This window comes from Eupeodes corollae, chromosome X (genome assembly GCF_945859685.1).
Source record: "Eupeodes corollae chromosome X, idEupCoro1.1, whole genome shotgun sequence".
NCBI classification, from domain to species: domain Eukaryota; kingdom Metazoa; phylum Arthropoda; class Insecta; order Diptera; family Syrphidae; genus Eupeodes; species Eupeodes corollae.
In genome coordinates, this window is record NC_079150.1 from 3,012,431 (window position 1) to 3,129,991 (window position 117,561).

The 117,561-nt window shown below is 32.7% G+C and overlaps 8 protein-coding genes and 1 long non-coding RNA gene across 18 annotated transcripts; 6 read left to right on the forward strand and 3 right to left on the reverse strand.

Annotated features, from left to right (window-relative positions):
• The first annotated feature begins 796 nt into the window (after positions 1-796).
• LOC129953253 (LIM domain and actin-binding protein 1) lies at positions 797-28,420 on the forward strand. 5 transcript variants are annotated; one of them, XM_056066239.1, is made up of 14 exons: positions 797-1,019; positions 10,059-10,127; positions 11,247-11,729; positions 18,429-18,521; positions 18,976-19,109; positions 22,765-22,859; positions 22,911-22,982; positions 23,145-23,657; positions 26,038-26,184; positions 26,243-26,373; positions 26,435-26,962; positions 27,110-27,252; positions 28,093-28,174; positions 28,239-28,420. In XM_056066239.1, the coding sequence occupies exons 2-14, from the start codon at positions 10,113-10,115 to the stop codon at positions 28,239-28,241; spliced, it is 2,439 nt and encodes an 812-aa protein (XP_055922214.1). In that variant the 5' UTR covers positions 797-1,019; positions 10,059-10,112; the 3' UTR covers positions 28,242-28,420. The 5 variants fall into 5 exon arrangements, with proteins under 5 accessions (XP_055922214.1, XP_055922212.1, XP_055922211.1 ...); XM_056066237.1 differs by lacking the exon at positions 797-1,019 and adding an exon at positions 9,272-9,400; XM_056066236.1 differs by lacking the exon at positions 797-1,019 and adding an exon at positions 9,501-9,654.
• Positions 11,740-15,080, forward strand: LOC129953254 (uncharacterized). The gene is made up of 4 exons (XM_056066241.1): positions 11,740-12,451; positions 13,905-14,015; positions 14,145-14,213; positions 14,314-15,080. The coding sequence occupies exons 1-4, from the start codon at positions 12,011-12,013 to the stop codon at positions 14,404-14,406; spliced, it is 714 nt and encodes a 237-aa protein (XP_055922216.1). The 5' UTR covers positions 11,740-12,010; the 3' UTR covers positions 14,407-15,080.
• A 5,249-nt stretch (positions 28,421-33,669) lies between the features above and the next one.
• LOC129953185 (mediator of RNA polymerase II transcription subunit 26) lies at positions 33,670-48,851 on the reverse strand. 3 transcript variants are annotated; one of them, XM_056066059.1, is made up of 5 exons: positions 48,619-48,851; positions 41,457-41,760; positions 39,093-41,394; positions 38,910-39,023; positions 33,670-38,857 (listed from the first exon to the last, which is right to left on the reverse strand). In XM_056066059.1, the coding sequence occupies exons 2-5, from the start codon at positions 41,520-41,522 to the stop codon at positions 34,299-34,301; spliced, it is 7,041 nt and encodes a 2,346-aa protein (XP_055922034.1). In that variant the 5' UTR covers positions 41,523-41,760; positions 48,619-48,851; the 3' UTR covers positions 33,670-34,298. The 3 variants fall into 3 exon arrangements, with proteins under 3 accessions (XP_055922034.1, XP_055922036.1, XP_055922035.1); XM_056066061.1 differs by lacking the exon at positions 48,619-48,851 and adding an exon at positions 47,985-48,465; XM_056066060.1 differs by lacking the exon at positions 48,619-48,851 and adding an exon at positions 47,438-47,950.
• Positions 48,852-51,378: 2,527 nt separating this feature from the next.
• On the forward strand, positions 51,379-60,965 carry LOC129953266 (VWFA and cache domain-containing protein CG16868). Its single transcript, XM_056066267.1, has 8 exons — positions 51,379-52,290; positions 54,816-55,413; positions 55,476-55,871; positions 56,194-56,445; positions 56,569-56,888; positions 56,957-57,194; positions 58,121-58,528; positions 58,589-60,965. The coding sequence occupies exons 1-8, from the start codon at positions 51,793-51,795 to the stop codon at positions 60,268-60,270; spliced, it is 4,392 nt and encodes a 1,463-aa protein (XP_055922242.1). The 5' UTR covers positions 51,379-51,792; the 3' UTR covers positions 60,271-60,965.
• A 4,209-nt stretch (positions 60,966-65,174) lies between these two features.
• On the forward strand, positions 65,175-67,691 carry LOC129953347 (phosphate carrier protein, mitochondrial). Its single transcript, XM_056066468.1, has 5 exons — positions 65,175-65,333; positions 65,705-65,898; positions 66,530-67,106; positions 67,178-67,365; positions 67,429-67,691. The coding sequence occupies exons 2-5, from the start codon at positions 65,727-65,729 to the stop codon at positions 67,590-67,592; spliced, it is 1,101 nt and encodes a 366-aa protein (XP_055922443.1). The 5' UTR covers positions 65,175-65,333; positions 65,705-65,726; the 3' UTR covers positions 67,593-67,691.
• Positions 67,692-72,491: 4,800 nt separating this feature from the next.
• On the reverse strand, positions 72,492-78,848 carry LOC129953239 (uncharacterized). Of its 2 annotated transcripts, none has more exons than XM_056066194.1 (7): positions 78,373-78,848; positions 75,743-76,663; positions 74,432-74,528; positions 74,027-74,373; positions 73,645-73,970; positions 73,443-73,566; positions 72,492-73,355 (listed from the first exon to the last, which is right to left on the reverse strand). In XM_056066194.1, exons 2-7 carry the CDS (start codon positions 75,889-75,891, stop codon positions 73,286-73,288), a joined length of 1,113 nt encoding a protein of 370 aa, XP_055922169.1. In that variant the 5' UTR covers positions 75,892-76,663; positions 78,373-78,848; the 3' UTR covers positions 72,492-73,285. The 2 variants fall into 2 exon arrangements, with proteins under 2 accessions (XP_055922169.1, XP_055922170.1); XM_056066195.1 differs by lacking the exon at positions 78,373-78,848 and adding an exon at positions 76,918-77,122.
• LOC129953240 (uncharacterized) lies at positions 77,928-78,525 on the forward strand. Its single transcript, XR_008782468.1, has 2 exons — positions 77,928-78,057; positions 78,108-78,525. It is a non-coding gene; the product is annotated as an uncharacterized LOC129953240 (long non-coding RNA).
• An 8,719-nt stretch (positions 78,849-87,567) lies between the features above and the next one.
• On the reverse strand, positions 87,568-99,771 carry LOC129953161 (lysine-specific demethylase 5-like). 2 transcript variants are annotated; one of them, XM_056065997.1, is made up of 6 exons: positions 99,648-99,771; positions 92,469-96,905; positions 92,142-92,412; positions 91,967-92,084; positions 91,614-91,895; positions 87,568-91,370 (listed from the first exon to the last, which is right to left on the reverse strand). In XM_056065997.1, exons 2-6 carry the CDS (start codon positions 96,794-96,796, stop codon positions 91,009-91,011), a joined length of 5,361 nt encoding a protein of 1,786 aa, XP_055921972.1. In that variant the 5' UTR covers positions 96,797-96,905; positions 99,648-99,771; the 3' UTR covers positions 87,568-91,008. The 2 variants fall into 2 exon arrangements, with proteins under 2 accessions (XP_055921972.1, XP_055921971.1); XM_056065996.1 differs by lacking the exon at positions 99,648-99,771 and adding an exon at positions 98,628-99,585.
• A 9,807-nt stretch (positions 99,772-109,578) lies between these two features.
• Positions 109,579-114,589, forward strand: LOC129953278 (MAP kinase-activated protein kinase 2). 2 transcript variants are annotated; one of them, XM_056066292.1, is made up of 7 exons: positions 109,579-109,922; positions 111,048-111,219; positions 111,272-111,411; positions 113,535-113,599; positions 113,660-113,866; positions 113,925-114,340; positions 114,400-114,589. In XM_056066292.1, the coding sequence occupies exons 2-7, from the start codon at positions 111,061-111,063 to the stop codon at positions 114,481-114,483; spliced, it is 1,071 nt and encodes a 356-aa protein (XP_055922267.1). In that variant the 5' UTR covers positions 109,579-109,922; positions 111,048-111,060; the 3' UTR covers positions 114,484-114,589. The 2 variants fall into 2 exon arrangements, with proteins under 2 accessions (XP_055922267.1, XP_055922268.1); XM_056066293.1 differs by lacking the exon at positions 109,579-109,922 and adding an exon at positions 110,872-110,935.
• The last annotated feature ends 2,972 nt before the right edge of the window (positions 114,590-117,561 follow it).

Genomic DNA, 117,561 nt, shown 5'->3' on the forward strand with positions numbered 1-117,561 from the left:
CTAGCCATCTTAACTTAACAACATTTACTCCAACTATTTGCATGGTCTTCTCTTCTTGGTTCATTTCAATCTTTTTTTCCTCTTTGGGTTTTTGGCTTGTTTATCGCCTTGGTTTGGTCAGTGATGCACGGTAAGTAGTCGGACGCGCCGCAAAAAAAACAAAAGTTAGGTTTATTATAGTTAATAATATTTAAAGTTAATTCACCGGTATTTGTTATTGTTTGTCTAACTCTTGGGTGCTTAAGTTTAAGATTGTTAACCACAGCAGCGTAACAACAATTTCGAATTTTTTAACCATTCCGAAGCGAGTTGTTTGTTCTTTCAATTTGTATACCTATCTGTTCTGACTTATTGCAATGAACTTATAATGGTAGAAACTCTTAAAAATGGCCTAAAAGAAACTACGTGAAACAGAAAAAAATGGGAATACAAATAATAGAAGTGTAATTTTTGTTTTATCTTCCAATTTAATTTTATTTGTGGGAGTTGAGTTTTTGTAATATATACATTTCAAACTATATTCTTTATATTATGTGTGATCGGATAAAAGCTTTAACGTACTGATTCTTTCAAGACCAAAATCCCTATGTCTTCTCATCTCCGTTCACGCCGACAGCTTTTAAACTATATCTTGTTATACTTAGTTCTAGTGCATTGATCCAATTCCATTACAAAGAAAAACAATAATAATAATGAATAAAACCGCAAGACGCAACCGTGCAAGAAGTCTTGTATACGTACAAAGAATATCAAAAAGTTTTGAGGAAAAACAAAATCCTAAATAAACCCATCTATACTCTTCTTCGTTTTCAATGTTTAATGTTCACTTTGCCTGGACTACCAGCGAGTTAAAAAATTTCGGCACGAACGAGTTAATAATATTTTGTTCATATTTACGTGTAGTGAACCTTTAAGAACTTATATAATTTACATCTAGTTATATTTAAAAAAATAATATTGTACGGATTGGAAAACCGACGCCGGATTTTCTCAATTGATATACTTATCTTGATGCAGAGGTAAGTTATATGAAGTTAGTATGATGCTCAATATTGAGCTCTGTCACGAAAAGCGATGAATACAATTTTCTAAAATTATAAAGTGCAATTTACCAAGAATAGCAACACGCACCAGCAGAAGCAAGAAAAGGGGCCAAATAATTTTAAATTTAGATACAACTTTGTTTTGTTCATCTTGTGTACCTACATTCAGATATAGTGCTTTAGGTATTTGATATCCAAGGAAATACAGTGTTGTGTGCAGTTAGTTTTACATTGAATTTTTGTGTTACTTGGGAAAGAAATCAAATTTATAAAAAGAGACTGGGTTTCGCGACCCCCACTGATAACTTCCCATCCTGTGTCTGTCCATTCGTTTGTGATTAAAACTTAAAAAAAGAGGATGGGATGCGATCCACACTGATAACTTCCCATCCCGTCTGTCGATTTGTGGTGCTTAAAAGTTTGTAGGGTTGGGCTAAAAAAGTTGTAAGTTAAAAATTTTAAAATTACTAACAATATTTTTCATAGTTTGAAAATCTAGTCGAGAACAAATTTTTACCAATTTTAGTAGAATTTCTTAAATTTTTACAAATTGGATGAATGAAATTAATTTGAGAGATATCAAGAACCGAACATTAATTTTTACCAAATTTGCGTACTATTTTTTATAGATTTTATTTTTGTATGAAAAAACGGATTGTTGGATTAAAAAAAAATAATGAATATCGAAAACAATATTTTCTGTGAAATAAGAAAAGTTTAAAGACAATATTTTTAATTTTTGAAAAGCTATTTCAGTCGAAAGTAAATTTTTATCAAGTTATAGTATTGGATTTGATTTGTCTCCAAATTTAAATGAATATTGACAACAATATTTTTTAAAAGATAAAAATAGTTTAAAGCTAATATCTCAAAGTTTTGAAAAGATATTTGAGTCGAAAATCAATTTTTTACAGCTTCTTTTAATTTTGTTTGTTTAGGTTTTTATTTTTTGTACAAAAACTGTCAGTTCGATTTTTCTCAAAATTTTTACGACTGTTGAAAACAATATTTTTTTATAAGTTAAAATTAGTTGGAAACCATAATCTCAAATTTTTGAAAAAATATTTGATTTTTACCAACTTTAGTTAAATTTTATTTTTTGTAAAAAAATTTGAATTCGATTTTTATCAAAATTTTGCCGAATGTTGAAAACAATATTTCGTATAAGTTAAAATTAGTTGGAAGCCATAATCTCAAATTTTTGAATACATATTTAAGTCGAAATTTCATTTTTACCAACTCTGAGTAATGTTTTTTTTTAGGTTTATATTTTTATAAAAATCAATTTAATTTTTCTCAAAATTTTACTAGATGCTAAAAACGTTATTTTTCGTTACACAAAATTGTTTAAGAGATAATCATTTTGTATGCGTACAATTTTCGAGGTGACAATTTTTTTTTTCGTTTTTTTTTTTATTTATAAAAAAGTCGATATCTCTTCTGGTTCTTGAGCTCTGGGCGACGAAAAAAACGTCGCGAACGTACGTAGACACGCACGCACAGACATCTTTCTAAAAATCTTTTATTTCGACTCTAGGGACCTTGAAATGTCGAGAAATGTCAAAATTTTCAATTTGAAAATTCGGACCCATTAATTAATAATAAATTCCTATAGGAAGTTAACAAAATATTCATAACAGTATGAGATAAATAATTTGAAGCCCATATCTTTCTTTATTCTCCTAATACTTCAGTTAAGTCGAAAAGCATTCCTTATCAGTTTTTTGTCGTTTTTGTAGGTTATCGTGTTTTGTTAAAAAAAGTTGTCTGTTGAATTTCTTGTAGATTTAAATTTTTTATAAGAAAACTGACTTTGTATTTTAAAACAAATGGCACTGAATGTCGAAAACAACATTTTCTATAAGAAGAAATTAAATCAATTAAATTGGGTGGCGCAGCAGTCCGTTGAGAACCAGGGACTAGTGACTTACAACTCTCAATTATTCCTGTGTGTGAGTAATGTTGCCAGGAATGAAGGGGACCTACAGTTTATATGCCGAGTCCGAACAGCTAATTTGAGAAAGCACTTTTTCATGACAAGATTTTCTATTGGAGAATTTGTCAATTCCTCGCAAGAGGCAGTACCCATGAAAAGACTTTAGATGACATAGCCTGGGATCGAACCCAAGACCTCTGGCATGACAGTCCAATGCACTAACCATCATGCCACGGGTACTACTCTAAGATAAAATTGGTTTGATTTTAATTTTTGAAAAAGTATTTGAGTCGAAAATTAATTTTCACCAATGTTTTTTATATATTTGTATTTTTGTAAAATAAAAAACTGTTAATTCGATCTTTCCCAAAATTTGGCTGAATGCTGAAAACAATATTTTCAAGATAAAAATGATTTGAAACAAATATCTTCAATTTGTATCAGTTATTGTATAAAATATTCGTTGGGAAAATCATTTTTCTTTTTTAGTTTTTTGGTTTATTTATAATATAAAAATAAGTCGGGTTATCCTTCCTGACGATATAACTCCAGAACGCACGAACCGATTTTCACGGTTTTGCTACGTGAGGTTTAAAAAGTAAAAATTCAGGAAACATTTCAACAGAAAAGCGGTGAACTCCATTTAGCTTCCCATATAAAGCTATTGTAAAAGATTCGATTCGTGGAATTGAAATTTTTTAAAGTTTTTGACGTTTCAAGGGCCCTATATTCTAAACCAAAGCTTACTTTTGGGAACCTTTTTTACTCAACTATATCTCTAGAAACGTCAGAGATATCGAAAACGACTTTTAAAAAAAAATTAGTGAGTATTTTTTTTTATCATAGAGCAATTTAAGAAAGCACTGAAAAATTTGGTTGACCCCAAATCCACTTATATAAAATTCTATATTACTCATTCTGAGCAAATTTGGTATAATTTGTTGCGAGTTCACGAGTTGGGAAAAAATCGACTTTGTTTGTGTTAACGTCAGACCAAAAAACAAAAAATGTTGTTTACCAAAGAGCACTACAATGAAACTAATAATTTTCAAACAAGTATAACGCTTCGATTCAATATTTACTTTGGATTCACTTTCATTTTTTACTTAGAGAAGTTTAACTAAATTACACTTCATTTTTGTAATCGAAATGAATTCATTACTGTTGTAAAATGAAAATTTTCCTTTTCAAATATAAAATAAAAAAATAATTATTTGTCTTTATTTTACAAAAAACGAAGCCATCTGGTGGCGAAACGGAGTTCGCTGGGTTTGCTAAACTAATCCGATTACCCACATCTCGTTTTTCTTTTGCCTAGAAAAGTCAATTTGAAGATTTGATATTAATTTAATTTTGCGAACAAAACTACCCGATACTATTTACTTAGGAAATGCAAACATTCTCTGTTCACACAAGATTGGCACATTATTTCTCAGGGTATGGTTGAGCTCATTTAATTTTGGGTCAAATACATAATTGAAAATTTCATACATCATTCCGGTTGTACAAAAATAAATTTCTTATTCAAACTTTTATGTAATTAAAAAATGTTATATTTATGCGCCACTTGTATCCATCGTCAATAGTTGAAATTTTGTCGATAGTAGAGATCTGCTATCAATCTCGTATCCTGGATTGGTGAGTTTTAAGCTACCTTTTTGGTTGAGTTGCCTAAGTTGAAATAGGTTTTAAAAAAATAAAAATAACTTACAGCTTTCTCAAAAATCAGGCATAAATTTAGATTTACCGGGGTTTGCCAAAAAATGTACAAAATTCAAATCAAATGAATATTGAGTCAGCTGTTCTGTCAGATAGCCACATATGCCTACCAGAAATTGGGCAACATAAGGGACTTTATTTGCAGTCAACTGCTTTCATTGAACGTAAATTTGGCCAAAGCAACTAGTTTAAATAAAATTTCATAAACATAAAATTCGGAGCTTTACTTTACCAACTTCTACTTTCAGTTGATCGCCCAAAAACTTCTTAAAACATAATTGTGTTCAAAAAAACTTTTCAGCTATCTCAACTTGTATATTGTATTTTAAATAAATATTACTTATTTTATTATATTACCAATTTGTCAAAGAACCCTTTTACCTAAGAAATAAAATAGAATTGTGCAGACAAAAATCACAGAGTAATAAAGTTTAGCTTTTAGTTAATGTTCAATTAACTAAAAGCTGAACTTTATTCATAATTAGCTGCCATTTTGACATAAGTGGAATTGACTTGATAGTAAGGGAGATGTTTCTTGACTATCTTTTCCGTCTACTTTCAATCCAGTCGCTGCTGACCAATCAAATACTAGAAACTTGCTTTACTCTCTAGTCCCTAATGTCGTCTGAACCTTCCAATTCTTGAATAGCTCAGCTGCTGTTCTTTTAAGCGCATTACACTAACATAAAGGTATTTGGATACCCTATAGATCTGATATTGAACGCTGCCATTGAAAAGTATATTATTAAAAATAGCTATCATTGGTTTTCATCATGAAAATCAATCATGATAATTGCTTTTGACAGGTCGCTTATAATGATCATACAAATTTCTATCATTGAAAAAAAGTGTTCTGATAAAATCCACCAAAAAAATTTTGTGTGTGTGTGAAATTGAAACACAACAATTTCTTTCCCTTTTGAACATAAAAATATCAACTGTTCAGAAAAATGAATTTCCGTCAGGAAATTAAAAACAAATAGTTAACCCAAAAAGAAGTTGTGCAGTTAAAATTTTGTTCGGAATATATTAACGAACTATATGGCGAGTGCTGCATTCGTGAAATAATTCGAACTGCAGATCTTAATTACGATTGTAGAGAAGTCGCAAAAAGTATGTCCCCCGATTCCTTCCTTCTGTCTGTCCTTTCCCTAACAGCTCAAAACATTGGGTCGATTGCCTTCAAATTTGAAAGCCGATTTGTGCTTTTGTCAAAAGCGTACCGATAATTTTTTTTTATTTTTGCTAAAAAAGAATTGTTTTCTTAATTTGGCTTCTTTCAATATAAAAGAAAATATTTTTGTATTGCTCCAGAAGGATGCCCTCTATAGAAAAGTTATTTTGTTTTTAAGTTGTCTAATCAACCGAATTCAATCATTTTTTGCTGAACAAGCTTTTATACTGCCTGAATAATATTTGATGATCGAAAAAGTTATTGTTTTTATTTAAAAAAAAATATTTTTTTTATATATTTTGGAAATTGGTCATACTTTTTTACCAAATTGAAATGTAAAACTTATGTTAACAAGCTCTTAATAACTACATTTCAAAAATACTTTTTTAACTAAAATAGATTTTTTTTTAAATTTGATTTAATTCAAAAAAAGATCGCTCTAACGATTTTCAAATCAAAATTTTGTAAATTAATTTTTCTGAGAAATATTTCATTTAATTTTTAATTCAAAAAAAGATCGTTCTAACGATTTTCAAATCAAAATTTTGTGAATGATTTTTTTTGAGAAATAAAATGACATTTAAATTTAAATTTAAACTTCCAATCAATCAGTACAAATCCATTGAAATATTTTTTTCTAATTGATTTCAATGATCGCTATACCTGGCCTCTTAGCATGGAAACTTTTGAATGTTTGATATATTTCATTTAGACTTCGTTTTCAATTTAAACAAATATTTTGTATTATATTTCTATTCCTAATAAAATATGCACACAAGACTGTTAGCACGACGAATCAAATATTTCCTTTAGGTATCTAATCTGTCTACTGTTGCATTTATCATCAAATAGTGGCAAAGAATATTTGTACATCTCACATATGTGAAATTTCTGTTTTTCCACAAAAACAGTCTTTCTTTTTTATTTGTTTATGCTGCAATGCAATTTGCGTTTTAAAAATAAAAACTATTTTTGAATGACCTAAAATTCCTGCGGCGCTCTCAGCTTGATGTTTTTTTTTCAAAGTATGAATACCTAGGCATAAATGTGTTTATGGTAGAAAATGTCGGAACCAGTCAAAATAAGCTCATTAAAACGTTTGAAATGCATTTTCAGAATAAATTATAAGTAAAACTAATTTTTATTTAATGTGATTATTGACCTTGCTTATCCCTTAAAAATTGAATATTTGCTTAAATTTGTACCCAAAATACATTTTTCCAAAATGTCAGTGGGAAATAAGCTTAGTAGTTTATATATATATAAATAAATATATATATATAGTCCATAAATATGTCTCATTGTGATTCTAGAGGAGGAACTGATCCCACCCCTCATAAACCCGTAACCCTGACTCATAAATGCTTACCCGGGCCTCTATCTCTGCCCAGCATTAGCCTGTTGTCTGTTCCTAAACATGGGAAATCTGCAAATCTCCTCGAAGGACCACACAGTGTCTAAATATCAGATTAAAAAAATAGTATCGAGACAACATAGTGACCGTATAAAAAAAAAATTACAAGTTTTCAAAGTGTTGTAATAAACAACCACCCTTTCATAGTTCTGGCTCATTAAGCTGTCAGTCTTAGTCTAGATTATTCTTTCCTATTTCAACATGTAATTGTTCTGAATATTTAAGTGTTCATTAATTAGACGGGCCGGGCAAAGCTTTTTTTGTTAAGCTTTTTTCATGTAAGACCCCATTAGCTTTGACGAACCTCGATGGATTAATAAATTATTGAACGATGCGTTCGGTATTATTAAATGAGTCTAGCAAAAAAAATCCTGGCGTTACCCAGGGCTGTGTCCTTTCTCTGCCACTCTTTCTCATTTTTATTCCAAGTCGGTGCATCACCAACCGCCTAGTTTGGAAGATGTTTGGGTTTCGTGGGGCTATACATAAATCTTTTCATTCCCCTAATCTGAAATACGTCCAAAGCTTGAGTATAATTCATAGGACATAGGCTGATGCCTCAAATAACTTTATTAAATGCCTTGAACTGTATTCCAAGGAAAAATTAATAATGATTATAACATCATTTTATGCCTTTTTTGCCGTTATTTTAAGGGATTATACTTAATGCAGTTGTTTTCTTCTCACCTCAAGGGATTCAACTTTACCACTGGAACACCTCTGGTATTACTTAATAATTTGTTCTCGAGCATAATTCCACGTCAAAATTCTGAGTACTTGTACCTTAACTGTAAACAAACTAAACAAAATAAAATATAAACCATAAAAATAACTAAACATTATCATTTTTAAATAAGTTCCGATACGACTTGAAAAATTTAACCCACTCAAGTACTACCTAGGGGGGAAAGAGGCGTGGGATAATAATTATAGTAATAAAAAAATAATATTAATAATAATTCAAAATCATAATAATAACAATAAGAATAAAAATAAGAATAAGAATAAGAATAAGAATAAGAATAAGAATAAGAATAAGAATAAGAATAAGAATAAGAATAAGAATAAGAATAAGAATAAGAATAAGAATAAGAATAAGAATAAGAATAAGAATAAGAATAAGAATAAGAATAAGAATAAGAATAAGAATAAGAATAAGAATAAGAATAAGAATAAGAATAAGAATAAGAATAAGAATAAGAATAAGAATAAGAATAAGAATAAGAATAAGAATAAGAATAAGAATAAGAATAAGAATAAGAATAAGAATAAGAATAAGAATAAGAATAAGAATAAGAATAAGAATAAGAATAAGAATAAGAATAAGAATAAGAATAAGAATAAGAATAAGAATAAGAATAAGAATAAGAATAAGAATAAGAATAAGAATAAGAATAAGAATAAGAATAAGAATAAGAATAAGAATAAGAATAAGAATAAGAATAAGAATAAGAATAAGAATAAGAATAAGAATAAGAATAAGAATAAGAATAAGAATAAGAATAAGAATAAGAATAAGAATAAGAATAAGAATAAGAATAAGAATAAGAATAAGAATAAGAATAAGAATAAGAATAAGAATAAGAATAAGAATAAGAATAAGAATAAGAATAAGAATAAGAATAAGAATAAGAATAAGAATAAGAATAAGAATAAGAATAAGAATAAGAATAAGAATAAGAATAAGAATAAGAATAAGAATAAGAATAAGAATAAGAATAAGAATAAGAATAAGAATAAGAATAAGAATAAGAATGAGAATAAGAATAAGAATAAGAATAAGAATAAGAATAAGAATAAGAATAAGAATAAGAATAAGAATGATATAAACCATATCATAGTGTAACGCATAGTATATATGTAGGCAAACAGGTACACAAGCACAAATTGTTTCCTCCTTATTGAAAAATGTAGGTGAGACACTATCAGATTTAAAAAAAAAAAAAATTTCATAGATCTATTTTTAGTTTTTTTTTTCTAAACACAAAACTCTGTATTTCATTTGTGTTTTGCTTAACGGTGAGACATTCTCGAGACAACATTTGAGTTCAGTTTTCTTAGTATAAAAAACAATATTTTTCACAGAGGTCGAGTAAGGAATTTGTTTTTATTTTGTAAGTAAAGCTATATTTCCTGTATTCAAAACAGAAACAAATAAAAATAATAAAAACAAAAATTTTGTGCACCGAACAAAATTGCATTAAAAGTTAAATTTCCCTAATTTACCTACGCACACACTCTCGTAGAGCTCGGTCATGTTGTGAAAAACTCTCGCCGTTTAATCAACTGAATAAATACCAGAAAATTTTCTATTTTTACAAATATAGCCAACAATTTTTTTTGTTTAAATGAGATTCTCTCTTCCTGTGTAAGAAACGTTTGATTTCGGTTGCTTGTAGATAGTAATTTCTCATGATATAAGAAAAACATCTGAAAAATATTTAAATATTTTTTTGACAAAATTGTGCGTAATTTAATTTATTACATTTCCATTACAACTTAAATTTGCTTTTAAGAAAACCGTCAAGTGAAACTGAATAAAAAAACCTAACATAGAAGTATTTTCTTAAAGTACAATACTTTGCAGTGTTTAAAATTTAGTTTCAGATGAATCACTGTTTTTTTTAAATGTATCCCATATTTGGGAATTCAGTATTTGATCATAATTCTTAACAACGCAGACTGTCATAAACTTGTGTTAATTTGAACAAATTAAATATAAATGTGAATACACCTATAAGGTATAAAACTGTTATTATTTGCGTATTACAGGATTGATTGCTCACTTTGCGGTTTGATCGGAGTATTATAACATTATAAATCAAAATGGAATCAAGTGTTGTAAGTATAAAGCTAAAGTCAAAAATTTAAAAACCATTATACGAAAAAGTTTTATTTCATTACTAATTTTGTGTATTCTTAGTTATGGAAAGGGTCCCTAAAGGGCAACTCATCATTACTTATTTTGTTTGTTGAACTTTATGGGGTTGTCAAATCCATGTAAATTAAATGGAAATAAAATATTGGTCAAAATTACAATTTTATTAAATTATTTAAGTATGAAAGTTATGGTTTTTTACTCAGATAAAATGTTCAGATTTCAGAATGTATTTCAGCTTCAAATGAGTGTAATTTTTAGATTTATTCTTTACAGTCTTTTTTCATTTCTCACTCATAATTTGAGATTAATTTTTCATAACAACGTTTATTCGAAATAATACAAGAAAGTGCTATATTTCGAATCATGCAAATAATTCTACAACGAATATTGTATCAGCCAACTAAGTCAATTTTGTCTTAAATTAAAATGAGACCATTCGTTTCAAACTAAGAGTTCAACATTGAATTGTAGGTTTTTTAAGAAAAACCTGAAAAAATTGCATATTTTCAATAAAATAAAATAAAAAAAAAAACTCTGATCATAAGGAAACTTTTAAAAATTATTGTTTGTCTCAACAGATGAACGAAACATTTGCTTTAAAAACTATAGTTTTCTAAAGTTAGAGAACATTTTAAGGTGACCAACCAAAAAATATGGATACATTTAAATTTTTCTATTTGTTTATCTTATTAGGGCTATTCACGTGAAGACGAAAAGTCTTAATAAACCTCATAAAATTAACATTCCAGAACCAAATTACAAAAATTTATATGACAATGTTTGTCTCCAGAGAAGTCTAATTGTAAGCGTTATAGAATTTATGTGACATCTTAAGACAGAAGTAAAAGAAAATTTTAATTTTACAAAGTAAAAATAGAGATTTTACCATTTTCTCTTCTATTTGGAAGGAAATTCAAAAGTTGAAATGCGCTTATATCCGTTTTTATATTTCTCACTCTTATACCCTATTTACACTTTTTTCATATGAAACTTTCATATCAAAGAAATTACATATGTACATAAATCTTTTTTCATAATTAAATAAATTATTTCTTTTTATGTCCAAAAAAACATTGCAGCAAAACAACCAAATTACATCTAATGTAACGGGTGAACATGTACAACAAAAATCTATCAAAACAACAAAAGCCAAAGCTTCCAAGACAAAAGATTCGAAAAAAGTAGTTAGCAGCAATAGTGTAGCACTATCTGCGACCACAACGGCGACGGCGACGTTAACAACAAAGGCAAACATAACAACAGCTATGGTGGAAAACGTTTCTTCGAGTAATACCGTTATTGAAGTTTTTGAAAATACAACAACTAATACCACAAATCATAGCCTAGAAACGAAGAATATTGAAAAACAGTCTAATATTACAATAGATTCGACAGCAAAGCAAAATGGAGGCGGAGAACTTCTGCCATCCGAAAATGGAGTTGTTAAAACAAAAACTGTAAAAATGAAATCTTCTGCGTCTTTATCAAGTTTGGCAAATGGAAAAAAACAATCGAAGAAAGTCAAGAAATCCAATCAATTAGAGAAAGAGAACATATCAGTGGTAAGTTTAATTCAATACATTTCTTCTTCCTTTATCCTTATAACCGGATACAGATCAAATTTGGAAAAAATGGTACGTGAGATTTGGTTTTCGAATTCAAACTTTTACTAACAATTTAAAATAAGTAACAAATTAATAACTAAAAGAGTTTTGTTTTTGTAATTTTATAAATTTTTTGTTGCATGGCTTTTCGTTCTTAAATGTTTTTTCTCAAATGTATGTAGTTAACAAAGTTGCAGTATGAAGAGCAGAAGAATAACTCGTCTTGCAATAGAGCACTTATGCGGGATATACACGAAGCATCCTTAGAATCCTTCTCAGACAGCTCAACTGATTCAAATAAACTTCAAATACTTTCCAAAAATAACACTGAAAACGAAATCGAAAACGAAAACAACATCAATAACACAATATTTACGTCCATTAAAGATAATCCTTTCATTTTGAATGCTGTGACATGCTGTAGTAGTGATGGTGCCGATTCGTCTGTGATTTGCGGATTCAAGAAAACAATACCAAATTCAATTCACTATCCTCAAAAGCAAATAATTGTTTCGGGTAGTGATTCGATCAAATGTAACAATAGAATCGACTTAGAGTCTAAACATTTTTCTTCAGCATCAACAAATGAAACAATAATGCTTTCGGACTTTTCTATGACGAATAACAGTAAACACCAACGGATCGATGATGGTTTGGCTAACATTGATGTCAAGCAATTAGTAAGTTCTTCAAAGACTTTTCATAAATCTACTAGACTGAGGGTGACTACATTACATATAACATAGAGTAGGTTTCCATTTGACAAATGTAAATATTATTTTAGGTACATTTATAATACCTAAACCACAACCACGCGTTACAAAGCGTGACCTAAGAATTTACAAAACGTAATGTAGCTACAGACTTCGGGCGATGTAATGTCAACTTTGTATATAAAATCTATTTCGTTGCCGTAGCCGCAATATGGCGTTGGAAGTTTTATATAAAAAGTTAAGTAAGAAAAAACTGCAGTAGCTAACGTCGCCTCCATTAGAACCAACAATTATAGCACTGGTCGATAAGGTTTTCTTACCGGAATTAATATTGCACTTGTAAAGTGGGTTTTGGTGACCTTAGTTCAAATCCGACTTCACAACTAATGTATCACTTCAGGTTTTTGAGATATCGTACTTTTTAAAGTTCGAAGCTATCTAAATTTATAAATCCACTTTTGCAATCAAATCCGTGATATCTTTAAAAATCTATGATTCTCTTTTCAATATTCAGTTTAAATAATTATATTATTTCATATAATATTCGAAAAAACTTCAAAAGTTGTGTCTTGTTAACATCTAAATAAAAACGCGTAACCATTTCTGTTAAATGGTTTTCAATAGAAAAAGGCAAAATGAGTTGAAAGTAAGTTTTGGTCTTGTAATTTTTTTAAATTTTTATTAAGAAATACGAAAATAATGTTGAAAACGTGTATTTTCAGAACATGCAAACGTATTTTCCAAAACCATCAAAGTATCAAATTCTTATAATAATGTCGACCAGTGTAGTACTATATGTATATGTTGACAATACACTTGTCACCTTTCAAAGCGCGACAAAATAGAAAATAGATCTATTTGGACGTTGACCTCAAGCTTACGATATTTACGATCTAAAGCGAGCACAAAGTCACAGATCTTTCAACATTTTTATGTTTGAGGAGTTATTTTCTTTCTATTGATAGTTCCTTGAAAACAAAGTAGCTATTAAAAATAAATAAATTGGGTCCGTTGAGGACTGGGACCTAGTGACTTACAAATTGCAACTCTCAGTTTCGATGAATGAATTACGTCGTCCGAATTGCTCCGTCAAGTTTCATAGAGCAGTTTTTATTTTCGAATTGTTTAAAATAAAACTGATTCGGACGACATCAGCTGCCTTATAGATATCTTAAATAAATTTAAAATTTAGTTTTTAAAAAATTTGGAAGAATTTTCTGATAAAGTTTTTGAAAAAAGGTACAGAAACAGAACATTAGGAGCTAAAAATAAAAACATGAACTTTTGACATTTTTTTGTATTTATTTAATAAAACAACCTGTAGAGGCTTGTCGTTCAGTCTAGTAAATAGTCTTACTTAGTAAGTCCTTGCCCTTTTTGTTGCTGATGCATAAATATCAATATTTTTTTTAATTTAAAGAAAGCAGTCTATCTAGCAGCCGATGCAGCTTCTTCGTGTTCTTGTATGACGCAAACAAAATCAATTAATAAATCTTCCAAACAAGATCAGTCCTTAATGATTAAAAATTTGGTAACACTAGATTTTGATTAAATGTTTTGTTTATCATTATTGTTTACTTTTTTACTTTTTTCTTATTTAAAAAAAAAAAAAAAACAAAATACTAAACTAACCAAAACAAAAATCACACGCAAACAAAAGTGCCGAAGTTTTGGAGATTTGTCTTTTATTAAAAACAATGAAACTGTAACATACCAGCATCAGTTAAAGGTAGGTTAAAAAAATTAATATTTTAAAATTTAACAAAAAAAAAGAGAGCTTTCTAACAACAATAAGAAATTTAAAAACAATGATCGTCTGTTCAAAGTAGCGTACAAAATCAGTGGGAGACTTGGAAAAATTTAAAAGCTTATTAAAGTATTTTGAATGTTATGGCGTATCGGTTAAGGCTTTGGTAAGTTAATTGAAGCATAAAATAAGAATTTTAAGTTGTATCAATAACATTTTTAGTTTATTTATGATTAAAATGTACAAAATAGTATGTGGGTGATCGAATTCGAAGCGTATTTAATTAGTTTTTCTCATTTTCATTGCTGTTCTAGTAGAGTTCCTAATTTATTTGGTTTACAGAAGTTTCCTACTCCTTTTTAGTTTTGTTCAAACTTTACACTTAATATATAAGAACGTGACCAAAAATCAAAACAAAACATTTCTTGTATTTAATTTTTATTTTTTCCATAATAAACACATTTACAATGAACAGCTGGACACGAATACGGTAACATTTTTTACTATGGAAAGGTGGGAGGGTCTATCTCCCCCCATTTAGGAGGTAGGGGCAGCTAAAGAAAACGTGATTTAAATTGAAAGAAATAATAAAATAAAATATTAAAAAATAGCCACAAAGCTTACAATTAAGTATTTCACCAATTTTGAAAGCCAGAACTTCATTTTTTAAACTAAAATGTAAGTTTAAATATTTATGTCAATGATTTTGGAAAAAATGCAAATTAAAAAGCAAAAAAAAAATAAAATTGGAAGGTTTTAAAAACTAGATGGTTTTATGTTGTCTAATTTATGAGAGAGTTCGAAACTACTAAAAATACTTTCCTGTACTATTTTAATTTTTTTCTAAGTATTTATGTTAGCTTGTTTATAAAACTACATCTAAAATATTTTTTTTTTAATTGCTCAAAAAAAATTGACATAAATAATTTAAATCAAAATCCAAATTATAAAACTTACTTATGTTTTTTTAAATTCGTATAATCCTTTATTGTAAGGGCTGTCGTTGTTATTTAATCAATTTTTTTAAGCTAAGTCATTTTTTCTAAAGCTGCCCAATTTCTTAATTTTTGGCTCCCAATCAATTGTAATTTTTTATTTTAGAATTCGGAACACAATCATGTCTCTGAAGTTGTTTCATTTTCTTTTTGTATCTGTTAATTTTCTATGATCAACTTTAACCTCAAGTCCTTGATTTTTTTCCATAATAAAAATTTAACATGGTCGCTTTAACATTTTTCGAATTGTTTTATTTAATTCCACTAGATTTATATGTCATTGTTAAATAGACGATTTTTGTATGTATTGTAATGAAGAATAGAGTAAAAGCTACAGTAATTTGATTGGACTCAATGCTTCATCTAATGTAGGCTTCATCCTGACTTTATTATTCTCCTAGCTCTTCTACTTCCTCACCTAACTTAGATCATCAACACAATTACAATGACCTCTACATATCCCGCTTCTTGGAAGATGTCCTTTTTTTACATCACACTCGAGAGGATATGAATACCCTTGTAATGATTAAACACAGTGCGAGCAATTAGGAATGTAGGATAGGATTTGAAAGGACTCTACAGTTTTCGAAGGCATTTGATTGACTTATTTATTCATATTTGACTAATCGTTACCAGACCTTCGTTTCTTCCTGCTCATATTGGTGTTCCTCAAGGATCAATCCTTGCGTGTTTACTGTTTTCATTGTTCATTAATGATTTGCCTTCTGTTTTGTACTTCTGTCCATACCATATCTACGCTGATGATGTTCAGTTATATATTAGTTTTCCTGAGAGCTGTTCAAGTATGCAATATCTAAAATAAACATTGATCCACAGTCTGAACATTATTGGTAGATCCACAACGGGCTTAAACTTAATCCTAAAGCTCTTCCACTGTCGACCAAAAAATTCTCGGACCTGGAAAATTCCCTTCCGGGGTATTAAATATGTTACACAAGTCAAAAACTTAGGATTGATCTTTAACAATAGATTAACTTGGGATAACCATGTCGACATGGTTGTGTCAAAGATTTATGCTTCGCTCAGAGGACTATCTGTTATAAGAACAATTTTACCCACTCATATTAAATTAATTACGCATGGATGCGAGCTGTTTGCAGACCTTGACTAATTCGGCAAAGAAGTTAAAGGTAGCATTTAATGGCACTGTTCGACTATCTATAATAAATAAAATGGGTGGCGCAACAGTCCGTTTGAGAACTAGGGCCTAGTGACTAACAACTCTCAACCATTCCTGTGTTCGAGTACTGTTGTCAGTGATGGAAGGGACCTACAGTTTTGAAATGAATCCGAACGGCAAATTTGAGAAAGCAAGAATTACTCTTGGAGAATTTGTCAATTCCTCGGAAGAGGCTGTACCCGTGAAAAGACTTAAGATGGCATAGGCAGGGATCGAACCCAAGACCTCTGGCACGATAGTACAACTCACAAACCATCATGCCACGGGCCTGAAGATAGGTTTTAATCTATATTTTGCGCACCTAAGTGCTATTGTTCAATTGCATTAACTTCGTACACGGTGCAACGACCTTGCGATAGTATTCAGTGACGCTATGTACAATGAAGCATTGATTGCTATTGCTTACCACTCAGTCATTTCGGTATGCATTCACCAAATCGAAATGCATCTGATTTAAAATGATCTCTTGTCTGCTACTTCTAATCCAATACATTGTTTCGCTGACGATAGCACTCTTATAGTTTTTCATATTCGATTCCAGACTCACAACCCTCCTCTTCGGATGTGAAACTGCAACGGCTAAATATGATTAGGTCATTAAATTCCGACCTACATAGCATTGTACAATGGGGAATACAAAATCTTGTGGAATTTAATCCTTTGAAAACGCAATGCTGTCTTGCATCGTTAAAGCGAGCTAAACCCTCTTTGACACTATCTATGAGTGGCACTTGCATCAACGAAACGGAAAATCTTGACATCCTCGGAATGTGCATCAGCAACCACCTTTTGTGGAGCGATCACATATGCGATGTTGCAAAAAATGCCGCAAGATGTCTAGGTTTGTTGAGACGTTGCAAGACATTTTTCTCTCCGTCTGATCTGGGTAAAATCTACAAAACCTGTACATGTCCAAAACTTGAATATAACTCTCATCTCTGGGCTGGTGCTCCAGTAACTTATTTAAGCCTCTTGCACAGTATTCAAAAAAGAGCTTTTAAAATGATTGGTGATATTAACATCAAAAACTCGTTTACATCACTCGAACATCGACGCAAGGTTCTTGCCTCACCCTTTTTTTACAGTTATTTTAACGGACTATGCTCTATTGAAATGGCCAGTTGCATTCCTCCCCTTAAACAATTTAGTCGTAATACCCGCGCTTCTAGGAATGCCCATCAGTTTACCCTTGAGCCCAACTTCCGCCGTACTATGAAGTACAGAGATTCTTTTTTTAGCCGTACTACGCGAATGTGGAACGCCTTGCCACGCTCTATCTTCCCCTGTCATTGCAATGTTCAGAAATTTAAAACCAATGTCCACTGACACCTCCTATCCAACCCTTCCCTCTTTTCCTAATGCTCACACTGTGTCTTTGGCATATTAAAGTTATACAAACCCGTTTAGTGTTCGCTAATTATAAAAAAAATAGACCAGATATTTTCCGATGAACACAGAAAATGTAAAAATCATGAATGTCTGGCAGAAAGAACAATTTCAGCAGCAACAAATTTTGACAGTAAAACGTGTCATGCTCTAGAGTACGCAAACCATCCAGTTTGTTTGTATTGGCGAAAGATGGGATCACAAAAAATATTGTAGACCCTGTGGCATTAAGTGATTGATATTGTATTTAATTTTAAAGGATTAATTTTTATGAATTAAAAAAAAATTGCTTGGTGATTTGTTATTTCAATATTTTATCACCGGTTACAGTGCTCTATACCTCTCCCACTTATAAACCACATCCTTACACACTCACAATAAGTTATTTATTTCTATCAAAATATTCTCTAGAAATAATTTTGTATGACAAAACAACGTTTGTCGGGTCAGCTGGTATCAAATAAAATATCAGTAGATCAAAACAACTAATAACTCAGGTGAATTAACTAACAAATTTAAAAACTTATAGCACATATAATAAATGTATACCTTTAAAGTAGAAAAACTTTAAAATCCAATTTTAATTTAATTTTTTTATTTTTATTTATCAAACAGAAATCGAGCTTTAGCAAATTTGATACTCTTCAAAAGCGGAATTTAATACATGTACGTTCAAGTGATGCTGGTAAAGCTCAAGAAAAGTTCACTGTAAGCACATAACAATTCATTCCTCATTTTGTGTTTTTAACCTTGAATCATTTAAAAAATGCTTTATTATTTCAATGATGCTCATGTCATGTGTCACCCACCTTCATATCTCATTTTGTATAGCAAAATCCTTTCTTTTAAGGTTTCATGATGTTTTTTCAGGTAATGGTACGAATATTGCTCAATGTCAGTTAATCACTTAATATCTGCATTTGCCAATCAAAAATTTGTAATAGATTTTTTTTTGAAATTTAAACTGTTGTAAGTCACAATTGTTAAAGCTTCAAATATACACTGTAATAACAAAATCGAAAAACTACATAAAATTTGTTGCACGCGTTAATTTTCCACGATATTTAATTTGACATTGAGTTGAGAAATTGTGCCAAAAATCTACACAAATTTCAATAAATAAATACATTAATAAGTATATTGCAATTGTTTAATGTTACAGGATGCTAATGCTGAAAAAAAGCAAGATTGTCGTGTTTGCCAGAAAGAGGTTTATAAAATGGAAGAAATCAAGGCAGAAAAAAGTATTTATCACAAGAACTGTTTCCGTTGTCATGAATGTGAAAAGCAATTAAAGTAAGTAAACGCATAGTTTTTACTCAATTCAAGTTTTTTCTAAGAGTCTTAATTTTCATACTTGGCAAGAAGTTAATTTGAGCAAAAAGGATTTTTTTAGCGAAATTTTGAATAACTTTATTTATACTGCTGACAAATTCTTAGCTAGCTATCAAACATTTAGATATATTATCAAGTTAGTCTTCCATGAGGGTCCTCTAAATTAAATTGTCTAACACATGAAAGCCTTTCATGTTTTGAGATAGACAAAGAGATACATCGTTATATAGTGCATGTACGAAATTATTGATTTGATTTGATTTTTATAGTAGCTAAAAATATTAATTTTTTCTTTATCTTAAATATATATTGCACAATTAACAGAGATTGGTTGAGTTTTGAGTTTTTAACAAAAAATGTAAAGATAAGGTATTGGTTGAAGAAAAAGCTACTTAAAAACTTCATAAAAGAGCCTAACAAAAGAGTATAAATAATTACATACATTAATAAATATAAAACAGAGGGAAGGGGTAGAGTGCAGACAAAAGCAGTGCGAAATTTCAATTATAATTTAACAAAACTGTATCAGTATACAAATTAAAGATAAATAACAAATAAAGTGTCAATGAGCACAAATCAATAGCATTGAGAAATGTATACCTACATATATTTTAATAAATAAATAAATATATAAATAAATAAATAAATAAATACTTATATAACTAAATAAATAAATATATATATAATTAAGTAAATACATAAATAAATAAATCAATAAATAAATAACACATAAATACAAAAATAATAAATAATATAATAAATAAGTGAGTAAATAAATAAACGTATAAAAAGAATCGAAAAAATAAGAAGTAAGTTAACAAATAAATACAAAATTAATAAATAAATAATAAATAAATACATTAATCAACAACAATTAATAAATTAACAACAACAAAGAAAATATAAATAGATAACAAAAATCAGTCTTTTTAATATTATAACTATGAAGCTAAATTTTAAATTCAAGCATTTTCAGATATTTCGCAGGAAACTTTATATCGTTCTTTTAATTTTATAATTCTATCAAAACTTGTTTTGAGAAGTTTGCAACCTTCGGATATGGCTTTTTGCGCAGCTACCCTAAGCAAGCAAGAAAAATAACTTTGAATATAATTAGTTTATTTTCATGACTTAACTTTGATTAACGATTAATGAAAGGATAAAGAATTTTAATGGTTACGTTTACTTTTTTATGATTTCTTGGACATGAATTCAAAAAGTTAGTTTACTGTCCAAGTGGACACCAAAGTATTTAACATTTGATTTCCAGTTTGCTTCAACGCCGTTGATTAAGAAAGAGTTACTTGGCAAAAAACAGGCTTTTCTTTTTCGAGTAAAAAAGATAGCCTGAGTTTTCAAAGCATTTATCTTAATCTTCCAATCATTAAAATATTGCTGAAGTGCATTCAAAGAAGATTGCAAATTGGTTTCAATAACGGAGCCAAGTGAATCAGAAGAAAATACACAGGTGTCATCTGCAAATATAGCATTATTGCAATTTTGCAAAACAGAGAAATCAGCAGTAAAAACTGAATAGAGTATTGGGCCAAGAACGGGTCCTTGAGGCACGCCTGCAGTACATTCAAATATTTCCGAAAGATTTTTGTTAACAGAAACAACTAAACTTCTTGAAGACAGAAATAACTTCACAATTTTTATTAAACACATGGGAAAGTTGAGTCTTACAAGCTTGTGTAAGAGCCCGTCATGCCAAACAGAATCAAATGCTTTCTCAACCTCAAGTAAGACCATACCGGTACTTTTACCATTGGTAAAATTGGTTTCAATGATTCTGGTTATTCGATCAATTTGGTGGACTGTACTATGGTACGGTCGAAATCCATATTGTTCAGGAGGCAGAATATTATTATTGTTAATGTGTGCCATTAGTTTGTTTTTAATTATTTTTTCAAAACATTTACTTACAGAACTTAGCAAACTTATAGGACGATAACTTACAGGATAGCATTTTTCCAATTTATTAGAAAGTAGCTTGTCTTAATACAAAAATTGAACAAATTTAAAAGAAATTTTATACCTGGAAGATTAAAAAAAAAAAAGATTTTTTATGTTGTCAAAGCCAGCTGACTTTCGCGTTTTCAATCCAAGGATTATATCAATAACTTCCTTAATTGTAATATACTCTTCCTGATAATTTAAGATACTGGAGTTGATCGAATGCAATGATTGCAGAACTTAAGATTCTACATTGCTATTTGTTGTGGAGTTATTGGGTAAAGTATGACAGTCGGACAATATTTTGCCTAAAGCGTTTGCCTTTTCAGAACCAGACAATACTACCAGCCCATTATCTAGTTTTAATGCAGGTATATTTGAGTTAGGCTTCTTAATAACTTTAACAACATTCCAGAAAGGTTTGCCACCTTTCTCTAATTTTTGGTTTCATTCCTTGTTTCTGAAATCTCGAAATACCTTCTTTGATCAAATTTGTAAGATTTTTCGTTTCAGTTAAGTAACAATAATCTCTCGTTCGTATCCATCTTCTTCTAAAACTGTTTTTCATTTTAATGAGTTCAACTAAGTTAGGAGGAAGGACCGTCTTGCTATTTAACCTTTTTTTTTAAAGCAACAGATTGCTCAAAGCTTTCTGTAACACTTTTAGTAAACAGGGAAACATTTTGATCAATTTCTGAAGTGGATATATCGGAATGTAGATAATTAACATTTCTTAGTTTTGAACTCAATTGGGTTTTAAACACGTTCCAGTTGGCATTTTTGAAGTCAAAAACTTCGTTTCTTCTGTTAGATGGCAGTAAATACATACTAATGCATAAAGGAAGATGATCAGAACTTAATTTACATAGCACTATAGTTTGATTAAAGAGTCCCTGGCTATTTGTTAAAAAAAGGTCTAAGCTAGAAAGGCTTGCGCGGTTGTTAGGTGGGAAGGTAATAATATATCGAAAGTATGAGTAGAATGTATATTTTCAATGATGTTACTAATACCTGGTATTAGTTATTAGACATCCCCAATTTCTGTGTTTGCAATTAAAATCGCCTCCGACCAGAAAATTACCGTTAATATTTACAAGCATTCGTAAATTATTGTTCAATGTACGAAATTTTGAATTCTATCTATCGAAGCTTATAGCTATCATTGGTTTCAACATTGATACCAATCATTGAAATTGTTTTATAGGTCGTTTAAAGTAATCATTGAAAATATCAACAACAAATCCTGATTGATATCCACCGAAAAATCTTAACTGATGATGATGTAAAATTGACATGGTTCAAAAAAAGTTTAAAAGGATCACTATTCAGAAGTTTGGCTGGAACATCAAAACTCCATCACACAAAACTAGTTGCCAATTTTTAGGAATTCAATCGCTTCAAAATACACGCAAAATGCATATTCTGTGATGTATATAAGTGATATGTTATCATATCATATAACATTTATTTTCAAAAAAAATTATGTATAACTTTATTTTGTTTATAATATTATTTCATTTAAGACCATTTTTTTTTAATTGCTCCTAAGCGCCATATTTAAAATACTCTGCAAAAAACCGTTATCAATTTTTGGCTAAAAACTTAACTTGTAGTACGAAAATGATTTTACTTGCCCTTAATTTTTCCACTTTCGTTTCAGGGTAGATAACTATCAAAGTCATGAAGGTGTTTTGTATTGCAAAGCACACTTTAAATCCCTTTTTATGCCAAAGGTTGTAGAGGAAACACCTGAAGGTGAATATTAAATTCGATTAACATCATATAAATAAACTTGTTTCTGTTTAGACAAACCCAGAAAGCCGGAATTAATTATACGTGAAAATCAACCCCTAGAATTACCCCCTGATGTTGTTCGAGGTATTTATAAATATTATAATATTTTTTATTTGGTTGTTGCAAAAATTATATTAATTAAAAAAGTAGTTATAAGAATTTCATTAAAAAGGTTTGTTTGAGATCAAAAACTGAATATAATTGAATCACCGTTTTTAATTTGTGAACTTTTTCATTGGAATCAAGCATCCGATAAACCTGATCTTGGGTTAGAAGAACTTCAACAAATAAACATACGCTCCAAATTCGAGGCTTTCGAAAAATCTCAAGTAGAGAATGATGACAACAGAACTTTGGAGCGCACTCCAAGTATGACCGGTGTCAAACGAAGTGCTTCAATTCTGTCAAAATTAGCCAAATTTCAAGCAAAAGCCAACAGTGTCAACAATGGAAGCGATGATCCGGATTTAATCCCTTACGAAAAAGAATCAGATTCAGATGGTGAATCATCGGATGGCGATGATGCTGAAAGTGACCCAGATTTAGTGAGAGCTAAACGATCTCAACGTGAACGTCCTGTTGGTTTAGGCAATATGAATGACATTAAGAGTAAATTTGAAACGGGTCACATTATGTCAAAGGAAGAACGACGGGAAGAACGCAAACAAGAAATTCAAAATATCCGATCACGTTTATTTATGGGTAAACAAGCGAGAATTAAGGAGATGTATCAGCAAGCCGTTGCGGAAAGTGAGCATGGTAAGTGAATTTACCCACTTGTTCTATGTTTCATTCAAATTCAAATTGTTTTTTAGTGCATATTTTCTTAAATTGAAATTGTTGTAATATCATTTGTATTGCTAAAAATGTCCTTACTATATTCACAATACAAGTGTTTTGTTGGGAAATCTATCCATAGTGAAGTAGGATTTTACACGAATAACAAAAACAATATCCATAGTGAGAATAACACCGATAAAAGTTCGTGTAGAATCTCACTATGGATAGGTTTTTGAAAATTATCCATTTTATTAGTTTTAGTTAGTTTTTCTTGTTAAGTTAATTTTGACTTTTGATTTTCACAAAACTTTCTTCTTATTTGTGTTTTTTTTTTATTATTATTTTGACAGATCTTCTTTCAGTTGTACCAATTTTTAAATACAAAAATCTGGCCACTGCGGATCGTTTTGTTGGGAATTTCTCACTTTACTATATATGAAATGCGAACAAAACGCACGTAATAATAACAGTTCAAAATATTACTTATATTTATATCTGAACTAGGGCCTCTTCCAACAAACTTCTCCATCTAGCTCGGTCCCTAACTAGATGTCTCCATTTTCACGCTCTAAGTTGGGTGGATCACTTTCCACTTGCGCGCGCCACCAGATCCGCGGTCTTCCTCTACTGAGCCGGAGCATTGGTTTCCATGCGCTCTACGTAATCCAGCCATCTTAGTCGTTGGACTTTTACCCTTCTGGCTAAGTCTTTCCATCTTCTCCTCCACTCCCCTTCGATGCATACGGGACCGTAGATCACACGAAGAACTTTTCTCTCGAACTGACCCAAGGTGCTTTCATCCGCTTTTGCAATAGACCATGTTTCTGCACCGTATAGCAGGACGGGGATAATAACGGTCTTATATAGCAACACTTTGGTCCCTCGAGAGAGGACTTTACCACTCAATTGCTTTTTTAGTCCAAAGAAACAGCAGCGTGAATTCTCCATGGTCGTCCTGCACAATTGTACAAGTTTGGCAGAGATGCCAAAACTAGACATGGCTCTATACAGCTCGACCCTGTAGATGCTGTCATATGCGGCCTTGAAATCGATGAAAAGATGGTGGGTGTCGATTTGGTGTTCTTGGGTTTTTTCCAGGATCTGCCGTAATGTGAATATTTGATCGACCGTGGACTTTCCTGTTCTAAAACCACACTGATAAGGACATATCAGGTTGTTGGCGAAGCGCTTTAAACGTACACATATTATAACAGAGAAGATTTTATAGGCCATGTTAAGTAGACTGATTTCTCTATAGTTGGTACATTTTAGAGGGTCTCCTTTTTTTCATTCATCGGGCATGCTTTTTTCCGATAATATCTTACAGATAAGTTGGTGCATGCTCCTAACCAACTTATATCCAGCTGCTTTAAAGAGCTCGACATTCAAGCCATCTGCTCCAGCGGCTTTATTAGACTTCTGCTTAGATATGGCAATCTTTACTTTGTCTAAGTCGGGAGGACGGGATTGTTGGCTTTCGTTGAATATGTAAAATGGATCATCCTGCCTGGCAGCGAAATGCGGTTCGTCGTCGCCGTTATATAGTCTGGAGAAGTAGTCTTTCCATATCCTCAGCATTGACTTCTACTCCACTATGATGTTTCCACTTTCGTCTCTGCAGCCTTCGGTTCTAGTTTTATGGAATTTCGAATTCCATTTCATCTGCTCCTTAAACTTTCGAACTTCATTCTTGCTTTTGAACCCCTCAACATCTTCGACCACACGCTTCTCATGCCCTCTCTTTTTCCTTCTGAGAAGTCGGTGTTCCTTTCGAATCTTCTACTCATAGAGATCATGAGCAGCTCTCGTCCTTTTATGCAGCTCCGCTTTGCGTGCCTGTTGTTTAGCTGCATTTGCCTGCCGACATTCCTTATCCTTGGGGTTCCTTGTTGGTGGCTGTTTGAAACCCAGCACATCAGAGGCGGCTTGTCTGATTGCATCTTGGCAATATTGCTACTGGTTTTCGATACATTGTGTTGGCGGCAGAGAACTTCAAGAGAGGTTACTTGTAACTCGATCGGAAAAGGATTTGGCGATCTCTGGTGATTGTAGCCGTTCGACGTTGTACCTTCTCCTTCTCTTGACGTTTCTGGGAAACTGTTATAACTTGGTCGCCAAAATTTGATAATAAAGATGGTCATGTGGCTCAAACTTTGTTTTCTTTTTTTTTATTTAAAATATTGAGTTTGAATGCTATTTTATCAAAAACTATTGACATTAATATTGTAGAACCCGCCTCCTAATTTATTTATACAAAAATACTATCTTAACCTGATTATTATTGTGAATACAGTAAGAACTTTTAGTAAATAGGCCGTATGCAATAAGTTCTGAAAATTAAAAAATCTAAGCTCTGCAGGAATCACATCTATTGGAAAAAAATCTGAAATTGAAATTGGTGACAAGGCAAGATGCTTAAAAGAAAAATTTGAAAAGGGCGAGATATTCAAGGAGTATGATGAAACTGCCCGAGTACCCGAAGATGAACTTGAAGTCTTTGAATCAGGTTTGAGGTTATTTACAGAATTTATTTGAATATATTGTAAAATCTTTATTTTTCTTAGCGATAAGTAAGAAATCCCGGAGTCTCTTTCAGGAGCTCGATGCATCTGCAGTTAAAAATCAACTTTCGCCAAGAAATCGATTACCGTCATCAAACGATCAAAGAAATCGTTCATTCGATAATCAAAATTTGGTAATATTTTTCCATTTTAATAAAACTAGTTTTTAAAAAAATTGCAAACTTGTGTATGTAGGTGAATTCAAATTCAACAGATAGCATTGTTAAGCACGATGAAAAAGTTGATGACGTACAAATCGAAACATCTGACATAAGTTCGAAATTCAAATTTTTCGAGACGTATAAGCCAACTGAAAACAAAAAAAAAACTTTTCGAATTACTCCACCGCGAGAGGGCGTTGTTAAATTCCCAACACCAGAATCAGACGATGAGAAAGATACACAAAAAACGGTCATTGATACCGAGCCAGCTGAAAAAACTCATACGGCTACAATAATGCTAAGCAAGTTTAGAGAACTAGAACAAACTAAAAATAATAATAGTGCACATTCGGGGCCGAGATCATTAAAGTGCTTTACACCACCACCAGATGAAAACCGTCGAGTTTATATAGAATCCGAAAGTGATATGGAAAATATGTCTGAAGAAGAGGAAGAGGAGGATGGAGAGGATTATGACGAAGAGGGTGGCGAAGAAGAGGATAGTGACTACAATGTTGATTCTAGATCTCGCAATCATCTCGAGGATGAAGCACTTATACAGGTAGCTTACTAAAAATATCAGTTCGATTGTTCACACAGAAAACATATAATTCAGATTCACAGTTTTCAAAGTTTTCCGAAAAGAACAATAGTGTTTTCTCCCCCGAATATTTGGGTGACCTTATAAAAAAACAATAAATTATTCCAGGCTCAATCTGCTGCAAGGGCTAAACAGCTGAGGGCCAAATTTGAAAAATGGGAAGCTAGTGAAATTCAAAGAGAAATTCAGGATGGAACAATTAATCTTTACGAAGATAACTCCGAAGAGAACCAAATCGAGAGTGCAAAAGCGTAAGTACCTTTTTGATTTGAAAAAAAACTAAAACTCTAATTATTTTAAAGAATTCAATATATCATCTTCCAAATCTATAAAAACGCTTACATCTTTAATTTGTGCCGCTACGGTCATGTGTGAACTAGGACCTCATCCAACAAGCTTCTACATCTAGCTCGGTCTCAAGCTAGTGTAATTCTTCGTTTGATCTCGCCGTGGGGGTTGTTTTCTGTATTTATAACAGTCAAAGTCCTTAACTACCTCAAAGTTATGTATTTAGGTGGTGACGTTTTGGCCGTCGCTCGGTGGTGTATGTCTTTTCTTGATGACAACATGTACTTTGTTTTGCCCTCATTAACGGCTAAACCCATTTTTGCCGCCTCTGCCTCAATACTCACTAAAACCCCATTGCAATCACACTGAATTCTTCGAATTATGCCAATGTCATCAGCATATGCTATCAATTGGACAGACTTTTGGAAGATAGTGCCTCTAGTGTTGAAGTGGAAGCTCTGCACTATTCTTTCAAGGACAATGTTAAAGAAATCCCATAATAGTACACCACCTTGTCGTAATCCTTATAATAATTAATAATTAATAAGAAGGTTCTATTAAATGTTCATAACCTTTATAGAGCAGTGCAAATTCTCCATGAGTTCTAGGGACACCTGTCCACTTCAGGGAATCACACACAAAGCCTGTTCGAATATATGTTTATTATGGTACAGAAAAGTCCATGTAATAAAATGTCTAAACCAAATAAATAAAATGGCCCTTACTAATTTACGTTTACTGAGCTTTGTTGTACATATACTTACATTTATGATTAATAATATAACTTTGTTAACATATTCTAGAATACGAGCGAAATTTGAGAACATGAAAGAAACTCAATCAAAACAACCGACCCGTCCACGTTACAAAGTCAACCGATTTGTAGTAAGTGCAAATAATGAATTTTAAAATATTAAAATTATAATTTAACTAATGTTATTTTTTTTAGTAATCATGACAAAATTTTAGCAGAAGATGAACACAACGACAGCTATGCCAACATTTTTATATATTAATAATACCGGCGAATTATATTTCGTGTAGTCATATGGGTTACATTAAAATTTGGAGAAAAAAATTGTAATTATTTGTGGGGAAATTATTAAGAAAATTAAAATTTTTTGCATTAGACATGATTCTTTTTTTTAATTTTTCATTTTTTGACACGTTTTGCATTTGATGAAACAGTTTGATTTCAAAATCTGTTTTTGTTAACGAGATTTTAAGTCAAAAATCAAATGTTTACCAATTTCAGTAGCATTTCTTGAAAGTTTTTATTTCTAACTAGCGGACCTGACAGACTTCGTCCTGTCATAAAGATTTGTAAAGTAGTAGTTTTTGTTCCTACGTATTTTATAGTCCTGGCTTAACATTATCCTGAACAGAACTGTCACCCTGGTGATAGTCCGTTTTGAATAAAAAATAATTAAATGAAACATATATAACGATTTAAAAGTAAGTAATCGCTTTATTTTTAATCATGTGAATCATAATTATTAACAGCAATCAGTTTTAATATCATTGTAGTGCTTTATTATATACTATGTTTTTTGTTTGATTACTTGAGGCATAGACAAACAAATTTGATGCTTTCCCAACACGGGAACAGGCAACATACAAGTGACCATGTGAAAATATGGGTTTTCTAGATTAATACCACAAACACTTAATGATTGTCCCTGGGACTTGTTTATGTTCATAGCAAAAGCAACCCGCTCTAGAAACTGTAGTCGTTTAAACTCAAATGACACATTCCTGGGAATCATTGGAATGCGTATTGGGATGATTCCTGTAATTTTAAGAAACATTTGGAAACACATTCTGAATAAGTCCGTCTTTTGATTGCGTTAACTGACAAAAACTTTGAGGAAAGTTAATGCACCCAGCCAACATGTCTATAGGAAATTTGCCATTGCCAATTTCAATGAATTGTTTAGAGAATATGTTTCCAGATTGATCGACACGTAAATTTTTGCTTAAATGAAGTACTGTTTTCACAAATTGGAGGACTTTAGACATGCATTGATTTTATCAGCTGGCGTTGATCGTGGAATCGCTGGCAATGTTTGACAAAAATGCTTATAAAATCAATTGACCAAATCTGTTATTATCTTTTAAGGTTCTATATGTTCTATCTTTAGGGTTCCCCAAAGATTGTGCCATTGTACATTAATCCCAAACAATCAATTCACATTGCTGAAAAATCTTTGCCATCGCAGAGTTCCTCGAAATGTTGCAGGTTGAAGTTCCATTGATTTGGATATTTAGAGCGGAATGGGCTGTTCGCAAACTTTCATGTTGCTGCGATAACCGACAAAGCGAGTGCAAGTGCAATTTAATTTTGTGAGCGAATTGTTGCTAATATTAATGAAATCAAAAAAGTTTTTCCCGTACCATCAGGTGCATCTAAGAAATAAATCCCTCCAGTTTCATAATTTTTCACTTTCATAATAGTATCAAATACATACTTCTGTTGTTCATTTAACAGTGGAAGATTTGTTTGAATTAATTCTTTCAAAGTGTTGAGATCATACCGCTTTTCTCGATGCAGCTCTTGGTTAAAAGCATCATGCATTCGGCGCGGTCAAGCCTAATTGAATTAATTGTTTGTTTGACATTATCAAGCACATGTCCTAAACTGAAATCAATGCTTTATTGATAAAATAAAATAAATAAGCAATGGTGTAAACAATATACAATTATGGATTATCAGTGATCCAATGGTATCAATTTCACTTTACCATTTGCACACAACACAATCCATTAGCTTCGTTTTTGTATTTCAATGCCTTACATTGTGAGCAAAACGAGTTCATAAAACCACTAACAACACATTGGTAGTTACTGTAGTCACTGAAAGCAGCTCGATTCAAACTTGAGCGACCATTAGTTGAATGTTGCGCTCGATCTCCACGCGCTTGTGATATTCTAATTCTTTCACGTCCAATTTGGTCTTGGCATTCTTGTGCAGTACGATTAGATCGGTAATTAGCCTCTTTTGTAGCAGTGCGGGTTCTTCTACCTTAATTGCTTCGTCTCATAGGAAGCTTATCAAATAGAAATTACTTTTGCACTAAACACTAACACTCCTAACCTAACCTAACCCTAACTATTGACAAAAGCAAACTCAGTAGATAAGGTAACAGAAGATCCAAGAAAAGCAACAGCAAATCGGCATCAAAACTTTTTTCTTTTTTTTTTTTAATTTGATATGACTTGAATTCAAATTCTTTAAGCCGACTATGTTTTAGCTAGAAAAAAATTGTATGGAAAAAAGAAAAGGGCTGGTTTAATGGTTTTTCCGCCAATTGTTGAAATTTGTCTCGCCGTAAGAACCATCCTGAACTTCAATGAACATTTAAAAAAAAGAGTTGGCTAAATTGGTCCAGGCGTTGTTTTGTTATGCGGTAACCAACACATTTTCCGATTCATTTTTATATATAAGATATAAGAAAATACAGCATTTTCTATTAAATTTTGGCATAGAATAATATCATTTTGAAGTCAGTAACCTCCATTCATTCACTAGATATCGATAATCCACCATCAAATTTTAACAATTTTCTGTGCTATTTTTAGTAGATTTTAATTTTTATGAAAAAGCTATGAAATTAGTTTGAAGCCATTTTTTTTTGAATTTTTGAAATGATATTTGAGTAGAAAATCGATTTTTACCAACTCTTAGTAATGTGTTTTTAGGTTCATATTTTTATTAAAAAAACTGTTAATTAGATTTTTCTCAAAATTTTGACAAGATGTCAAAGCCGTTTGTTGTATACAATTATTTTTGAGATAAAATCATTTCTTGTTAAAAAATTGTTGATGTGACAGTTATATATTTATTTCAGTTATTAAACCGTTAATTTTCAATTACTTTTTTAAACTACATATATCAGTTTGATATCACGTCACAACATATAATATAAAATTGAATTCAAGTCGCAAGCATTATTGGTTCGTGAGGTTCTTTGCGTTAATCGAAATTTAAATTGTTATTAAATTGTTATGGGAAAAAAACACCAACTCAATATTTTTCAGAGTTCTTTCTAATAGATATCTTATTGCATTGTTTATTGTTCAACAATATTTATTTGAAATCGATATCTCCACTGGCTCTTGAGAAATGGAAGGCGGACAAAGCTTCCCGAACGTACGCAAACCACAATCTTTTATTTAGATTCTAGGAACCTTGAAGCTCCGATAAATGTCAACATTTTTAATTCGACTATGGGAAGTTAACAAAAATACGTTCAATTTACGTTGAGATTAAAGTTTAATAATGGAAAACAATATTTAATTATTTTCAAACGTTTTTCACTATCGCCTTGGATTATTAAGACGTATATTTTTAAAAAGTTGGAAGGATCATACATTTATCATGAGTTTAATAAGATAAATCTGTTTTAATTTAAAATATCCTAAATTTAAATTAATGCTTTAAACACAAATCAAATGTTTATGTGAAACTTACATGATTACGCACAAGAAGAGAAGAGACAAATTTGGAGATTTTGTCAAATAAATTGTTGGGATGTTTCAGGCAAGAAGCGTACCATTCGAGTCGCTAGATAATATAAATTCTCTTTAATCATGTAGGAAAATCCATTTTAACTAGACTCCTGACTTAACCTCCTCAGCCCAAAATGCTTGCGCCTGATTATGAGGTTCGCGGCGGATTGTTTTCAATGCGACCTTTCAAGTTCGACTCGAGTTGTATTTCCTTATTAACGACTTTGTGGAGAAGCGAAAATAGTTCTTCCTATATTCCAGGTATTTGACACTATTTGTTTGACTTTTTCTTCCTAAATTCCAGTGACTTGACAGCTTTCCACAAATGTTGTTTTGTTTTGGCTGAATTTGTAAAATTTGCGGTGACTTATTTATAATTTTTGTTTTTAATTTTATATTATATTGTGGATAAATTATAAGAAAATTAAAAAATAAACTCACATTTTTATATAATTACAATCAAGAAAGAATCCACGAAATCAAACAGTGAATAATAATAAACACTCTGTCGGATCTCAACTCTCCAACAAACATTATGACATTTCAAATTCGTTAATTAGTGGAATTCAAAACGAAGAAGGTGAAAGCGAAAGCAATAATTGAAAAATAGCAAACTCTTTAGCAAAAGGATTCGCCGCGAATCCAATAATCAGGCCCTAGGTACACCAAACTGATCACAGCTTCTTTTTTCCATTTTGTTTGCTGCATATAATTTTGTGCGAAAACATATTTTGTTGGGCATACAACCCAATTAACAAGAACAATGTAGCGCAAATCTTACACTGACACAATTTTCTATAGATTTACAACACCCGCTTATTTCACCCGAATCAGAAGTGTATTTTTAATTTCACTTGAACATATGTACGTTAGGACACCTCAATGGTGTCAAAAGGTTTGTTCTCTTTCGCCCTACCAGCTGAACTTAGTGGTGCAAAATTTTAAACAACCTATCGTTAAAGGTTAATCAATTTACTAGGTAGCAATTTAGTAATCGAAACAAACTAAATTTAGAAACAAACTACACTTACTTATTTTTTTTTCATCGGAAAACAAATTTCAACACGACAATTTTTTAATTCGATAGAAAAAAATATTCTGGTAAATGTTTGTCCAGAAAAAGGAACATTTCTTTTTATAATAAAATTTTAAAATGTAACTTGGCTTACGTTTGTTTATTTCTTTTTTTTTTAACGTTCATTATTTGCAGTGATAAGGTTTACTTCAGACTTAACCACATCTGCTCTTTCTTCACTGTACATATATTATTTTCTGGCATTCTATTTAAAATTATCCGTTATTATAGTTTTGTTTTAGGGAAGTATTTATAATTTGCGAGATATTTCAGAAATGTCCTGCTTTTCTATAAAAAAAAAAAACAAATATTTAAAAAGTACATGCAACCATAGGGTTCTCGGAATAAATAATTCTAAATTATACTTTGATGTGTAAAGAATAAATTCAAAAAAAAACTTAATTTTAAACATCAGCAATCCGTTTAATTGTTTTGGAGGCTAAAAATTACTTTATGTCAGTATATTCCCTGATCAGGAAATTACTAATCTGTGTAAATAATTTTTACAAGTTTTTAAAGAAATTATGTATGTATTTCGAATGGATTCTCTAGAAAAGTGAACATTTTGAAAAACTTCTGTTCATTACTTTTATGTTTTTGGTATTATTTCTCTTTATGCTTTTTCTTCTAAAGAACCGTTCAAATTTATGAAGAAAAAGAAAAACAAAACTCATCATAATTTCTCTTTTAATTCTACAAAAAAAAAAGAAAGATTAAATTAAAATTGTCTACATAATGTAAATTAACTAACATAAAGTTGGATTGAAATATATAATGTAGTAAAATAAAGTTCTCATTTGTTTTTTCTTCTTCTATTTTTCTGTATATGCATATGTATATAATATGTATAATTATTTTTATATACAAAATAAAAAATTCAAACAAAAAGCATACAAACAAAAATATAATAATTATTATAGCAATCTTAAATTAAACTATTAACATTAAATATATTGTTAAGTAAAATACGCATTAAATTATATTAAAAAAAAATAAAGAACAATAATAATTAATATTCAAATTATATTTGTATGTGACACTTTAGTTTAGTATTAATTTTTTTAAAGATTATTTTGTATCGGTTATTTTGTCTATTTATTTTTATACACTTTACATACTTATTACAATTGTTTATTAGTTAAATTGTCTGTTTTTTTTTTTTGCTTAAATTTTTATTGTATTCTGCTTTTTTTGTTGTCTTTCATAATGACATAATAATTATACACGACTTAAAAAAAATAGATAAAGCAAAATATATAATTTGGAATAAATCAAACATAATAATGAACAATTTATTTTTAATCCTTCCATATTTTTTTGTTTGTATATTTCACATTTTATTAATTGTTTATTTGTTTTATTTGATATATTATAATAATAGTAACAATGCAATGATTTATTTTTTGTTATTATTTTCAATTTTTATCATTCGATAACTACATAAGGCAGAACGGTTAATAATTCATCATTATATGACCGCAGTTGTAACACTTCGTGCCACTCTTTAAATTGTTGTGTTCGAGCACAATTATTGCCATCTTCATCGACAACATCTTCATCGACGCGGCGTATTCCTGTGCGATATTCTTCTTGGGCAACTAAATTATCTTCTTCATTCTGAATTTCTTTGATTTCTGTTTTAACTGCTGTTTTCTCATCTTCTGTTTTTGTTTTTTCTAATTGCTCGGTTTTAACACTAATTTCTTGAATTCTGTTATTGTTTACTATGTTATTTTTATTTATATTAATACTACCAACATTCCTATCTGAATTAATAGGATTATTACTATTGTTTTCAGATGTGGATTTATCTACTATTGGATCCATAAGTTCTACATCTATGTCTAATGAAGACAATATCACTGTTGATGGTTTATCTACGCCTTCCGCTATGTCGTCTTCTAAAACTTCTACCGCCGCTGATGGTAGCTCTATTGTTTCAACATCAACTGATGTGTCTTCTACTGTTGTTGGTGAAGATGAAGACACAGGTTTTTGTCTTGACAACGATGATGATGATCCCGGAAATTCACTACTTGTATTGGCTGTTTGACTTCCATAAACATTATATCTTGAATTCACATCAAAATAGTTTAGATAACCCTCATTAGTTTGTTGTTGCAATGGCATAGTTGTCATTGTTTCATCTTTGGAATCATCACCACTTAGTGTTATATAACCAACGCCACCATTATTACTAACTTCATTATACTGCCGATATTCTAAAGCTTGTTTAATTATCTGTTGACGTTGACGTTCTTCGGTCGATACATAAATATGATTGAAACTTCGCAATAGAAAATTATTACCCGACGGAAGTTCTGCCGTTTGGACTTCCTCCTCTGGCTTAATTTCTTCCTCTTCTTTATAATCCTGGTTCATGTTTTCTGCTTTTATGGGTTGTTTTCGCTTTTTACCAACCTTTTCATCATCTTCATCATCCTCTGATGTAGTCCATGAAGTAAATGCTGATGCCGATGATGAGGAATCTGAAGACGAAGAAGAAGATGATGAAGATGACGATGGTGGATTACCACCACCATCAGCAACAGTTATCCTTTTACTTGGTTGTGGTTTGGTTCTACGACGTCGTTTTATCTTTATCACTCTTGACTTGAGATTACCATTGCCACTGCTTGAGCTGGTGGTTAATTCAGAATCACTATCACTGCTATCTGTGGTGTCATCATCGCTGGGATCAGTACAATCACTAGTACAACTATTGATTTCTAAAATCTTCGAACCGCACGAATTATGCAACTCGTAAGGGAAAAATAGTTGACGATGAAGTTTCTGCGCTTGTTCGATGCCCTGGCAAAGTCGTCTTTTCATCTCAATTCGTCGAAAGCATTTCTTAGTCTGACGAATCGATTCAGCGAGTTCAACTCTTGTTAAATTTTCATGTTTACCTGTTAGCCGTTTTTGACTTTTTTCATCATTTTTATCTTCTTTGTCTTCCAAATTATTTGGGTTTTCAAATCTGCTTTCGGACATGTTTGGACTAGGTTCAGCAAGAAGAAAACCTGCACTAGAAGGGGTTTGTTCCGTACCTTGTTCTTGGTTTTCTCCTTCATCATTATCATCCGTGATAGGAAGTGGTCGCATGTCATTATCATCGTTTCCTTCATCAGCATTCTTTTTTAATTGAAAATTATAAACAGCTACATCAGTTGATTCGGGCAAAAAATAATCTGTTTTATTAATTAAGCAGCCTTTATTAGCCTTTACGCTGTTTAGACCTAGTAGTTTCCCAAGTTCCAGCTTACTGTTGGAATCATTTTCATCGTCATCAATAAGAAGAGCGACATCATCAACTTGGCGTGAAGAGATTTTAGTATTAGCATTCAAATTATGAACTAACATCGGAGCTGGTGACATCGATGACGAAGATGGTGAATTAGTTTTACTTGGTGTCTTCTTAATGGTTAAGACTATATGATTATTACCAGTTGCAGAAGAAGTCATATCACGGGTTACTACTTCATGAAAATCTCCACAAACTTCTTCGACTTCTTCTTCGTCATCACCATATTCCTCGTCGTCATAATCATCTACAACTTCTTCAAAATCATCATCGTCTTCATCCTCGGGTTGTGGGTCATCTTCTTCTTCGGTGATAATTTCATTTTCTGAATGAATATGATAACAATCCGAGTCATTATCATCTAAACAACTGCTGTCTGTCATGTTATTTGCTGGACATTTTGCTTCAGCTGCATAATGTCCATTTACTAATTTTATCCGCTTGATTAGTGGGGAAACTTTGGGTTGCAGTTCCTCTTCTCTTCCTATCATAATCGCCTCAAAGTCATTTGTCTTTGGAGGAGCCAACCGTTTACGTTTGCGTTTCTGTTGTTTCTCTGACAACCTTAAAGTTTCCATACGATGCTGTCGCAGTTTCATATTGATTGAATTTTGATTTTGCTTTAAACTAGAATTACTACAACTGCTGCTCCGTCGACTTGCTGCAATTTCGTCTGCATCTTTCATCTCCATTTGATGATTACTTATGGGTGTTTTTTTCTGGCAACTTAAACCGTTATCACCTTCATTTTTGATTATGTTGTTATTGTTCGTTAAATGGGGAACATTCCCATTTATAACGACAGGGGAAGATTTACTCCTATCTTCATCGTCTTCGGTTGTGAGCGATAGCTGTGTTTGGTCGCTATTTAGCCGAGATTTTTCTAGTGGTAGTACATCTAGTTCAGAATTTTCTTCTTGGGACGAGTGCTTTATGAGATTATTGATATTTGGACATTTTTGCTGATGATGATCTATATTGTCATCCTTTAGATTGTTATTATTGCCCGAAACAATCATAAAAGAATTCGACGCATTGATCGATTCTTGATGCTCTGATTGCATTTTATCACTTGCATCTTCAATTTTTATCGCAATTGGAGGAATTTGAGTGTTTGTATCAATATTAATATTATCCAGAGTGTTTGAAGCTTTTTTAGTGATATTAGTTTTTGTTTCCTGTAAAAATACATTGGTGATATTCTGATTTTCCTCTTTATCTGTCTTTGTTTCTATTTTTATTTCTTCTTTCACATTAATTTCTTTACATTTTTTTGTAATTCCTCTCGATGGCGTTTGCGTTTGCGTTTGCGTCTTTTTCTTTTTTTTATTTTTACTCCTTTTCTTCCCTTCTTTGTCAATTTCTTCTTTTTTCTTTGAATTTCTATGATAATGATGCAAATGAAAGTGTTGACGTCGATGAATATTAGCTACGCCCAGAAAAGGCAGCGGAGGTGGTTTATCAGACTTTTTGTTAATTAAATTAGGCTTGAAGTTGCTCGTGAATTTAATATAGCTTAGATCCTTTGGTATTCGTTCTTTAACTAAACAACCATACTTTGGCACAACATTTGCATACAGTCTATCATTTTCCAACTGCAACCATTCATCATCGCCATCTACATTATTTGTTGGTATTGAATGATCCCAATTACCGTTAACATTAGGTATATAACAATTATGAAATGCGTTTATATGAAATTTGGTTATTTGGTTTGTTTGAATTTCATAGCGTTGCTTTGCTTCGCAAGCCGGATCTTCAACCACTTCGTATGTTGGAAAATTCATAAACATGGGCATCACTTGCTGATCTGAAGGTTCTTGTTGCTGTTGAGTTGGAGGAGTTGCTACCGTTTGTTGTTGCTGCTGTGCAATTGGCATTTTGTTTGGCCGATTTTTTTGCTCCGACTGAGATTTTATTATGGAGTGTTCTGCTTTAATTTCACTAGTTTCTTTTTCAAGATCTTCTTGCTCTTCATCTTTTTCTTGAGTTTCTTTAAGTTTTTTCTTTAATGTTGAGCTCTCTTGACAATTATTTTGATGAGATAAAATACCGTTTTTAGTTCTACTAGCTGCTTCTACAAACATGTGCAATGGATCGTTATCATCATCGAAATCAAGGTCAAATATTGACTTTGTTGGTAAATTTTGATTATTTGCCCCTATTTTCGTGGTCGTTGTCGTTGGAGGCAAGGCTGGTGATGTAACGGTAGAAACGGGTGCTGATTGCGTGTGATGATGTGGCAGAATAGAAGTAGGATGCGGCGACGACCTGGATGGTACTACTGGTAGTGCTGGTTGTTGTGGTGTTATAGGAAGTATACTAACTGATATGACAGGTTCCTCATCATCCTCTTCATTTTTGATTGAATCAACGTTTTCTAGCAAATCAAGCGTATTTTCAGTTTCAACATTTACTGCAACAGGAACTTCAGGTGGTATTTCGCGCAACGAACATGTACATGGAACGTCTTCACAAGTGTCCCAATCAATTTTCTGTTTATCAATTGGAGGTAACATGGCCATTAATTCTTTTATTTGTTCTTCGATAGAGGAAATCATAGTAGTTGATGCATTCCCTTGACCATCCGCTTCTGTTTTCTTAATTATACCACGGGATTTTGTGTTCTTGTGCGAGGGCTCTGATGTATTTGTATCACTATCAGATTCATAGAGTTCATCTGCAAAGAGCTTAGTTCGTAAGAATTTTATGTGTTGTCAATATAAACATACCTGCTGCTATGCTATTGTTAGATGCATTTTTTTCTGGTGTAGAACGAGCCGCAATTGACATTGTGGCATTTGTCGAATTAGCATCAAAAGTCCTTGGGGAATGCAAGGAAGGTTCTTAAAGAAAAAAATATTAGAATTATTAGATTTAGTTATATGTTCATGTAAAAAGAATCAAGAACTTACCGGAACATGACGATTCAGGACGTGAAGTACCAAACCAATTCATTAATGTTGGAGATGAAGTTGCTGATGAACCTTTTTTGCGACTCTGAATATCGATCAGCAATTCTCTAGTAGTTTTGACTTTTTTATTCGAACCCAAAGCTGGACTCATAAGAAATTGGGTATTCAAACCAGCTGACTGTGCTAAAACGGAATCGACTCCCTTTGACCCTTTTTTGCGGCCACGTTTCTTAGGTACTTTTTGTTCAACAACTGGTGGTGAAGTTGCATTGACATTGACAACAATTGGCATTACTGAGGAGTTAGGTGTTGAAGGTTTGCTACTTCTTGTAGAGGCATTTGGTTGCCGCGACTTCACATTGTATTCCTTAGATGAGTATCGATGTTGCTGTTGCTGCTGTTTTGATGCATTATTTATGACATCTTTGGGAAATTTGTTATCTTGTGGCGTTGATTTTTCATTGGAAGACTGTTTTTGGTGGTTTAATTGTCGTAAATCATCAACAGTTATCATACTTTCACTATCCTGATTAACAACATCAATTAAATCTAACTGCGATGTTCGACTATTAGAAGAACTCTCATTGGAATTCCGACTAAATGGATGAAATCCTAAAGTGGATGCTGTTGCCATACCACTACCAGCTCTGGTGTTATTTATTGCAACTCCATTACCCCCTCCATCCAAACCAGATGTTATTACAGACATATTATTCTCTCCTCTTGTAGCGAGTAATCCCCCTGTTGATACAGTTGTTCCTCCTCCTCCTCCTCCTTTATAATAACTCGAACTAGATTCAACATCAATGCCACCGGCAGAATTGAGTTTAAATTTTCCAGCAAAGGTTAAGTCACCGTCTGTTTTATCACGTTCAGTCGATGAATCAGCTTTTTGATTGTCTTCATTTGCAGTCGACTGGAATCGCTCTGTTCCATTACCACCACCAACACCAGATCCAGCTGGAAAAATGCTCATGGAGCTATTCGACAATGACAAATATTCTTGAATGCCTGATATAGGAAAAGCAATACGCGAAGACTCGTCTATGGTTGGTTCAAAATGTTCCGACTCAATCAATTCACGTTCGTTGGAACGCTTTTTGTCTTTTCTTATTCTTTTATTGCTGCTGCTATTGCTGGATATTCCAATAGTCGTGCCAGAATTACAACCGCCATTAACCTTACTGCTAGTAGCTGTGGTTGTGGTAGTGCTGCTAACAATTTCAGTTGATCCCGCAAAATTAGAACTAGAATTCGAGTCGTGAAGGTCTATAGTTGACGTTACAATTTGATTTCGATTTGAGGGGTGATGAGGAGCCGAAAATCGTCCTGTTGCCATAGTGGTTTGCTCGTGTGAAAGATTCTCAAAAGCAATTGGGCTACTAGATTGATCCAAATATGTCATTACTGGGGAGTTGCGCTCTTTTCGTTTCATAGATTTGTGTGTGCGTGGCGAAGTGACTCCAACAACTGTAGATTTAGCTATTCCTTGTGCTCCTGATGTTGACGACGAAGGTAGCGATTGATTATGATCTTCATCAATAATAAACATTTTTCTTGCATTGGCTCTCGAAATCGATGGCAACACTTTAGGACTTAAAGCGGAGGAATTTGTTTGCTTGGGGGCGTTATGAACATTAAATCCTGTTATCAAATTTTTGAAACTCGTTGGATGCTTCACTTTATTTGATATTGTTGTTGCATTTGCAATTGTAGCTGGTGAACTATTATTTGTAACATTTCTATTGGTTGACTTACCAAGGGCACCATTCGATCTACTTCCTATTGCAGCAGCATTATCACCCCCTATTCCTGCTGCAGATTTTTTATTAAATTTAAAATTGGCACTTGTTGTATTGCTGATGCTACCACTTCCACCCCCTGTTACTTGTGTTGTATTTGTTGTAGTTGTTGTTCGATTAAAATCAACACCAATCGAAGACAATGAATTATCAAATTGTTCGCCCAGCAACTGGGTGTTTGTGTTTGGCGAAACCGGTTGGGATAGACTTAACAAAGATGACTTTGCCCCCTGCTGTGTTGAAGTTGCTTGTTGTGTAACCGATGATGTAACACTGGTACTAGTACCACCAACTTCTGATTGCGCATGCGACGTAATTCCAAACATTTCCCTCCATTTTTTGAGTAGATTTTTAGCTCGTATCGCAAGGATATTGCTTTTGTTTCGTCGACGCAGTTGGTTGATGTGCTTTGCGAGTCTGGTGGTTTCCAATTGTTCTTTTGTAATCGTTGCTCCTTCAAGCGCTGATATAACTGCAAGAACTGTATCCATGTTAACGACCTGAAATTGTAAAGCTGTATCATAAAGGGCTGCATCTTACCAACAAAAAAAAAAATACTCACATCATAGTTTAGGTCTAGCGCTTCTGTTAATCGAACCGTCAAATCAAGAATCAATTTGTTGCTCATTTAAAAAAAGTGTTGTATTATGTGTGCGGTTAAGGTAATTATAACCTTTTGAGCCTAATATGACTCAAACCTTATTTTTTTAAGAACGTTTTTCCCTCCTTCCTTCCCTTCTGACTGCTTTTCTTAATTTCTCCCCTGCCTTAATCTTTATCAACCTTCCCTTTTGCTGAAAATGGACGATGGAATGTTATATAAAGCTCGATTAGGAGCTTTATGGTTTCCTTCCAGTTTTGTCTCTCTAAAGTAAAAATATGAATAAACTAATATTATTCGTTTCATTTTTTTTAATTAAAAGAAATAAATGTTTCAGTACATGGTATTTTCATTTTGTTATTTTGTTTTTAAAATTAAAACTTTTCACTTAAACTTGCAGAGTCGGTTTATATTAAACTCCTTTTAAATATGTAACGGGCGTTTTTTAGACGTGTAGTTTTCAATCTGGCGCTACTTATTTCCTCAAATGGATACGCCAATTAGAACATTGTATTTGAATTGATGATAATTCTTACGTGTATGTTGACACATGAGTACATCCTCACAAAGCCATTGTTTGGAGTGCTCTATGGGCAGAGGGAATAGTTTTTCAAAGATGAAGCCGTTCATAATGTTACATTCAATGTCGAACACTATAAAGCCTGAGTTAGTGGATGTTTATTTGGACGAGTTTAGGTTTTAGCAAGACGGCGCTATGCCATGTTAACAACGAAACAATCAATTTATTGAAGGAAGCTTCTGGTAAGCGCATTATCTCGAGTCTTAGACTTGTGGCGTGGGTTACCCTCAAGATCGGGAGATTTAACACCGCTAGACTTTATTGTGTGGGGTTATTTGAAGTCGCTTGGATATGGAATAGTATATACGGCTCGTTATTGCTGACATATGATCCCAAATGCTATCAAAAGTGGTCGAAAATATAGCCATGGCGGCCACTTCTTCGGAATACTTTTAAAATATAATGATGAACCCTTAAATTTATAACAAAGATAAATTCTAGGTTATAACATTAAGTGCTTTTTATCTCTTCTTAAAAACTACACTTCTTAAAAAACACCCCTTCAATACTATAAGTACATTAATGTAAGACCTGAAGACGTCTGATTGGTTGTTTATTTTTGCTAGCACCATTTTATTCTTGATTAATGTAAAAACTTCAATGGATTTTAAAAAGGAAATAATTGAGTCCTTGAGCTTCCGCGAAAAAGGTTTTCAAATTTTAGAAAGGTTTTAAGTTTATATCTTCAAACGTTTCCGGTGGAACTTTTGCCGTAAAAAAAATGAAAACTGAACTAAAAGTTAAAACGAAAAACATGAAGATTTACTTTTTCCTACTTTTTTTACTCTGCAAACGAACTGACTTTAAACAACCGTTTATAATTGTTTAAAGAGAAAAATTCTATGATTAAGTTAAAGGCTTATTTCTCACTGAAGTAAGCTAATACGGTAATTTGTACTTGATGTAATAAGTTAACTGCATTTCCCCAATTTTCTAGAAATAAAATTAATTACTCTGATTCTGAAGCAAAAATAAAAAGTTTCATATTTAAATTTGACAAAATTTAATTTTCTGTGTACAAATATTAATTAAATGAGTAGATAAATCTTTGATCAGTTTTGTGTTTCAAAGAAAAGGTTTTTTATTTTCAAGACCCCTATATATATTCTTTTACAATTTTTGCGGTTTGAAAAATGGTTCTATTCTACTTAACCGTATGTGCTATAGATTATGAGGCAAATAACAAAAGAAATTTATCAGGTAAGATATCTACACTGATGGCAATGAAAAGAAAAAAACTGGAATTTAGATCGCAATATATATCCGAATTCAAAATCATAATAAAAATCAAAATAACTGAAAAACAACACCCCCATCATGAAGTTGAAGTTCGTCTAAAATAAAGGGAAGAAAGTAATGGAAAGATGATACCCATTTAGCGTTTCTATTCAAAGATTATTTTTGAAAAAAAAACTCCAAAATGACTTGGTTTCCCAACTCATTAAAAAATATTTAATAATGTTTTTGTTTGTGATTATTTCTGTATAATTTTTCATCCATTGCGAATAACTTAACAACCAAAATGACAAACAATCTGTAACGTTACAAGTTTGATAGTGACATAGCATGCCACGATGTTACTATATTTAAATTTTCAGGCGTATATAAAGAGGATTCCATCCATTTTTGCAGGATTAAAAATTGCTTTTTAAGGAATTTACACTCATTAAAAAATCTTTCAAGGATAGCTAGCTTTTTGGCACTGCAGGTATTGCATAATGAAACAATACTACTTGTATATTAACTCTTTCCGGGCCGTTGGTATGAAAACCGTACTACCTATTTTAAAATTTGTGTATGCTTGGCCGTTAGTATGAAAACCGTACTACCTATTTTATAATTTTTGTATGCTTTAATGTCCTCTCTCGAGCATGTAAAATCACCATCTATAAGACACTCATCATCCCGGTTCTCATTTATGGCGCTGAGGCCTGGACCCTGTCGAAGAAAGATGAGAGCGTCTTAGGATGCTTCGAGAGAAAAATTCTTCGGGTGATTTTTGGTCCCGTACGCATAGATGGAGAATGGAGGAGAAGATATAACGACGAACTGTACGGGCTGTACAGCTCTACAGCGACACGTAGAGCGGATGGACATCAACGCTCCAGCCCGGAAGGTCTTCGAATCCAATCCCGAGGGACGGCGCAGTAGAGGAAGACCGCGACTCAGGTGGGAGAGGACCTCAACCAACTTGGCGTGCGAAACTGGAGACAGCTAGCTAGGGACCGAGCTGGCTGGAGACGCTTGTTGGTTGAGGCCCAGGTCTGCCCCGGACTGTAGCGCCACCTTAAGTAAGTAAGTAAGTAATGTGCAATGGTATAAACTAAATACCTTGTTTCTATTAAAATTAAAAACAATGCCTATAAAAAAAATATGTTTTGAGTGAGAGAGATAATTTTTATAATAACAGGACTTAAATAAAGTTATTTTTACAAAAAGGTCGCTTAATTGTTTGTATAGTAGTGGCCCGGAAAGAGTTAAAAAAAAGATGAAAGTAATCAATATCATATTTAAGAATATAGGATCTCTGTCGTCTCTCGCTCTCCGTTAAAATAAATTGGATTTTTGTTATAAATTTTGAAAAGCTAATTAATATATTTGTATTTTTATGGACATCATTTTATTTTCATCCTCTACTTTTGGTTTGACTTCATTCAACCAAATTAAAGTGCAAAAACATGTGGTAATGTTTTGTTTGTAATTTTACTACCGACCGGTAACATCTGATTTGTTTGGTGTTTAGAAATAATTCAAATGGTGCAGCTTAACTCAGAGCTGCAGTTGAGTTTCATTTGATTGATATTTGATTTGATATTTTAGATGAGCGTGAGCCACGGAAAAACCTTTAATAATATAATTTTTACTATTAAATACAATTTATTATAGTCCGTTAAAATGTTATGTTGTAGTTTGCAACTAGATGCTAACTGGGCATTCAAATTAAATAGTTTAATATTGGACGCTTAGTTCTCTGAAATGGCCCACAAATCGACTTAATAATAAACTTCTTATCTTAAACATATGTTATATTTATATAGAGACAAAATTTGTATATACATTTGTTATTATCTGCAGGTTAACTCCCTAAAAATGTTTTGCTATAGTTTTCTTACACAATTCGAATAAATAAGGTGGCGCAACAGCCCGTAGGGTCTAGTGACTTACAACTATCAACCATTCTTCCGGGCGAATCATGTCAGGGATGGAGATGACCTACAGTTTGATGCCGAATCAAGACCTCTAGACAGTCCTACACACTAACCAAAACGCAACGGGTACACTGATATTATTTTAAAGAGATAAATGGAATTGTTTTATTTTCATGCATAGATATGGTGATATTTTAACTTAATGAAACATATGAATAATTATTAAAATGATGATTTTGTCAACTTATAATCTTGAGTAAATAAAAAGGTATTTGCAATTTTATGCATTTAGAAGATTCCAACTAAAAAATGTTCATTAAAAAAAAAAGTGCAAAAGGAATGTGCCCTTACTAAAAAAAATAAACACGCAGAAGCGGATGTTTTGCCCTATAAGAGGCGACCCAAAACGTTATGATATCGTGGGCTCAGGAAAACATTCAACTTTAATGGCATTTCTAGCAAGACAACGACCCCAACCATACGCTAGGCAAAAAAAGCTCCGACTTCAACAAAAAAAAAATTGAAAGTTATGGAGTGGCCTTCTCAACCACCAGATTTAAGTCCTATTGAGAACCTGGAATGAGGTGAAGGTTGAGGTTATCAAGCACCTTTTAATACAGCGTATTTATGGAAAATTATCCAAGAAGTGCAGTATTCGAAGTATTCGATTCCAGAAAAAAGTGCCAGAAGTTGTTTGATTCTATGCCAAATGGAATAAATGCATTGTTAACAAATAAAGATTCTGCGTTGCTATTTTTGTAACCAGCTTATTGAGAAGCCTAACGGCTGAAACACAAACACGCTTCACCTTAGGCTTCGTCTGCGTTACGATGGGCCTGCTTCAAATGACATTTCTATAATAACCATTGGGAATCCCTCCAAAAGCAAGTGTATTTTGTTAGTTGACTTTTTTTACAGCTGTAAAGCTTGCAGACAAAGTAAATGTTCAGCAAATTTGAACTAGAGCTTCCGTTTGGAGTCACATTGCGTTCTTTTCCTTACGATTGTCAAACGAAACGTGGGGTCAAAGCTTCAATGTGGTAGTATGCATTGAATTCCTATTGCTGAACTCGTAAACGTCAGGCGAAGCGTGTTTGTGCTTCAGCCATAAAGCTTTTCCATACTCCTTTAAGTTTTTCAAAATACTATATAAATCTAATATTTGGCTAGTAAAAATACTACACTCAATATTACCAAAAAAATAAGGGAGTGTTGCTCTTATTTTGGCCATAAACTGCATAAACAATCTAAAAATAATGTTCTCCATAAAAATTTCATGTATGGCATCACTGAAACAAAAAAATAGGATCAAAATATCGGATGTTTTACTTGAAAAAGTGAAACTTAAAATATGTACCTATTATTTGTTTACAATTTATTTATTTTTAATAAAAAAGAGTTCTGTTTGCTAAAAGTCAATTTTGCTATATTTATTAAAACTTCGAAGCGAAAACGACAATTTTTTCCGAATTCATATGACCAGGAACCCATAGTTTTCTTTTGTATATGACTCTGGGAAACAATGTACATTTTGACTAGGAGATAGAATTTGGTAATTCAAGAACCGTTTCCTCAACAAAACTCTTCTGGTAGATGAACACCGAAGAAAGTCATTAACATCATAACAATTTTAAAATAATATTAAATTTACGTAGGTACAAGAAAATGTGCGTGGAATGACATGGACATTTTCTAACGAACGACACTCTATTAAAGGCTTTGTGGGCAAATTTATATACACCTTTTTCAATTTAAATTCCTTAATTGCAGAAAAGCTTGCCAACAAAAAATCTAGTCAAACATATGGAAAAAGTCAGGCAAGAACAGGCCTCGAGAAGCAACAAACGTGCCAGAACAATCTTAAATTTTTTAGATGACGTTTGACTCGAAATGATTGAAAGCGTGCGAAACCAGCTGATCTAGTTTAACCGTAAAAATAAAATAACAAAGATTCCTCTTAAATCATTAGTGTTTCAAAATTAAAATAAAGGTGATCCAAATTAATTTTTCATTTCGTCTTGTATTGGTTTAGATATGTCGAAGGTATTATAATTAACTCATTTTTGTTTTAGGAATTCCCAATTTTATGTGTGTAACAATTTATTGAAAATTAAAGAAACCATTATTTATGGAAGAGAAGAGAAAATGTTGTAACGAGACCAATTCCTAGCGATAATACGAAATGAAAAAGATTAACATTGTAAAATGTTTACCATTTTTTTGTCATTTTATTCGGAGACGATTCCTGCAGCTCTACGATCTACGAGAATGAAATTGAATCAAAAATCGAAACAACACCGTCTTGAAATGACAAAAGTAAATCGCGAGCACCACGCACATCACATCACTTATCGGCAACATAAATTTGACAATTTTCCTTTTTATTATACTTTTGCGTTGTTGTTGCCTGCTGTTTTGCTAATAACTTGAACGAAACGATGATAAAAATAATAAATAAAAAGAAACGAAACGAAATACCACCACAGACGTCCGCACACAATCAATCTTCTTTGCTGACATAAGGAGTAAGGTGTGGGAATAAGATAGAGAAATTAGGTGATAGAGAAATAAAATTGTTAAAAATGCAAAGGGTTGTAAGTCTTAATGAAATGATATTTTGTTAGATTCTTGCACATTTCTAACAATATCATTCATAAAAATCTGGTCTGATAAATTTCAAATTAAAACATATAACAATTCGCAGTAAATGGAGCTTCAGATAATTGAATAAAAGAAAAAAATAATAAAAGTCACACTCACTCATTTCATTTAAAATAGGGGCAGTAAATCGAAATCGCACTCTTTCACAAAATTTCAATTCACATAAAATTATAAACAGAAAGCATACATCAGCTATCGCACACTGGAAATTCTACTTGAGACAAATTTAACATCACATTATCTTTCTCTTTCACAATCGTTTCATTTAACCTACAATACGACTACGACATGATGCGAGAGGGAGAGCAAGAATAGGGAAAAAGTAAACATTTCTCTACTCTCTTTCATATGTCCGATTTTGTTGGTAGTATTTGGCAGCCCAGCCATGGCCATTGCACACGGTTGCTGAATGCTGTATTAGTTGTCATCCTTGTCAACTTGGAGGAGACTTCATCGTTTTCTTCTCTGTGCGAGTGCGAGGCGAGCTGCGAGTGTTCGAGTAACGAGCTACGAGTACGACTCTGCGCAGCTATTTTATGTCGTTGGATGAATTGGAATTGGTTAACTTGACTTAAGACGAAACGTCCTAAAGATTTTTCTCTTCACACACAGTCCCCACTAGAAAACTTGCTTTTTCCACATTCAGACGAAAGAATATAATTTATCTTTTTATAGTGTTAAAAAAAAACATGTACCGAAACAATATTCATACTCATATCTTGTTAAAAATTACCGTAAATATATATAAATTTATTTAAGGGGATTTTTTAATTGTTATCAAAGGCGGTTGTAGAAGAGAGAAGAAATTCTTTTTTTTTTATTTTACGGCGAGATTTCTATTAATTTCGCTTTTTGGCTGTTTGTTAACTCGTCTCGTGCGAAACAGTTTATCGCGTAATGGCGGACGTGAAATTTACACAACCCATCCAGCCAGGCAGTTTCGTTGCATTCCTTCGAAAAGAAGAAATGTAACTACACAGAAATAGCCAACACAGAGTAGTACATTTTTTACGTGTTCCATTTCCATTTGGGGAATGAGAAACTGAAACGATTTGTGTTATGGCAACTGTGGAATTAAGTGGAATTATAAGAGATTATAGGCCCGTTTGTAAGCTTGACTCTTTTACAAAAACAAAAATGTCCTATTCCGATCAATACTTTTAATCCACAATTAGAGCCAGATTGGATGTAATTCATTCTAATTCTCCATTAAATCTTAATGATTTACTATACAAATAAGGAAATACACAGGTTCAAGCCACAGCACCGACTCAAACAAACCTAAATCCATATGGAAATGGTCCTATGAACACATCTTTAAGCTGCACACACACAACAAAAACATAAAACCTAAGATTTATGTACGGAAGCGTTTTTCTTTTTTAGCTCAAATCAGGAAAATGAAAGTGTCAAAACAACGATGTGTTTTCCGTTTTTGCTAAGATATATCAGATCAATCGGTTTGTGTTTCTTTTTTTAATCAGAGTTAGCTCGGAGCGTGGTCTATGACCTCAGAATAAAATGATCGAACGAAATGGAGTAAAAAGCTGCGCAAGCATTATATATACATTTAGTAAATATACATATATACAATGGCGCATGGTTGACTTAAGTTTTTGACAGTTTACTTCTCCAATGTGTTTCATATATAAGTCGGAGAGCTCTCATCAAACTCTACTCAGATCAGAAAGTACTCTAGGTGCTCAGTAATATGAGTGATGCCAGACTACTATTATTTCTGTTTTTAATGCTCTGAGTATGTGTTTTAACTTTTATTTAAAAAAATAAATAAATAAAGTAGCCCAACAGTCCGTTAAGAACAAGGGCCTAGTGCCTTACAACTCCCATCCATTCCTGTGTGCGAGTAATGTTGTTATTTTATTTATTTTTTTCTCATATTAAGGTTTACATTTGAAGAGTATTTTTGCATTTACAACTTAAAAAATGAAACTGACCAAACACAAAATGTGATTTAATGCGGAACATAATTGTGGATATGAAAATTTAGGGTGAATCTAAATTAATATAATATAATAAATGATTGTTCTGATGCCTTTGTTACGCCATATCGAAAATCCCACCGTCTAACTAACATATTATGAGAAAAAAAAGAATTGTTTTCAGACAATGCCACTTCCTCGTTTTTATTCTTCTAAAATTAAGAGTTTGACCTTGAAATTTCATATTGTCTAAACGTTCTCCCATCCATACTTACCTCCTTATTTATACGCAAAACTATCCATTAAAAATATGAGCATGCTTTGCTAATGAAAAATCGCCACTTGGTTTCTGGTACTGTTTTTACACTAGTAGCTTTGTATATATATTTAAATAATACTATCATGGAACGCTCGACCTGACATCTTTTAATGGACTTCCTAAACAGCTCGTTCCACATGCATTGTGGTTGAGCTAAAAATGAGGGAAAATTCCAATATAAAAAATTAAGTTTCCAGATTATTAAAAACACAGAAAATAGAGAAGAATGTATACAAAATCAGCGAAAGTTCAAGGGAGGCAATGAAAAGACATTTTTTTATAATTTATTTATATTCTGTATAATGAGGTTTTTTTGTTGGTTGATTAGGAATGAAGGAAATTAAAAAAAAGAACACAAGACAAAAAAAGAATCAGAACATAAACTTTTTGAAGTTGCCAATTTGAAAAATTAAGTTTGTACCTACTTTTTTAAAATCATTGTCAAATGAGACAAATATTTTTAATATTGCAAATAAAAGTGCGATTATTTTTTGATTAGTTTTGTTCTAGGGATAAATAAATTCAAATGTTATTAACTTGCCCATAGAAAGTTATTGTAATTTTTCCGATTTTTTCAACTGAAAATGTTGATATTTCTGGACGTTTCCCTAGAGTCTAAATGAAAGATTTTTAGAGAAATTTTAGTGATTGTGTGTTTACGTACGTTTATGCGTCTATACGTCCAACGAACGACGAATGAATTACAAAATGTGAGTTTTATACGTTTGAAGACATATTTCCACAAAAATTCTTAACAAAACGATAGCAATAAAGTTTCTATTTGATTTATGATGCATACTTTTGTTTCTCAATATCATATATTAATTAAGAAAACAAAGTTATTCGTCGCGATAAAAGTTTAAGTTGATACAAACTTTTAAACTTTAGTCGCGTTCCACATTATCCCCACTCGCAACGAATAAAATAATCACGTGTACTTAACCTAAAAAAATCATTCTTGTTTTGGTTTCGGTGGTGAATGGTATTCAGCTGTGGTAAAAGTCAAACTTCATTCGCGACGAATTAAAAACTCTCATGTGAATGAAATGTCAAAATCGACGAATATTCGTTGGTCGTTGGTCGTGCTCATGTGAAGAGTGCTTTAAGGCTTTAAAATACTGTATTCTTAAACGGACCCAAGAAATTGTTGTATTCTATTGTTCTTTTCCAAGCATTCCAATACCATTTTTGGAACACACCTATGAAACAATTCTGACATTTTAAATGCTTTTATACAATAAATAATGATAACAAAAAAACAATTATGATTTATGAGTGGTATATATTTTTGTTAAGATAAGTTTTAATAGACTGAAACAAAATGTTTGTACTGAAATGAAAATAATAAATATTCCTTACAAAACGCGTCTAACAATTTGTTTTATAAAAAAAAAAACATTAAAGCAACTCAAACTCATAAAGAAAGGAACATTAAAAGAAACAATACAAAAAAATGATTTGTGATGGAATGCTCAAACTATAAACAATATTTTTTAATTTGTGAAATAAAATTATTTTTCAAAGAAATAAAAAGAAACATCAAAAGTAAAAAAGAGCAAATTAAACAACCGATTCATGTTGAGAAAATACAAACAAAATCCTATCAAAAGAAACTTAGTTTTTTAATTTAATTTTATTTTCATTTGCAATGTCGGCGTACATCTTCCATACATTTAATTATACTCAATATTTTAAAAATGTAAGGCAACGGCGGTTTAATATAATTGTGCTTATTTGTGCAATTGGGCTTTTGAAAAAACTGCAAGTTGTAGACGGTAATAATAAACTAAACACAAGCGACGTACCTATAATGATGGTAACAATGAAGGCTGATATTGGTATACCATTATTAACATTGCACAATGGGAGCAGTAGTAAAATTGAGCTGGACCAAAAATATAAATCTAGCGCCAACACAAGCAGCGGTAGTTTTTCCTCATCCTCTAAGTATATTGCGAATTTCCTGGACAAATCCCAAGTGCCTTTGGTTAAAAATTCTACCGCCGATTCTGTTGGTGGTCCTGGTACTGGACAGCAGCAACAGAAACCTACAAACAACCTTCCCAGTGTCATGACTTTGGTGCGTAGCATAGATGCTCGACTACGGAACATCCGAAATGTGGAGCTTGGTGTTACAACCATTCAGGTATTTTACTTAAACATAATTTAAATTTTATCTTATTCTTAACAAACTCCTTTGATCTTTCGTGTACAAAATATTAGAAACTCATTAGAGCAAAATCGTTTGATCGTTGATTTTGGATATCCTGGTATAGTTACTTATTTTGAGCTTAATATGCTAGACAGAGAAAATTCAAACTTCTTAAATTTATGTTTTAATTTAGTTATTTAGAAGTTTAAATTAACTCGAAACAATTACCATTCTAAATTCGCAAGATTAACCAATATAAGAAAGTATAAAATACGTACATTTATATCAAGTAAAGTTTATTTAAAAAGTATTTTATTAAGTGAACAACACAGTCAAGAAATTGTAACTACTGTTAGTACCTATTTATATGTGTTTAAACAATGTGAGCGATAAGTAAATAATAAAGTAAGGACAAAGAATTAAGAAACGATACCAATGCCAATTGTTTTAAAGTTGTAAATATCAAATTGGGAGAATCAAAAGATTCGAGGCTATCATTTCATATTCTTGATATGCAGCTGTACTTGAAAGTACGTCAAGAGCTTAGAAGTTATATGATGAGCATCCCTGAGTAATCGTCGGTATTTTCAATAGGGAATACAATTAGAAAATTTGATAGAAATAATTATCAAAATTACAACAATCTTAGCCAATTTTCAAATTTCTTAATTCAGTTTTTATAAACTTACAAAATTCCAAATAGTTATTTTTGAAACACAGAATTTATTTTAAAAATAGCAAAAACTTAACTAATGATAGAGTTAATTGGTGTAAAATATTAAAATTCAGCATAACAGTATATTTCCAAGGCATAGGCATGAATTAGTAATAAGTTTCTCAAGTCCTAAGTTTATTAAGATATATTTTATTCAATTTATTTGAAGTAAAGAATTCAAGTTAATCTAAGTCATTATAATTGAATATTGAATGGACTTAAAGACAGTTAAATATGATACTAATTTTGTTTAAAAAAAAGTAATATCAACCTTTCATTCGGTAGTAGTTATACATTACCAAAATTTATTTACCACTGGCTAGACTTATTTACGTCGTATATACAGCTGTGCTCAAAATAATAGTTGTGCTCATTGAACTATAGCATCCCTGATGCCATCTTTTCAGTTGGAAACTTAATTTTTGTGATGTCAAATATTCTAACGGTCAAACATAAACAAATATACTGTAGCCTTATATTGAAAATGAATTAACAACAAAAGTTATTAGTCAGCTTTGAGATGTTTGCTTAATTAGAGCTGTTCAAAATGATAGCCCCCGCCATTAAATTCAAGGAAACACCCGAAACCCGAGGCAGAAACAGAAAGACGACAGGCATGGAGGACAGGCGCATTTTCCGGATGAGCAAAGCCGAGCTCTTTGCGTCGTCTGTTGAAATACAGAAGACCTTAAACTTGGAGGTAAGTGCACTTACGATTCGCAGGCGATTATTAGAAGCAAATTTGAATGCTCGCAGTCCTCGCAAAGCCCCGTTGTGGACCAAGAAGCACATTAAAACTCTACTCCAATTTGCTAATGAGCACATAAACTGGTCTAAAGAGAAATGGCGCAACTTATTGTAGACAGATGAGAGTAAAATTGTTCTCTTTGGTGGTACTGGGTTCCGCCAATACGTCCGTCGGCCACCCAACACAGAATATGCACCCAAATTCACTACGAAGACGGTAAAGCATGGAGGATCTAAGATTTTAATTTGGACCTGTTTTTCATACTCCGGTGTAGCGCCCATAAAATGTATTGAAGGCATTATGGATCAGCGGGTCTATGTCGAAATCCTACAAAATACAATGCTGCCATTTGCTATGATATGCTGCTAAAATGGGTCTTCCAACAAGACAACGATCCGAAGCACACAAGTCGAGCGGCTAAAGAGTGGTTTCGGATCAATAGGATTAAGCTAATGTCTTGGCCAGCGCAATCACATGACCTTAACCCCATTGAAAATGTATGGAGGGATGTTAAGAGAGAGGTTAGAAGAGCTTAGCCTTCTAATAACCGAGAACTGTGGGCCGTAGTGAAGGATGCTTGGCAGAACATACCAAAGGAGCGTTGTGAGTGTTTGGTAGACTCGATGCAGCGTCGGTGTAGGGCTGTCATCAATAATGAAGATTACACCACAAAATACTGAAGTTTTTTTTCTTTTTAATTCAATTTAATTTAATTTTTATTAAGTTTTTTTTTTTAAATATTTTTTCGACACTACTATTTTTTTGAACAGTCGATTTTGTGTTTCTATTTAGTTTTATTTTATTAATTAATTGTTCTCGAACAAAAATAAACCACAGTAAATCCAGGATAAACATGTATTTTATTAAAAATTAAGGTTTGTGAAAACAAGTTCTGTGTAATAGTTTTATAAAGCCATAAATCATTTAATGAAGCGAAATACTATTATTATGAACACAGCTGTACATATGTAGACCCTTGAAACTTAAGAAAAAACATTAACTTAAGAAAATCAGATTTACCTCTTAATTAATTAACAAAAATCATATATTTTAAAGGAAATTTTTGATGCAATGGACTTAACAGCCACCGTAAGTGAAACCAAGGAAACACTGAAGTTATTTTCCCAGCGTCTTACAAAAAAACTCCAAAACGCTAAAACAAATATTTACGATTTAAAACGACTCTTTGACAATAACATCACACATATTATGGAGAATGCATTGATTGATACAGATTTAAAAAACCAATCTCACATTAAAAAAATATTTTTAAATACCTTAATCCAGCCATGTCCTTTTGAGGATTATAGCCTAGAACAAAACTACAATAAACATCAAATACAAATTCTAAATAATTTAAAAAACAATCATTATAGTGATTTATCTGTCGAAAATAGTTTATCGTTTCGATTGAATGGGATGATTTTAGAAGAAATCCGCCGTTTGAATAATATCGAGACAAATTATTTTAAACATGTGTTTTTTTTATCGAATAACGACTACGCAAGTGATCACAATTGTCAATATTATTTTAATAATTTGCATTTTCGTCGACTCTATGTGGCGAGTATGGTGAAAAGAAAACGTTTGTTTGTCCTCATTGATGTTGGCAGTGTGCTTAATATTGAACAAATGGAACTTTCAAAGAAATTTGGTAAATTTTTTTCGTATGTTAATTTAATTTATTTGATTTAAATTATATTTTTCCTTTTACAGTGTCAAATCTTGTTCAAATGCTCACCGACACAGACTTAATTACCATTGTTTCAATCTCTGATGAAGCTCTTCCAATGGAATTTCCCCATATACCGCAAAATTCATACAGCAAACTAACCTATTTCGCAACACCTGATAATAAAGAAGAAATCCTCAATTGTATATCACTGTTAAGACATTCAACTGAGCCAACAAATCATTCTTTGGGTTTTGAGTATTCTTTTAGTTTGCTGCGACAGCAAAATCTCTCAGAAAATGAACCTTTGGAATTTATTTATGTTACAAGAGGTTTGTTAACTCGGTTGTCAGATGCTAAAAGTGTTCTGGCTTCTATTGCAGTTGGTCAAAAAGCGCTAGCATTCCCCATTATCATTAATACTTGCGCAGTTATTTTAGGTATGCATTAACTTATGTATATCATTATAAAAAAAAAAACAGTTTTTGCTTCGCAATCAGAAATATAAAGAACCTTGAACATAAGGATTTATGATAAAAGTTGGAGAATTTTCTAGTTAAAATCAATTTAATGCCGTTTAATGTGTAGATGTGTTCCTTTGGCAAGGATCTTGACTAGGTTATTATTTCCTAAAAAAAAAATTTATTAAAGAATGTATTTTATTTAATTAGTTCATAGTTCATGTACATGGTTCTGTATTTCAAAATTTAGGAGAAACTATCATTAATACAAAATAACAATTATAATTTCCAATTTTTGCAGATGAAAAGCGCATTATGTATGAAAAGCAATTCTTAAATGATATTGTTCATCAAAACTTCACTAAATATGATATCGATATATCAGGGTGGCAAAATTCCGATTTAACTGGCAATCTTTATATAATAACTAAGCGGCATCCTGAGCGTATAGTTAAAATCAGTACATGTATTTTCGCTGATTTATTTCATCGTTATGGACGGGTTAGTGAAAAACTACAAGTGTTCCAGCCTGTGATTGATTACAATAGCAAGGGTAAAGAAATTATATATAGATGTTTCTAATAAAAAAACAATAGGACAAAATAGTATAATAATAGTAAATAAGTATAAAACAAATTGATTAAATAAAAAATATGTTGATTTTCTTTTATTCCAGATGCCATTGTATCAATGACACATGCGATAAAGCACTTTGGTGTAATCGGAGTTAATCTGCATCTTTCCTATTTAGCTGAAGATGTTTTAAATTATAAAAACTCAGCCAGCAGCTATACTTTTTTAATTGATGTTAATGGAACAGCTATTGTACATCCAGCACTGCAACAAGTACCATACCTAACAAAAACACCACTTCCTGTTGATATTGCTTTATTGGAAAATACAAAAGATTTTCTAAATTTCAGAAAATTCTTATTAACACAAAATGAAGGCAATCAAAATCTTTCTGTTGCATATGGAGCCGCAAAGAATTCAACTGTAATTTACAATCAAGCCTATTTTTTATTCGTTATATCCATATTTTATTGGTTTGCATTTATTTCCAGAAAATGTATTCATGGCATAGAGTGATGGATATGTATATCATTTGTATCGTAACAATAAGGTCAACAAACATGAATGGCAAGACGTTTGTGGCACATCAAGCAAGATATGGCAGTGTTAGTTGGCAAAAATTTCACCGCACAGAATATTTAGCACCATTTGATTTGTTATATCATCGGATTGACTTGATACCACCGCATACTCCTGTTTGTCGTTATTTCAGACAAATTGCTACTTTAGGTATGTTTTTTTTATTATTAGTATCATATTACTGCATATATAGTTTATAGTTTGATGGCAGCTCAAAAATATCCGTCTGGAAGTCTGTCTTAATTTGAACACGTAGTTATTATGAATAATATTACAGTGATCCAATTTACTGGCTTATGTATTCTCTTATAATATTAAACACAATGCGAGCATTTAAGACGAATTAGAGGAATGTATCAATGCACATCGCATTTAGTGTAAAGTCTAAGCTGTCTTAACCATTCCACATTTGTTTTGTGTGACTTAAAAAAAAATATTAAGATTCTATCAAAGGGAATCATATGCTTAAGTGGGAAAAATTGACGATATATGAGAATTGTACCGTAAGCTTCGGCTAAATAAAGGGTTTTTGGTGATCCAATAAATAATGCCTCAAGAACAGTAGAAAGATCCAAATTAAAACATTAAAATCCTCATTCAAAGGACGATATAATTCTAAAAACAAAAATTATAAATGTTATGACTTATTATTGTATTAGTTTAGTTTACAGTCCCTGGCCATATTATTGGACGCATTTTAGATTTTATGAAAAATCTCAATTTTCAGCATTTAAATCATTTTGTATTTAGAATGTTAACTACTTCCTACTTTTTTTTATAAAAATAAAACAACAGATTTACAGATTTGTTTTTCTATGATATTTAAAATATTGCGTATAACCTAATAGTTATACAAATTCTGCAGTGCGTCTAATAATACGGCCAGTGACTTTATATACAAATGAGTTGTTTTATTTCACATTAGTATTTAATTAGAGTCTTTAAGGAACACTTGTAATTTAATGGAAAAACCAACAATGTTCTTAAAGAAATTGAACTTTAGTAGACTATTTCGAATTTCGCAAAATGTTTTTTATTTTTCTTACTTTAATTATTAACTTCGATTTTCATTTCAGATACTGGTACATTGTTCCTAAGCGCTTCTTCGTTTCAATCTCCCTTCATCTATATGAAGAACAATCGTGTAAATTGTGATATCACCAAAATTCGTACTGTACAAAGTATAATGGCCTACATCAAAGATAATACAGGTCTTTTGGTTAATCCAGGTCTATTGCCAAGAATACGAAATGATGTTAGTGCTCTTTACAGTGTTATGGAGCATTTAAAAAAACGCCACCTAGAAAATGGTGAATTTAAAAAGTATATTATTCGTCGCTATGCGGCAACAATAAGTGGTGTTTTGCAAGTTTATCCAGGCTGTATATTGCCAACAGAATTTGATCCATCACGTCGACCCTGGTTTTTGAAAGCGATGCAATATCCAGGTAGAATTGTTGTCACCGAGCCGTACTTGGATGCAGGTTTGCTATAAAGATTATTCTTAAATACATATTCATCAGCATTTTTTTTTTTGTATATAGGTGGTGCTGGATATATTATAACAATAGCTCATACGATTTTTGAAGGAAAAGCAAATGCTCTTCATAGCTCCGAACGTGACTCACCTATGGCTATAATAGCTCTAGATGTCACTTATGCTTTCTTTTATAAAATAATTCTAGATACTCCATTGTGCCAAGAAGATAATATCAAATGTATTCTTTTCGAAAATCAAGGTTATTTAATTGCCCACCCATCGATGCTGGAACCAGTTTCGGCTAAGAAAAATCTTCGTCGCCCACATGAACATTTAACCCATAAAGAGTCGTTTCTAGCCAACGATATACTGAATCATAAAACTCTGGTTACGAAACTAGCCTGTGCAAATTATCAAAATCGTACAATTCAACGTTATTATTTATTTAATACATCCCTAACGGAGGTCCTAACTAATGTGGTCCATGGGGAGCGGACAAAGTATAAAATAACAGCTGTTTGGGCGACAAACATTTTCGCCGCTGTACTTAATTCTTCATGTGATGGCGGAGCTTTCTGCCCATGCAGTACAGTTGACAGAATGTGTCTTAATTGTAATCGCATGGATCAAACCGACTGTGAGTGTCCATGTGAATGTCCGATGCATATGGACCCTGCAGGAGTGGAAGCAACCGCAGACAATTATGATGGTGGCTTTGAACTCTTTTACAGCTACACTCATCGTTATCCTTATTGTGAACCACCATCGGATACGGAACTTGTTATAGACAATACGCAAAGCTACGACTGGAACATGGTTTTGAATTCTTGTCTTCAAATAAATTGTGATATATATATAACACACTTCGATTGCCTAGCTGTTATGGGCTGTGAATGGTGTCAATTAGATTTGGATGGTAATCCATTTAGTTCATCATTTTGTACAATGCAAAATTTATGTTTTAATGGGGTACTTAGTTCGCTAACTCCATATGGGGATGGAGAAATTGGTTCGGCTATAATTGAAACACAACAATCTCAGCCTTATTCAGCATTCGGTCCAGTTGGAGGAGCCATAATTGTTTTGTGTCTGATTATTGGTTTTGCAATGTACTGTTATCGTCAGAGTCTCGAGAATGGAGTTGATCAATTTTATGTTGATTCTATGCAGGACGAACATTATGGGGTACCTCTGTCGGGTTTTAATTTCGACAATATCCCACCACCCGATGACGGTGACATAGATGGCTTTGGCGACGGCCATGCAGGAGCAATGAACCGTAATTTAATTAATCCACTTGGTAATGCCATCGCTGTACCTGATGTATCGCCTTATCACATGTCAACAGGAAGTAGCTATCGTCGACCACCAAATGGTGAATCAGATCATGGCTATTCAACAATGACACCTCACGAAGATTCAGAGCATATGTGTTTTACCCTAGCTGAACCATTGATTAATAACAAGCGACTATCAAAATCAGATTCTCTGTCCATCAACACATCTGTTTCAAGTCCAACAAACCATAATAGTGGTATAACAGTCGATCGCCCAGTCTCTAGCATGGGTATTCGCACTCGTTCGAATGATCATCGTTATAATTATACTCCTAAAAACAATTCAATGTATGGTCAGACCATTTTGGGTGATTGTACAAAGGAATCTGAAAGTAATCAGCAGCAGAAAATGAGTCCGCATCATATACTTGCCCGAGTAACTGTTCATCGTCATATGGAAGCATCATAGCACGAACTGACATAATCTCACCATCGTCATCATAGAATTTAAGTAAAACGAAAAGCGCAGCTCTTCCTTCAATTTCTGACAAAGTACACATGAATGACGTAATGTGCCATAACCTGTAACACAATACAATATACATTCGAAATATTTGAGTTTTATTTTTGTTAACTTAATTTCAAGAAAAATATGTTCTTATAAAACAAGTTATCTTCTTTTTTATTGCAATTTCAAGGGGTCAAGTCCATTATGTACAATGTACATATGTATATATTTATATATATTGTTTCTTAATAACTCAAAAACACAATAAAAGCACATGTGCGCAGAATGTCAATCTATAAGAAATAGAAAAATTAATGGCCCTAGAAAGACGATCTATTTCTGTCATACTTGCTACTTATTTTTTTACATCTGTTTGTTTTAAGAGTCGAAATTTGGTCTCAAAAAAATTATTACACCAAGGACTCATAAAAATACCAACAACAAAACATATCCTTAAAAGTGTGAGGCTGATAAGCACACCGAGCACTTTGGTTACATCAAATTAAAATTTCTTAAGCTAAAATGTGAAAAAACGCTCCTCTTTAATTTTATGGCCAATAATAATAAAATTGTATTGTTAGAAAGAAAGTTAGGTCATAAGATCCAATTTAATTTTCTATTACAAGTTATAATAAGAAACCAAATTTTTAAGAATGCTTGCATCATGTTTATACTAAAATGAAAATAATCATAAGAATTTATAACAAGGCAAGGAAACTACCTATTAAAATTAACAAAATCTTTCAATTGGATTTGGCAACTTATGATTGAATGGTATTTTTCTAACTTCATAATATTTGGTCGCGAATTCTTAACGCAGTAAGTACGTGCACAATTTAAAACAGCTGGAATTTTTCAATAGACAAAAATTAAGAAAACAATAGCAAAATTCTAGAATCATAAATATTTATCTCTACTTATCCAAAACATGACTTATGTTTATCGTTTTCAAACTCATCGTATTTAAAATTTATTGATAAGCTTTTAATTTTTAAATATACCACATATTAAAATAAATCGCTGAATATGTCAATAGAAGGCTATTTGCAGGTGATCCGTTGAAACTAAACCTATCAAATTGGATTATTTCAATTCTTTTAGAAGCCTTCCTCTTCAAACTGATTTTTCTAGAAATATGATAAGAACTATATTTCAAGGACATGAATTTCCCAAAAAGAGATACAATGACACAATTTTAATACCTTTTCGTTAGTGTTTTATATGTATAAAAACAGATGGAATGTGGAATATGTTGGTACTTGAAAGAACGGCTGATTCAACATATGGTTGAACTTGAACAAAACTGAAAATTGACTTTGTATGTTTTTCGGTAAAAATGAGTTAAATTAATAAAATGTATCTATATCAAATTTTATTTTAATCTAAATTTGTGTGGCTTTTTGTGAAAAACTTTTGTTTCCGGCTATTTCAATTACCCAGTTCCAACCAAATCCACTAACACATAATTTATGTTATTTTCTTACCTGTAGTACATAAGGAACTTCTTACTGTTTGAGATAGTTTCTTTTCCTGCTGGGCATTATAATTTAAATTACTTCTCTTACTTTTAAATTATGCTGTCAATTGAGATAGTATTTTAGAATCCTTGAAACTTACCCTAAAGAAACAATCTTCACCCTCAATTTCTATTGCAATTTAAAGTTTACGGGAAAATACTGTTTTGCCCTGGCGAAAATAATAGAAAGGAGTTAAGAATTAATGGTTAAGATTATTCTTAACCGTTAAATACAAGGTCGTTACATGTTTTTTGGTGACAGTATCGCATATTGCATCTAATATCTTAGGAGGCGTGAAATACCATTCACTTTTTTATTTTTAACCACTAGATTTCCTTGTTTTTGGCCCAGAAGTTAAGTTTAAGATGACTCGAAACTTACTCCATTACTTTAAAAATAATTTACTTTGATGGACCCTCCTTCAATAAGTGTATTATATCATGGGAATATTATTCTTTTTAAAAAAGCACTTATATACTTCGGTTCGTTATCTTTCGTAAACTTTCATATCAAGTTAGCATACCAATATTTTTTTAGGGATCTGCTTAAACTTTTAATGGTAACCTTGGCTACTTTATGTAAAGAAAATATAGTTAAATTTAAAGAGCTGATGTTGATTAGGAACCACACCTGCATTTTCTTTGACATATCTCAATGCCAGACTAACTTAATTTGAACAATGGAAAGATACACCATCGAGCAACGCGTTGAAGTTATTCGAGCGTATAATCAGAAAAAACGTGCAAAAAATGAGCAAATCGGGTCTATAGGAGATGTGAAAACCCCAGTGCATGCTAGTACTGCAGAAAATATTGCTGCTATTGGCGATAATGTGGCTGAAGAGCCGTCCACCTCAACTTGTCTTCGTGCCCAACAATTGCATCTGCGAAGCTAGTAGTTTATGAACATTATTTATTATTATTATTAAGACTTGTCAGAATAGTAGCAAGAAATAGTGGATAACATTTTCACCTCAGTGCAGGGTTGCAGGTTGCATTTTGAGAAAAATCAATGCACCCACAAAGAGTGGAGTTTATGCTTTGGCAGCACCATCGGCCCGTATTTGTATTGTATTATATTTATTCCAAAATGAGGTCGGTCAGTGAGTTATTGTGAATGGTGTGTGCTATCGTGAGATGATAATGAACTTTGTATGACCCGAATTGAAAGATATCTCTCGTTGTGGCGATGTCAATTGGCCGCCAAGATCATGTGATTTGACACCATTTGACTTCTTTCTTTGGGTTCATTTGAAAGAAAAGGTGTGCATCGATAAGCCATAAACAATTCAGGAGCTAAAGGATGAACCTCAATTTGAAACATCTGATGGAGTTGTGCCGCCGAGGTCGCGGCAGCCATTTGACCGATATTTGATTCCATACATAATTGAACCTACCAATGTTACCACAATAAAAAGGAATGGCAATCATTTACTAATTATTTCGTTTTTTCTAAAAGATTAACTAAAAATATTTTGCATACGATGAAATAGTTTGATTTTAATATTTTAAGTTAACAACAAAACTTAAAACAGAATAAAATCATTTTGAAGACAATAACTTAATTTATTCAGGAGATATCAAATATCAATTTTTACCAACTTTGTGTAGCAATTTGTATGACTGTTGTTTTTCTTTAAGAATTTGACAAATAATTTCTATAAGATGGAATTATTTTGAAGCAAATATTTTTAATTTTTAAGTCGAAAATAAATTCTTTTAGCAGTATGTTTTTATTTTTTGAAAAAAAAAAAAATGGCAATTCGACCTTTTTCCAAAAATCAATGTTTACTAACTTTTAGTAATGTTTTTTTTTGTAAAAAAAACTGTTAATTTTATTTAAAATTTTATTTAAGATTTTTTTAAAATTTTATCAGATGTCAAAAACGTTATTCTTCGTTGTATAAAATTATTTTTGGGATAATTTTTTTCGAGGTGTCAATTATTTTTTTTTTGTTTTTTTTTTTTTATTAATACAAAAATTGGTTTTTGAAATATTTTGGGTTAACCAAAATCATCACTTTTTTTAAATTGCTATGGTTATTGCATCTTTCTGTGTTATTATTTACATATATAACACAATTTGTATGAAGCCGATATCTTCACTGGTTCTTGAGATATGGACGACGAAAAAAGATTCCTGAACGTACTGACGTACGAACGCATGAACCGACAACTCCCTAAACAGTGGAAACATGTTAAAATGTAAAAAGAAACTGATGTTTTGAAATGGTCATATCCATTTTATGTCGAAAATTTCGCCACTTAAAAAAAGAAAAAAAAGTGTTTTGGGGTTTTGATTCATTAAAAAAAAAAAACAGTTATAATTTAAACAAAAAATGTGTTTTTTAGAAGAAAAACAACAAAACTAGGGAAAAAATTACTATTTTTTGCATTTGATATTTTTCAAATCGCTGTAACTTCTAAGCACTTGCTCGAAGAAAAATCTGAAGTGATTTTATTTGTGATCTATAAAGTGAAGGTAAAAACTGAAAAATTTGTCGTTCAAAATGTACAACCTAAAAACAGACATTTTCGAGAAATAACCTTCATAACTTACTTTTTGTCTATCGTTAAAATATCGATTCCGAGATGAAATGCATATTTTGATTAGACTATTGATCTTTCTTTTTCTATATATTTTACATTTAGATACAATACTCCGTATCGAGAATTTAAACCCCAACGTATCGAGCTGAAATGAAGCAAATATTTTTTTGGAACCGCTGCTAATATTTTAATAATATTTAGTCTCATATCATCCAAAAATGCTTCAAAAATTTGTAAAAGCCTTGATTTTATTTTGAAACTCTTCAGTGATTTTCAGTTGGCAAAATATCTCCATTCCATATTAAGGCAAGCAATACCGACATACATGCAGGCAGAAACGCAACTGTTTAATGTTTATTAAACATATTTTGAAAATGTTGCCCCTTCATAAAACATAAAAGTTAACTTTTCCTTTCTAAAATTAATTACGCAACTTTGCCTTAGATAACTTTTTGATCTACAAAGGTTGTCTATATATAGGTTTACCCCAAAAATGTTCAATGTGCTGACATTGCCCACCAAAAACAACAAATCTAAAAACTACTCTAAAAAGCTCAATGAATCAAGTGCAATTGAAAAACTATGACGCCCGCTGTTCTTTTTACAGCGAAGACCGAGGACAGCGAGAAACTGTTCTATGTGCAAAGATCAAACCATTGAAATTTGGTAATGAATTTATTTATAATCAAGTCCGATAAAGTTACAACAACAATACAATAATCGTGTTAATGAGACAGTGCGCATATGTTACACCGATATCAATTATATGAGTTTTGCACACTTTTGTGATTTTTCGTTTTAAAATAAGAACAACTTATGCATCGCTTCCGAAAGTCGAGCAACAAAATCAAACTCTTGCCAAAAGTTTGCACCAGGAGATAGATAGTGCAGTGTAGCCCCGAAGCGAGTAGACGAACTACACGCCTAAGACATTAATTTTCGCGAACAACGGCATCCGGTGAGCATCAATTTTTGTTTCTTCGAAAATATAAATAAAAACAAAAGAAATTAAATTATTTTTCAAACAAAAAATTAAAATAAACAAACAAATTCATAGACATTTAAATTATTAATAAATACATTTTAAAAAGAAGTAATCTTACGCAACAACCTCCTGGATCTTACAATCTTTAAATTTAAGAGTACTAAAACAAAAACAAAAAAAAAACAGTTCTATATTTTCTTTTTTCGAAAACAAATAAATGTGTTACTTAACTTTTTATTTGTATTGCCAACACTGAATAGTTTATGTTTTTATATGTTTAAATACAAAATTATGTAATAGTTATTAAATAATGGTTTCAATTTTTACTTTCAATTTTCAAACAGAGCTCAACTGAAAAATTTAAAAATGTTGTTTGGTTCATTGGTAGAAGCGTCTCAGAACTTTCCGTTCAAAACTCCATTTTCAAATGTCAACTGCCAACCAGCATCAACATTACCTATGGCTGTGGATGATGGCCCATTGATGAAAAGTGTCGTACCATCAAGGCAAATTATGGCCGCTGCAACTCCGGAAGGAGGTAAGTTTGCAAAACTAAGCACAAAATATTCAATTTCAAATCAGCTCATATTATCATCACAATTTATCAAACAATAACCATCAATGTCTTGAATTCAGGAATTGGAATGGAATTTCTGAAATGAGGAAATATTAAATTCGTTTTATTTTTTATTTTGTCATTCAGCAAAACTACGCTCTCCATTTTTATCGTTTATAAAAACAAAAACGAAAACAAGTAAAATTGAAGTATGAAATACAGTCTTGGTTAGTCACAAGAAGTGTCTCATCCCGAAATTTCAGTTGCCCAATTTCTCATCAGCTAATCGAAGCAAACTCATTTAAAGAAAAACATACCCTTGGCGTGATGGTTAGTGCGTAGAAATGTAATCTTAAAGGTTTTGAGTTCGATCCCTGCATGAACCCCCTAAACAGTTTGTTCACGAGTCGAAAAAACCTTCAAGAGTAATTCTTGTCTTAAAATGCTTTCTCAATTAGTCCATCAGATTCGTTAAAAAAAACTCGCACATAGAAATAGTTGAGAGTTGTAAGTCACCAAGCCCTGATTCTTTACGACCTGTTGCGCCACCTTATTTATTTATTTAAAGAAAAACTGGACTAAACTTTTTTTTGTCATTTTATTTTTTTCATAGATTCCTGTGAATTTGGATCAAATCACTATTTTGCCCTTTGCGGTCTTGGCGGTATTATTTCGTGTGGCATAACTCATACAATGGTGGTGCCACTTGATTTGGTTAAGTGTCGGCTACAAGTCGATCCAGCCAAGTATAAAAGCGTTGCCAATGGTTTTCGTTTAACATTAAAAGAAGACGGTATTAAGGGTTTATCAAGGGGTTGGGCACCGACATTCTTTGGCTATTCAATGCAAGGACTTTGTAAATTTGGGCTCTATGAAGTTTTTAAAGTAAACTACTCGAATGCTATTGGTGAAGAAAACACATATTTGTACAGGACATCGTTGTATTTAGCCGCATCGGCATCTGCAGAATTCTTTGCCGATATTGCTTTGGCCCCGATGGAAGCGGCTAAAGTTAAAATCCAAACAACACCTGGTTTTGCTAATACATTGCGTGAAGCCTTGCCAAAGATATCGCAGCAAGAAGGTCTTTCCGGATTTTACAAGAGCTTGGTACCATTATGGATGCGACAGATTCCGTATACAATGATGAAATTCGCATGCTTCGAACGAACACTTGAATTGCTCTACATGTGAGCTAATTTTTTTTTGTTGGTAACGATTATTCCAAAATGTTAATGTTTTTTTTTTAATTTTTAAAAAGGTATGTTGTTCCAAAACCACGCCAAGAATGTACAAAGGGCGAACAGTTAATTGTCACATTTGCTGCTGGTTATATTGCTGGTGTGTTCTGTGCCATTGTGTCCCATCCAGCTGATACAGTAGTGTCTAAGTTGAACCAAGCCAAGGGTGCATCAGCACTCGATGTTGCTAAACAACTTGGTTGGTCTGGTAAGTTCTAACTTCTGAATAATTAATTTCATTTTCAACACTTAAAAAATTGATTTCATTCAGGTCTATGGGGTGGACTTGTCCCCAGAATTGTTATGATTGGTACTCTGACTGCCGCACAATGGTTCATATATGACGCCGTTAAAGTATACCTTCGCATGCCACGACCACCACCACCAGAAATGCCCGAATCTCTCAAAAAGAAGTTGGGCATTGCAACAGCTTAAAGTAGCTAATAAACTGATAAACATTAATGATATACCAAAATTTAGGAACTGTACGAACTCGAAGTAGATACCAAATATATTAATATAAACAATTCCAAATATTTGTTTGCTTGCTCCCAATTTTGTTACGATCTCTAGCAGTCACCATCAAGCAAATTTATATTAAAAATAAATAGTTGGGCTAGGGCTTGGATACTCGTGGTGTGATGATAAGTGCGTATAGGACTATCATGCCTGTGCAACCTATAGTTTATTCACAAATACTGTCTCTTGCGGGGAATTGATAAACTCTCCACCAGTACTGCATGACATAAAAAGTGCTTTATCAAATAAGCCGTTCGGGTTCGGCATAAAATTGTAAGTCCCCTCCATTTCTAAAAAAATATTCGCACTCAGAAATGGCAGAGTTGTAAGCCACTAGGCCCTAGTCTCTACGAACTGTTGCGCCACCCAATTTTGTATTTAGTTGTGCTTGGGTTTCAGGAAGTATATGTTATGTTTGTGTTAACAAATAATGTTTTTTTTTCTAATATTTTTGTTCCGAAATGGTTGGTATGTCAAATTTTGAACAGTGCGGATGAAATTCTCTCAGGAGGAGAGATGAAAACAACAAAAAAGTATGGAACGGTTTCTTGGGAAAAATCGTCAACCACACAATCAATGCGAATCAAAACGAACAAATAATTTCTGTCCAAAGAAACTTCTTGGACAGAATTTGACAGGAGGGCAAATTATTTTACTCTCTCGTGAGCCCGCTCTTGTACCAAAAACTACCAAATTTGTGTAGTGTGGAATAGTTTTGGTAAGGGAACATAACTAATAATGTAGATTAGCAGATTCTGGTCGTTCAAAAAACTATCCAATACTATCTAATATCTCAGGTAGTTTAGCGGATAGCCAACAGGAAGCGAGCATTATTTGTCAATACAAGGGTAAAAACACCGGAAAGAAAGAAAAAATAAAATAAACCATCCCGATAGCTTTAAATTGATCTCCGATCTCAACCTATTGAAAGAAACAGTGGAACCGTAGGAAGCAAGTTTCCCAGAATAAAATGTTCTCGTACAAAAGAGCACGACGATAAAGCACGGGTATACACATCTCCTCTAAAGAAGCATGATGAAATTGACTGCGCAATTTATTTCAAGGACGACTCAGGAAGATTTGTTCCCATACGACGCGATATATTTTATTTGCATTAAGAAATGGATTTATTAAAGTAATTAAATAACTTTTACGAAGTATTCAGCCCTTTCGAGGTAACTGACCTGTGTATCCCAATAATTAGGAGGATATAAGATTCGTACTTTGCGGACAAATCGAAGAACAAATTCTTTTCCGATCGATTACCGCGATAGGGGTGATTTTGAAGGGGACCAACTCCGATTATTTGATGTCATCAGACGTCGCCGTTACTTCGACCACTTCGCGTCAATGATACAATCCGTGAAGCTCTTTAAAAAATCTAATAAAGATGCAATAGAATCCTATCTCGAAACATCTTAAAATCTTACAATCAATTTTTTGGTTCGTCTTTGCAAAGACGGCAACTAACCAGTGATCCATTTGTAACGATCAAACAAATTAAAACAAAATCAAATCCGCTAAACTCCGAAAATAGATGGCGTTGGTGTCGCAAAAAGTCAACGCAATGTCCTTCACTCTATTTGAGTCCATTCTGGTATATGTTTTCATTTAAGGAGTTAGTTAAGTTAAAGTGTTAGTTCCACACACCTTTTTAGGAAGCTATGGTGGATTTGGCCAAATAAAGGAGTCAGTTTATGGAATGCGATTATGATATGCGATTTCAAAAGATTTAGTAGCGAAAATATACAGCCATGACAAAAATCGACCCTAGAATTTTATTGTCATGATCGTCCTCATTATTATACGAGTCAGAGAACGAATCAGAAACCCTTACGACCGACAAGAGTTCAGAGTAAAGTTCCCGTTTCAAAAAACCGCGTTATAATCAACTTTAACCAGAAGAGGATTTATATATTTAAAAGAAATTACTTTTTTAGAAAAATGCTACAACATTTACAATCTCAGAAAAGAAACGTCAACGTCATACGAGTCAGAGGAAAAAGCAGAAATCCTTAACCCTTACGACCGACAAGAGTTCAGAATCTTTTGATAATGTGCCCGTTTCTAAAATATCAATTGTACATAATTAGCATTAATTTTCGATACGTAAATAAAATACTTTTCATTAATATTATTTGACAGTAAAGAATGGAGTTGAGTGTGGAACTCTAAACAATATTGTCGTTCTTAATCTACTAGAACATATAACTCGCACGCAAAAACGATTGTTCGCTTTTGCTATACAGAATGTCACCCCATTTATTTAAAAGTGTACATAAAATTTCTCTTTCCGTTTTTAAGCCAGGAACCTAACTATCTAAATTTTTGTTTTGTTGATAAACGGCAAATATTAAATTAACTTGTTTTTGTTATTCAGCCTTATCACAGGCCCCGTCTCGTAGTACGAACCCCGAAAAAAATTAGAATTGCCACGAAATTCGGAGTTCGTGAAAATTGGTATCACTAGCCCCGAATGAATAGGAAGTTTGGCAGTTTTTTCTACGAACAATTATTTTGATCGGAGTTTTTAAAACGAACAAAAAATTAAGCTTGCGAAGATAAATTAAATAAAAATAAAATATATATGAAAAGAATCATGTAAGTTTTACTATTGTTTTAATGTGAAAGTGTTTACCTATGTTTTTTTTTTTTTGAAGGGCAAATAAAGTTATCACAAATAAAATTCAATTCGAAAGGCTTTATGAAAAGTCTTCAAGAAAAACTTGAAATTGCCAAGGATTTTCAAAAATCCCTAAGGAGTAAGTGAATTCGTTTTGGGAGGCAGTAAAAATAGAGTTAAATAGAGTTAAAAGACCCACCTTCTAAGGACACCTCTAGCTGGAAAAAAGTAAATTGAATAAATTGGTCCAAACTTTTTTATAATTTAATTTAATTCTTAAGTGTGGTTAGATTGAAAGGCATAAATCAAGAGGAAAATGGTTGAGAACAAAAAAGAATGCAAAGCTACAGGTGGCGGAGCAAATAGAATGTATTTTTTTAGCAGCCTCGAAGAAGGTGTCATAAGAATGAATGAACTTTGAACAGCGGAATAAAAGATCCACAATCTTTTGGATTCGAAAATTCGTCCGAGCCTTTAGAATCAAATGAACCTTGTGAAGAGAACTAACTTGCCGATGTTTCGATGTCATCAGACGTAGTTGATGTGAGAAATGTTCCACGGCGTCTTCCAACCACTTCGCGTCAATCATATGATTCATCCAGTCTTCGTGTATTTTCTTCATTTATTGCAAAGATTGCAACGACAATACTATCAATTTTTAAAGACAAAAACAAATAAAAACAAGAACAAATCGAAAGATGAAAAACGAACTTTTATTTAATTTTCTTATTTTGACGCATATCAGCTGATTTTAAAACTCCGAAATTATTATTTCTGTGCGCAAATGCTTTCTTGAATTCGTTCGGGGCTTATGATGTAAATGTATTCGTATTCGTAGCGTAACACAATTTTCGGGGACTCGCTACGAGGGACTCTGTGATAGGGGTGATTATCTTAACTAATGTAAGAATGAAATTACATTCTAACTTTACTCTTTAATAACTTTAGTTATAAATAATTTTCAATTTTAAAAGCACAACTTTGGTAAATAGTGTTTATGTGATAAACTTGCCGCAATGTTCTTGTATCCTTGCAACTTTAGCAGTATATCACTTTTCGCCATCATTGAGTGCCAACTATGAATAATTTAAAAGGGGGTATATCTCGCTTTAACGATACAAGACAGCATTGGATTTTCGAAGCATTATATTCCACACCATTTTTTATTCCCCATTGTACAATGCTGTTTAGGTCGGAATTTAATGAGCTTATCATATTTTGTCGTTGCAGTTCCACATCCGAAGAGGGATGTAATTCGAAAACGAATATTAAATGCTAAGAGTACTATTGTTTCGCTGACAATGTATTGGATTATAAGCAAATGAGAGTGTTGGAGATGTAAGAGCCCTGGGGCACACCAGCATTTATTTTATGGTTTTCAGACATGAACATATCCAATACTGCTTGTATTGTACGATCCAAGAGGTAATTACTAATCCAACGAAGGAGGGATTCATGAAAACCGAAAGCTAAACACTATCTAATGCTTTTGAATCAAGTAGAATAATCTTACTTTCTCCAAAGCGATCGATGTAAAGATTTGCTTCATTGTTCGCCGAGATGAACCATGGACCTTTTTGATTTTCGAGATATTTCTTGAGCTGATAATTAATCAGCGTTTCCATGGAAGGGACGTAAGTCCAATCGGTAATTAGGGGGTGAGGAAGATTCGCCTTTTTTTGGAAATGGCTGGACAACTACAGTTTTCAACCGCCAATGGTTTTGCCATCGTTGAATAACACCTCTTCAGATTTAACGGGGATAACATCCGGACCAGCGGATTTATGAGTGTTTCGATCCTTACCTTAGTATGTATTACCACAGTATGTATGCACATTTTATTTTTAAATATGTATTATCGTTTTCTTGGTATATAGAAGTACTCATCTAGCTTAAAAGAAAGCCATATACACCACCTAAACCAAGTTATGAGAAAATAATTTAAACGCAAATAAATATAAGAAAAAAGATGCAATTTTCCAATGTAGACTGTGTACATTTAATAGAATCATAGCTTATTAAATAATTAAAATAAAAAAGGAGACAAAAAAGGACATACATGAAATTAAACTTTTGTTCAAATATTTTTTTGTTGAATCTCTTCGTTAAAAACAACAAATGTAATACAATTAAGTGTGTGTGTGAAATACAATTCTCTATCATACTTTCTTGTTTTTTTTTCTTTTTGTTTGTTGTGAGGGTTAAATTAAATAGAAGGAAAAATTAATTATATATATGTATATATTTATCCTACATCTTGTTTGTTTTGTTTTCAAAATATTATAAGACTGTATATTTTTTTTTTGTTATACAGCTAAACATCGTCCGAAGTTTGTTTTCTTTTAATCTTTTTTTTTTTTTGTTTTAATATAAATTTGATATCATTGTTTAGATGTATTTGACTAATAAATAATTTAAAAATAATATTCGTAGATTCCGCTTCTGGTGTTATAATTTTTTGTTTTATATTCATTTAGTGGTTGTTTTATTTCTAGGTTTAATGATTTTAAAGTAATTTTAGCAGTTTTTTATTTCATATTAAATTGTACACTTGCTTGGTGTTTCTTTTTTTGTTTCGTTTTTTCTCAACTGTTTTCTTCTTTCTTGGTCTCTTTTTTTTTAGTCGCCAATTTGTTTTTGTTTTTTATTGGAATCTTTTTCTTTTCCTGCTTGTAAATTATAATTAACTTTTTTTTCGATTACGTACTAAAATATATAATGTTTTTGTTTTGTTTAATTATTATGGAATTTAAAAGATGGAAAATACATTTTGTTTGCCAAACGAAAACATTTAAATAAAAAAGTAGATGTTTTTTCGCTGCAGTGTGGTATCAGTATTCAAAGTTTATACTTTTTTAATTCTAATTTGTTTTACTTGCTTGGTGATGAAAGACGTTTATATGCACTCAGCACTCTCATAGATCATTTACTTATTGATTTTTATTTTTATTTGTATTTTTTTTTAAATTTAATTTTGATGCAAAATCTAATCACTTCGTATCTTTTTAATCTCCGGCTGACTATTCTGATCCTCCGAGCTTTCACAGTTTAGAGATCTGTAAGAAAAAAAGTAGATTTTAATAAATAAATGCAAATGGTAACTCTTAGCAATTTATTTAATTACTATAATGATAAGTACATACCTTTTGCCACTGCTCAGTGTTGTGTCACTGTCATTTGTCTCATCATTTGCAATCATTGGGGTTACTGGTTTTTCCATGCTGTCTTCTGATCTGGAACTGCTTTCATCCAAACTATCAATAACACCTTCTCGGGGAAGAGTTAAATAAAAAAAAGAGTTAAAAATGTCTATACATTCAAAGTAGACTGTATTTGTATGCTTACCATTTCCGTTATTTTTCCCATTAGCTGGTGCCGATGGAGGTTCCAAGTTACTTTCATCAGATGGTTCGAATTGATTTGACGGTGGTGTTGTCCCGTCATCTGTATTGGTTGTCGTTTGTGTTGTATTATCGATGCGTTCCTGGGAAACGGAATCATTTGATACTGAGTTTTCATCGGCTTCATTGTCTGTTGTTGTTGATGTTACTGTGGACGTGGTGCCATTTAAAGCAAGAACCTTGGCTAAATTTGTGCCATCTGGCATTTCATCGAGTAGATTTGGATCTAAATCAGATGCAACATAATGTGCCCACAACGCTAATTCAACCCTGAAAATTTAATAGTTTCATTAAAAAAATGCTTTTTGAATTTTTGTTTAATTTACCTATGTGGGGACCAAGATGAGTTACTATCTCTTTCTGAATTTAATCTCTGTACCGTCGTCTGAATATGTTGTACGAAATTAAGGTATTCTTTTGTTGTATAGTCAATACCTTCGATTTCTGGAATTGCCATTAGACATTCATCGGCCATAAAAGGCGCACTATCTGGTGCAGCAGCTGCTAATAAAGCGGATGCCATTGTAGTGCCAACACCTTTCAAATTTGAAAGGGCTGTTATAGCTTGTTCTAAGTTTGGTAGTTTTCTAAATGCTTTTTTAGTCTCTTGCATAACAGCGCGTGGTGTATTAACTTTGACCAAATACGATAGTTGTGGATAAAATTTCCCACGCTACGAAAAATAACAAGTTTTTTTTATCAAGTTCAAATTTGTGTGTCGTTAAAATTACCGCTTGCTTCCATTTCATTGTTTGAACAAGTTCCTCATGAACCATGTGCGCATCTTTCCCCCGTTGTTTGATTGTTTTTGGAAGATCATTTTGGTACCTTAATTCGAAAAAGAATATACAATTAAATATTTCACAAAAAAAAAATAGTGTTAATGAAATTTCTATCTGGCTACAGACTTTTTGTGTAACTCATTTTTGAAATACCTGCAGGAATATATAAGTACAATTACAAATTTCTACTCAAATTTCTACATTAATCGTTTTTTTCTTCAGATTGTTCCACACAAAACAAAAAATTTCTAGAAAACAGGTACTAATTAACGAGCAGCTTCTATAATTCTCTATTTGCAATCAGCAGCGAAGTGCTACAAATCATGCTGAACAATCTCTGCTTTGAGTGCAGTAGGTAGGTCTATCGACTTACAGACAAAAAAGAAAAACCTGCGTCCAGCGGATATTAGTCAGAAATTAAACTAGAGGGAAACACTTTACGTTAAATAAATAACATCCTTTATTGGCAGACAGTTCTGGAATGTTTAAGATCAACAAGAACTTAACATTTCTTAACAAACAAGAAAATGTCGACACTGGTAAAATTTAAGAGTCAGTTACCAGTGCCAAAATTAAACTCTATTTAATGATCAATGGAAATATTAATTCTCGAACCCTAGATGACAACAGAGCGGACACCCCATTGGACAGAAAAAGAAATTTTGGAAGACATTTCAAACGATGGAAGTATGGCATTGATTCCATCTGCTTGGACTACTGGCGAAACTAAATTTGAAAACAAATTCTACGTTATTATTTCAAAATTTGTATAATTGAAATGTAATAAGGATTTTTAGAAATCCATTTGTTTTTTTTTTTAACTTCAAGATTGAATAAAAATCATAATAATCCACAAAATCTAACATTTATTTTAGTTGCTTGTTTCAACAAATTTAATTTGTTGGTAGGTATAAAAATACATATTGAAGTTATTTTTCTCTAGCTCCTGTTATATATGTAGGTACCTATCGGATAAAACCAATTATTTATTATTTATTTAAGGCTTCTTTAAGTCTAAGTCTGTTAAAAAACCATAAGTCCGTTGATGACCACCTCGACTAGACATACGAAGTCTCTGCGCGTTTGATCTCAGATAAAATTTGAATATTAAAATGAAAAACAACACTTTGTGGTGGTTTACGGGGTAGGTACTCCAAAAGAAATTTTCACATTTCGTTTGGTTTGTGGGTAAATAAAAAATAAACAATTCAAATTTAAATACAAAATTTAAATACAAAATTTAAAAAAAAAAATACTTACCAATGATCGAGTCGAATTAGTTCTTCTGGTTTTTTGTTGCGTTTTTCGGCTTTTAGTTTGAGGACTTGTGGATACAATTTATAACAAAACTCAAATTGTTTTGTGTTACCATGTGCGAAAAACGACGCGGTATCCTTGCCAGACGTCATTTTGTCGAAATATAGAATACTTTTTTATATTTGAAGTGTATAAAATTACTTTTTAACTTTATTGTCAATCTTTTAATATAGATTTGTTGATTTTTACTTTAGTTTCGGGGAGAATAAGAATTAAATACTTTCAGGCAGACAGCTGCACAGAGCTCACGAAACAAAATTGGTGTATAAGAAATAATACAACAAAAAACAACGGTCGCTTTTTTTCGCCTTTCTACTGCTATAAACCCAACTGTTCGTGTTTTATATTTTTACTCAATCGACTTCCAATTTACAGATGTGTTTGTGTATATACAGCCCTATGCAGACTATGTTTTTCTCCCTCTTTACCTCCTGACAACGCTGCAAAATAAGGTCGATAAGGTTTTCTCTTTTTCGCCAGATGGAGTTTTAATTTATTTTTTATTGGTTGTATGCTTCTGGGACTGGCACTGGTACTGGGTTTTTGTTGTTACTATATTTTTCTTCTCTATTGTGTTTGTGCTCCGTAGTTCGTGTTGTGTTGCTCGCTGCTGCTGTTGCTTTCAAAAGCAAGCAGTTTTTGTTGTTGTTTCCCTTTTTTGGTTTTTGCAACCCTACAAATTTCTTTATATACTGATACCCACCACAAATAATGGGAAATCTCTTGTGTTGTGTATATTAATTACTATTTTCTGGGGTTATATTCTTACTCTCTGTCTCTTGAAAATTGATGATGAAAAGATAATTTTATAATTAAAAAAATCCTTATCTATTTTATTCTTGAATGGCTCTTTTAAGTAGCTATCTAGAATGAGAAAAACAAATTGATTGATTGATTGAACAAATGATCATTTTTGACAAATAAAAATTAACTTAGGTGTATATAGGGATGTTACTAGTTTTTCGTCATCAAAAAAGAAAATTATATGTAGGTACAAAAGTTTAAAAAATTACCACACAAGACACCACACTGAATCGGTTTCAACAAATTCCTTGCATTCAAAATAAAACAAACTAGGTACTCCATGACAGGGAAAAGTTATATATACACATACATACCTACTTTCAACATGCATATACTTTTATATGTGCGGCATTTTGTGGGAATTGGATTAGACCGTTTATAAGAAAGTGCCTAGCACAAATTTTGTTTTCTTGAAAACATTAAATTATTTTTTGGAAAATCAATGAAAAAACACTACTTTAAATAAAAATCTTATCTGTTACAAAACAACTGTAGAAGAACAATTTTAATAAAATTCTCTATAGCAATCACAGTCAGCCATTTTTAATGCGAATTAAATAGAATTGGAAATTTTCTCTGACAATTGATTTCGCTTCAAAATGTTCGGCACACAAAGTAGAGTTGCCAGGGCCAACATACAATAAACCGATTTTTATTTTCGTTTATTTATGTGATGAAATGGCAAGGGAGTGTATTTTAATAACTTGCCACAATATTAAAATCTGAATTGTACAATTTTAATCGAAATAGAAGAATTAAAACCATCATGGAATAAATTGCAATTGAAACAATTCACATGACGCGGTATTCTCCAATTAAATTTTTAAAGAGGTGTTTCATTGGGACTTGATTTTTGTGTTTATAATTAATAATACTGAAAGCGTCTAACAGGAATAAAGTTATTTTAACAGTGAGTCACAAAAAAAAACAAGTCAAAATCAAAACTTAAAAATGAATAAAAAATAATCTGCATGGCGTCACTGCTGTATTAAAAACAATCAAAAGAAACATTGAATCGAAGAAAGTCCCTTCCTAACCTACATAACCTACAAAATATGCAGCAAATAGACCTGTTTCCTTTGATTCATAGGAAAATAAAAAAAGAAAACTTGAAATACCAATTAAAAGTAATAGTAGTAAACACTCTAATATAGTGTTTTTTTGTAGAAACTAAACTTAAGTTTAATTTTAAACAGTTATTGTCAGCCTCAGAAAAGTAATTTTGACATTCGTTATTCGGCAATTGGCGCTATACCTAAGCGTCTTCGCACCTTCCAAACAGGGCAGTTTGTTTAAGAAGCCACATATATTAAAAAACAGCTCCCTATGGCTATGAAATCTGAATAAACAATATTTTTGGTGTTGAATCGGAGCGCAATTTTTTTAAAGCACCTGGAACACATCTTTACTGTTTTCGACTTCATACGCGAAGTTAACCCTTCAACTCAGCAAAGGTATATATATAAGAAGTTCAAGTGTAGCTAAGCTCACTCCAACTTTACAGACAATACAGAATATACGAGTATACAATAAAATTGGGGTATTGGTAATGGTTAAGGGAACAGGAAGAGAAAGGAAACTGAGAAAGAATTAGTTTTTCGTTGGCTCGATGAGTAGCTTACCAACAACCAACTTTAACTTCTACTTCAACTTCACCCATACGTTATACCTACATGAACATGTAAATTATATACACAACGCGAAGGCTTATTTAACAAACTAATAAATAGTAATTATGCACTTTTTATTCAATTAATGATTTAACCAACCTGGTGAATTGTTTCTTGAGTTTTTTGTTTTATGTATGCACTTTTCACAATTTTGTATTGTATTTGTATAAAAAATATTTGTTTGTATATATATTAAAGTATTTTCTTACAAGTCTTTAAGTTTACACATTTAGGTTATTTTTTTTTTCTTTTTTGTTCTATTTAATATTTTTTCTTTATTATTCAACAAGAGGTAGTTAATATATTATTATTATTTATGTATGTTTCCATCAGATAACATTTTAAAAACTTTAATTTTGTTTTTGTAATAAAAAAACAAAAATATTTTTGTATTTTGTTTTTCTCAACAACTCGCTGTCCGTATTCTTTCAAATGTACAAGTTAACTTTCAATATAAAAGTGACGATGACGAACATGTAAGCCAGGCACATAATTCTCAAACTCAATGCGAAACGAACAAGCGTACAAGCGCGAACACTTTTTAGTGTAGAGTCGATTTGATGTCCATGAGTGTTTTCGTTTTTCTTATTCGTTTGGTGTCGTTGGCTTTGCTCTGTCGTCGTATGATTTCAGACTTGGATTCTGTTGGTCTCACTCTCACCAATGGCAATGACAATATAGGTGTATCGTAATCGTTATGAAGAAAAGCGGCTTTTTTTCCCTAGCCATACGCTTAACGCTACGCCATAGAACGGAAAGACTATGCCATTGAGATAGAGATGTGTATGCGTCTCATGTTTGTTTATTTTTAAATTGAAAAATTGGCGTTCCCACTCTAAGAGAAATCGTTTCATAAGTTGGAGAAAAAAAGGAATTATTTATTTGTTTTGTCTTCGTTTTCGTTTAGCCGCCGTCATAGTATTGAAATTGGGTGAATGCGGTAAGACCCAATATTTCTCACAGAGAAGTACGTTTACGGTTACCCATGTACCTATTTACCTAACTTTAAAATTCATTCTTTTTACTTAAAGGCATTTTACTTACTTAAATTAAAATATTAAGCAGGTATATAATTTACCAGGAGTATGCGAAAATTGGTAAAAAAATACATGATACATTTTGAAATTAGCTCGTTGCTCTTTCTATTTCATTTTAATTTTAAGGGGAATGAAGTTTACTTACGTTATTATTTTCGTGCGCACTATATATAAAAAACACTGCATCTGATGATACCAAATAATATTAAGGCAGTTAGGTATTTAAGAATTATTGTAGTTTTCAAATGATCTCGAGAATAACTGTATCGATTTTAGATTATTTTTTTAATTATAAAATTTTGATTCAAAATTTCTTGGTCTTTAGCAAATCTACAATTTTTTTACCGTCTTTTAGAATGAAAGGCAAAACTCACTCAGAGCAAGATCATTGAGATATTTTAATAAAATATTAAAAATAAATAGGTACCTAGGTAGCTATCAAGTTTGGCTAAAAGTAAGCCAGATTATGTAATGCAGTTTGAAAAATAACCTACATTCTCGTGTTATTTTAAAGACGAATGTTTAAACATCTTCAAAGTGGTTTTTTTACCAGTCTTATTTTTGAATCTTCGGTACCTTAATTCAAAACTTTTTGACACCTACCTACCTGTTTAGTAAAGTGGCAGCTTTTTCTTTTAAGAAATAGGTATAGTCTTTTCAAACACACAAAGGGATAGGTACCTGTCAACCTATGTCTTTTAACGGAATTCTAATGCGGTTAAACGGTTCGATTGTTTCTCCCTATTTTACTCTTCACTCATGTAGGCAAGTACGTGTGTGGGTTCGGTAGGTAGTGTAGGTTATTTCAAAAAAGAAAAACATTTTAAACATATGTTACCTATTTACCTAGAGTAATTCAATAATTGATATTATATACCTACCCGATATCTTTTCTCATATTATTACATACATAAGCGCTCCATTTCTGCCATCAAAAAATACAAATTTGCAAATTATTATGAAGATACTCGATACATCTGATTTATCGTTTTCGCAGTCGTATTAAATAGGTTGATACCGCTGGCAAAATTTTGCTTGGCAATGTCACCCTATACCTACTACTGTAAGACAAAATATGGGCGCAGAATAGCGAAGAACTGGGGAAAAAAGGTGGTACACAATTGTCAGCAGTGGATTTACACGATAGCATACTAGTTCAATATTCATAACTTGTATTTCTTTAAAAGAAAAAATTGGCATCCCATAGAAACGAAAAACATCTGCGCCACAATATAAGCTACGATGGAGAAGCCGATACCGTGCTATGCTATCGCTGCAAACGTATCGTAATCGTAGGTATTCATATTCAGTTTGTTTGTTGTTCGCTTTTTGAGTTTTTGCTCATCGGCTTATGGACAACAAATTAAAGATTACCCCTATTCAACATTGTTAGTTAAAGGCACCTGCTATTATTTACTTCAAGGAGAAAGAGATGGAAGTTTATTCAAAAATGTGTTTTGCTCTGTCTTTTTTTCTCCGCAATTTTTATATGGTGTATGTACCTACAACAGAAAAGCCCAACAATATATTTTATACATATAGTAAGTAGGACAGCAACCTACCTTTTTCTCGGAATAGTACTATAGTACGAATTTCTTGTGCCTTTGTTAATTAAAAAAATATAATTGAAAATAATTATAAAAACCCAAAAATGTAGCAAATAAATCTATTTATTTATTTATTATTTTATTTATTTTTATTGATATGTAAATAGAAAATGGTTAGCCATTTCACCTTACTTTTGTTGGAAAAACAGTGCTGTCATCTATGTAGGTACTATTTTTTAATTTCATTTAGCGACATCATTTTAAACAGCAAATTTAACCGCAAATAGTTTTTCCTTGAAAACGATCTCCGAGAGAAAAATGTTCTTGATTTTGACATCGGCGTCTTTTTGGCGTTCGATTCTTACTGGGCTTCCAGAACTTTTTTTTTTTAAATGTTATAGAAACTGCTAATTGAAGTTGTCGGCGCATGGACTCTGGTGAACAAATAACAAATTCCTTGCATAACAAAAAGCGTGTTTGTCCAAAATCGTTAAGTTGTTTTTATTTTCTAAAAATTACAATTTAGATTTTAAAGAAAAAAAGGAAATTATAAAAAAAAACTTACATATGTATAAATTCTTAATTTTATTTCTAAACTGCGGGCCTCTACTCAGGCTATGTACAGTGAGTGCCATTAATATTCGGTTGTTTTTTATTTCTTTCCATAAAAACACTTTACTTTTCACTTTAAAAAAATTAAAAAAACAGTTTTTCTTTAAAATATTTTGTATTTGTATTTAATAATTCCAATATATATATTCATTTTTTAATTAAAATAGCAAATTAACAAAATAAAATAAATAAAGAATACGATAACTAAAAAAAAATCCCTTACAACATGCACCTAGTGCTTCGGGTCGTTGTCCTGGTAAAATTTGAAATTCCTTAAAATATCCATTTTCTCCACACTTTGCCTTTAATTTTGTTCAATATACCGTCGATGAATAATAAATTTCCCATGCCTCTTGCCGAAATGCACCCCCAAACCATGATGTGCCCGCCTTCATGCTGCACTGTTGGCTTTGTGTTCCTGATTTTAAGCTCTTAATTTGGCTTGCGCCACACCATAGATAACTCTTCCCTTCGATCCAAAGATCCAAATTGTAGCCATTTTTGTCTTTATGGTTCGGCGTACCGTTGATGCAGATATTTTCTTTTTGCATTCCATTAACACTTCTTGCACAGTTTTTGGTGCACTTAAACGAGGATTTGATTTAATTTTCCTTACTATAAGCCGATCTTCTTTCATTGTTAACTTTTTTGTTGACCCATCTGCTTCTTTGGTTCGATCCTTCCTTTTTTTTATAGGTACCTCGAAACAATATCACTGACAGTGTTTGGCTTCATGTCTAAAATATCAGCAATTTTTTTTGTTGGTGAAAAATAACAAGGTTTCGTTTTTCAAGGCTTACATTTTTTCCTTTGCGCCCTTTGAATAAAACCAAAATTTTACACTAAATCGTTTTAAAAATGTATGTAAACTTCTAGTGATCACTTAATTTTAACGGTACTCTTAAATAGATAAACTGTCAATTGGGGCAAATACAAACTCAGCAAAGAAAACAAAAACCGTATATTAATGAAGTGCTTACATGTGTTCTTTTTGCGTTATTTATCGTATATTTTAATGCAGTGAGGTGATTGCCCCATTTTTTTAATGAAATATTTAGGGAAAAATATACTAATTTATAAAATAAACAAATAATATACCTAAATTCAACTTTTACTACGAGAAAAACACCAAATGTAAAAACGGAATATTACTGTCATTCACTGCACATACAAAAAAATAAATTGGGTGGCGAAACAGTCCGTTTGAGAACTAGGGCCTAGTGACTGACAACTCTCAACCATTCCTGTTGTCAGGGATGGAAGGGACCTACAGTTTTAAGCCGAATCCGAACGGCAAATTTGAGGAAGCACTTTTCATGACAAGAATTACTCTTGGAGAATTTGTCAATTCCTCGCAAGAGGCAGTACCCGTGAAAAAACTTTAGATGGCATAGGCAGGGATCGAACCCAAGACCCCTTGCATGACAGTCCAACGCACTTTTTTTTCAGGTTCAGGCAACATAAGGGACTTCATTTGCAGTCAACTTCATTCTTTGAACATAAATTTTGATCAAAGCAACTAGTTAGTTTTCCAAGTGTCATGAATTTCAAATTCAGAACTTTAATTCACAAATTTGTACTTAAAGTTCATAGTACAAGAACTACCAAACACATCATTGTCTAAAAAACACTCCTCAGACAAGCTACAAGTCGATTAAGATTTGTCTTATGTATTGTAAAGAAATAATTCTTATTTCTTTTTTAAATTGAGAAGGGACCCTTTTACAGAAAATATTAAATGGAACTGTGCAAAAAATAAATAAATTATAGAGTAGTAAGTTCAGCTTTCACTTGAATGAAAAAACATGATCAGTTGTCATTTTGAAATAAGTTGACTTGACTTGATAGTTAGGGAGATTTTTCTTGACTTACTTTCCAGACAACTTTCCAATAAATTTGTTTTAATTGGAAGACATTTTTTTGACATAACATATACACCGGTTTCCATGGAGATGTCAATATATCTCCAGCTCAGTCACAAAAGACTTGAATACTTATGGGATGCCTAACCATTCCCCTTATTACCAGAACGTAAGATGTCCCACAAGAATATCATCAGTGTTCATTAATTTCTAAAAACTTCCCTATCTTCGCATCAACCGCAACAAAATTTTGCAATTGAATCCTTGATGAAGAACTGTTTTCTTCTGAATTCGTAGTCTTACAGGATGACGTTTGTTGTACACAATGGCTTAGATGCCAGCCTAGCTAAAAGATTTATCAGAGTCAAACTATAATTAAAAAACGGAGGGTATTCTTTATCTGGGGCTACAATCGTGCAACGCTAGCATACGGCATAAAATCGACCCCCTGTTTTGAAACCAGAGATAATCTCTTCGATTTCAAAATAAAAATGGGGTGGCGCAACAGTCCGTTGTGAACCAGGGCCTAGTGACTTACAACTCTCAACCATTCCTGTGTGCGAGTACTGTTGTCAGGAATGGAAGGGACCTACAATTTAAGGCCGAATCCGAACGGCTAATTTGAGAAAGCACTTTTTCATGACAAGAATTACTCTTGAAGGAATTGTCAATTCCTCGCAAGAGGCAGTACCCGCGAAAATTAATTTTTTAAATTAAGGTGGCACAGGCAGGGATTGAACCCAAGACCCCTTGCATGACAGTCCAACGCACTAACCATCATGCCACGGGTACTACATCTCTTCGATTTAATTGTTGTAATTTCAACCTCCACAACTAGAATCATCAGATGATGAAATGTCTCTAGTACCTACAAATTCCTCCTCTGATCTAACTACACTTGACCAATTCCATTCCCTTTTCACTTGAATGCGATACTGATTCGGTATCGTCTGAAAAACCATTTTATTTCAATTTCGGCAAAGGGCTGACTGCGTTTCCACTTCTGTTTGGTTTGCCTGCAATATTAATTAAAGAAGTTTGCTACCTCTCTATATAAACCTCTTTTAGCACTGCTTTGTCTTTCAATTTTTTCTAGATATCATCCAAAAGCTTTGAAAAAATTCCTTAACTTTTCCTGTTCAATAAAGCAAAAAATGATGTTGGCCCATAGCCAAGCTTTCTTCAAATCCCAAGCTTTTCGAAAACTTTGCGTTCATTATAGACCTATTTTTTCTTCACAAAAATATGGCTTCTTAAAATGCATATTTACTGCAACCAATCTAGCTGGATTTGTACCTTAAACTTTAAGCAAATATACGAACCATAGAATTTAGTAAATCAAAAAAAATTACTCAACAAATTATTCATCTTAAGCTTAAAGCTCTTGGTTGTTCACCCATTTTTATTTTACGTCTCAGATCATACCTAGAGACCCGCCAATATAGAATTATTTTAAGGCTCTCAATCTACGAACACATTTATGCAAAATCATGAGTTCTCCTTCTGTTTCTTGCTTACTCCAAAATGATCGTGACTCATTTCAGGCTATGGTTCGACAAGAAATCTTAAAAATTAATGTTGCCAAATGCCCGCAAGCGATCACATCTTCCCTGCCCAACACGATGCTATAATTAATTATGTTTGTTTTGGGAGTTATTTGAAACACTCAGCTAAGTTTTTGAGCCCATTTTAATTCATATCATAAACAAGAAAAACTCAGCTCTTGGTTTAATCAAACGTTGGTCTAAAGAATTCTCTAGCCCCTATGTTAATAAATCTCTGTATACTACCTTAGTTAGACCTCCCCTTGAATACACTGCTCAACTTTGGTCTCATTATCACAACTCTTATTCTCAAAGAATTAAATTTGTACAGTGCAGTTTTCTCCGATTTGCACTCCGTGGTCTTCCTTAGGGCGATAATCTAAATCTTACCATGTTATCGTTTAAAACTTATTAATCTTCTAACCCTCCAAGACCGCCCCTTTTAGCACAGACTATAGACTCACCATACCTTCTAAAAAATATTCCCATTTGAACTAAATAATTAACGGATAATATCTTTCAAGAAGTAAAGAAATACAAACCTAAGCCACCCTTGGTACACGAAAGAAAGAGGTCACTGAAACAAAAGAAATAAGACATGGAAAACTTACCTCAAAACTCTGTCTCCAACTAACTTCAATTTTTATATTTAACAAACGAATTAAAGACTTTTTCTAATTAATTTTACTTTAGTTTTATTACCAGCTGTAGGCCCTGATAGCTAAAGCTGAACTTACATATTATTTTGTACATTTATTGTCCTGTAATAATGAATAATAATAATATACTGATACATACTGATTCTTTAGAAGAGAATACTAAAAATGTTTGGAATCTTGTCAACTTAAAGACGAAAATTATATGGCTTACCAGTTAACTTCACTTACAAGGAATTTTCATTAGATAAAACTGTTAATATTTGCAACGCTTTCGCATCCAATTTCCGTTAGCCATTTTTCAATAACACTGAAAAAGTTAATAAAATATGTTTTCATAATCTTCATCCTTTTTCACAAACTATCTGTAATCAAATCTCTGTGGTACAGAGTATGGTCCTTGATTTTCTGTCCGTGTTGAATTATGACTGCTCAGCCCATTGCGATGAAAATGTACAAATGCTTTAGTGCCTTACGTTGATATTCAAACTTTGCTAAAAACAGGATAATTTATCGGTTAATGAAAGAAGTATTTTCTTACACCAATATTCAAACAAGGTGGACATAACAAACGACAGGTCCATTGCAAAACTTTTTGAACAAGTTGGTTGTGAGAATGTAGAATTTTTTAGTAAGAGATCTCATTTCCAAACAGTAACACGGATTTGTAAAAAAAGATAAACCGTGACAAATCTCCTCGCATTTTCAAACGCATCGGCACAATATTTTAATTTTTTAATAATTGACTGCGTATATGCATTGACTATTTTAAAGCTTTTGACCAACTTAAAGCTCTTGGTTTTCTACTCTTTTTCTTAGCTTGGATCAAATCAAACCTAAAAAGATTTTATGAGGTAAAATTTAGAAATTGTAATTCAGAACCTTTTGTTGCTTACGCAACTGCAGTAAAAATCTTTTATATTGTATTTACAAAGCTGTTGGGTTTCGAGTCGTTAATGTCATGTATTCTTGTACCTAAATTATGTGTACTCAAAAGTACGTCTGCAAATACATAAGTATGTCTATAAACAGGACAGTAAAATGCCTTTCACATTTTCTCCAACAATCCAATCAGACGACTCAAACTTAAAAATTAATTCTTTATTCTATATAGTACTAATTGTTATTAGTTTGTGGCCTATTCACGTTTGTTGTAACATAAAATTACGAAAACAGAGAAGTCGAAGAAAGTGGGACCTTCGATTCCGTCAGTCCTGTCCTCTACAACCGAAACCTTTGGTTAGATTGACCGATTCGCGTTAGGAGTTTTTTTTTGATGTTTGTAAGACTAAATAAAAAATAATAATAATTCTTTTTTTTGGTCAAAAATACCAAATCCGGATTTTTATTAAATTTTCACTAAAATTTTGTTTCTTAATTTAGCTTTTTTTTAAATAAAACAAATGAATTTTTGTATTACTTCAACTTTTTTTAAAGTTTTCTCAGGAAATAATGATTTCAATTATTATTTCCGCTCTAAACAGTCTAAAAATAAACTTAAAAAAGATGCAGATACATTTTTAAATCTTAAAATGCAGGAAACATTTTTAAAGACTCTTTGCGAACAAGAGCAAGTTCGTGTGATCCAGTCATGCATTTTATTTCTTTAACGCTCCTTAAGAACAGGAATTTCTATTGTTTAAAATGTCCTATATTAAATAAAAACATTTTAACTTAAATTTAAAGAAATCCAACTATAGTACAATATAAACATAATTAAATAAACAGTCCCTTTGAGAACTATTCCATTCCTGTGTGCGAGCACTGTTGTCAGGGATGGAAGTGGCCTACAGTTTAAAGCCGAATCCGAACGGCAAATTTGAGAAAGCATTTTTTATGACAAGAATTACTCTTGGAGAGTTCGTCAATCCCTCGCAAGAGGCAGTACTCGTGAAAAAAAAACATTGGGTGGCATAGGCAGAGATCGAACCCAAGACCTCTGGCATGACAGTCCAACGCACTTACCATCATGTCACGGGTACTACACAATACAAACAAGGAAAAAAATCATTTCTGAAAGCAATAAAACACGAAGATGTCATTATGATTAAATTGTTTATTTTAAAAAATAAAATAAAATAAATTTACTATGTCATATTATATATAATGTAAATATATATGTTTTCATATATGTACATATATAATTTATATTCAAGACGTTGAATTTTGTTTTATTAAAAACTACTTTTCTATTTCTAAAATGTATTCATCCTTAATTAATGTAAAGTGATAAAAAATAATAGAAACAATCTTCTCCTGCAATTTAAAATGTGTGTGGGAGTATAAAAATATCTATGGTTGCTTACATAGTGCAAGATGCGATTCTGTTGCCAAAAATAAAGGTGCAACGACCATATATTTAAGGATTAACAATAACTTTAACCATTAAACAACTCTACCAAAAGAACACAATACCATTCTTATTCGTGCTAATTACTTCTTAAATTGTTTATAATTATTTCCTTTATTTTAACAATTTGATGTGTATTTTCCAAATAGTATGGAGAGTTGGCGAAGATTGTTTCTATTATTTTTTCCAACACTGTATGTGTGTATTTACATACATTACACTGATACAAAAAAAAAAAAACAAAATATCTCCCATTTTTGAAGAAACTAGCATTTTGGTAAGAGCTTGGTAAAATTATACTTCTGTTCAAATTTCAGCTTTTTAAATTGACCGTTAGAGGTCGAATGTAGCTTTTTACTACTTTCATACAAATTTGATGGGAGTGCAGGGGTTTTGGATCAATTTTATAAATATTGCGTTGTCTTATGATAAAAATTTTCACTAAAATAGAAAATATGTCCAAACCTCTTTTACTTTTTTAAAGGCCATTAAGTCAAACCCATGAATATAACAAGATCTTATGTTCTGCAACGAAAGCTAAATTTGTGTGGAAAATGCTTAAATATGGAAAGGAGTATTATTATTCTAAACTCTAACCATAATGATATGTAGTTGCATTAAAAATTGAAGACATTTTAGTTTAAATTGAATTAATCTAATATACATACATGCATGTATACATGTATGAATATATGTATATGTGTACTGTATATAAATGATATTTATTATTTATATATTTATAAATATTATAAAAATCATTTTATATTTAACTCTTATATACATATTATTTTCTTCCATTTTTTTTGTTGTCAAAGCCTTGTAATGTAAGTGAATGTATATATATAATTAATATTTTATTAATTATTTGCAAACGAAAATAACTTTTGTTATATAGTAAAATGTGTTTAAATATTTGTATATTCTTATACTAAAGTATGTTCATATTTGAGTCTTGTTATTTACATTTTTTTACAAATAAATATGCCACATTATATAATGGTTTTAATTTTTGTATTTGTTTTAGTTTTATTATTTTTTCTGTATTGAGATCAAAACAATGCAAATGATATCTTTCAAATAGAACTTCGCATTTAGTTTACAACTTTCCTAACATTTTACACCAATTTACAAAATTGTTGAATTTCATGGAGCAAAAAAAAAAACTAGCGTTGATTTCGGGAAAATTTATTTAATTATTTTAAATATTTTAACAAAGGATAAACAAAGTTTATATAGAAAAACTAATTTGTTTCTTTTATAATAAGTGTACACTCAAGGGGATTTATGGTACCCTTATCATGCCAGGACACAGTGTTAGCATTAGGAAAGGGAGAGAGCTTGAGAGGAGGTGGCGGTGCACGTTGGCTGTAAGGTCAGTCCCAGTGACAACTGGGAGAGATAGAGTATAATAAAGCATTTATATGCTCTTGAAGTACGGACTCGAGGGTATACTGATGTGCATTCCTGGAGGCACGAGTATCATTGAGTATAATTAACTTGAATTGTCTACGTTCAATACACAAGAAAAGACTTAAGTTGCAAAAGCAGTATCCCAGAGCTAGGATTTATACTTAAGCTTGTAGATAAAAGCCAGATCCGAAGGGGGAACAAAATCACATCGAGACATTTTCGGCGAAGCGCGTCAGCTATCCACATCTAAATAGCAAGGTTGTGAATCCATAAGCGATAATAAAAAGCTGAGGGTACTATCGTCAGCGAAACAGTTAGTAGATTTAAAGTTGAATTAATAACAATGAAAAAGAGTGTCGGAGACGAACACAAGCATTTATTTTCTGTTTGTCAATAAATCAATCCAATTTCGAATGCGAGGAAGGAGGGTTCTTAAAAACCGAAGGCACTCATTTTCGATAAGAGACTTATGTCAAACTCTACCAAATGCTTTAAAATATCAAGTGCAGTGTTTCCTAAAAAATTATGAAACATTTGTTACACTGCCCATCATCCAGACGGATCGAGTACTGAAGGGTAGGATAGATTTAAAAAGCTACCAGCTCTAAAAAAAACACCTCTTCATAACAAAAGCGTCATGGTATTTTTAAACACAAAATCTCATTTTGTATTATATAAAGGGTCGTCCAACCATAATGCTCGATGCCAATTGTGAGTCACAACTTTTTAGGGCCAGATGTTGGGGATCTTCATCTGGTACGTTTCTAACACCACTGTGTCACTTGTAAAAGAATAGATGAAACAATTGATCTTTTTTCGCGAGATATGCAATTGACGTATTGTCTCATGTCATGATGACATAAGTTTGGAGCTATTATTACCACGACTTTTTTGCCAAATTATCAAATTTCAAGCTTAAATAATCTTTCTATAACAAGATTAAAATTAAAGTAATTTTCTGAAAATCTTTTGTTTCGTTTACAATTAAATTTTGCATTATGTTTGGATCACCATATATTAAATTAATTTCTCTAAGTATAAAACTAAATCAAACAAATTTTGTTTGCAAATAATAATTTATAGTCGTATTCATTTTCTGTTTACAATGTGCACAATTATATAAAAGCTATTTTTAAACTACCAATAGCAAAGCTTTTATTAATATTGTATTCTGGTTTGGTAATGACTTTCATTAAAAAAAAGAACCAAATATAAAAATGGTTCCATGTTTTATTAATTTTCCAAAAATGTATCCTCAAAAAATATCATTTACTACGTTTTAGTTTAAAAATTACATCCAAATCGATTGAACACACAATTGCTACCCCTATGATGTACATACATATTTTGAGTTAATTTGTTGACCTTTTGTTTAAACTAAAGTCCTAACATAATGTTTGAATTAAACTAAATAAACATTTTTACATATTAATTTCATTATATTCTTTTTATTTTAATACTTTAACACCTTATTGTTGGTGTTTTTAGTTTTAAATACGGCCGCATTATTATTTACTGGTTACTTATTTTTTACTTACTATATAAAATGTTAAATTAAATTACAACATAACTTATCATACATACATCAACGCGTGCAAAACTTTGCTTAATCTTAAGAAAGTTACATTTTTTTTTGGTTTTCGACCGTGGGATTCTTTTCGAATTTAGCCTAGTTTATTCCTTTGACCTTTTTAATAAAATAAAACTAATAAATCATTTAACTCACGTTTTCTTTATGAGCTTTTGTACTTGTTGGTGAAAGAGTTGAAGAAAAGGTTGTTATAACTGATGTTGTTTGGAGAAGTGTTAAATCAGCTGTTGGGGAGATGGTATCGATGCTATTTGATTTCTCAACAAACGATGATATGGAAGCTTCAATAATCGAAGGAGGCTGATTAGTGGGTACTGAAGCGATTACAGCGGTAGGATTAGACGAATTATTTTCTGAATTGGATTTCATGCAACGTTTACAAATATAGTCATCGTCGGGCTTTATTTGTTTTCGATCTAATCCAACGCAGAACATATGGAACCATTCGTTGCAACCTCCATCACATTGAACCCAATCTACTTCTCGACCTAGATTGAATAAAACAAATAAAACAGAAATAAGAGTAATAATTTAATGATTAAAGCTTTTTCGGGTTAAGAAACTTTTTTCCAACAGAATTTCAAAAAATACATCGCCTTGAGCTGAACAAAGATCCACTTCAAATTTAAATCATAAAATAAAAGCAATGTACTGTACGAAATCTAAACACTTTTATCAACACTATCATTGAAGTTTTTCCTTAAGACTAAAGAAAATCAATTCATTTTTACCTGAAGGCCTGTGACAATTTTGAGCACGACATTCTTCATCGTCATCTGATGTAGCGTTCAAAATTGAAATATCATGTCTAGTCGATGATTTTCCACTACCACCTGCTCGCTTCCGTTTTCGTACATTTCCTGTGATTGCTGTGGCTGAAGATGGTTTAATACTGCTACCGTTTGATATTTCTGAATCAGTCACTTTGTCTGATGTTTCCCTTCCAGACTCTATAGCGATCTCTTTAATTTTTTTATCACGTTTTCCTATTGCTTTACGATTACTTTCTGAACCTAATCAAAATAAATAAATGCAATCCATAATTTTTTTGTTGTTGTTGTTGCATGAATCAACCAACACTTACTTTTCCATAATCGTTTAACTGGTGGAGTTGTTGATGCTCCATCAAGCATTTGGCGTTTTTTGAACGCTCTTACCATCGTTGACTGACCACCGAATTCCTTTGATTCTCGCTTCTTTTGCTGTTAAAATCGAATGTAAGAAAAAATTTATTGTCCAAAAAAAATATATTCTCTTACATTTGATTGCATGAAAGCTGTTGAAGTTGTTGAGACAGCATTTTGTGACTTTGCTAAATTGAGAAGTTTCCATATGTGATTCGTTTCATCCAACGATACTTCCAACAAATCACCTTCCAACATTAAGCTCTCCAGAATCTCGAGTGTAGTTTTTTTGAGCTCAACAGGATTGGGTTGAGAGGGTGTGTGCACTTTGTTGCTAGGGCTGTTGTTTGCATTGACTTCAGATTGCCCGTTTAAAGACGGAACTGAATACGCATGTTCGATTTCACTACAACAAAATGTAAATTATTAAATGCAAAAATACAAATGTAAATGTATACAAACCTTCCTCCCGTTGTTGATTTGTTGGACTCCAGAAAATTACCATCGAATGTTGGAAGATCGTTAGTTCGCGACTCGTCACTAGCTAGGACCGATGCCATTAGCATTGATTCCTTGTCAATCTCTGTCTGTTGTTGTTGATTTTCCTCTTCACCTTCGCTACGTGGAAAAATAATATTGGAAAATTCTTCGCCACAACTATCATCATTTGCTATGTCCGATTCCGTGAGATCGCCGTCTGTAGCTGGTTCACCACTAACTCCAGCATCAGGCAGCTTCATCGACTTAACTTTTTTCTCCTCCGTCACCAAATCATTTTTAGCTGCTTCCACCTTTTTCTGGCGAACACTATTCAAATAAGCCAAGCCAGCAGCAACATCTTCCATAACAAAGGCTTGACGTGCACGATCTTGCCAATTCATTGCACGCTCAGTCAAACATTGCAAAGCCTCGCCTTCGGGCAAGCGTATGGGCAGTCGTTGCAACGATACCAATAACGAAAGAATTGCCTCCAATCGTGGTCGACGTGACCTCATGCAAGATGGGCACAAATATTTGCAAGTCATCACTGGTTGTCCATTTTGAGTAACAATCAAACCATCTTTCCAATGAACTTTGGGCACACATTCCTTGTGAAACCAATCGGCACACAACTGGCACAAATACATTTGTCCTGTGCACTTGCCTTTGCAGAAACAATATTTCCTGTCACCATTTGGATTAGCGGCTGTCTTCAAATTGAAACGTCTCAACTCCCGCATTTCGCTTATTTCTTTTTCTTCAGCTTTTTTAAATGCATCCACCATTTGCGCAGGACTTAGATCTTCGGTGAATTGCTCTTCGGGGGGTATTCTCTTGGGAAGATTGCATTGGCTAGTGTTACCTGTCATAAGGGCACTTGTACGTGGCGATAAAACTTCGAGCAAAGTGAACCGGGTGTGTTTACGAAGAAAAGCCTTCGCTGTTTTTTCTTTCCATTCGCGTGCTGCGTCAAGGTGTTTCTTCATACGATCTAATTCTTCTAGTTTCAATGGTATATTTATTCCACGACAAACCACCGTTTCAAGAGTGTGATAATATGGATAGTGTTCATTCTTTTGGAGGTTTTCCACAGCGACTAGCCAATCTCTAGATTTCTTCAAAGCTTCTTTGAGAGCCTGCTTTGAAGGTAACTCTATTGCAATTTTTTCGGCTGCCTCGAGAATAAGTTCGATTTCCGCTAAATCGCTTTGGGTGTTCGTTTGAAAGCAGGATTTTGCTGCCTTTTCCCAAGCTTCGGCCGACAGCACAATACCCTGTAGTGTGCCGATTTCCTTTTCTAGTACAGGGTCTGGGATAAGTTTCTGTCCGTCTTGAATAAGGCGATTTACATCTGTTAATTGTAGTTTCGAGCTGGAATTGCGATATCGACGTGACTTATTATACCATGTTACTTGTTCGAACCGTATGCGAAGATTTTTCAGCTCGTGCAATTCAATGCACAACAATTGTCCTTCATCGATTAGCTTTTCGATCGCCTTCTCTTCGACTTTGTTGATTTTTTTTGCAAGCAAGGCATCGGCGGATGTAACAAAACTCTTACCGAAATCCAATAACTCGCGAACGCTCTGACCTTCTTTGATGACACAACAAAGATTATCGATTTCTTCGACAAATAGCTCAAGCTCATCCATTGTCAATTTATATTTTGTAGAATCATTAGAATGACGAGTCCGCGTACGAACTTTATTTATGTCTAACTGTTGAATAACCGTTACACATTTCTCAGCTTCCAGGACTGCAGAATTGAGACGGTCTATCAATAGCGAACTGGGATATTTTTTGCGATCGGCTTCTTGCACGAGTTCCTGCAAATCCTCTAACGCTATTTTACTGCCTGGTTTGGGTGGATCAATTACATCGCGACACTTAGTTAGCCAAACTTCAAAGCTGTGGGCCTTTACTTGAAGCTTTTTGAGCATAAGAGGCATTTCATCCAGAGTGTAGCGATATTGCAATGAATGATTTTCCGGCTTGCAGTCGCAAAGCTCCGTGTAGTGACGAAGGCAAACTATTTGTTTTGTACATTTACAAGCTACTGCCGAAAGAAAACATGTTGTTTTGCAAACTTCACATTGGCGTTCGTCGTCAGGTATCAGCTCAAAGGCTTCACGTTCTGCTTTGGTGACACCCCACTCCAGCAAGCTTTTCCGCAATTTTTTTTCCGAATCTACCATTTTAACCATATCAATGTAGCATGCTGTGGCTATGGCAAAGTTAAGTTTATCTGGTTCGAGTGCCATTTTACAAACAAGTTCATCGTGTGAGAAGACACAAAATCGCCGCAACATCGAATAATGATTGATGCAATCACGACCCATTTTAAGCCAATCGGCAGGAGCAAAATTTACGGCCTCAGCAAAATTGTAACCCTGATTAAAACCAGCATGATATGCACGAGGAAAAGTTATAACAAACTCTCCGGCGTGTTGATCTGTTCGATAAACCGGTACGCCACTATTCATCAGAATATTTGGATTCATAATTGTGACCAGCTGATGCAGGAGATCAGGCTGCGAAGCAAAAAGCTCCGGCGCGGCGCTTTTCATAGTTTTTTCAAACGTTTCAGCTTTACAGCCAGGTACACCGTACCAAGTTTTCGGCTCACCCCAATGTAAATAATTGATTGAGTACGACCAGTGGTCTTCGTTGTGCCAACAAAAGGTGGCAAAACACATTCCTACATACATCCAGGGAACTTTCATGCCACTTATATCAGCGTTGATGTGACCCAGGATCGAATCTTCCAGAAGAGGAAGATTGTTCAAATTCCAGCTAGATTCTGCGTATTCTTGATCACCTGGCAGTAAGAATAAAGAACTTTTTGTTGGAAATCCAGATCCATGATCCATTGTGTGCAAATCCGCACCATATTCAACAGTAACATCTTCATCAATGGACGAGACAATGCGCCAAAATTCACGTTCCACTAAATCTGTTGGCACCAGGTGCACCGGCCGATGGAAATAGTCGGCTTTAAATTGATCAGCCATTTCGCCAAATTGCTGTAAAGTGTATTCCCGTTGGGCTTGTTCAAATCCAAAAGCCTCTGTTGGCTTACTGACTTCCTCAACCACACATCTTGGACAACGCCAATCTCCTTTTGGAATATCATGTAACGGTGGAAGCAAACAGAATGTATGGTAACTGTCATCGCAACCGTCGCAGAGTAACATAGCTTCCTCAACATCACCTCGATTGCAGATGTGACAAATGTATTTTGCCAGGGGATCATTATGGATCAACATTGCCGGAGTGGCCGGCCGTACGAACCTTCCTCGACCGGTCCGCGCTCCTCCGGTTAATGCTTTCACTGACTTCTTGTCTTCTTCAATTTCTGGCTTAATATGTGCCGAAATTGTACCCAAGCCGCAGGCTGATTCCTTGCTGGCATTCATGTTGGCAAATCGTTTCGATCGTCGAGCAGTTGTTTCGTTAGGTGGAGTTATTTGTTGGCGCGATACGATACCGTGTGGCTTATAGTCTTTGTCATCACTCTCCGACTCCAATTTAATATCTATTACCTTCCCTGACGTGTATATATCGAATGGATGAAGAATTCGTTCGTAGTGACCTTTAAGAATGGCTCCAATGCTCTTTCCTGGTGGGTATTGCATCCGATGTGCCACCTTTGACCACTTTCGTTCCTTTGTTGCCTGTTCCAAGCCACCTTCTTCTTGAACAATGCGATGTAATGAATACAAATCAAGTGCCTTTCGTTCAACCATTGGAATCTTAAGGGAAGATCCTTGAAGTTCCCAAAACTTTGCTATTTGATCAAGAAAATTCAACTTCACACGAGTTTTGGCTTCCAGTTCGTTTAATCGCTGTACCCGAGGAGTAAACTTAAGTTTATCCACGTCAACAGTAAACGGCGGTGTCCACGTTTTTGGTGGCAATATCTTGGCAATACCATATCGCTCAGCAATCGGACGAATCTTGCTTATATAAGTAAGAGGATTTTTAAATTCATCTTCGTTCGGGCGAAATATGGGACACTCGGGTGGCTTTAAAAATTCATATTCTTGATTTTTGTTTTGCGAAAATGTTGAAGAGTGAGGCTGGTAGGACTTACTTCGATTGTTATGTCCTCCTCCTACACCACCTAAGAACTCATGACCTTTAGCTGGACTACCCACCGTCAACGGTGGCGAATTATCCGCTGCTGAAAGAGATGTTGCTGTTGGAGGCCATTGAATCGAATAGGCTGATGCAGGTGGACGCGATGTCAATTGTGGTGGTGAACAGTTAGGATTAGTTGAAATACGGCTGGTATTGTTAATTGATGCCATTTCTAGTTCCTTGTATGTTATTTCTCTCCCGATCTTTTACAAAGTAAGTTATTTATTTTCAGGCATTTTAGGTTTTTTTCTTTACGATTTTTAAAGCAAAACACGATTTCTATTGAAAAAAAAAAATTTAAAAAAAAATCTTATTCAATATGGAATTTACTTAAAACATTTCAGCGCTTAACTACAACAACCAGAGACAAAATACAGGGTTCTTTGATTTTTCTGTTCCTGATATAGAAAGACAAACATGGTCGTCGCCACTGACCAAGTAAATCAGAACAATATTTTGAGGTATTCAAAATTATTTAGGATACATAATAATATTAACTCAGTAAAGGTATTAAAAAATAATGTAAGTACAAGTACATCCTACAAGAATCCGTCATTTTAAAAAACACCTTCAGATTTGAGTTGCTTTCAAAAAACCAAGTTCTAAATGATTTCAAAAAACTACCAACATATTCCAGTTAAAAATAAATATAAACCTTAACTAAATTGAATTCCATATTGGGAGGAAAATCGAGCTCTTTGAGTTCAGCATAAAGTTTTTGGGGGTTACCATAGCATTTTTAGAGTCATGATTGTTGTTATATTAAAATTCTACCTATCTTTCGCACTTTCAATTGAAATAAATTCGTAAATGTAAAAAATATATATGTACATATGTTATGCAAACGTTCCTCTTAAGAAAAACAAAGCGAACATGCTCATCTCATCTACTTATCGTTTAATTTTGACCTAATGTTAAACAATTTTCGGCTGAATTAAAACAAAATGTCTGAGCTTGTATATATAATGCTTAAAAAATATATAAAAATCAATCAAAATTATTACCGTGATGTAAAACATAAAATATGTTGCACAACCAACCCTCTTTGTAATTGTTTCTTGTATGGCATGCTGAGGAAATTAAAACTCGCAACTACTCAATTATTTATTTTTTCTATATATAACACATAACTTTAGATTTGTTTTCTTCCGTACAAAATAGTTATTAGACTTTCAAAATACCTGGGAAAGAATAAAACTTTCTCAACTAAACAAAAATTAAATGCATTTAAAATAAAGTAACAATCTGACAATAATAAGTACCTACATTGCTAATATTTTTAATGAAGGCGAAATATGTTTTATAGTTGTTTTAATTAAAAAAAAAAACAAGAACGGATGATTTTGTAGAACTTTCTTTCTTGGTAGGAACCTATTTTCTAAGGATTTTTTTTTTGTTTTGTTTCGTTTCGTTTTTTTCTTTTTTCTTTCTTATTATTAAACCCAGCTATTTAACTTAATTTCTAATAAAGAAAAATATAGCAAAGACAATGTAATAATATTGTTTTACTTAAGCAACCGCAACAATAAATAAATATACACATAAAAATATAGGTAGCTTCTGTAAGTATGTAGAGTTAGGTGATACCTATATTCCGAAGTCTATTCCATGTTTGAATTGCACCCTGTATGTGGTGTACGTGACCAACTCTCAATACTTACGGAAACAAGTCTGCCCCCATATCCAACAACATGAAAAGGATGACGATGATTGTTAGCAAAGAAGGGTAAACTACCTATATAAAGCTAACCTATCTACCTATTCATATGTACCTACGTTTATTGTACCCAGTAAATTAGCTTAGCCCTTTTTATAATCAAAACTAGCAAACAACCCCCCTTTAGAATTCTTTGAGTAAAAAAAAAAAATGCTTCAATTAAAACAAAAACTAAATACCTATCTCACTTTTCTACTAAAATAATAATCAGAACAATTTTTGAATAAATTTGTTTTGTTTTTACTTAAAAATTAAATAAAGAATACCTTTTAAAAAATTCTCACCTGTTTTTAAATTGAATGGTACGTATTCCGTTTTTTCAATATTAGGTCAGGCCCGCAAGTAGCTGGGCAATATGGAAACTGACTCTAAACTTCTAAAATATTAAAGAATTTTCAATTTTTAACTTGGCTAGGTTTAATTTTTTAACTTCACTCTATGGTAGCATTAAGCAAAAGGGCAAACGCAGTTCCTTTAAAAAGAAAAACTCACAACAATCAACATAAGAAATACAATACAATACAAACAGTAGAAAAAGGAAAACAAATTTTATGTTTTCATCAATTTATCTTGAATTGCACTACGCGATTTCTAGCAAGAGTCTCATGGCGTTCAGTTTCAGTATAACTATTTTTTATTTATAAAGATTGAGAGGACGAACAAACTAAACAACACAGTAGAAACGGTTTATCGAGAGAAGAGGGTTCGTGGTGCAGCACCAGCAGCATAAGTGGTGCAAAAGTAAAATTTGTAATAAATAAACAACTAGTTACAAACGACATGGATGGGAAGATTTTTCCTACCGGAAGAATCTACACATCCCAAAGGCCCAACTTAGGAGTAAATATGATACTATGCACTATTTGAAAAAAAAAAAAACACTACAAGTAACTCCTTTATTTTGAGAACACAAAATTTAAATCGATTGAAAGCAAACAAGAAATCAATGTTTATTTTCGGCACAACCACGAGCACTTTCCTTTGCCTCCCTTCCATAACACAGACTGAGACTGAGGAAACTCACAGAAAATCAACACAATTCTTTGAAAACTAAAATGTCTACAAAATGAAAAACATTCGAGTGCACTGGGAAATTCAGTTTTTAAATGTTTTTCTCTTGTTTTATGATATCCAAATACAGAAAAAAAGAGAACAAATCCAAAAAGATTAATGATTGCCCCAAGACAACGAAGACGACGACGGCAAAAATGATATCACAGCAAGAAACGCAAAATTGCACAAGACCCGCCAAGATATTATACCAGGAACCAAAACAAAATAAAATTTCGTATTATTTAAACTACCTTCGGTTTTAATAGATTTCAATATTTCTTTTTATTTTGCGTTAAAAACAATTTAGTCAAGCTTCTTTTTTCTAGCACATCACTCCACTTCAGTAAAGATAAACCAATCCAACATGAACATAAATCTAAAATTCTAAACTACGCAATAGTGTTGGTTAAACATCGATAGTCTATCGATAATATCGATACTACAAAAATCGATAGATACGAAAAGAATAAACTATCGCCCGAATATCGAATTCAATATTATCGTAGAAAATGACATTTCACTTTCACCACTTAATTTGTACAGGCTAATGGGGGTTTCCATCGTTAAATTCAGATTTCCGTCAAGAATTGATTTTTTTATTCGTGGCGCATTAAACTAGATAGGAATTGACAAGTGCGGTATAGCTGTCAAATTTCCATTTAAATATTTTTCTTAATTATTTTACTATTCTTGCAAAGTGGGGTAAGTCTGACGAAAAATCCAGCTCCAGATTTAATATTAAATAAAACATAAATCAATTTATTTACAATGAAATGACAGAAAAAACCAGAAGATATTTGTGTTTTGAAAACCCCAATATTTCCACCTTTTAAGCACTATTCACATGAGCACGAACAACGAATGAACGAATTTTCGTCGATTTTGACATTTCTTCTTTCACATGAGAGTTTTTAATTCGTCACGAATGAAGCTTGACAAGAAGCCACAACCAAACACCATTCACCACCGAAACCAAAACAAGAATGGTTTTTTTAGGTTAAGTACACGCGATTATTTTATTCGTAGCGAGTGTGGATAATGTGGAACGCGAATAAAGTTAGACAGTTCGTATCAACTACAGTTTTTTCGCGACGAATAAATTTGTTTTCTAAAATTTATTATTCTATGATATTGAAAAGTAAAAGTATGCATCATAAATCAAATACAAACTATATTGCTATCGTTTTGTTAAGAATTTGTGTGGAAATAGGTCTTCAAACGTATATGAACAAATATTTTTTAATTCATTCGTCGTTTGTTGGGTCGCGCTCATGTGAATACTGCTTTGCTGTATAAGATCGCGAACAATATAATAAAAGCATGTTCATGAAAACAATTAATAACCAGACCACCCAATTTAAAAATCAGCAAGCCTCATAAAATACATCGAGCAACCAAAGCTTATGGTCGATTTACATCTGCACTTCGAAGTCTGCAGACAAAGAGGATGCAAAATATTAAAATAACACTGGTTAGCTAGAGAGAGGAGATACAAAATATCGAAGTCTTCAAAAATGTACGTTATAGGAAATCGGATTATAGTACAAATAATCATATATGAATTTATTAATTTGAATTAAATGTAAACATGTAAATAGTTAAGAGACGGCATCATATGGTCTGGATACCCTGATGCCTTTCTAAAAATAATTTATAAATTAAGTTTGTAAATTATTTCAATAAATAAATAAATAAATAAAATGAATTTTTCAATACCAATCATATATATTTGATTACAGTGAAGAAAAAAATCATAGCATCTTCATCTGCAACAGTGTAACCACTACGTTAAAAGAACACTAAAAGGACCTTAAAAGCGTAGGAAGTTTATTGGAAGAATCTGAATTTAAATCATTACATTTTCCATAAAACTTATTGCAAGTGTTCTATCAAAAAGGTAGATATAGTATATTATAGGAAGTTAAAAGAGATACAACTGTTGTATTCTCTCCCACTTTCAGGTTTTTACATAGTATTTACCCTTCTCTCTGTTTTTGTACATAATGCATGTAAATCCAATTTATAGTTGTTATAATTTTTTTTTTAAACACTCTTACAACATTTTGAGAATCTATAACTTTTTATTCCCTTACATTACTACGTCCCACTTGACAATATCTCGATTAACAAATTAAGAAGATATTAAACCTGTTCTTATGGATATTATAAGATGAAGTACTATAGTTAAATTGACTCAGTAAATTATGATATGGAATTTTTTTGAATGGATGTTTGACTGTTTTTCCATAGAATTAGAAATGAAAATTATGTACTGATTGATTGAAAATCGAAAAAACAATTTTTTTTCATTAAATTTCCTGAACAGTAGATTTTCTTGCTTAAAAGTAACTGGAATCATTCCGCTGATTTGTGTTACAATTTCACACAATTTTAATGACAAATGTTACTGAACATTTTGTAGGTAAATTTCACTTATAAATATAAAGTTAGCTTTGAAATGTGGTGCCCTTATTTCCATACTTTTTTAACAATATTTGTCTGCTTTGACAATGGAATAGATACATTTTCAAAAGTTTTTTATTATTCACAAGACTTTACAGAAAAATATTATATTTGGTTATTGTCTCCAGTTTTTGTTATATGATGATAAATTTGTTTTTAAAAATAAATCACAAATATATGTTTTTCCTTATTAAAAATATTATTTATTTATAAATGAACTTCACAACTATTGTTTTTATATTTTAAAATCGAGTAAACGTGTTTCGGGTGATTCTCCCTTACTTAAGGTGGCCCTAAAGTCCACCGCTCTACATGGCCAAGGCGTCTAAGCCATTGGACTTTCATTATTTTAACTAGGTGTCAGTGTCACTGTATATCGTTATATTTTCTCTTCCGTTCTCCATCTATGCAGACGGGACCAAAAGAATTTTTCTCTCGAAGCATCCTAAGACGCTCTCATCTTTCTTTGACAGGGTCCAGGACTCTGCGCCATAAATTAGAACCGTGATGATGAGTGTTTTTTAGATGGTGATTTTAGATGTGGAGAGGACTTTACTACTGAATTGCCTTCTGAGTCCAAAGAAGCAGCGATTTGCAATAGTTCTTCTTCCTAAGTGCCTAAGTAGACAAAGCCCTCAATTACCTCAAAGTATTGCTCTTTTGTCTAACACGTCCTTGTTCAGTGTTCTAAAACACAGCACTGACATCACACTTTGATCTTCCAATTATGTAAATATCATCTGCGTATCCGAGTTATTAAATGGACCTTTGGAAGAATGTGCCTCTAGTGTTGACGGTTGAGTTTTGCACAATATCCAGAACGATATTGAAGAAGTCGTATGACAGCGCATCGCCTTGTCTAAAACCTTTTTCAAAATGAAATGCATCGGTGAGATCTTTTCCGACCTTGATAGAGCAGCGTGCATTCTCCATCGTCATTCTGCACAAACGGATAATTTTGACAGGGATGCCAAAACTAAATATTGCTATGTAGAACTCTTCCCTATAGATGATGTCATACGTGGCTTTAAAATCGATAGAGAAATCCTGGGTATCGATTTGAAGTTTCTGGGTTTTTTCCAAGATATGCCGTAGTATGAATATTTAGTCGATAGCGGACTTTCCTGGTCTGAAGCTACACTGATAAGAACCTATCGGGTTGTTGACGAACTGCTTCAGATGTTCACATAATACGGCAGAGAGGATCTTATATGCAATGTTATGCCTCTGTAGTTGGCGCAATTTAGAGGGTCTTCGTTCATATGTATTGTTCAAACTTGGCTGAGATTCCACTCGTCAGGCATGCTTTTTTCCGACCATATTTTACAGATGAGTTGGTACATGCTCCCTATCAAGTCATCGCTCACAGGCTGCTTTAAATAGTTCTGCAGCGATGCCGTTGGCTCCAGCAGCTTTGTTTGGCTTTGTTTTCACTTCACTTCGTCCAGGTAGGGTAGGCGGAATTGTTTATCTGCGTCACCTAGGTTGAGTTTTTCTATGTCCCCTACAGCGGAATTCGGTTTGTCATCGCCATTATATAATTTGGAGAAGTGGTCTTCCCATATTCTCAATATAGACTGAGGTTCTACTACGATGTTCCCCTGATCGTCCTTACAGGCTTCGGTTCGTGGCTGCTAACCTTGGGAGGTTTTTTTTTACCTTTTGATAAAAATTTGCGAACCACATTCCTGTTGTGAAATTCCTCTATCTCCTCGATCCCCCGCTTCTCATACTCTCTTTTTTCCATCTAAAAACCTCTCCTCTTCTTCTTTACCCATTGAAAACTCCTAAAAAGTTGTAGTTGATAGTACCGAGTACTGACCGCAAGGTATGTGAGTGGCATGCTGCATTCCTGCAAACCCTTTGCTTGGCGCAGTATAGGATTTGTACACTAAAATACATTACAATTTTTTATCTTAAAATTCACTGAAGTTTTCTCAAAACGTATGAATAAATTAAAAATAAAATTTAAAAAAAATCAAAGAAATCCCCAACAAAAAAAATCAAGTATGGCAATACTGAACACAAAACATTGAAGAAATGTAAAATCTTGCACATGAGCTACAAACTGCGAACTATGGATGTTCGCATATTTTGACTTTCCTTCTCATGAGCTTAATTTCTATTCGCAGACAGCGACGAATTGTCAATTTATAATTACCCTTTTCAACAAACAAAACAAGAGTGGTATAAATTTGAGGTGAGTTTAGCGCAAACAATTTATTCGTTGCAGTGTGGATGGTATGTGGAACGCGAATAGAGTTTGATAGTTCGTAGCAACCACACGGCAATTCGTTACTACCAAATTATTTTTACAAAATTGTCTCTCATGTGAAAGAAACGTCAAAATCGACGAATATTCGTTCATTCGTTGGTCGTTGGTCGTGCTCATGTGAATAGTACTTACATGAGCACGACCAACGACCAACGAATGAACGAATATTCGTCGATTTTGACGTTTCTTTCACATGAGAGTTTTTAATTCGTCGCGAATGAAGCCACAGCCGAACACCATACACCACCGAAACCAAAACAAGAATGATTTTTTAGGTTAAGTATGTTGAAATTATGAACTGCAAATCAACCTTAAGATTCAGTTCTGTATCTATTATCTGAACATACCTTGTATTTCTTTTATATAAACACACCTTTTAGTATTCTTCCATTTTGAATTGTTTCTTTCTTTTTTGGCGCTTCTCGCTTTTGGATTGTTCCAGACTTCTCTCTTTTATTTTATATTTAATTAAAAGTATTTTATAATTAAAAGTAAAAGCGTTTAATTTCATCATTTATTCCTTGGATTTTTATCAAATCCCTTCAGGTTATGGGCCCAGGAATACTCGTTGGAAAGTATTAATATTGTTTTCTTTTAAGAATATTTTCTGGTTTGTATCAGCCGCATCATGTCGTCGAACGCCATGCCGTCCATCGAAAAACTCACTGGCCGAGAAAATTACAGCACGTGGAAGTTTGCTATGCAGGCATACTTGGAACACGAAGAGCTGTGGCAATGTGTTGAGGGAACCGAAAAGGATGCTCAGAAGATAATAAAAGCAAAATCAAAAATAATTCTCGCCGTCGATCCCATGAATTATATGCATATCCAGGATGCACAAACTGCTAAGGATGCATGGGATAAGTTGCAGCAAGCATTCGAGGATTCCGGTTTGACTCGGAGAGTAAGTCTTCTCAGAAGTTTAATAACAACCCGTTTGGTTGATTATGCTTCAGTCGACGAATACGTCAACAAAATTGTGACGACTGCACACAAACTAAACGCTCTCAAGTTCAACGTTGGAGATGAGTGGGTAGGTACTCTTCTACTTGCTGGTTTGCCAGACGAGTACAAACCAATGATAATGGGTTTGGAGAGTTCGGGAGTCCCTATCACGGGGGATTCAATTAAAACAAAGCTCCTTCAGGAGATTTCAAACAAAAGTAGTAACCGTGAGCCAGAAACTGCTTTGATGATGAAGCCTTGGAACAGACGACGGAATCGTCCACCGAACTCAGTGAGTATGGAAAAGACTCGATGTTTCAACTGCAATGGCTATGGACACATCAGCAAATACTGCAAAAATAAGAACAAGAAGTCGACGCAAAATTTTGACCAACAAAAGAAAACTTTCCTTGCTTGCTGTGCCGTTGATGCCTCCGATTCCCAGGCATGGTATTTGGACTCGTGCGCATCCGCGCATATGACTTCTCATCAAGATTGGCTTGAAGGCAATGCACGTCCATGTACCACCGAGATTTACGCAGCAAATAACGAAAAAATGAAAGCTATTGCTATTGGAGAGACTTTTATTCCTGTGTCAGTCAATAATAAATCAGACACAATAAAAGCAAGTGAAGTGATTTATATTCCAAATATCTCAGCCAACTTGTTGTCTGTGAGCCAAATTGTGAAGCGAGGTCACAAAGTGGAATTCACTTCCGAAGGTTGCAAAATCACTAATGTTGATGGAGAGTTGTTGGCGACTGCTTCCGATGAGAATGGGATTTTCAAACTAGACAGACCACCACACGATGCGTTCCTTGTTCGCACAGAAAATGAAACCGAGTTGTGGCATCGTCGTTTAGGTCACATGAGCCGCAAGAATATGAATCTTCTCCGTGACGGTTTAGCAACTGGAATTCAACTTGCCGAATGCATTAAAGAACCGTGCAAGAATTGCATTAAAGGAAAACAACATCGAGAATCTTTCAAGCACAAGGGTAAGCGAGCCGAGAATTTACTTGACCTGGTACACACCGATTTATGTGGACCAATGGAGACAACATCCATCGGAGGTGCAAAGTATTTTCTTACTATGATTGACGACTGCTCTAAGAAGGTGTTTGTATATTTTCTTAAGGCGAAGAGCGAAACATTTGAGAAGATTAAAGAGTTTAAGAATCTAGTTGAAACCCAGACCGACAGAAGAATAAAAATCATACGATCCGACAATGGTGGTGAATATGTGAGTACGCAACTAAAATCATTCTTGAAGAATTCAGGAATCCGACACCAGCTCACAATTGCTTACACTCCGCAACAAAATGGAGTTGCAGAACGAATGAACCGCACCATTGTAGAGAAAGGTCGAAGTATGCTTTTTGATGCCGGACTTCCTAAAGATTTTTGGGCCGAGGCAGTATCGTCCGCCGTTTACCTAATTAATCGGACACCAACAAATAATCTCCGAAATGTAACGCCTGAGGAGGTTTGGACAGGAAGAAAGCCAGACTTAAGTAATCTTCGAATTTTTGGTTGCAAGGCCATGTCACATATCCCAAAAGAGAAAAGATTGAAATGGGATCCGAAATCTCAAGAGCTAATTTTCACCGGCTACTGTGACGAAACAAAAGGATATCGTCTCGTTGATCCAAAGACAAAACAATTGGTCAGAAGTAGAGATGTCATTTTTTTCGAAAATGAAAATATAAATGTTCATCACACATCCGAAAAGAAAAAGGCCTCAGAAAAATCCGTTGTCACTCCAATTTTGTCTGAGAAGATGAATGTTGTAGGTGCAGATTCGTTTGACGAAAATTATGATGAAGAAGACAGCACGATTATTGAAAACAGTGAGATGATAGTACCAGATGACATTATCGAACCAGCCAGTACAGATGATTTAAAGCAAGAAAGGGACAGTTCACCTGAAGAAGACAGTGATGATCAAGACCGAACCATAATCGAAATAAGCGAACCAGCAGAAGAAGAAAATCCACAGAGGCGATCAAGAAGACCACAAAAACCCAGGACATTTCCCGATTACATCACTTATTTTACTGTGACAAATGATCCTGCCGATCCTATCTCCGTTGAAGATGCTCTTAGTGGACCGAATGCATCATGTTGGAAGACAGCTATGCAAGATGAGTATGACGCAATGCTTGAAAATAATACATGGACCTTGGTAGATCCTCCGCCGAATAGAAAGATACTCAACGCAAAATGGGTATTTAAAACCAAACCCGGAGATGGCAAACAAGTTAAGAAGTTCAAGGCTAGGTTGGTAGCGAAAGGATGTGGACAAGTCGAAGGCATTGATTTCCAAGAAACTTATGCGCCTGTGGTAAGAACTAACACAATCAGATTATTATTTGCTCTTTCTGTTAGATATGATCTCCACCTTCACCACATGGATGTAAAGAATGCATTTCTGCACGGGGATTTAGTTGAGGATCTCTACATCAAGCAGCCTGAATCTTTCGTCGTAGAATCTCAGAAAAATAAAGTTTGCAGGTTGAACAAGGCAATGTATGGTCTCAAACAAGGTAGCAGATCCTGGAACAAGAAGATAGACTCCGTTCTTAAGTCTATAGGTTATATGCAGACGCGTACAGATCAATGTGTTTATATCAAGACATCAAGTAAAAATATTCAAATAGTTGCGGTCTATGTTGATGACCTATTAATTCTCGCTGACGATATCAATCAAATGAAGCATACCAAGGATAAGCTGATGGCAGCATTCAAGATGAAAGATCTCGGCGAAATTTCATTATGCTTGGGTATGAGGATTACGAGGGATCGAGTTAGAGGAAAACTTTGGGTAGACCAATCCGATTACTTGACTGCAGTTATCGAAAAGTTTAAAATGACCGATTGCAATCCAGTGACAACTCCTTTGGATTCTAATCAAAAATTAACTTCAGATATGTCTCCGAAAAATGAAGAAGACCGTGTTAAGATGCAAGATATCCCATATAGAGAAGCAGTGGGAAGTCTTCTTTATGCTTCACAAGGAACGAGGCCAGACATAGCTCACGCAGTGGGTGTTGTAAGTAAATATTTGTCGAATCCAGGTCAGGGACATTGGAAGGCTGTAAAAAGGATCATGCGTTATTTAAAGGGCACAATCAATGCTAAAATCGAATTCTCCAAAAATGATGACTCCGAGTTATTGGCATATAGCGATGCAGATTGGGCAAACGAAGTTGATGATAGGCGTTCAGTTAGTGGCTACATATTGAAAATGCAAGGCGGTCCCATCTCATGGGCTAGTAAACGACAAAGGACAGTGGCGTTGTCGACAACCGAAGCCGAATACATGGCACTATCAGCAGCTTGTCAAGAAGTGCTTTGGGTTCGAAGCTTGGCAGCTGAAATCGATTCATCAATTATATCCAATCCGACTGTTATATTCTGTGACAACAAAGGCGCAGTGGATCTTGCATCAACAGCTGGATTTCGTCCGCGCACAAAACACATCGACATTCGTCACCATTTTCTTCGAGATCACATTGAAAATGAGAACATCGTTGTGCAGTACACTCCAACGGAGCAAATGGTCGCAGACTCCTTAACGAAACCATTATGTGGTAACAAATTTAATTTTTGTAAAAATAATTTTGGAATTGTTTAAATTATAGATTTTTGTTCAAGAAAGGGTGTTGAAATTATGAACTGCAAATCAACCTTAAGATTCAGTTCTGTATCTATTATCTGAACATACCTTGTATTTCTTTTATATAAACACACCTTTTAGTATTCTTCCATTTTGAATTGTTTCTTTCTTTTTTGGCGCTTCTCGCTTTTGGATTGTTCCAGACTTCTCTCTTTTATTTTATATTTAATTAAAAGTATTTTATAATTAAAAGTAAAAGCGTTTAATTTCATCATTTATTCCTTGGATTTTTATCAAATCCCTTCAAAGTACGCGCGATTATTTTATTCGTTGTGAGTGTGGATAATGTGGAACGCGAAAAAAGTTTGACAGTTCGTATCAACTATAATTTTTTTGCGACGAATAAATTTGTTTTCTTAAATTAAAATACATTATAATGTAAAGTAAAAGTAGGTATCATAAATCAAATAGAAACTATATTGCTATCGTTTTGTTAAGAATTTGTGTGGAAATATGTCTTCAAAAGTATGTAAACTCACATTTTGTAATTCATTCGTCGTTCGTTGGTCGCGCTCATGTGAATACTACTTTAGAGAACAAAATGCAAATTTTTTGTCCTAACAAAAGTGTCAATTGGTTTCTTATAATTTAAATGTGTTTTTGTTTGAAATTGACTTTTTGAAATGTGTAACATGTGCAAGGCCCAATTGAACAAAACATGTACAAAATATTGAGACCCCTACCTAACTGTAAAAAAAAATCATGCTGTGGTAATAGAAAGTCACCCTTTATTATTTATTTGTACATATCTATCAAATAAAAAAATGCTTGTCGAAATTATAAAATCTATAAACAATTTTGATAGTTCTTAAAAGTTATCTTCAAATGGAAATGTTGAATCACCCTAACATGTACTATACATTATTATGTTGTGGCCCCTTCACTGGCAACTCTAACTTAAACCGACCTAATGTAACTGTACTGACTACTGACTGATGGGAGGACAGACAAATCCAAATAACAAATCGTCTCACATCTGACTTTGTACACCGCCTAGCCGATAACTGGTTTTGTTTTAATTATTAAATAAACTTACGACACTCAGTTTCATTCTGAATTAAAAGTTTTCTTCCGCGAAATCGATGAAAATTCTAAACTCAACAAAAAATATAAGTTTTTACATTTGACACAAGTCTTATTTTAATTAAAAGGATTTCTAGTTAGGTAATGTGTAGTTTTATCATTTCTTTGTTTTATCGGTAAAATAAATAGCATGTGTAGAATTGTGTTGCTTTTTTATATTAAATATCTTTTTCTTTTATCTCTTAATCATGCTCATACTATACGTCATCATGAAAAATATTTTTTAAGGAAATTGCCTTAAAACAGAATTGTGTGAACAATTCTGAGGTGGAACGAGAAGAGAATCCAATTGAATTGCATGTATTTTTTTCACAACTTCTAAGCTAATAGATAAAAACCAACACAAAATATTGTATTTGTATTAAAAAGAGTGAGAAGTGAATTTGCATTAAACTACGTACTTTATTGCAATTTGCATTTAACCCTAGAAAGATAATCATATTTTTTAGTGCGTGAAAGATAATCATACGTCTTAGAGACGTATGGCACTTATTAAGCGCGTTTAAAGATGACAATTGATTTTTCATCATTATTTCGTATTTTAATTCATTTTATTTGGGTTATTTTAAGTAAAATGAATCAATAATTAAGTACAAAAGAAGTAAAATTTGAGCAAAATTTATAAAAAATCTGAACCACCTTTGAAAACAGAACGAACAAAGTTCTTTATTTTTTAAAGAAACCTTTGAGTTGACTTTGAGTCTTAATATTTGGTAAATTAGTTCATTGAGGGGTAAGCTAACTATAAAAAATAGTTTTAGTAATTTTTGAGAAAAAAAGTTTTTTCCTCATATACTTTTGTTCAGTGCACAAAAGTTTCATAAAAGATAATCATACGTCTCCCAGACGTATAACATAGTCATTACTGGCCCTAATGCATCTTCAGCGTGAATTTTAAGATGCACCATGCAAGCTCTGACCTAGTCCTGAGCGAATATAAAAAACTAATGTAATACGGCTTATAATTGAAAAGATATAACAATTTTTCCCCGCGCCATACGTCCCGCAGACGTAGATTATCTTTCTAGGGTTAAGAACAAAAATAATTAAACATTCTCCTGAAATAAAATAAATACAACACCTATTCCACTGCTGTTAGTGAAGTGATTTATTATGAAAAAAATTCACTCCTCCCAGCCTTTTACGCAAACAAAATATTTATATTTAATCTAGACACTTAATTTTCTTAAATTTATTTCGTTGCAGACAAAAACAAAACATGTTAAAGACAACTACTAGTAATGTAAATGATCGAGTTCCCAAAACCACCCTTCTTGTTGATGATTACGAAATTTCAAACACGGTTTTGGGATTGGGAATAAATGGAAAAGTAGTACAATGCAGTAATCGTAAAACCCAACAAAAATATGCACTAAAAGTGAGTCACTTATGTTTTTTTTTCAATAATTTTATATGACCACTTTTTAAAGGTTCTTTTGGATAATCCAAAAGCAAGACGTGAGGTCGACTTGCATTGGCGTGCGAGTGGCTGTCGCCATATAGTTAACATTATCGATGTTTATGAGAATACATATAGCGGAAACAAATGCCTGCTGGTTGTTATGGAATGGTAAGAATTGGAAATATCTATTTCTAAAATGTATAACTTAAGTGGACATTTTGAATTGAAATAATTTTTACTAGTACTGTGTTGGACAGAAAATTAACACAAAATAATACATAGGTATATACATTTCAAATAAGGCAGAATATTATTTTTGATTGCTTTTGAAACATAGTTTATTGAAAAGTGCTTCATAACAAATAGCTGTGGTTAGTGCAATTGTAGTGGTCTCGGAATAAGCACAATAAATTAAATACTTTTTTTTTTTACTTGAAACTTCTTATGTTCAATAATATTTTGTTGGGAAACCTTTCTGTCTAACCCCTCTACTAGGCGGTGACACCCATGAATAGAATAGCCTTCTATAATTGTTTCCCCAAGTTCTTGTAAATTTGTTGGTTTCCTATTCCTATGGGTTTCAGAAGCCGCGAAGTATGCTTAGAATCGTTGGCATGTATAAATGTCCACAAAAATGGAAAATTATCATCAGCATAGGTTTTCTAGGATGCGCCTATGCTAATTCTGGCCCATTCCATGCTCTATTTTAACAATTAGACATAGACCCTTCCAAAAAAAAGGAGCCTACACCATGATATTACCGTGGTTCACAATTTTACTGTGTAGCGTTAATTAAGCTCTTGCTTTGGTGGATGTCAAACATCACGCATTCCTTCGCAGCCCAAACGGTTGAACTTAGATTTATCGCTTCAAATAACATTTTTCCAAAATATCGAGTTTTCTCCGTATTTAGCGAACTTTAGTTTAGCTGAAAAACGAGGGGTTTTTAATAAAATTCTTCTCATATAGTCTTTTGAGGATTGTCTTGCTGCTTAATGATATTTGACGGTCTTTATGCATTTCATCCCGAATTTCAGCTGATGTCATAAACAAATTCCTTACTTTGCATAAGCAGCGGTTAATCTTTTTGAGGTCAGATATGCAAGACTGTTGTCGACCCATCTAATCAATTAATAATCAAAATTGTACTATACAAACCCCTACAAAAACTACTTTAAATTTTAGATTGTACTGTTGTTTTAGAATTTACACAAAATTTTAACAACTTGTGCTAATTCTTTGCCCACATAAACTTTAGTAATGGCGATTTAATCTTCTGCAATAATACATAAACAAGTGTAAATAACTGTACATTTTCAAAGATCACAGAACGATACAGCATAGATCGTGATGGTGTAAATAGTATTTTAGAATTTCTTTCGTCAACTAGTGAAATATTTTCTTACTAAAACAAAGTGTTTTGTGCTAATTCCCTGTTCAACACTGTATTTAAGATTATTCATGGTAATGAACACAACAAATTATCAGCTCTAAGTCGATGAAATATTTTTTTTTTAAAAAAGAGTTATTCACTCTTATACACACCGGTGGAGTTGTTTAGAATGCCCAATACTTTGATGATTGTTTACAAGTAGAAAAAAAAAATACTAGAAGAGTTTATAAAGACTTTTTTAACGTTACTTTTATTGCGCTTTGAAACAAATTTAAATTCCTCTTAAGTATGTGAAAGGTGAAGGTGGACCGCGCACCTAGATAGTGGGAATTAAAAAGACGAATTGTTTCTTAAAATCCTCTAAGTTCAATATTACATACTTTTTAAATACTTCCTCACGTTTTTCAGAAGTATGAAATTAAAACTAGATTGAAATACAAGAAAAAGATTGTTCTACTCGTACTTTAAAATCTAATCTAAGAATGTATTAGTTCCTCGCATGTTTTTATTACTATTGCTTAACCGCAACACATCCTCTAAAAATAATATGATTTTTCAAAGCAAAAATCTTTTTCTTCTACATACAGTTTAAATCATTTTAGTATCTTACTTAGATTTTGGAAATTCAGTTATGAAACTTTGAAATTAATGCTTTTATGGTTTTAAACAATACGGTTTGGAATGCATTTTTTTGGTGCCGGTTTTCAATTTAAACCGTCCGCTAAAATTTTCAAAAACCTAAATACAAAATACATATATAATAAAGAAGCCACAAATTGGCATATCAATTGAAGGTCGAATAAAACAGGAATAAAGGAAATATGTATATATTTTTGTTTTACTTGTGTTGTGTACTTCCTAAAATATTTTGATGTTGTTCTTTTTTCCGCAAAATCAGTATGGAAGGTGGAGAATTATTTCAGCGAATACAAGACAAGCGAGATGGAGCATTTACAGAAAGAGGTAAATTGTGAAAAGTTTAACGAATAAATTCTAAAATGACTAGTTTGTTACTATATTTAGAAGCTGCACAAGTAATGCATGATATATGCGTAGCAGTTCATTATTTACACAGCAAAGATATTGCACATAGAGACTTAAAACCAGAAAACCTTCTGTATACAACACCCGCTCCAAATGCAATCCTAAAATTAACTGATTTTGGATTTGCTAAGGAAACTTTGATTAAAGACACATTACAAACACCTTGCTATACACCGTACTATGTTGGTATGTTTTTTTGAACTTCTCCGATTCGAAAAACGTAACTTTTGATTTGTAAATTAAGCGCCAGAAGTTTTGGGCCCAGAAAAATACGACAAAAGCTGTGACATCTGGTCGCTTGGTGTGATTATGTACATTTTGCTGTGTGGTTTCCCACCCTTCTATAGTAATCATGGAGAAGCCATATCACCTGGTATGCGATCACGCATTCGTACTGGTCAATATGATTTTCCCGATCCCGAATGGAGGAATGTCAGTCAAGCGGCCAAAGACCTCATCAAAGGTATGCTCAACGTTAATCCAAGTCAACGATTGACCATCGTTCAAGTAATGCGTAACAGTTGGATAGCGCAATACACCCAAGTGCCACAAACCCCATTGCATACAGGACGTATGTTGAAAGAGAGCGAAGATACATGGCCAGAGGTCCAGGAAGAAATGACGCGTTCATTAGCAACAATGAGAGTTGATTACGATCAAGTAAATAATATATTTTTTCAATTAGATTATTTCAATTTCGCTTACTCTCTTTTTTCCAGACACACATCAAACCACTCGATAATTCTGAAAATAATTTGCTCAAGAGACGAAGAAAACTTGAAGAGATTTCACCAAAAGCCTAGGGGTAGGCATCATCGAAATAATTTTTTTTTCTATGAAAATATTTGTATTTAATCGGAGAAAATAATACTAATATAAAAATAATAAAAAGATTCATCAATGCGTTAAGTAATGTGAATATAATATTGTATTAAATTTATACTATAAATACAACTCAAAACTGTACAGTGGGGGAATAAGCATAATTAAGGTTTAAGATTAAAAAAATATAAGTATTACATTATCAAGAAAACATTAATCTTTGTTTCTGAAAAAGACCATTAGTCTTTTTACACAGTCCTTCCTTTCACATTCGTACTATAAATCCCAACAAAAATGTATTGTACTAAAATTATTTCCTACGAAACTCTTAGTTCCGTAAAATTGGCATGCTTAGCCCCGGAATTATAGGAAATCTTATTTCTTTTTATAAACCAAAACCAAAAAACTTGCAGACAAATAGTAAAAAATCTAATAAATATAAACTAAAAGTTAAATGGAAGTTAAGTTTATTGTGAAAACAAGGGCAAAGAAATTTGAAGTGGCACTTTCCGTTCTTGGGTATTTTTCGAATTTAATTCAAACACTGCAATTATAACGAAATAAATTGGGTGGCTCAACAGTCCGTTGAAAACTAGGGCTTAGTGACTTTAAACTCTCAACCCTTCCTGTGTGCGAGTACTGTTGTCAGGAATGAAGGGGACCTACAATTTTAAGACGAATATGAAAGGCTAATTTAAGGAGGAAATTTTCTTGACAAGAATTACTCTTGGAAGATTTTTCAATTCCTTGCAATAGACAGTACCCGTGAAAAAAACCTTCAATGACACAGGGACTTAAACCAAGACCTCTGTCATTTTAGCTATATTCCTGATTTATTAAGGCTCATTTTATCAATTCTTTTCACTGATAAGTCCATGGAAGGAAGCTGTACGCCCACGAATCTTAGTGACACAATAGCAGTAGGGCCGGTAGTTCAAATACATGACAACACAAGTTAAAGATTTTTAGTTGAAGCATTTAATCTCATGGGATTCTGGAGCCCATATTTAGAAGTTCTTCGTTTTGAACGTTCAGCTGCAGCGGAAAGAGGAACCACCATAACTGTCCCTCTGGAGCCTTCGGAAACTCCTCAAAAGTTTATGAAATATGCAGCTGATAATATTGATCACAATATGGTAACTATGGATGGTCATAGAACTTTTAATGGGATGGGCATAATCGCCACTGTGACTCCAACTGGAAAATTTTCACCGTCATGATGATTGAAATTCTTTTAAGTATTAATCCAGATTTGTTTTTTTATTAAATAGTCATCAAATACAATTTTTATTGATATTTTTGAATTTCCAGTCCTAAAAAACTTATAAAATTATACCCCACATGATCATATATATATACATTTTTACACCATAACGCCAATTAACATTGTATATATATATTTATTATAGTACTATTATGAGACTAATTTTTTTATTTCATCTCCACAACTATTGAGGGCGCTGCCTGTATCAAAGTGTGGCGTCTTTTATTGACACCAACTAACTAAGTGCGAAAGTCACCACAAAAGCAAGTGAACTGAAGAAAAGAAATACTGAGTTTAGTTTAACAACTTTAATAAAAATAGTAATAATAAAAATTCAACAATTAAGTAAAGGTTAATGAATATTGATTTTTAAATTAAAGAAACTGTGCGGTGAGCACCAGACCGAGTTCAAAAAGAATGAAAGTATATGGTTAGGAATTTTCAAATTTAAGTCTGTATCTGCTCACTTTGGCAGTTTGGTTTTTTTTACAGTTTGAACTAAAAATGTGTTCTGTTCTCGAATTTTCTAGTTCAGTTTTTTTGTATACTTTGAAGATAAAAAGTTGAATGAGTGTCGCCACAAAAGTACTTGGTACAGAGTTAAGAACGAGGAGAAAATTACTAAAAAAGAAAGAGGAAAGTAAATTTGTTTAATTTTTTTTTAACGGCTGAATAAATAATTAAAAATCCGCTATATTGGATGAACGCGTCATCATAGAGTGGTAGACTTTTCACAATCGTGTTCCACGCAAAATTTCCAATAAGATCCCATTCACAGGCATTGTATTGCAATTAGTTCTGGGTTCGGTCACAATTTGACTAGACTATCAGGCAGTACTGGGCAAGTTCAGGCGATATAATAGACTTGAAAGTAAGGTAAGTTTTTAGTATCTGATTGACCTGCCAAAAAAATGCCTTCCAATTAAGGCAACTTTATTGGAAAGTTGTCTGGAAGGTTAGTCAAGAAAAATCTCCCTCAAGTCAAGTCAACTTATGTCAAAATGACAACTGAGCATGTTTTTTTCAATCAAGTGAAAGCTAAGCTTTACTACTGTATAATTTATTTATTTCCTGCACAATTCCAAAGGGCTCTTTTTCAATTAAAAAATAAATAAGTAATATTCCTCTAAAATACAAAAGACAATTCGTAATGGACTTGTAGCTGTTCTGGGGAGTGTTTTGTAGACAATAATGTGTTTGGTAGTTCTTGTACTATGAACATAAAATAGAGGTTTATGAATTAAAGTTCTGAATTTGAAATTCATGAAATATAAATACATAACATAGGCAGCTTTACTTTAATAAAACATTTAAACTATTCTGGAAATGGGTGACTTGAGATTTGAATACTGTAAATTCTATTTTTGTGCTACTAAATTTAAGGGACAAATTTTAGTACACAGCCATTGAATTTGTTGGCACATTTTACTTGTTGAGTTGGCGTGGTCCTGGTTCTAACAAATAGTTTTTTACCTCATTGGTCCCGTTAAAATAATTTGCCTTTCAGCTTTTAATTGATAATTGTCGTTGGGGGACTGAACTTGTTAATTGAGCCGCTTCTGGTAAAGCGACCGCATATACGATTTTCGACGATAGTAACGTTCACAAGTTTAATTCTTTTATGAATAAGAACTTTAAAACCACTCGTCAGGCCTCCTCAGAGTAGATGGAAAACATCATATGTCCAGCTAATCCCCAAAAAAGGCCTATCCTCTCACCCTTAGTTATCGACCGATTGCACTTACTCCCCATATTTCCAAGGCCATGAAAACGTCAGTTAAATATAAGCTCAAGA

Excerpts from the sequence above, each read along its gene's own strand:
- LOC129953347 (XM_056066468.1), top strand. The coding sequence starts at position 65,727 with ATGTTGTTTGGTTCATTGGTAGAAGCGTCTCAGAACTTTCCGTTCAAA. Across the intron at positions 65,899-66,529 it reads CGCTGCAACTCCGGAAGGAG|ATTCCTGTGAATTTGGATCA; the intron begins GTAAGTTTGCAA and ends TTTTTTTCATAG. Across the intron at positions 67,366-67,428 it reads TAAACAACTTGGTTGGTCTG|GTCTATGGGGTGGACTTGTC; the intron begins GTAAGTTCTAAC and ends GATTTCATTCAG.
- LOC129953278 (XM_056066292.1), top strand. The coding sequence starts at position 111,061 with ATGTTAAAGACAACTACTAGTAATGTAAATGATCGAGTTCCCAAAACC. Across the intron at positions 113,600-113,659 it reads TGGAGCATTTACAGAAAGAG|AAGCTGCACAAGTAATGCAT; the intron begins GTAAATTGTGAA and ends TACTATATTTAG. Across the intron at positions 113,867-113,924 it reads CTATACACCGTACTATGTTG|CGCCAGAAGTTTTGGGCCCA; the intron begins GTATGTTTTTTT and ends TTGTAAATTAAG.
- LOC129953161 (XM_056065997.1), bottom strand. The coding sequence starts at position 96,796 with ATGGCATCAATTAACAATACCAGCCGTATTTCAACTAATCCTAACTGT. Across the intron at positions 92,413-92,468 it reads AAATCAACAACGGGAGGAAG|TGAAATCGAACATGCGTATT; the intron begins GTTTGTATACAT and ends ATTTTGTTGTAG. Across the intron at positions 92,085-92,141 it reads CAGCTTTCATGCAATCAAAT|CAAAAGAAGCGAGAATCAAA; the intron begins GTAAGAGAATAT and ends CGATTTTAACAG.
- LOC129953185 (XM_056066059.1), bottom strand. The coding sequence starts at position 41,522 with ATGAGCAACAAATTGATTCTTGATTTGACGGTTCGATTAACAGAAGCG. Across the intron at positions 41,395-41,456 it reads CGCTAGACCTAAACTATGAT|GTCGTTAACATGGATACAGT; the intron begins GTGAGTATTTTT and ends TTACAATTTCAG. Across the intron at positions 39,024-39,092 it reads TCCTGAATCGTCATGTTCCG|AACCTTCCTTGCATTCCCCA; the intron begins GTAAGTTCTTGA and ends TTTTTCTTTAAG.
- LOC129953239 (XM_056066194.1), bottom strand. The coding sequence starts at position 75,891 with ATGACGTCTGGCAAGGATACCGCGTCGTTTTTCGCACATGGTAACACA. Across the intron at positions 73,971-74,026 it reads TCATCTTGGTCCCCACATAG|GGTTGAATTAGCGTTGTGGG; the intron begins GTAAATTAAACA and ends TTAAATTTTCAG. Across the intron at positions 73,567-73,644 it reads TGGGAAAAATAACGGAAATG|GTGTTATTGATAGTTTGGAT; the intron begins GTAAGCATACAA and ends TTCCCCGAGAAG.
- LOC129953254 (XM_056066241.1), top strand. The coding sequence starts at position 12,011 with ATGCGGGATATACACGAAGCATCCTTAGAATCCTTCTCAGACAGCTCA. Across the intron at positions 14,016-14,144 it reads CCTTAATGATTAAAAATTTG|TGCCGAAGTTTTGGAGATTT; the intron begins GTAACACTAGAT and ends CGCAAACAAAAG. Across the intron at positions 14,214-14,313 it reads CATACCAGCATCAGTTAAAG|CGTACAAAATCAGTGGGAGA; the intron begins GTAGGTTAAAAA and ends TGTTCAAAGTAG.
- LOC129953266 (XM_056066267.1), top strand. The coding sequence starts at position 51,793 with ATGTCGGCGTACATCTTCCATACATTTAATTATACTCAATATTTTAAA. Across the intron at positions 55,414-55,475 it reads GGAACTTTCAAAGAAATTTG|TGTCAAATCTTGTTCAAATG; the intron begins GTAAATTTTTTT and ends TTCCTTTTACAG. Across the intron at positions 55,872-56,193 it reads TACTTGCGCAGTTATTTTAG|ATGAAAAGCGCATTATGTAT; the intron begins GTATGCATTAAC and ends CAATTTTTGCAG.
- LOC129953253 (XM_056066239.1), top strand. Across the intron at positions 11,730-18,428 it reads AGAAAGAGAACATATCAGTG|AAATCGAGCTTTAGCAAATT; the intron begins GTAAGTTTAATT and ends TTTATCAAACAG. Across the intron at positions 23,658-26,037 it reads CGTTGCGGAAAGTGAGCATG|GAATCACATCTATTGGAAAA; the intron begins GTAAGTGAATTT and ends TAAGCTCTGCAG.